General features: G+C 44.0%; 2 protein-coding genes across 7 annotated transcripts; both read right to left on the reverse strand.

The window, feature by feature from the left end:
• Nucleotides 1–7,459: 7,459 nt before the first annotated feature.
• LOC109894648 (probable E3 ubiquitin-protein ligase RNF144A-A) lies at nt 7,460–90,503 on the reverse strand. 6 transcript variants are annotated; one of them, XM_031829154.1, is made up of 8 exons: nt 90,394–90,503; nt 52,977–53,127; nt 47,493–47,597; nt 38,675–38,735; nt 35,693–35,912; nt 29,623–29,770; nt 28,904–28,993; nt 7,460–7,895 (listed from the first exon to the last, which is right to left on the reverse strand). In XM_031829154.1, exons 2-8 carry the CDS (start codon nt 53,109–53,111, stop codon nt 7,539–7,541), a joined length of 1,116 nt encoding a protein of 371 aa, XP_031685014.1. In that variant the 5' UTR covers nt 53,112–53,127; nt 90,394–90,503; the 3' UTR covers nt 7,460–7,538. The 6 variants fall into 6 exon arrangements, with proteins under 6 accessions (XP_031685014.1, XP_031685015.1, XP_031685016.1 ...); XM_031829155.1 differs by lacking the exon at nt 90,394–90,503 and adding an exon at nt 53,429–53,969; XM_031829157.1 differs by lacking the exon at nt 7,460–7,895 and adding an exon at nt 14,978–18,786.
• An 8,748-nt stretch (nt 90,504–99,251) lies between these two features.
• LOC109894649 (radical S-adenosyl methionine domain-containing protein 2) lies at nt 99,252–109,581 on the reverse strand. Its single transcript, XM_020488277.2, has 6 exons — nt 108,951–109,581; nt 108,655–108,816; nt 107,420–107,649; nt 107,070–107,219; nt 105,210–105,242; nt 99,252–100,395 (listed from the first exon to the last, which is right to left on the reverse strand). The coding sequence occupies exons 1-6, from the start codon at nt 109,294–109,296 to the stop codon at nt 100,231–100,233; spliced, it is 1,086 nt and encodes a 361-aa protein (XP_020343866.1). The 5' UTR covers nt 109,297–109,581; the 3' UTR covers nt 99,252–100,230.
• Between the last annotated feature and the right edge of the window lie 34,598 nt (nt 109,582–144,179).

Genomic DNA, 144,179 nt, shown 5'->3' on the forward strand with positions numbered 1-144,179 from the left:
ACGCATCATAGCGGCCTGTATGCCTCCAGTGTGTTGGCTGTGGATACCGAGCAATATATGGGTATATGGTTCAGGAACGTTGAAGCGTTACGAAATGTTTCTCAATATGCTGTAAAAGATAGCTCTTGCCACGCAGAATGAGAAATCATTATCAGCTCTATACATTGCTTGTCAATATCAAACGCTGAATGTTAGACACTCCTAAATAAGCCATTTTGCTATGAGTCGTTCACCTGAAGCACCTCTTGTGGTCAGGTTAATCTGGACGTCATTTCCGGCCACAACTTGCAGACTTGTTGCAGACTTGTTTTCGAGTCAATGTGCGTTTTGTTGCCAACCTATTTTGCTACCTGACAACTTTACGGTTTTTACTTTTTAATTACCGTTTATATATATATATATTTTTTTTCCTCAACTTTTTCACTCCGGACGCTCTATCTGGACACGATTCGTCAGGACCTCCAACAGACGAAGCTACGTAGTAACATTAACATGTTGCCTTCTAATTGCAGTCGCTGTACTCGCCTTATGGCGAGGATAGCTGTGCTACAAGCCCAGCTTCAGACGCAATCGTTAGGCAAGGGTAATTTCAGTGTAGGAAAGGATGAAACAGCGTCTGTGCCACCAGTAAGTACAGATAGTAGTATAAATCCCCTGGCACAGTCCCCGCAGCCGGACAACTTTCTCACGGTTTCTGGAAGGAAATGCTGTAGGAACGCTCAACCGGTGTCGCTCATTCAGCCGACAGAAACTTTCAACCGGTTTTCCCCATTAAGCAGCGAGTCGGAGTCTGAGGCCGAGTCTTCTCTGGTCTCTACTCCTCTCGTTACGGGGTCTGAGACGCCGAAGCTTCCCACCATTAGCTCTGACAAATTGAAAACTCTAGTCATTGGCGACTCCATTACCCGCAGTATTAGACTTAAAACGAATCATCCAGCGATCATACACTGTTTACCAGGGGGCAGGGCTACCGACGTTAAGGCTAATCTGAAGATGGTGCTGGCTAAAGCTAAAACTGGCGAGTGTAGAGAGTATAGAGATATTGTTATCCACGTCGGCACCAACGATGTTAGGATGAAACAGTCAGAGATCACCAAGCGCAACATAGCTTCTGGGTGTAAATCAGCTAGAAAGATGTGTCGGCATCGAGTAATTGTCTCTGGCCCCCTCCCAGTTAGGGGGAGTGATGAGCTCTACAGCAGAGTCTCACAACTCAATCGCTGGTTGAAAACTGTTTTCTGCCCCTCCCAAAAGATAGAATTTGTAGATAATTGGCCCTCTTTCTGGGACTCACCCACAAACAGGACCAAGCCTGACCTGCTGAGGAGTGACGGACTCCATCCTAGCTGGAGGGGTGCTCTCATCTTATCTACCAACATAGACAGGGCTCTAACTCCTCTAGCTCCACAATGAAATAGGGTGCAGGCCAGGCAGCAGGCTGTTGGCCAGCCTGCCAGCATAGTGGAGTCTGCCACTAGCACAGTCAGTGTAGTCAGCTCAGCTATCACCATTGAGACCGTGTCTGTGCCTCGACCTAGGTTGGGCAAAACTAAACATGGCGGTGTTCGCCTTAGCAATCTCACTAGGATAAAGACCACCTCCATTCCTGTCATTATTGAAAGAGATCATGATACCTCACATCTCAAAATAGGGCTACTTAATGTTAGATCCCTTACTTCAAAGGCAATTATAGTCAATGAACTAATCACTGATCATAATCTTGATGTGATTGGCCTGACTGAAACATGGCTTAAGCCTGATGAATTTACTGTGTTAAATGAGGCCTCACCTCCTGGCTACACTAGTGACCATATCCCCCGTGCATCCCGCCAAGGCGGAGGTGTTGCTAACATTAACGATAGCAAATTTCAATTTACCAACAACAACAAAAATTACGTTTTCGTCTTTTGAGCTTCCAGTCATGAAATCTATGCAGCCTACTCAATCACTTTTTATAGCTACTGTTTACAGGCCTCCTGGGCCATATACAGCGTTCCTCACTGAGTTCCCTGAATTCCTATCGGACCTTGTAGTCATAGCAGATAATATTCTAATCTTTGGTGACTTTAATATTCACATGGAAAAGTCCACAGACCCACTCCAAAAGGCTTTCGGAGCAATCATCGACTCAGTGGGTTTTGTCCAACATGTCTCTGGACCCACTCACTGTCACAGTCATATGCTGGACCTAGTTTTGTCCCATGGAATAAATGTTGTGGATCTTAATGTTTTTCCTCATAATCCTGGACTATCGGACCACTATTTTATTACATTTGCAACAAATACTCTGCTCAGACCCCAACCAAGGAACATCAAAAGTCGTGCTATAAATTCACAGACAACACAAAGATTCCTTGATGTCCTTCCAGATTCCCTCTGTCTACCCAAGGACGCCAGAGGACAAAAATCAGTTAACCACCTAACTGAGGAACTCAATTTAACCTTGCACAATACCCTAGATGCAGTTGCACCCCTAAAAACTAAAAACATTTCTCATAAGAAACTAGCTCCCTGGTACACAGAAAATACTCGAGCTCTGAAGCAAGCTTCCAGAAAATTGGAACGGAAATGGCGCCACACCAAACTGGAAGTCTTCCGACTAGCTTGTAAAGACAGTACCGTGCAGTACAGTTACTGCTGCTCGATCATCCTACTTTTCTAACTTAATTGAGGAAAATAAGAACAATCCGAAATTCCTTTTTGATACTGTCGCAAAGCTAACTAAAAAGCAGCATTCCCCAAGAGAGGATGACTTTCACTTTAGCAGTGATAAACTCATGAACTTCTTTGAGGAAAAGATTATGATTATTAGAAAGCAAATTACGGACTCCTCTTTAAATCTGCGTATTCCTTCAAAGCTCAGTTGTCCTGAGTCTGCACAACTCTCCCAGGACTTAGGATCAAAGGAGACACTCAAGTGTTTTAGTACTATATCTCTTGACACAATGATGAAAATAATCATGGCCTCTAAACCTTCAAGCTGCATACTGGACCCTATTCCAACTAAACTACTGAAAGAGCTGCTTCCTGTGCTTGGCCCTCCTATGTTGAACATAATAAACGGCTCTCTATCCACCGGATGTGTACCAAACTCACTAAAAGTGGCAGTAATAAAGCCTCTCTTGAAAAAGCCAAACCTTGACCCAGAAAATATAAAAAACTATCGGCCTATATCGAATCTTCCATTCCTCTCAAAAATTTTAGAAAATTTTTGTCTCTGTGAATGGTTTGTCCTCTGACAAAGCAACTGTAAATTTCGGTGTTCCTCAAGGTTCCGTTTTAGGACCACTATTGTTTTCACTATATATTTTACCTCTTGGGGATGTTATTCGAAAACATAATGTTAACTTTCACTGCTATGCGGATGACACACAGCTGTACATTTCAATGAAACATGGTGAAGCCCCAAAATTGCCCTTGCTAGAAGCATGTGTTTCAGACATAAGGAAGTGGATGGCTGCAAACGTTCTACTTTTAAACTCGGACAAAACAGAGATGCTTGTTCTAGGTCCCAAGAAACAAAGAGATCTTCTGTTGAATCTGACAATTAATCTTAATGGTTGTACAGTCATCTCAAATAAAACTGTGAAGGACCTCGGCGTTACTCTGGACCCTGATCTCTCTTTTGAAGAACATATCAAGACCATTTCAAGGACAGCTTTTTTCCATCTATGTTAACATTGCAAAAATCAGAAACTTTCTGTCCAAAAATGATGCAGAAAAATTAATCCATGCTTTTGTCACTTCTAGGTTAGACTACTGCAATGCTCTACTTTCCGGCTACCCGGATAAAGCACTAAATAAACTTCAGTTGGTGCTAAATACGGCTGCTAGAATCCTGACTAGAACCAAAAAATTTGATCATATTACTCCAGTGCTAGCCTCTCTACACTGGCTTCCTGTCAAGGTAAGGGCTGATTTCAAGGTTTTACTGCTAACCTACAAAGCATTACATGGGCTTGCTCCTACCTATCTCTCTGATTTGGTCCTGCCGTACATACCTACACGTACGCTACGGTCACAAGACGCAGGCCTCCTAATTGTCCCTAGAATTTCTAAGCAAACAGCTGGAGGCAGGGCTTTCTCCTATAGAGCTCCATTTTTATGGAACGGTCTGCCTACCCATGTCAGAGACGCAAACTCGGTCTCAACCTTTAAGTCTTTACTGAAGACTTATCTCTTCAGTGGGTCATATGATTGAGTGTAGTCTGGCCAGGAGTGGGAAGGTGAACGGAAAGGCTCTGGAGCAACGAACCGCCCTTGCTGTCTCTGCCTGGCCGGTTCCCCTCTTTCCACTGGGATTCTCTGCCTCTAACCCTATTACAGGGGCTGAGTCACTGGCTTACTGGGGCTCTCTCATGCCGTCCCTGGAGGGGGTGCGTCACCTGAGTGGGTTGATTCACGGTTGTGGTCGTCCTGTCTGGGTTGGCGCCCCCCCTTGGGTTGTGCCATGGCGGAGATCTTTGTGGGCTATACTCGGCCTTGTCTCAGGATGGTAAGTTGGTGGTTGAAGATATCCCTCTAGTGGTGTGGGGGCTGTGCTTTGGCAGAGTGGGTGGGGTTATATCCTTCCTGTTTGGCCCTGTCTGGGGGTGTCCTCGGATGGAGCCACAGTGTCTCCTGACCCCTCCTGTCTCAGCCTCCAGTATTTATGCTGCAGTAGTTTGTGTCGGGGGGCTAGGGTCAGTTTGTTATATCTGGAGTACCTCTCCTGTCCTATTCGGTGTCCTGTGTGAATCTAAGTGTGCGTTCTCTAATTCTCTCTTTCTCTCTCTCTCTCTCGGAGGACCTGAGCCCTAGGACCATGCCCTAGGACTACCTGACATGATGACTCCTTGCTGTCCCCAGTCCACCTGGCCTGGCTGCTGCTCCAGTTTCAACTGTTCTGCCTTATTATTATTTGACCATGCTGGTCATTTATGAACATTTGAACATATTGGCCATGCTCTGTTATAATCTCCACCCGGCACAGCCAGAAGAGGACTAGTCACCCCACATAGCCTGGTTCCTCTCTAGGTTTCTTCCTAGGTTTTGGCCTTTCTAGGGAGTTTTTCCTAGCCACCGTGCTTCTACACCTGCATTGCTTGCTGTTGGGGTTTTAGGCTGGGTTTCTGTACAGCTCTTTGAGATATCAGCTGATGTACGAAGGGCTATATAAATACATTTGATTTGATTAGGTTAGCTCTATATTCCGATTCTCAGTCACATAATGTGTGTTACTGTGGAACAGCGTTCAGGGAGACGGGGTGGTGGTCGGCATGTTGTCTGTGTCCTGTGTCCGGGAGGTTGGCTGGGGGCGGGTGGTGGTGGCATGTTTGTCTGTGTCCTGGGAGTTGCTGGGGGCGGAGTGGTGGTCGGCCTGTTGTCTGTGTCTGGAGGTTGGCTGGGAGGCGGGGTGGTGGTCGCTGTTGCCCTGTGCCCTGGGAGGTTGCTGGGGGCGGGGGGTGGTGGTCGGCATTTTTGGTCTGTGTCCGGGAGGTGACTGAGGGCCAGGGGTGGTTCGGCAGTTGTCGGTCCCTGGGAGGTTGGCTGGGGGCGGGTTTTGGGGTGGTGGTCCCGGCACTGTTGTCTGTGTTTATATTATGGAACTTCTAGTTCCCTCTCATGCAAACGGATCTATAGCATTCACCTTTGGCAAGGGCTACATGTCCCTTGAATTAAAGCCCCAAAATATCCAAGAAAGACAGAAAAACATAAAAAGTATCAAGTATTTACTGATTTAGATAACATCAGCTGCGTTTAGACAGGCAGCCCAATTCTGATATTTTTTTTCCACTGATTGGTCCACTGATCACATCAGATCTTTTCACATCAGATCTTTTTCAGTAAAAAATATCAGAATTTGTCTGCCTGTGTAAACACAAGCCATCCTAACATTTACCTAGACTAGTGAGGTTATGAAAATAACTGAGATTAATAGAACATCCTATCCTGTTCGATAAAAAAAGCTAAATTCAACACCATCAATTGTCCAGATGATGGCAATATACTGTTCAACAACAGAAAGTGTTAGTAATATCCTACTGATATTATATGCATTTCTTACAGCTCACTGCTCTGAATCTAATGTGTTATAAGAGGTGGTAAAAATAACGGATACATGTTAAATTAAACAAATTAGCGAGTTTAAGTGATAATGTTAATTGTAAAAGTTGGATACTGTAAGTAAAGGGACTTTTCATTGCTGAGTTCTGCACTCCTGTAAGTAAAGAGACTTTTAATTGCCAGAGTGCTGCACTCCTTAAATCTTTCAAAGTGAAAGTGGGAATGACAAAAATAACCACTTGCTACTTGTTAATCATATTAATTCATGTCAATACACATTATGGACAATTAAGAAAAACTAAGAACGAGAAATGGATCATCAGCAACACCTTGAAAGTGAGAACTTTCCGCATTGGGTAATTGATTGAACCATGTGGTGTGAATATGAGGGGGTGTAAAATGATGAACTACTTGCATTGCAAAAGTTAAGTTGTGCTTTCTCACCCCCTTGAATCCTGAAGGCCCTGAAACAGAAACTGTACATGAAGTTAAGGCCTGAGTAAGTAATCAACTAATAAACTGTCATCTGTGTTATTCTGACAGACTTTAGTTGAGGGAGAAAGACATTTTAATACAGTGTATTACTTACCCATTACATTTCATGTAAATCATTCATTGGCATATTCAAATCAGTCATCACTGACAAACACATTGCCTGAACATGGGTTGACAATTAACTACCATTCAATGTGACATTCTTATCTCAAGTTCTAACATCAGTGCCACTGACGACCAAAAAGGAGCTCTTTGCTTGCATTATTTTCCAATCAAAGCTTTGCTCATAGGGTTCAAATCTCTGAGATGGGCTCACTCCAATACCAGCTGGGCAGCACCTGGGGCCTGTTTTACAATATCAAATCGCTTTCAAGACATTTTAAGGGCTACCCTTTCAAGTCGCAACTTGGAGAAGATGAGAAATTCCAACATCATACCATCACCATTCCAGTCCAGTCCCTACACAGCCAGGTCTACAGCTGCTTCCCAGTCCCATCTCCTAGCAATCTGTTACAAACCATGGAAGAGGACCTCTGAGAGAACAGGCAGGTTCTGAAGAGCATCATATCTAAGGTAATATACACTGAGTGTACCAAACATTAAAGGACACTTCCCCTAATATTGAGTTTAACCTGCCTCCTCCCCTTCATCTACACTGATTGAAGTGGATTTAACAAGTGACATCAATAAGGGATCATAGCTTTCACCTGGATTCACCTGGTCAGTCTATGTCATGGGAAAGAGCAGGTGTCCTTAATGTTTTGTTTACTCAGTGTAAAATCTATCATGGATATGAAGAGGTTTGGGTTAAGTACATATATGTGTGTACATAAAAATATTTTAAAAACAAATTAAGACCTTAGGAACCTACCTGCCTGTAAATTAGCACATTCCAATTACTATGTAGGTTCACTCTAGAGACAGTACAGCATTTTATTAGAGGAACTTTTCACAGAAAGACACAAGGACAAAGAAGTAACCTCTCTTTACACCAAAGATTAAGTACAGGAGAGAGCAGAGGAAGGCCTTGGCAGAGCAGTGGGTAAACCCAGCCCTGCGGCCCAGCGGCCCACACCTGTGATGTTCGGACTCTGTGTACCATACAGTACAGGTGTGAGGGCCTGGCTCTGGCTTCCTCTCCTCACTTCATTCGCTCCAGATAACCCATCAGCCTCAGCACCCGGAACCCTGTCGCCATGGAGCCCACAGATGGTGCTTCCTGCGGCCGGACCCTGCGATTGGCGGAGACCTTCCAAACAGAGAACAGCTGCTGGGGGATGATATATCACTGGGTTGTTATTTGGCGTTAGCGCTTTCATTTCAGGCTCGTCTGCTTGACACTCCCAGACCCACATCTGGCAGGAAATGGAAGCACAATGAGAGAGGGGGAGAGAGAGAACGAGAGAGTGATTAACAAAGAGCTGAAGAGCAGGTGTTGGTTTGACAGGGCTACAATGTGTGAAGAGAAGTAAAGATTGATGCAGAAGGCTTTTCAATAGCTTTAGTGAGCACATACAGTGCCTTGCAAAAGTATTCACCCCCTTGGTGTTTTTCCTATTTTGTTGCATTACAACCTGTAATTGAAATATTTTAATTTAATGGACATACAAAAAAAGTCAAAATTGGTGAAGTGAAATGAAAAAAATGACATGTTTAAAAAAAAAATGTATTCACCCCCTTTGCAATGAAGCCCCTAAATAAGATCTGGTGTAGACAATTACCTTCAGAAGTCACATAATTAGTTTAAAAAAACTCCACCTGTGTGCAATTTAAGTGTCACATGATCCCAGAATATACAGACAGACAGACAGACAGACATACATACATACACATACATACACACACACACACAAATACATAGCCGGAGATTTTAACAAGGCTAATCTGAAAACAAGGCTCCCCAAATTCTATCAGCATATCGATTGTGCTACCAGGGCTGGCAAAACCCTAGACCACTGTTATTCTAACTTCTGCGACGCATATAAGGCCCTCCCCCTCCCTCCCTTCGGAAAAGCTGACCACGACTCCATTTTGTTGCTCCCAGCCTATAGACAGAAACTGAAACAAGAAGCTCCCGAGCTCAGGTCTGTTCAACGCTGGTCCGACCAATCGGATTCCACGCTTCAAGATTTGATCACGTGGACTGCGATATGTTCCGCATTGCGGCGAACACGCTGATTCAGTGTGCGAGTTTATTAACAAGTGCATCGGTGATGTTGTACCCACAGCGGCTATTAAGACATTCCCAAACCAGAAACCATGGGTTGATGGCAGCATTCGCGCAATACTGAACTTGCAAACCACTGCTTTTAATCAGGGCAAGGTGACCGGACACATGACCGAATACAAACAGTGCAGCTATTCCCTCCTAAAGGCAATCAAACAAGCTAAGTGTCAGTACAGAGACAAAGTGGAGTCGCAATTCAACGGCTCAGACATGAGAGGTATGTGGCAGGGTCTACAGTCAATCACGGACTACAAAATAAAATCCATCCCCGTCGCGGATCACGATGCCTTGCTCCCAGACAGACTAAACAAATTTTTTTTGCTTGCTTTGAGGACAATACAATGCCACTGACCTGGCCAGTTAAAAAAACCTGCGGGCTCTCCTTCACTGTAGCCAACGTGAGTAAAACATTTAAACGTGTTAACCCTCGCAAGGCTGCAGGCCCAGCCGCGTCCTCAGAGCATGTGCAGACCAGCTGGCTGGTGTGTTTACAGACATATTCAATCAATCCTTATCCCAGTCTGCTGTCTCCACATGCTTCAAGAGGGCCACCATTGTTCCTGTTCCCAAGAAAGCTAAGGTAACTGAACTAAATGACTACCGCCCTGTAGCACTCACTTCTGTCATCATGAAGTGCTTTGAGAGACTAGTCAAGGACCATATCACCTCCACCCTACCTGACACCCTAGACCCACTCCAATTTGCTTACCGCCCCAATAGGTCCACAGATGACACAGTCACCATCACACTGCCCTAACCCATCTGGACAAGAGGAATACCTATTTAAGAATGCTGTTCATCGATTACAGCTCAGCATTTAACACCATAGTACCCTCCAAACTCGTCATCAAGCTCGAGACCCTGGGTCTCGACCCCGCCCTGTGCAACTGGGTCCTGGACTTCCTGATGGGCCGCCCCCAGGTGGTGAGGGTAGGTAACAACATCTCCACCCCGCTGATCCTCAACACTGGGGCCCCACAAGGGTGCGTTCTCAGCCCTCTCCTGTACTCTTTGTTCACCCACGACTGCGTGGCCATGCACGCCTCCAACTCAATCAAGTTTGCAGATGACACTACAGTGGTAGGCTTAATTACCAACAATGACGAGACGGCCTACAGGAAGGAAGTGAGGGCCCTCCGGAGTGTGGTGTCAGGAAAATAGCCTCACACACAATGTCAACAAAACAAATGAGATGATCGTGGACTTCAGGAAACAGCAGAGGGAGCAGCCCCCATCTACATTGACGGGACAGTAGTGGAGATGGAGAGTTTTAAGTTTTTCGGCGTACACATCACGGACAAACTGAAATGGTCCACCCACACAGACAGTGTGGTGAAGAAGGCGCAGCAGCGCCTCTTCAACCTCAGGAGGCTGAAGAAATTCGGCATGTCACCAAAAACACACACAAACTTTTACAGATGCACAATAGAGAGCATCCTGTCTGGCTGTATCACCGCCTGGTACGGCAGCTGCTCTGCCCATAACCGGAAGGATCTCCTGAGGGTACTAAGGTCTGCACAACGAATCACCAGGTGCAAACCCCCTGCTCTCCAGGACACCTACACCACCCGATCATCAAGGACAACAACCACCCGAGCCACTACCTGTTCACCCCGCTATCATCCAGAAGGCGAGGTCAGTACAGGTGCATCAAAGCGGGGACCGAGAGACTGAAAAACAGCTTCCATCTCAAGGCCATCAGACTGCTAAACAGCCACCACTAACATTGAGTGGCTGCTGCCAACATACTGACTCAACTCCAGCCACTTTAATAATGGAAAAATTGATGTAATAAATGTATCACTAGCCACTTTATATTATATGTTTACATACCCTACATTACTAATTTCATATGTATATACTGTACGCTAGACCAGCTACTACATCTTGCAATCTTGATGTAATGTATCACTAGCCACTTTAAACAATGGCACTTCATATAATGTTTTCATACCCTACATTACTCATCTCAAATGTATATACTGTACGCTAGACCAGCTACTACATCTTGCAATCTTGATGTAATGTATCACTAGCCACTTTAAACAATGCCACTTCATATAATGTTTTCATACCCAACATTACTCATCTCATATGTATATACTGTACTCTATACCATCTACTGCAGGGGGACCTTGCATGCGCTGCAGGATTTTAATCCATGACGGTGTAGTGTGTTACTAATGGTTTTCTTTGAGACTGTGGTCCCAGCTCTCTTCAGGTCATTGACCAGGTCCTGCCGTGTAGTTCTGGGCTGATTCCTCACCTTCCTCATGATCATTGATGCCCCACGAGGTGAGATCTTGCATGGAGCCCCAGAGCGATTGACCGTCATCATGAACTTCTTCCATTTTCTAATAATTGTGCCAACAGTTGTTGCCTTTTCACCAAGCTTCTTGCCTATTGTCCTGTAGCCCATCCCAGCCTTGTGCAGGTCTACAATTTTATCCCTGGTCTTGGCCATTGTGGAGAGGTTGGAGTCTGTTTGATTGAGTGTGTGGATAGGTGTCTTTTATACAGGTAACAAGTTCAAACAGGTGCAGTTAATACAGGTAATGAGTGGAGAACAGGAGGGCTTCTTAAAGAAAAACTAACAGGTCTGTGAGAGCCGGAATTAAATCAAATCAATCAAATACTTATGTCATGCAATAAAATGCAAAGGATTTACTTAAAAATCATACAATGTGATTTTCTGGATGTTTGTTTTAGATTCCATCTCTTACAGTTGAAGTGCACCTATGATAAATTACAGACCTCTACATGCTTTGTAAGTAGGAAAACCTGCAAAATCGGCAGAGTATCAAATACTTGTTCTCCCCACTGTATATACACACACACAATCATATACACTGCTCAAAAAATAAAGGAAACACTTAAACAACACAATCACACTTCTGTGAAATCAAACTGTCCACTTAGGAAGCAACACTGATTGACAATACATTTCACATGCTGTTGTGCAAATGGAATAGACAACAGGTGGGAAATTATAGGCAATTAGCAAGACACCCCCAATAAAGGAGTAGTTCTGCAGGTGGTGACCATAGACCACTTCTCAGTGCCTATGCTTCCTGGCTGATGGTTTGGTCACTTTTGAATGCTGGCGGTGCTTTCACTCTAGTGGTAGCATAAGACGGAGTCTACAACCCACACAAGTGGCTCAGGTAGTGCAGCTCATCCAATGTGCATGTGTCTGCTCAAACGGTCAGAAACAGGATCCATGATGGTGGTATGAGGGCCCGACGTCCACAGGTGGGGGTTGTGCTTACAGCCCAACACCGTGCAGGACGTTTGGCATTTGCCAGAGAACACCAAGATTGGCAAATTCGCCACTGGCGCCCTGTGCTCTTCACAGATGAAAGCAGGTTCACACTGAGCACGTGACAGAGTCTGGAGACGCTGAGGAGAACGTTCTGTTGCCTGCAACATCCTCAAGCATGATCCGTTTGGCGGTGGGTCAGTCATGGTGTGGGGTGGCATTTTTTGGGGGGGCCGCACAGCACTCCATGTGCTCGCCAGAGGTAGCCTGACTGCCATTAGGTACCGAGATGAGATCCTCAGACCCCTTGTGAGACAATATGCTGGTGCGGTTGGCCCTGGGTTCCTCCTAATGCAAGACAATGCTAGACCTCATGTGGCTGGAGTGTGTCAGCAGTTCCTGCAAGAGGAAGGCATTGATGCTATGGACTGGCCCTCCTGTTCCCCAGAACTGAATCCAATTGAGCACATCTGGGACATCATGTCTCGCTCCATCCACCAACACCACATTGCACCACAGACTGTCCAGGAGTTGGCGGATGCTTTAGTCCAGATCTGGGAGGAGATCCCTCAGGAGACCATCCGCCACCTCATCAGGAGCATGCCCAGGCGTTGTAGGGAGTTCATACAGGCACGTGGAGGCCACACACACTACGGAGTCTCATTTAGACTTGTTTTAAGGAAATTATATCAAAGTTGGATCAGCCTGTAGTGTGGTTTTCCACTTTAATTTTGAGTATGACTCCAAATCCAGACCTCCATGGGTTGATACATTTGATTTCCATTGATAGTTGAATGTGCTGACAACAAAATCACACAAATTATGTAAAGAAAAAAGTATTTAATAAGAATATTTCATTCATTCAGATCTAGGGTGTTATTTAAGTGTTCCCTTTTTTTTTGAGCAGCGTATACACACACACACACACACACACACACACTTATACACATATTTTTTTTAAATAGACGCACACAAACATACATACACGTATACATACAGTGGGGCAAAAAAGTATTTAGTCAGCTACCAGTTCTCTTTTTAAGTTCTCCCACTTAAAAAGATGAGAGAGGCCTGTAATTTTCATCATAGGTACACTTAAATTATGTGTGTGTGTGTACATATACTCACACACACAGATATACATATACACCCACATATGTGTATATATATGCAAGCGGCACCATGAAAACCAATGAGCTCTCCAAACAGGTCAGGGACAAAGTTGCGGAGAAGTACATATCAGGGTCGGGTTATAAAAAAATATCCTAAACTTTGAACATCCCACAGAGCACCATTAACTCCATTATAAAACATTTAATGAATATGGCACCACAACAAACCTGCCAAGAGAGGGCCGCCCACCAAATCTCAAGGACCAGACAAGGAGGGCATTAAATCAGAGGCAACAAAGAGACGAAAGATAACACTGAAGGAGCTGCAAAGCTCCACAGCGGAGATTGGAGTATCTGTCCACATGACCACTTTAAGCCATGCACTCTACAGAGCTGGGCTTTACAGACAAGAGGACAGGAAAAAAATAAGCAAACACGTTTGGTGTTTGCCAAAAGACATGTGGGAGACTCCCCAAACATATGGAAGAAGGTACTCTGGTCAGATGAGACTAAAATTCTGCTTTTTGGTCATCAAGGAAAAGGTTATGTATGGTGCAAATCCAACACCTCATCACCCTGAGACACCATTCCCACAGTGAAGCATGGTGGTGGCAGCATCATGCTGTGGGGATGATTTTCTATTGGCAGGGAAACTGGTCAGAATTGAAGAAATGGATGGGGCTAAATACAGGGAAATTCTTGAGGGAAACCTGTTTCATTCTTCCAGAGATTTGAGACTGGGACAGCGGTTCACCTTCCAGCAGGACAATGACCCTAAGCATACTGCTAAAGCAACACTTGAGTGGTTTAAGGGGAAACATTTAAATGTCTTGGAATGGCCTAGTCAAAGCCCAGACCTCAATTCAATTGAGAATCTGTGGTAGGATTTAAACATTGCTGTACACCAACGGAACCCATCCAACTTGAAGGAGCTGGAGCAGTTTTTGCTTCGAAGAAAGAGGTGAATACTTTCACAAGTCACTGTACTCTATAGTTTCCTGTAGTTTTTACAGCCTCCATACATTCAACTCTATATGCATTTAACCCAAAAGCTATACAATACCTTGAGACCAAAACATTGCAAATGGTACCATACAAACATACTTAATTGATATGAATGCTACAACTTTTATTCATGAGCTGGTGCCAGGAAATTAATGTTGACTATTCTGATTATAGGTACACTTGGCTTATTCTGAGAACCTGTCACAGTGCAAAGCCAAGAACTGGCAGAGGGGAAGGTTAGCAGCAACACTATGAATAGATTTGATTGAATGTCTCAATGCACATGTGTATTATTTTATGTTTCTCCTAGAAGGAACATAAGATCCATACAATAAGTAATGTGTACCACTGGAAAAGCCAAGGTTTACTGGATAGGTCTCCCTTCAAATAAGACCAACATACTGACGGAGGTTGTTAAATTCATTTGCACATCTCTTTTCAGTGAGATTTAACATGACCCGAGAGCCGATTGGAATGAAAATATCCTATTGTGTTTGACGAAGACAAACGTACCATCCATCTTTCAACACCAGTGGGCACACTTACACCAGGCATGTTCCTGGGACCGATGAGGACTAGTGAGAACTTCCCTATGAGCAAAAGACGTTGAAAATAAAACTTTTTGGTTGAAAAGAAGTTGAAAATACCGCTTTCAACATTGTGCTCAACGTATTCCCTTATTCACATCATACGGCCAAACCAAATCAAGTTGTACTGGTCTGCTTACACATCCCCCATAGTTGCTGAAAAGGACCAGTACGATTCTGGATGACCATACTGTGAATCAGACAATGTGAATATGCTTGACGCATTTATGTTCAAAGGAGACACGAGTCACAAAAAACAACCACATTTATTCCATGTCACAGTGTTCGTGAAACTGTAGATACATGGGAGAAGTACAATGTTGGTTTATCGAAGGACATCCACACATGCCAATTTAAAAAGGTTCCATCTTTTGAAAAGTTGAAAATAGTTGAAAGTAAGATGAACTGCATCAAAGCCAACAGAACAAGTATAACACAAAGGCAACCTACGTACAGTGTCTTAAGTGTAAAAGGCAAACTTCAAAAGCCAGGATAGAGTATGTCATGACAGAAATGGAAGGACTTGTTTCAGTCCCTAAAATGAGGCATAGTATGGGTTCTTAAAACGCATAGTAGTGGTAGAGTACAACATGCATTTTAAAAACAAGAGCAATGGAATTTTTTGGACAACCTACATACATCTCAGTAGAAATGTGGACAAAGCAATAGAAGTATCAAATCTTAGAAAATAATTGTGCAACATGCATGGCATCACCTCAAGGTGAACGGTGTTTAAATGTACCGTTTTTGGCCCTTTACTGCTGAATGATACCAGATGACACCAATAACTGAATGAGTCCTTGGAGTTTGATTGGTAGATACTGTGAAACCATATGAAAAGCCAGCAACCTAAAATCAGTTGAGTCAGAGGACAAATATTCAATATTTCTTCTCAGCTCAACATCCCAACTATACCAAATGGATGATAAGAGAAGTGGAAACAAGTTGAGTGTTACATTTCCTATAGTCCTGCAATGCCATCCTTCCAAGTCTCCGAGTTGAGGAAATCTGGAAATAGCGTCTACATTTCTTCTGATCTCCAAACCCATTCAAAAAACTCATCAATTCCAGAAAGACTACAGTATTTAATGAACATACTACATCTTGAAAACCAAAACAATAGTACACGTCACACCATAGAGTATTCTAAGGCTCAACCTCCAACATAACACCCACACCATACGGAAACAAGATCGCAGATTTTATTTGAAAAATTCTTAGACGCTTCAAACTATTCACTCTACACCATTCAATTTCACTATTGCCACACACGAGACCTTCTTGGCACGATTGTCATACAAAGACATGGTCAGCTCAGTGATCCACATGTTCAGTTGAAACAGGCTTTGATGCATTAAGGGTTAGAAGAAAATGAGGCTACAGGCGAGGTATTCAAACATTTAGGCTAACGTTATCTTTGTTTTTAAAGGAATGGCTACCATGAGGTAAGGTGATTGCTGATGATAGTTCCATTAACTGCCATAGCCCCTATTTGAATGCTACGAGGAGAGCAACATTAAAAATCAGGGACTTCTGAAGAGTTTCTCAGTATTCTGTATGTGTTCCAAAGTAGCTAAGTGACGGACGGAATAATATTGACTCATCTCTTGAGTTTAGGGTCAATCTTCAGTTCAAGCAATAAAAAGAGTGGGCACCCTGCCAATGTTTTGGTAAACAGTAGATGTAGAAATTCATAAAACAGCTATGGATGCAAGGACTGACCATCCATTAAATATCAAAACTATAGTTAACCATTTTGAGGCTATAGAATTATTAGTGTTTACAAATGAGTAAAACAAGCTTATAGTTTAGTTTCTAATGGGTTTATACAGTTGAACTAAGCTCATGAGACCGTTATATTCTTCATGAATCAATGGCTATATATTATGAATTTAAATGTCAAAAAATGGATGCAGCAGATTGCCCTTTTAAATGTGTTTGAGTGAGAAACGGTGTAGCTACATGCATCCTCACCACACAGTCTAATGGAACAACATGAGGACAAATGACACTGATTAACTAATATATGGCTTCCCAGATAGGTCAAATCAAACCCATGTTACATCTGGTGCAAGTCAACCCCCTTGTTGTAAAACACTACCGTATGAAGAGATGACACAGGGAATCTGGTATAACATACTGGACCACTTGATATGACCACACTATTAGCAAGACCTAGTAAGATTGGAAACGCACGAACTTGCATAGATACAGTGATGTGTAGAGCAGCTTTCGGGTGTCCAAAACAGTCTAGTGAAGTTCTTGACATTTTGATAGCCCTGCAAAGGTTAGCTGCATGTAGAGAGAGTGAGCTCTCGACTTTCTCCCAATGAAAACATTGACAACCATACCACTAACATATGCAAGTTTTCCACTAGTTCACACAACAAAAAACATTTGTATAGGATTATTGTTCATTACAGTAGTTGGATATATATGACCAACATCAATGTGATATGGATATGAAGAGACATCTTTGTATCAGAGAGACATGAATTCATCTCTTATGTTCTACCTGACAATAAACAGGTTTTAATGACTGATTGTGATGCATTAAACAAATGCATTATTTAAGTGTGCTTTCACAAGGACGGAACTGGACAAAAGCCATGTTTTCTTTTCTTCAGGAAACTAAAGGTGGCTTTTTGGCTACTTTTCTAATTGATTTCAAACCATTTGTTCTATTTGGCTAAGCAATATGATTATCTGGGTTCAGAGGAACTCGGAATGAAAACGGCAGGACATCTATATTCAGGTATTCCATTTGACAACAGAAGTCGCTTCTGTTGATTCCAAATGGTTTGTTTCCGTCTGTGTGGATGACGACACTAAGGTTCAGGGCCTGTATTCACAAAGTGTTTCAGAGTAAGAATGCTAACCTAGGATTCGTTTGGTCTTTCCTAGATCAGCAGTCCTACTCTGAGACTGTGTGAATACAGGCCCATGATTATCTTATTGGGACGTGAGAGTGAGTTTGGGACACCGTCACAAATACCTGTAGACACAAGAGTTCAAATCCAGTTTGTAAAATTAATACTTTCTTGCTGATAGTTGGAACAGAGCGAAAGATTACAAAAACACTGACATCAACAAGAGAACGTGCTGTACAGGGGAGAGAGAGAGAAAACGTCCCAACTCCCGCCCCGGTCCTTAAAGTGACAAACGGGTCATCACGTAACTCCAGTGCTACTTCCTGTATGTTGACAGCTACACAGACAGTGGGGGGAGGGAGCTTTGTGTTTGACAAATGAACAAAACTTGACTAAAGTGAGTTCAAGTGAAAGGTCCTCCGATTCAAGCTGTTCCTGCATGAAAATGTCCCAAGGAGAGGATCTAGAACAGGGAGGCTCAACTCAAATTGAAGGCAGTCAATTCATGGAAGTGATTTGAAATTTTGAATTCTGAAATAAAACATTTACAGTTAAGTTTACTGAGAAGTAATTTTAAATAAATGCAATTTGATCAATTATTTATTTTTTGTTTAATTCCTAAATGGACTGCCTTCAATTAGAATTGAGCCCAACCCTGACATCCTAATGTGTTTATCCTTCATCTTGATAAAACACCCTCCTCTGTCTTGTACTGCCTGAAGCACAGCCGAGGCCTCAGAGTGGCCCTGCTACAGTATACTTTCACAAGCCCCCAAATCCACACAGAGGGGCATCATTGTCCTCCTCAAAGTCTGACCTGTGACCTTTGACCTCGTCTACCAGGCCAGTGGGCATGGGGTCAACTCCTCCTTCTCCACTCCCACCATGACACTGTGGAGTGATGGATTGGGAAGTGGCTAGGCCCAAGTCCCATTAAATAAAGCAGCACTCCAAGGTTGGAAGGAGGCAATAGAGGAAAAAAAGGGGAAAAAATGGTCAGTGGCGGTGGAGGGGGGGGCGGACTCTTCACCCGCCTGTGTTGGTGGGGTGGGGTTTAGGTGGGAAAGGGGTCATCATCTCCTTTGCTGCACTTGCACTTGCAGCAGAGGATGAATGGTGTGGCCAGGAGGAGGAAGGGAGAGGCCACCAGCAGGAGCAGGCCAAAGCCAGCGAAGATCCCCACCACCTGGAGAGAGTGAGAGCAAGAGAAAGAAGAGAGGGGAGGAGAGAAAGTAGAGGGAGAGTGAGGGGTAGAGAGGGGTAGAGAGGGGAGGAGAGAAAGTAGAGAGGGGGAGAGGGGAGGAGAGAAAGGAGAGGGGGGAGGAGAGAAAGTAGAGGGAGAGAGGGGAGGAGAGAAAGTAGAGGGAGAGAGAGGGGTAGAGAGGGGAGGAGAGAAAGTAGAGAGGGGGAGAGGAGAGAAAGTAGAGAGGAGGGAGAGAGGGGAGGAGAGAAAGTAGAGAGGAGGGAGAGGGGGGAGGAGAGAAAGTAGAGAGGAGGGAGAGAGGGGAGGAGAGAAAGTAGAGAGAGGGAGAGGAGAGAAAGTAGAGAGGAGGGAGAGGGAGGGGAGGAGAGAAAGTAGAGAGGAGGGAGAGGGAGGGGAGGAGAGAAAGTAGAGGGGGAGAGGGGAGGAGAGAAAGTAGAAAGGAGAGGGGGAGAGGGGAGGAGAGAAAGTAGAGAGGAGGGAGAGGGAGGGGAGGAGAGAAAGTAGAGAGGAGGGAGAGGAGAGAAAGTAGAGAGGAGGGAGAGGGAGGGGAGGAGAGAAAGTAGAGAGGAGGGAGAGGGAGGGGAGGAGAGAAAGTAGAGAGGAGGGAGAGGGAGGGGAGGAGAGAAAGTAGAGAGGAGGGAGAGGGAGGGGAGGAGAGAAAGTAGAGAGGAGGGAGAGGGAGGGGAGGAGAGAAAGTAGAGAGGAGGGAGAGGGAGGGGAGGAGAGAAAGTAGAGAGGAGGGAGGGAGGAGAGAAAGTAGAGAGGAGAGAGGGAGGGGAGGAGAGAAAGTAGAGAGGAGGGAGAGGGAGGGGAGGAGAGAAAGTAGAGAGGAGGGAGAGGGAGGGGAGGAGAGAAAGTAGAGAGGAGGGAGAGGGAGGGGAGGAGAGAAAGTAGAGAGGAGGGAGAGGGAGGGGAGGAGAGAAAGTAGAGAGGAGGGAGAGGGAGGGGAGGAGAGAAAGTAGAGAGGAGGGAGAGGGAGGGGAGGAGAGAAAGTAGAGAGGAGGGAGAGGGAGGGGAGGAGAGAAAGTAGAGAGGAGGGAGAGGGAGGGGAGGAGAGAAAGTAGAGAGGAGGGAGAGGGAGGGGAGGAGAGAAAGTAGAGAGGAGGGAGAGGGAGGGGAGGAGAGAAAGTAGAGAGGAGGGAGAGGGAGGGGAGGAGAGAAAGTAGAGAGGAGGGAGAGGGAGGGGAGGAGAGAAAGTAGAGAGGAGGGAGAGGGAGGGGAGGAGAGAAAGTAGAGAGGAGGGAGAGGGAGGGGAGGAGAGAAAGTAGAGAGGAGGGAGAGGGAGGGGAGGAGAGAAAGTAGAGAGGAGGGAGAGGGAGGGGAGGAGAGAAAGTAGAGAGGAGGGAGAGGGAGGGGAGGAGAGAAAGTAGAGAGGAGGGAGAGGGAGGGAGGAGAGAAAGTAGAGAGGAGGGAGAGGGAGGGGAGGAGAGAAGTAGAGAGGAGGGAGAGGGAGGGGAGGAGAGAAGTAGAGAGGGAGAGGGGGAGGAGAGAAAGTAGAGAGGAGGGAGGAGAGGGGAGAGGGAGGGAGAGAGGGAGGAGAGAGAAGTAGAGAGGAGGGAGAGAGAGGGGGAGAGGGGAGGAGAGAAAGTAGAGAGGAGGGAGAGAGGGGGAGAGGGGAGGAGAGAAAGTAGAGAGGAGGGAGAGAGAGGGGGAGGAGGAGAGAAAGTAGAGAGGAGGGAGAGAGAGGGGAGGAGAGAAAGTAGAGAGGAGGGAGAGAGAGGGGAGGAGAGAAAGTAGAGAGGAGGGAGAGAGAGGAGGAGAGAAAGTAGAGAGGAGGGAGAAGAGAGGGGAGGAGAGAAAGTTAGAGAGGAGGGAGAGAGAGGGGAGGAGAGAAAGTAGAGAGGAGGAGAGAGAGGGGAGGAGAGAAAGTAGAGAGGAGGGAGAGAGAGGGGGAGAGGGGTAGAGAGGAGGAGAGAGAGGGGAGAGGGGTAGAGAGAGGAGAGAGAGGGGAGAGAGGGTAGAGAGGGGAGAGAGAGGGGGAGAGGGTAGAGAGGAGGGAGAGAGAGGGGAGAGGGGTAGAGAGGAGGAGAGAAAGTAGAGAGGAGGGAGAGAGAGGGGAGGAGAGAAAGTAGAGAGGAGGGAGAGGAGGGAGGAGAGAAAGTAGAGAGGAGGCGAGAGGGAGGGGAGGAGAGAAAGTAGAGAGGAGGGGAGAGGGGAGAGGGGAGGAGAGAAAGTGAAGAGAGAGAAGGGAGAAGAGAAGGGGGGAGAGGGGAGGAGAGAAAGTAGAGAGGAGGAGAGAGAGGGGAGGAGAGAAAGTAGAGAGGAGGGAGAGAGAGGGGAGGAGAGAAAGTAGAGAGGAGGGAGAGAGAGGGGAGGAGAGAAAGTAGAGAGGAGGGAGAGAGAGGGGAGGAGAAGTAGAGAGGAGGGGAGAGAGGGGAGAGGGGTAGAGAGGAGGAGAGAGAGGGGAGAGGGTAGAGAGGAGGGAGAGAGAGGGGAGAGGGGTAGAGAGGAGGGAGAGAAAGTAGAGAGGAGGGAGAGAGAGGGGAGGAGAGAAAGTAGAGAGGAGGGAGAGGGAGGGAGGAGAGAAAGTAGAGAGGAGGGAGAGGGAGGGGAGGAGAGAAAGTAGAGAGGAGGGAGAGGGAGGGGAGGAGAGAAAGTAGAGAGGAGGGAGAGGGAGGGGAGGAGAGAAAGTAGAGAGGAGGGAGAGGGAGGGGAGGAGAGAAAGTAGAGAGGAGGGAGAGGGAGGGGAGGAGAGAAAGTAGAGAGGAGGGAGAGAGAGGGGGAGAGGGGAGGAGAGAAAGTAGAGAGGAGGGAGAGAGAGGGAGGAGAGAAAGTAGAGAGGAGGGAGAGAGAGGGGAGGAGAGAAAGTAGAGAGGAGGGAGAGAGAGGGGGAGAGGGGTAGAGAGGAGGGAGAGAGAGGGGGAGAGGGGTAGAGAGGAGGGAGAGAGAGGGGGAGAGGGGTAGAGAGGAGGGGGAGAGGGTAGAGAGGAGGGAGAGAAAGTAGAGAGGAGGGAGAGAGAGGGGAGGAGAGAAAGTAGAGAGGAGGGAGAGAGAGGGGAGGAGAGAAAGTAGAGAGGAGGGAGAGAGAGGGGGAGAGAAAGTAGAGAGGAGGGAGAGAGAGGGGGAGAGAAAGTAGAGAGGAGGGAGAGAGAGGGGGAGAGAAAGTAGAGAGGAGGGAGAGAGAGGGGAGAGAAAGTAGAGAGGAGGGAGAGAGAGGGGGAGAGAAAGTAGAGAGGAGGGAGAGAAAGGGGGAGAGAAAGTAGAGAGGAGGGGAGAGAAAGTAGAGAGGAGGGGAGAGAGGGAGAAGAGGGGAGAGAGGGGAGAGGGGAGGAGAGAAAGTAGAGAGGAGGGAGAGAGAGGGGAGGAGAGAAAGTAGAGAGGAGGGAGAGAGAGGGGAGGAGAGAAAGTAGAGAGGAGGGAGAGAGAGGAGAGGAGAGAAAGTAGAGAGGAGGGAGAGAGAGGGGAGGAGAGAAAGTAGAGAGGAGGGAGAGAGAGGGGGAGAGGGGTAGAGAGGAGGGAGAGAGAGGGGGAGAGGGGTAGAGAGGAGGGAGAGAAAGTAGAGAGGAGGGGGGGTAGAGAGGAGGGAGAGAAAGTAGAGAGGAGGGAGAGAGAGGGGAGGAGAGAAAGTAGAGAGGAGGGAGAGAGAGGGGAGGAGAGGAAAGTAGAGAGGAGGGAGAGAGAGGGGGAGAGAAAGTGAGAGGAGGGAGAGAGAGGGGGGAGAGAAAGTAGAGAGGAGGGAGAGAGAGGGGGAGAGAAAGTAGAGAGGAGGGAGAGAGAGGGGAGGAAGGAGAAAGTAGAGAGGAGGGAGAGAGAGGGGGGAGAGAAAGTAGAGAGGAGGGAGAGAGAGGGGGAGAGAAAGTAGAGAGGAGGGAGAGAGAGGGGGGAGAGAAAGTAGAGAGGAGGAGAGAGGAGGGGGAGAGAAAGTAGAGAGGAGGGGAGAGAAAGTAGAGAGGAGGGAGAGAGAGGGGGGAGAGAAAGTAGAGAGGAGGGAGAGAGAGGGGGAGAGAAAGTAGAGAGGAGGGAGAGAGAGGGGGAGAGAAAGTAGAGAGGAGGGAGAGAGGGGTAGAGGGGAGGAGAGAAAGTAGAGAGGAGGGAGAGAGGAGGGGAGGGGAGAAAGTAGAGAGGAGGAGGGGAGGAGAGAAAGTAGAGAGGAGGGAGAGGGAGGGGAGGAGAGAAAGTAGAGAGGAGAGAAAGTAGAGAGGAGGGAGAGAGAGGGGGAGAGGGGTAGAGGGGAGGAGAGAAAGGAGAGGAGGGAGAGAGAGGGGAGAGGGGAGGAGAGAAAGTAGAGAGGAGGGAGAGAGGGGAGGAGAGAAAGTAGAGAGGAGGGAGAGAGGGGAGGAGAGAAAGGAGAGGGGGAGAGGGGAGGAGAGAAAGGAGAGGGGGAGAGGGGAGGAGAGAAAGTAGAGGGGGAGAGGGGAGGAGAGAAAGTAGAGGGAGAGAGAGGGGTAGAGAGGGGAGGAGAGAAAGAGAGGGGGAGAGGGGAGGAGAGAAAGGAGAGGGGAGAGGGGAGGAGAGAAAGTAGAGAGGAGGGAGAGAGGGGAGGAGAGAAAGTAGAGAGGAGGGAGAGAGGGGAGGAGAGAAAGTAGAGAGGAGAGAGAGGGGGAGAGGAGAGAAAGTAGAGAGGAGAGAGAGGGGGAGAGGGGAGGAGAGAAAGTAGAGAGGAGAGAGAGGGGGAGAGGGGGAGAGAGAAAGTAGAGAGGAGGGAGAGAGAGGGAGGAGAGAAAGTAGAGAGGAGGGAGAGAGAGGGGGAGAGGGGTAGAGAGGAGGGAGAGAGAGGGGGAGAGGGGTAGAGGGGAGGAGAGAAAGTAGAGAGGAGGGAGAGAAAGTAGAGAGGAGGGAGAGAGGGGAGGAGAGAAAGGAGAGGGGGAGAGGGGAGGAGAGAAAGGAGAGGGGGAGAGGGGAGGAGAGAAAGTAGAGGGGGAGAGGGGAGGAGAGAAAGTAGAGGGAGAGAGGGGAGGAGAGAAAGTAGAGGGAGAGAGAGGGGTAGAGAGGGAGGAGAGAAAGAGAGGGGGAGAGGGGAGGAGAGAAAGGAGAGGGGGAGAGGGGAGGAGAGAAAGTAGAGAGGAGGGAGAGAGGGGAGGAGAGAAAGTAGAGAGGAGGGAGAGAGGGGAGGAGAGAAAGTAGAGAGGAGGGAGAGGAGGGAGGGAGGAGAGAAAGTAGAGAGGAGAGAGAGGGGGAGAGGGGAGGAGAGAAAGTAGAGAGGAGAGAGAGGGGGAGAGGGGAGGAGAGAAAGTAGAGAGGAGGGAGAGAGAGGGGAGGAGAGAGGGGAGGAGAGAAAGTAGAGGGGGAGAGGGGAGGAGAGAAAGTAGAGGGAGAGAGAGGGGTTAGAGAGGGGAGGAGAGAAAGAGAGGGGGAGAGGGGAGGAGAGAAAGGAGAGGGGGAGAGGGGAGGAGAGAAAGTAGAGAGGAGGGAGAGAGGGGAGGAGAGAAAGTAGAGAGGAGGGAGAGAGGGGAGGAGAGAAAGTAGAGAGGAGAGAGAGGGGGAGAGGAGAGAAAGTAGAGAGGAGAGAGAGGGGGAGAGGGGAGGAGAGAAAGTAGGAGAGGAGAGAGAGGGGAGAGGGGAGGAGAGAAAGTAGAGAGGAGGGAGAGAGAGGGGAGGAGAGAAAGTAGAGAGGAGGGAAGAGGAGAGGGGGGAGAGGGGTAGAGAGGAGGGAGAGAGAGGGGAGAGGGGGTAGAGGGGAGGAGAGAAAGTAGAGAGGAGGGAGAGAAAGTAGAGAGGAGGGAGAGAGGGGAGGAGAGAAAGGAGAGGGGGGAGAGGGGAGGAGAGAAAGGAGAGGGGAGAGGGGAGGAGAGAAAGTAGAGGGGGAGAGGGGAGGAGAGAAAGTAGAGGGAGAGAGGGGAGGAGAGAAAGTAGAGGGAGAGAGAGGGGTAGAGAGGGGAGGAGAGAAAGAGAGGGGGAGAGGGGAGGAGAGAAAGGAGAGGGGGAGAGGGGAGGAGAGAAAGTAGAGAGGAGGGAGAGAGGGGAGGAGAGAAAGTAGAGAGGAGGGAGAGAGGGGAGGAGAGAAGTAGAGAGGAGGGAGAGGGAGGGGAGGAGAGAAAGTAGAGAGGAGAGAGAGGGGGAGAGGGGAGGAGAGAAAGTAGAGAGGAGAGAGAGGGGGAGAGGGGAGGAGAGAAAGTAGAGAGGAGGGAGAGAGAGGGGAGGAGAGAAAGTAGAGAGGAGGGAGGAGAGAGGGGAGGAGAGAAAGTAGAGAGGAGGGAGAGAGAGAGAGGGGGAGAGGGGTAGAGAGGAGGGAGAGAGAGGGGGAGAGGGGTAGAGGGGAGGAGAGAAAGTAGAGAGGAGGGAGAGAAAGTAGAGAGGAGGGAGAGAAGTAGAGAGGAGGGAGAGAGAGGGGAGGAGAGAAAGTAGAGAGGAGGGAGAGAGAGGGGAGGAGAGAAAGTAGAGAGGAGGGAGAGAGAGGGGGAGAGAAAGTAGAGAGGAGGGAGAGAGAGGGGAGGGGAAAGTAGAGAGGAGGGAGAGAAAGTAGAGAGGAGGGAGAGAGAGTAGAGAGAAAGTAGAGAGGAGGGAGAGAGAGGGGGAGAGAAAGTAGAGAGGAGGGAGAGAGAGGGGGAGAGAAAGTAGAGGAGGGAGAGAGGGGTAGAGGGGAGGAGAGAAAGTAGAGAGGAGGGAGAGAGAGGGGAGGGGAGAAAGTAGAGAGGAGGGAGAGAAAGTAGAGAGGAGGGAGAGAGAGGGGAGGAGAGAAAGTAGAGAGGAGGGAGAGAGAGGGGAGAAGAGAAAGTAGAGAGGAGGGAGAGAGAGGGGAGAGAAAGTAGAGAGGAGGGAGAGAGAGGGGGAGAGAAAGTAGAGAGGAGGGAGAGAGAGGGGGAGAGAAAGTAGAGAGGAGGGAGAGAGAGGGGGAGAGAGGAGGAGGGAGAGAGAGGGAGAGAGGAGGGAGAGAGAGGGGGAGAGAGGAGGGAGAGAGGGGGAGAGAGGAGGGAGAGAGAGGGAGAGAGGGAGAGAGAGGGGGAGAGAGGGGGGAGAGAGGGGAGAAAGTAGAGAGGAGGGAGAGAAAGTAGAGAGGAGGGAGAGAAAGTAGAGAGGAGGGAGAGAGGGGAGGAGAGGGGAGATAAAGTAGAGAGGAGGGGGGGAGAGGGGAGGAGAGAGAGAGAGGGGGAGAGGGGAGGAGTGAAAGTAAGAGTGTGAGAGACTGCAACAAGACCGAAGCACCAGCAGATAAGACACTGTTTGTTTAGATACATAGCAAACATACCAAAAGGACAACACATGCCACACTATAGAGAAACCACTTGGAAGAGGACTAGCATCTGCGGAATCCCTTAACATGATAATTAGACTCCAAGCCATTTCCCCTTTTCTTCTCAAACCATTGTCTCATTTGGCCTTATTGAACATAAACCCCTTGTGTGAGTGCTGGGCATCCCTTTTATTTTCAATCTTTGTTGTGCAAGTCACCTATCCCACCACATGGTGGCATCTGATTCCAGCCCAACGTCTCCTCAGCAACAAAATGGCATAAAAAGCATGCATTTACAGGGAAGACCTCCTTAGAATAACATAATGCAATTCTGCCAGTTTCAGAGCAAGAGTAATTTTGGGGATCACCTCAGGGTAGGTCTGTGAAGGACAAGACGGCAGAGAGTGAGATATAGTTATCTAAAATAACTGCAAACGGACCATTTTGACAGTCAGCTAGATGGTTTAACATAATATAATAAACATTTTAATTAAAGACCACCAAGCATGGATAAATATCATAGTTGAGACCCACTCTTAACTCCACTCTTGAGTTCCTCTCGTGGAGTTATTCATATTTACATGAATTCCCCAGACGAGCACCACATTAACCTTTAGTTGTGCCGGTATACCTGTATTAACATGATATCCTGTGTGCCCATATGAACAAACCCTGACAATGCTATCGTATAGAATATACCATGTCTGGTCTGAGAACAGTAAGCCTGGAGAGGTGACCTTCATTCCTCTTATGGCATCCCTAGTGGACACAATCCAATAACTGATCTGAAGTTAGACAGAGGCTGAGCTTTCATCAAGGCAGGATTTGCCCTATCAGATCAGGGCCTGTATTCATAAAAAGTGCTGATCTATGATCAGTTTTGCCTTTTAGATCCCAAGATCAGCACCCCTTTCGTGAATAAGGTCCATGTGTTAGGTATTCATGAGGAGTTCGAGAGAGCGACAAGGTCCTTGGAAGCAGTGAGGTTGTACGGGCTGCGTAGGAAGCAGTGAGGTTGTACGGGCTGCGTAGGAAGCAGTGAGGTTGTACGGGCTGCGTAGGAAGCAGTGAGGTTGTACGGGCTGCGTAGGAAGCAGTGAGGTTGTACGGGCTGCGGAGGGAAGCAGTGAGGTGTACGGCTGCGTAGGAAGCAGTGAGGGTTGTACGGGCTCTGCGTAGGAAAGCAGTGAGGTTGTACGGGCTGCGTAGGAAGCAGTGAGGTTGTACGGCTGCGTAGGAAGCAGTGAGGTTGTACGGGCGGAGGAAGCAGTGAGGTGTACGGGCCTGCGTAGAAGCCAGTGAGGTTGTACGGGCTGCGTAGGAAGCAGTGAGGTTGTACGGGCTGCGTAGGAAGCAGTGAGGTTGTACGGGCTGCGTAGGAAGCAGTGAGGTTGTACGGGCTGCGTAGGAAGCAGTGAGGTTGTACGGGCTTGCGTAGGAAGCAGTGAGGTTGTACGGCTGCGTAGGAAGCAGTGAGGTTGTACGGGCTGCGTAGGAAGCAGTGAGGTTGTACGGGCTGCGTAGGAAGCAGTGAGGTTGTACGGGCTGCGTAGGAAGCAGTGAGGTTGTACGGGCTGCGTAGGAAGCAGTGAGGTTGTACGGGCTGCGTAGGAAGCAGTGAGGTTGTACGGGCTGCGTAGGAAGCAGTGAGGTTGTACGGGCTGCGTAGGAAGCAGTGAGGTTGTACGGGCTGCGTAGGAAGCAGTGAGGTTGTACGGGCTGCGTAGGAAGCAGTGAGGTTGTACGGGCTGCGTAGGAAGCAGTGAGGTTGTACGGGCTGCGTAGGAAGCAGTGAGGTTGTACGGGCTGCGTAGGAAGCAGTGAGGTTGTACGGGCTGCGTAGGAAGCAGTGAGGTTGTACGGGCTGCGTAGGAAGCAGTGAGGTTGTACGGGCTGCGTAGGAAGCAGTGAGGTTGTACGGGCTGCGTAGGAAGCAGTGAGGTTGTACGGGCTGCGTAGGAAGCAGTGAGGTTGTACGGGCTGCGTAGGAAGCAGTGAGGTTGTACGGGCTGCGTAGGAAGCAGTGAGGTTGTACGGGCTGCGTAGGAAGCAGTGAGGTTGTACGGGCTGCGTAGGAAGCAGTGAGGTAGGAAGCAGTGAGGTTGTACGGGCTGCGTAGGAAGCAGTGAGGTTGTACGGGCTGGGTAGGAAGCAGTGAGGTTGTACGGGCTGGGTACAGGAGGTGCAGTACACGAGCTGTAACCATGTTCAAATGATTCAGCCTGTCCCACTGGGCAACAGCTAGCAGTCACAACACTATTAAAACACGGGAAACGTGCTGGTCTATGAATAGATATGTGTTTGAAGTTACTGTACTTATAGCTGAAAAATGACTTGGTGATGTAAGATGAAATTGTTTGTTGTTGCATTAAATGAATATTAAAATAACAATTCTAAAGGACGCATGGACTTTCATTTGATTTCCCAATGTATGGCAAGTGTTATGTTTGAACCTTTATTTAACTAGGCAGGTCAGTTAAGAACAAATTCTTATTTACAATGATGGCCTACACCGGTCAAACCCGGACGACCCTCGGCCAATTGTGCACCGCCCTATGGGACACCCGATCACGGCGGGTTCTGATACAGACTGGATTCGAACCAGGTTGTCTGTAGTGACGCCTCAAGCACTGAGATGCAGTGCCTTAGATCACTGCGCCAGTCGGTTACAACATGGTTATGTATGTTGTAACGCAAGATATTGAGCAGCCGGCCACATTTGTGCCAAACTAAAAGCTTTACTATTACCCATTGACTAGTAAATGTACACATACAAAGGAAATGACCTAGAAGACAGCAATGTCAAACATGTTCTCGCCAACATCTAGAGCACATGAACCAACCTGTGCTCTCCTACCGACCAGTGTTTTTACATAGCACCGTCCATGTGTATTCATGTTGAACACGTGAAGTCCAGTGTGTGAAAGAGAGCGAGAGACAGAATGCTATGAAGGAGAACAGTGAGTGTGCTAACATACTGTAACTCACCTGTGTTCTGTGCCAGATGACAGACGACCTGGAGTGGCCTAGTTTGTTTCGACAGGGTCCTTTGTCAAAGTGGATCAGGAGGAAGTCATCCTGTCACACACACACACACACACAAAACATGCAGACAGAGAGAGAGAATAATGATCTATCATTAGTACTCAAGGGCAGCTGCTGAGAGAAAATTGCTTTTAAATGACCAGTGCAGTCTAAATTGCCTGTGGTCTGAAAGGAGGATTTACTTAAGACACTGCCAGTAAAGCCTCCTAGCTTCCTACAAGCACAGATAACACAGAAATAAAAAGTGTTGTTTCAGTTCCATTGCCTTGTATCAAACGTCATGGATTTGGAAAGACATTGGTCTGCAGCCTTATCACTCCTCCTGTAGTGCTATTACTCCCCATGTAACACATTGAATCACTGCTAACACCAGACGGAGTGAATACTATGCAGATTTCAGACTGCTGTATTGCAGTCAGGTGCAACATTCTCTGTACAGCGAATTTAAAAATCCTTGGCAAAGATACACGTGTAATATTCTATTGGAACATCAGCATGTTGTAGCAGCATGCGCGCAGATGTGTTTCAGGCAAACATTGAGACAACGTTCTTCTCAAGTCCAGGAACTCTAGAAAGTACCAGCAGAAAGGCGTGTGTGTGTGAGTGAGTGAGTGAGTGAGTGAGTGAGTGAGTGAGAGAGAGAGACAGGGTTCTTTACTCACGTCCAGTGACTCCAGGCAGTACCAGCAGAAGGCATGTTTGCAGTTCTTGCACATCATCTGGGCACAGCCCTCGTCTCTCTCGATGTACACCTTACACTTGGGACAGCGCTTGATGGGACCGTCATCGTCGTCACTCTTGTAAAAGGAGCTGAGACAGTGAGAGAGCAACGTTCAGTGTGTGCTACGTTTCTTAAACAAATTCTGTTTGAAACAAGTGTTTATTCTGAATAATGCTTAAAGACCACGATACATCAGAGACCCAGAGATTTTCCACCCATACAGTTTATCATGCCACAGAGCTGTTATAGCCTTTGTAAGTGCACAATAGACCCAAGCTTGCAATAAACTGGACACAGAACAAGCATATTCATTTCTTGAGCCAATTATGCAGCTATTGATCACATACAGCCAGAGTGAATTAAGGCACCCCTCTTACTTCCTCCTTAATTTGATACCCTGACAGCCATTTTGTAACAAAAAAGGGCTTTTGATTCTAGCATCTACTTTGGAAGGAAAGTGATGGAGGCCTGAATGTAATGTAATACAGCTTCAAGATCAGAAGGTAAAATACATGGATCGCTGTGAGGTTTGAGGAGAGTGTCTGTTTCATATGAGCAATGGCAACAGAGAGAAACTAAAACAAATATCAGTGAAAGGCAAAATGGGATCGGTCCACTGAGGATAACATTTGCCCTTTGTGATAATGCCTTCATATGTCAGCTGGTTGCTGAACGGGCTAATAACGTAAGAGGAGGCCATTCAAATAAGGAGACTAATTTCCCCTCCCCCACTCTTCAAGGAGAGAGAGAGAAGGAAGAATGTACTCCAGAGCTCACTGTTGAGACAACTGAAGCATCACAGTAAGAGCCATACAAGCCATAATTGAAGTCTTGACAGTGGGGAGAGAGGAGGCTGCAGAGTAAAGGGGCAATCTGCAGCTCCTACGTCCATTTTGGGACGTAGAAATTAATTATATGTACCCCTTGAGTAATATGAATGATATGTACCCCTTGAGTAATATGAATTATATGTACCCCTTGAGTAATATGAATTATAAATGCCTCATGAAATTAGTACCATGAGAAACCAAAATATGCCTGTTTAACAATGTAAAGCCTCAAAATGTTGTTAAAACTTCCATTTTGAAATCATGGATGGTCAATCCTTGCATCCATAGCTCTGTCTATGAATATGAGAGTGGCTACAGGTCTCCAGCCCCATTCCTCAGCTTTTTACCCAAACAGAGGCGGGGAGTACGATTTGGTATTATTCAACAGCTGATTGCCGCGTTAAAAGATGAATTTTGTTCAGGCTTTTACAACTGGATGTTAGTTGGTTCCTCATCCTGAAGTTAGTCCATGGGAAACTGTAATCCATGGTTTTCCTTAAACAGACAATACAACCATTAGCTGACTAGCTAACAAATGGTTAAAGAGAAGTGTGGCAAATAAAACATACCAATTTCATTTAAGGACCAAAAAACTGACAGCTGTATAAATTGCAAAATAGATGAAGAGATTTGCGAAGTACCCATTCCATGGCACATGGTTAATGAATTGACACACAAAACAACGCCGGATTTAAAACGTCAAATTTTTCTATTTAAATTACAACAAATAGAATGTTCCAGGAATGGCTGAAGCATGGCAAAATTCGCCTAGAACTAACGCTGCAGATAGCAATACTGGGTGATTTGAAAAGCCATAGTCAATCAATCAATAAATATTATAATTATTATTTTAGCAAAAATGTTAATTTACAATCTGTAGAAGCTATGAGAATAGAAAGGTTCAGTACTTTTGTGAAACATCACAAAAAAAAATATGTCAAATTGAAATCCAAAATTAATGTTAAGAGATAGGAGGGGTTGAATGGAGCTGAAGGTTGGGACTAATAACAAGATGTAAAACATACGAGGTCTGTAAAATGTACATAGGTTCAGAAATGTTGTGAAATAGCAGTTACAAATAGAAATCAACTGGATGGACATCAGAAATAGAGGAAGGACAAAAAATAACTATTGTAAAATAGATTGTGTCTGTAAAATGTGTATAATATGTATAAACTGAAGGTAGAAACCTGAGTGTTATTGTTAATTAGTTTACTCCAATTGGGGGAAGGGTGGTAGGATTTGCAGGGAATAAAAGGAATATTCTAAAAAAAAGTATGTATTTCTATATAGGTATGTGTGTGTATGTATGAATGTTTATGTATGCATATGTATGTACGTGTATGTACAATCGTGGCCAAAAGTTTTGAGAATGACAAATATTAATTTCCACAAAGTTTGCTGCTTCAGTGTTTTTATATATTTTTGTCTGATGTTACTATGGAATACTGAAGTATAATTACAAGCATTTCATAAGTGTCAAAGGATTTTATTGACAATTACATGAAGTTGGTGCAAAGAGTCAATATTTGCAGTGTTGACCCTTCTTTTTCAAGACCTCTGCAATCCGCCCTGGCATGCTGTCAATTAACTTCTTGGCCACATCCTGACTGATGGCAGCCCATTCTTGCATAATCAACGCTTTGAGTTTGTCCGAATTGGTGGGTTTTTGTTTGTCCACCCGCCTCTTCAGGATTGATCACAAGTTCTCAATGGGATTAAGGTCTGGGGAGTTTCCTGGCCATGGACCCAAAATATCGATGTTTTGTTCCCGAGCCACTTAGTTATCACTTTTGCCTTATGGCAAGGTGCTCCATTATGCTGGAAAAGGCATTGTTCATCACCAAACTGTTCCCGGATGGTTGGGAGAAGTTGCTTTTGGAGGATGTGTTGGTAGCATTCTTTATTCATGGCTGTGTTCTTAGGCAAAGTTGTGAGTGAGCCCACTCCCTTGGCTGAGAAGCAACCCCACACATGAATGGTCTCAGGATGCTTTACTGTTGGCATGACACAGGACTGTTGGTAGCGCTCACCTGGTCTTCTACGGACAAGCTTTTTTCCGGGTTGCCCCAAACAACCGGAAAGGGGATTCAGAGAAAATGACTTTACCCCAGTTCTCAGCAATCCAATCCCTGTACCTTTTGCAGAATATCAGTCTGTCCCTGATGTTTTTCCTGGAGAGAAGTGGCTTCATTGCTGCCCTTCTTGACAGCAGGCCATCCTCCAAAAGTCTTCACCTCACTGTGCGTGCAGATGCACTCACACCTGCCTGCTGCCATTCCTGAGAAAGCTCTGTACTGGTGGTGCCCCGATACTGCAGCAGAATCAACTTTAGGAGACGGTCCTGGTGCTTGCTGGACTTTCTTGGGTGCCCTGAAGCCATCTTCACAACAATTGAACCGCTCTACTTGAAGTTCTTGATGATCCGATATTTAGGTGCAATCTTACTGCAGCAATATCCTTGCCTGTGAAGACCTTTTTGTGCAAAGCAATGATGACGGCACTTGTTTCCTTGCAGGTAACCATGATTGACAGAGGAAGAACAATGATTCCATGCACCACCCTCCTTTTGAAGCTTCCAGTCTGTTATTCGAACTAAATCAGCATGACAGAGTGATCTCCAGCCTTGTCCTCGTCAACTCTCACACCTGTGTTAACGAGAGAATCACTGACATGATGTCAGCTGGTCCTTTTGTGGCAGGGCTGAAATGCAGTGGAAATGTTTTTTGGGGATTCATTACATTGATGGAAGCAACAATCTTCCCGCAATATTGAGCTGATCCACCCCTAAGAAGAAAAAAAACAAAAACATTAACTAACTTTAGCCACCACTAGCTAACAATCAATGGACGTGATGGGGCATGTTTTTTTATTTTTTATTGTATGGGGAAATGTTTAAGTAGCAACTAAATGTGGAGTTGATGAGAATTGATTTGGCCATGGCGAAAGTTTGTTGTGGCTGTTAAGAGAAAATCGAACCATGGATCAGTTTCTCCTGGCCCACAGATTACTTAAGTTGTAAAATCCTGAACAGTCCCTTTAACACTGGGGCCTTTCATGACATCTGAGGGCAACTCAACAACTCTCCCCTTCACTCTACTTTCAGATGGCTTTAATACTGGGCCACCATATTCTATAATTTTAAGTAGACAACTCATCCAAATTGGCTATGAGTTACGATCATAAATTGAACTACTTGCTCCCGGTACAACTTTCACCAGGTGACTTTAGTCAACCCCGGCTAGCCTTAACTGACCCCATGGGTCCCGGCACTACCGTAAGGCAATCTGCTCCAGCCAATACACTCGGTCATATTAAATATCCACAAAAATGTACTAGATGACTAGAGACTACTACATGATTCATGCCATAGTGTTACGCATGAGAGCAGCAGGCTTCCTGGAACCATCAACAGCAGTAGCTAGGCTGGTATCCAGAAACAGAGAGCTGGCTGGATTGTAAATACAGGTTCCCACAGGGACCAGAGGTTGTGTCCTCACAGTGTCTTCAGTAGAGAGGACAGAGGCTGTGTCCTAGGTAGAGGATAGATCATCAACATGAGATACAGGGACCAGAGGTTGTGTCCTCAAAGTGTCTTCAGTAGAGAGGACAGAGGCTGTGTCCTAGGTAGAGGATAGATCATCAACATGAGAAGGAAACAATGACGGCTAAATACAATGCATGTATGTACGTGGATCACTGCACCAGGGTTTCCTAAATAAGAACAAACTTATGTTTATGCTCTCAACAAAACAATGCTTACAGTGTCACTTATTGGGGAAAGCCAGTTAAGCAGGTTGATTGAATAAGGCCCCATGTGCTGCTTTTTGGGATGAAATGTCATTCAGTTGTCACGAGTGTAACCCTATTCAACTAGTTTGAGGTGATGGGAAGGAGAGTGCGTTAAAGTGGCACTAGTCTCTTTTTCACTTCATTTAACATTGGATTTACTTAACAAAAGGCGGTCCAGCTAAGTCATGACAGAGCGGAGGGGGGGTACAAACCTTCCCTCTTTTGTTCTCTATTGCCCCTCAAACAAGGGGGAGGCTGATGACATCACGACATGCCATCAGACCAACTCAGGCTTGAATGCCCTATACACCTTGAAGTCTGCAGTAAACCTTTTGCTCAAAACAGATTTATTTTTACCCTTTAGTGTATGTACTTTAATTATACTTGGGATATCGCTTTTCAACAGTAAAAAGTTAAGATGGCTAGAGGGCATCTTAAAGATGGTGAAAACAGGAGGAGGAAGAGGACAAAACTCCAGCTCTATGCCTGGTCTCTTACGGGTAGGAAGGATGTGTCCGGGAGGATAGGAAGTGATTGAGATGAAGAAAAAAAAAGAAGACTCTTGGGTGGTATCTAGATGGTCATACCTTCATACAGACTTTGTGCCATACTGGGATATTCAGTAATACCGGCACTGAACACAAGGTTCACTGATACTCTGTAATCCAAAAGGTTAGCAATGCTAAGAAGCACATGTCAAATTCCATAGAGAAGGTTAACTACATGCTAACAAACACATTGCAAACACTTTGTGCAGTTTCTGACCTAAACAAGTAACAAACGAAGTATACTCAAAGTTTTTAGCACGCACAAAACAAATATTAGCCTGCAAGGCTCCTGATCCAAGGAGGGGATTCTCTGCAGTTACCAAGCGAATGCTTAATTTTGGAAGAAGCTAACCACTTAACGTTAGCTAGATAGCTAACTACCTACTAAATTAGCAAACCAAACGCACAGCTGCAGAGCATTTATCACATTTTAGACAGTTAACTTAAAATAGTTAAGATTTCTAGCTGGCAAACATTTAGTTGTGAATTCCATACCTTAACTAGATCACCTGGTGCATGCCGCACAACAATTAATGACTCACAAGGCTCTGGTCTACCGTCGTTGTGTGCTTGTAAACAGGTGCCACGTGACTGGGGTCTACCATAAGCTTCATAACAATGTGACAGGTGAAATGAAGAACGCAATGTTCTTAATCTCCGAACATATTGCACAAGTTGACATCATGTATTTACTTAAAAAGCAGCAAAAATTCCCATTTATTTAAAAAAACTTCAAAAAGAAATAGTTCAAACGGTATTGACAATTATAAAAGCTTCCCGTGGCTTCTTCCAAATACCCTGGTATACCGCCAAGGCTAGAGGAGACCGTCTAGTTCCATACCTGGTCTCTCCAGGTAGGAAGGCGGTGATGGGCAGGTTGTCCTCCGGCGGTGGGCAGGCCTGCCCGGGGTGCCAGTTAGCCTTGCAGGCAGAGCAGAACTCCAGGGTGCACACAGCACACTGCACCAGCTGGGGCAGTGCCACCTCAGTCTCCTTCAGCTGGCACACTGCCTGGCACGACGACGACGGGCACCACATCAGACACGGGTCCAGAAGCACCTCTGTGGTAGCACAAAACAAGGTGTCACCAAAAGACTGTACTGTAACCCCAGCCCGCCTGTGTGGTAGTGGCATGGTGACCTGAGTTCTTAAGTGATTGTAGTGCCTATGTCGTTACATGTGGTAACACACATTCAATGCAATGACTTTTTGCAGAAATTTGTGATATTAATGATAGCAAAAACAACCCAAATACAATAATTCCATGTATTTTTTTTACTCCTTTATTATTGACTCATCTTTCATGTCTGTGTGTATAGTGAGATTGTATGTGTACCAAACCAATCGCAATTGTGACTGACGTAAACAAACTCCCAATCATGTCTAATTTGACATACACAAAATCACCTTCAGTTGGTCCATAACAGGGCAGCTAAATGCACTTCTATTTTTCTCTATTTAAATGAGCATCTACCGAACAAAACTGGCAGATGCTCAATGTTTGGTCTGTCGCTACAAAACAAACCTGACCATCCTGTCCCAATCAAACACACACAATGCTTGTGTCCAATGCAACAGCCTCTTGCTTGCACACAATTCCACATGCAGTCTTAGGCTCTGCCAAATATGGAACGGTTTCGGACACTATTCTGACTCGCTGGCCTGGAACGTTGATGAGATGGCTGACTGCCTTTACCCACTCTTCTCCCTGGCTTTTCTTAAATATTTTTACCCATTTATGGGGATCTAATGTGGCCACAGTCACCATATTGTGTGTGTGTTCTTGTATGTGTAAGCATGCACACTAGGGTTGAATATTCTCCTGACATTTTACAAAGTGTTCCATCTTGAGAATTTCCAGACAAAACCGGACGTGTCATTCCAAAGCAATGGAGGACTTATGTAATTCTAAAAAATTTAATAAAAAACAATTACTTTGCTCTGTTCATCTTTCCCTTAATCCTGATTAATCTCCCAGTCCCTGACAATGTTTTTGCGCTAGTTGGCTGTACCTGCACAAAAACTACAGTTTTTTTCATTCATAAGTTTACAGCCAACTTGTTTATAGCACTTTTATTTTGGTGTAATTTTCACATCTCTTGTCCCTCTGCAGCACATACATTTGTAAAAATAAGTATATTATTTTTTCTTTCACTTAGTCATTATGGGGTATTGTGTGTAGATTGATGAGGAATATTTTTTATTTAATACATTATAGAATTAAGGCTGTAACGTAGGACTGGACGATATGGAAAATTAATTATAACGATATATATGTATTTTTTAATTCGATAACGATAATTATCACAATAATCAAATAATGTTTAAAAAAGGTTCATATCTGCTTCAGACTCAAGAATGCCTGAACAAAAAAAAGGCTTTAATGTTTCTTATTTATTGCCAGAAGTAGAACTCACAAATAACATTTTAAATCCACTTTTTTTTAAAGCTGTAAACCCTTACAAGACTTGAGAAAGAAAGAAAAAAATACTGCACGTCAATATGGATTATAACTGTTATCCTAACGGCACATCACAGTTGAAGTTGGGGTAGTTGTTGTCTTACAAGTTACAAGCAAGAAGGACAAGTCTGTCTACGGTCTCTGGCTTTAAAGCTGCCTTATAGCAGGTCACCGTTTCCACCGGTGCTAAAAACACGCTCTGAGGGGGAGCTGGTCGCAGGAACGCACAGGTAGCGCTTTGCCAGGTGCCTGACTTTGGGAATGTTTTTTGGGTGGATCTTCCACCTGTCCAGTGGATTGGTTTCACTGTCAGCATTAGGAGACTGAAGGTAGCAGTTGAGTTCCTTTTCCACCAGCTGGATTTCAGTAAAAACCTGTGGTGGTGGAGCATGGCTTTTTGAAAAAACTGCCTAGTGACTCTTTTTAGCTGGCAGTTGTGTTGAAGCAGCAGCAACGTCTCCCTGTGCTGGGCTTGGGTTCTCATGTCCCTCATTGACCATCACTGAGACAGCTCTTGATTTTACGTGGCCCACCTTCTCCTCTTTGATGTAATGTGTTTTAAACAGAGGGTCGACCAACGAGGCCATGTCCAGGAGGTCATCTGTGGCTAGGTCATCATATTTCTCATTCAGATAGTCCATGACTATCGTTTTGATGGTTTGGGTGAGCTCTGTTTCACCATCATCAGGTTTCATGACCTCTGTATTGAACAGGTGTAGTACTGGCTCCAGGTAAGACACACTGACATAAGGCTCCCCAGACAGAGTGGGGTCAATGCCTGGTTGATGGACTCCAGAACATCTATATAGGTGGAAGTTAAGTGTCGGGTGTTCTGGTCACTGGACATGACCTGTGAAATGTCTTTCTCCTGCTCCAGTACTCTTTGCACCACCTTTTGACGTGTCCCCACCCGGTAGGCAACTCTGTCACCAACTTGTGCTGGGGTAAGTCATGTTCTTTTTGAGCAACTGTCAGGTCTCTTTTTCCATGAATAGGAAAAGGCACCTACCACTTTCCTACACACTCCAATTGCTCAATCCACCCATTTGTCTCTACCCACTAAGAGAAAACCAATGTTAAATCACAATAATCCCTTTAGCTACGTACAAATGTAATATATAATAGTTTCATCTAACCAATCATGTCAATATACACAATTGACAAGGTTACTTAGGAATGGCCAAGTGAAGACGATGTTCAAAACATTGCGAGACACGCGCGGCCGGGCGACACACACACACACACACACACACACACACACACACACACACACACGCGCACACACGCACACACGCACACACGCACACACGCACACGGCTATGAGTGGTGAGGCGGTCACAGATCGTTTCCTCTCCCACTCACCCCTTTCAAACTGTAGCTTCTTGTGTCTCTGCATAACCTCTGAAGCCACCATGCACTCGATCTGAATGAGGAAGAGAAGAGGAACAGTTAGGAACACGTGCTTTTGATAGCTTACCAAGCGAATATCAGACAGGATGCTTTCAGTTAGACCACAATATTTTCAATTACTAGACCACACTCAATTCCAGCATCATTAGAACTAGCCCACCTGTTTTAAAGAGAGGAATATATGCAGACTGGCTAGCTATACGGAGAGTTAAAAAGTGGTCATTACAAGACGATGAAAAGAACATTTGGTGGTGGTGGGGGGGGTTATCAAAGACGTAGCTGTCATAGCAGCTGGATGAGTACACCGTCTGACTTGAGTTACAAGCCAGGTTCTATTAAAGGGCCAGTGACTTTGATTGATTGGAAACATACAGCCGTGCCACCAACCTCTGAGAGTGAGTCCATCAAGCAAACTACCTGGAGAGGCGAGGAGCGGTGCCCTTGGATTGACCTCAAATTGGAGGGATGCAGGAGAGCAGAGCCCATCCACTTTGTATAAGCACGATGACACGTTTATAGGGGGAGCAAGAGCTAGGCCAGATTGCCGTGGTTCAAGTTGCTTGCCCACAGGCTAAGTGTCAAGGTACAGAGACATTAACTATGTGAGTGAGTGATCGGTATCTAAGAAACATTATCTATAAATGCATATATTTTTCTTTAATGTACCTGCATGCTTATATTGTGCTTTGTTACTTTATTTTTATTGTGTACATTTTTATCTGTGCCAACGTACTCGGTGCATGTGGCAGTCATCTTTGCTGGAATTCCCCTCCCACTTCCTGCTTTATAAATCGAAATGCAGTTCCCCATTAGGCCATAATCATTCCTGCCTCAAGAGTAAGGATGTCATCGCTGTCTGTGGCAAAAAGGTTTTCCTTGGATCTCTTCAAAGTTGAGGGTGACATCCATCACAGGTTCAGAAAACTCTTGTCTGTGCTGAACAAAGGAGGGAGCCCCATGTGCACGGAGCCTGGCTTAACACCTGTAAGGAGACCAGTCTTACAAGTTTGCTGAGGCATTTCTCAGTGAAACCAAGTAGTACAACGGTGCAGAGTTGGAGACTGTCACCTTCAAGTCCAGTGCAGAGACTGCTAGGGTGAACTTAAACAGCTAGGTGGAGAAACAGAGGGGGAAATCAATAACATGGTGGGAGGGAACTGTAAACTAACACATAGTGTTGGTGAGTGCCATCTACTTCAAGGGCCAGCGGAAAGGGGAATTTGAGTAGGCCAAAACCAGAGAAGCTCAGTTCAAAGTGAGCAAGATTGTTATCATTTCCACGGCACACTCAATGTACAATTTCCAATTGGCAGTCATCCCTGAGGCCAACTGCCAGACTCTGAAGATTCTCAGATCATTCCCATCATAGGGCATGCTCATCATGCTCCCTGATGAGGGCTGAAAAAGCTGGAGTTTCACCACTGGGGTTGAGAAGCTGAAGAAGAATCTCAAGAACTCTGCGACGTGGACAGAGCCAAAAAGGATGCAGTACATAAAGAAAGGTAAGGGGTAAATCTGCCAAAATGTACCTACGACCTGAAAGTAGTTAAGTCCAGCATGGGCATAGTGAACAACTTAAACTCATCCAGGAGCGATTTCTCAGGCATGTCGCCCAACAACTTGGATTTGCCCAAGGCCTTTATAGAGGTGCACGAGATGGGCACAGAGGCAGCTACCACCACCACGCTTGCAGAATATGACTTTATCTGCTCCTTTTTGCAAACCTAAAAACACACCTTCAAAGCGGACTACCCCTTTCTGTTCTTAATCCAACACAACAGCACCCAGGACATCCTCTTCTGTGGCAGTTACTCTGCCTTAAAGGGATAGTCCACCCACAGAAAAAAATAATAATGGAACTTGTCAATTTAGTGAAAGCCTATTTTCTATCAGTGGGTAAATAAAAATCTCCCCCATGATTTAACTTCTACGTGGGCCATCTGTGAAAATCTGGAAATCGCGTAGGAATGTGTCAAAGTGCATTCAGAAAGTATTCAGACAGCTTGACATTTTCCACATTTTGTTACGTTACAGCCTTATTCTAAAATAGATTTTTTATTTATTTTTATAATCCCCTTCTCAATCTACACACAATACCCCACAATGATAAAGTGAAAACCGGTTTCGAAATTTTGGCAAATGTATACATTTTTTAAAATAAAAAAATAGTTGATGTACCTAAGTATTCACACCCTGTACAGAGACTCGAAATTGAGCTCAGGTGCATCCTGTTTCCATTGATCATAATTGACATGTTTCTTCAACTTGACTTGATTTGGAAAGGCACACACGTGTATAAGGTCCCACAGTTGACAGTGCATGTCAACGCAAAAAGCAGGCCATTGGGTCGAAGGAATTGTCTGTAGAGCTCCGAGACAGGATTGTGTCGAGGCACAGATCTGGGGAAGGGTACCAAAACATTTCTGCAGCAGTGAAGGTCCCCAAGAGCACTGTGGCCCCCATCACTTATAAATGGAAGAAGTTTGGAACCACTAAGACTGGCTGGTGCTGGCTGCCCGGCCAAACTGAGCAATCGGAGGAGAAGGGCCTTGGTCAGGGAGGTGGCCAAGAACCCGATGGTCACTGACAGAGTTCCTCTGTGGAGATGGGAGAACCTTCCAGAAGGACAACCATCTCTGCAGCACTCCACCAATCAGGCCTTTATGGTAAATTGGCCAGATCCTATGTAAAAACAAAAAGACACTCCTATGTAAAAACAAAAAGACACTCCTATGTAAAAGGCACACGAAAGCCCACTTGGTGTTTGCCAATAAAGCACCTAAAGGACTCTCAGACCATAAGAAACAATATTCTCTGGTCTGATGAAACAAAGATTGAATTCTTTGGCCTGAATGCCATGCGTCACGTCTGGAGAAAACGTGGCACCATCCCTACGGTGAAGCATTGTGGTGGCAGCATCATGCTGTGGCGATGCTTTTGAGCAACAGGGACTGGAAGATTAGTCAGGAAAGCTGAACGGAGCAGAAATCCTTGACGAAAACCTGCTCCAGAGCGCTCAAGACCTCAAACTGGGGCGAAGGTTCACCTTCCAACAGGACAATGAACCTAAGCACACAGCCAAGACAACGTAGGAGTGGCTTCGGGACAAGACCTTGAGTGGCCCAGCCAGAGCCCGGACTTGAACCCGATCGACTTCTCTGGAGAGACCTGAAAATAGCTGTGCAGCAACGCTCCCCATTCAACCTGACAGAGCTTGAGAGGATCTGCAGAGATTTTTTTTTTTTTAAGAGTTAAGCAAATCAAAATATATTTTATATTTGAAATTCTTCAAAGTAGCCACCCTTTGCCATGGTGACAGCTTTGCACACTCTTGGCATTCTATCAACCAGCTTCAAGAGGCATTTCAATTAACAGGTGTGCCTTCATAAAAGTTAATTTGTGAAATTTCTTTCCTTCTTAATGCATCTGAGATAATCACTTGTCCTGTGAAAAGGTAGGGGTGTATACTGAATATAGCCCTGTTTGGTAAAAGACCAAGTCCATATTATGGCAAGTACAGCTCAAATAAGTAAATAGAAACAGCAATATATTATTACTTTAAGACATGAAGGTGTTTTCATTTCAGTCTCCTCCATCTCCACTAACTGAAACTAATTGTATGGATTTTTTTCCTAATAATAACATCTGTACAGAAAGACTCATGTGAAGGCCAGATTACAGAGGCGGAACTTCTTGATGCAATTAAAGCCTTTAAGGCTGGGAAAACTCCAGGGCTGGATGGCATACCAGTGGAAGTATACAAAACTTTTTTTATATACTCAGAGCACCATTATTAGCATGTTTAAACCACTCCTATATAAACGGTAGCTTATTGGACACTCAACAAGGTCTGATATCATTATTATTGAAACAGGACCCTAGTGATATAGATATATATATATATATATATATAGATATATATAAGATCCAGTCCATTTAAAACATTGGAGACCTCTTACACTTATAGAATTAAAGAATTATAGAATTAAAGTATTGTCAGATATTATTCATCTTAATCAGACAGGTTTTTTACATGGACGATACATTGGAGATATTATAAGACAAGTACTGGAAACAATAGAACACTATGAAACACCGGGGACACCAGGCCTGGGTTTCATAGCTGATTTTGAAAAGGCTTTTGATAAAGTTCGACTGGCGTTTACATATTAATGCCTAGAATATTTCAATTTTGGGGAATCTCTTATAAAATGGGTTCAAGTTATGTATAGTAACCCTAGGTGTAAAATAGTAAACAAGTTTTAAACTATCTAGAGGAGTAAAACAAGGTTGTCCACTATCAGCATATATATTTATTATTGCTATCGAAATGTTAGCTGTAAATCAAACAATAATATTGAGGGATTAGAAATCAGTGGCTTAAAAACTAAGGTGTCATTGTACGCTGACGATTCATGTTTTCTTTTAAAAACACAATTAGAATCTCTCTATGGCCTCAGAGGATCTAGATACTTTTGCTATCCTCTCTGGATTAAAACCAAATAAAAATTAAGTGCACTAGATTACATATTGGATCACCAAATTTTTTGCATCACCGTGTAGTTTACCAATTAAATGGTCTGATGGATATGTGGACATACTCGGTATACAAATCCCAAAATAAATGAATGATCTCACTCCCATAATTTTTTATAGAACGTTAACAAAAATAGGTAAGATCTTGCTACCATGGAAAGGAAAATACCTGTCTATTCGTGGAAAAATCACCCTGATTAACTCTTTAGTCATATCACAGTTTACCTATTTGCTTATGGTTTTGCCTACACCTAGTGACCTGCTTTTCAAATTATATGAAAAAAAAAAAAAAAATATATATATATATATATATTCAAATTTGATTTGGAATGGCAAGCCAGACAAAATCAAAAAGGGCCCATTTAAAATAAATTCATAAAAAATCCTACAATGTGATTTTCTGGATTTTTTCCCCTCATTTTGTCTGTCATAGTTGAAGTGTACATATGATGAAAATTACAGGCCTCATCTTTTTAAGTGGGAGAACTTGCACAATTGGTGGCTGACTAAATACTTTTTTACCCCACTGTATGTTCAAGAATGGCCTTTATTCAAATTACATCTGCTGAAATAAAAGTACATTTTTAAAAAGTATAATTTTAGCGAATGATATAAATAGCACTGGTGGAGTTGTCACACATGCAGCTAACACAGACATATGGAAATGTCTGCTCTACCCAAAATTACAACCAACTAATTGCAGCATTACCACAAAAATGGAAGAGGCAAGTAAGAAGGGGAAAAAAGTAAGGAACATGTATGTCGGCCCTGTATTAAAGAACATAAATGGTTAAAGTGTGGTAAATAAAACATATACCAATTTCATTTAAGGACCAAAAAACTGACAGCTGTATAAATTGGAAAATAGTGGGAAGAGATTTGCGATGTACCCATTCCATGGCACATGGTTTATGAATTGATGCGCAAAACAACGCCGGATTCAAAACTCAAAACCAATAGAATTGTATATATAAATCCAGCTCTGCAGATTTTGCTGTGAGAAGGCAGTCATTAGATCCTTTATTTTGGTACTGTCCATATGTAGCTCGTTTTTGGTCACAGGTCCAGGAACGGCTGAAGCATTGCAAGATTTGCCTAGAACTAACGCTGCAGATAGCAATACTGGGTGATTTGAAAAGCCAAAGTCAATCAATAATATATATATATATTTTTTAATTATACCCCCTTTTCTCCCCAATTTCATGGTATCCAATTGTTAGTAGTTACTATCTTGTCTCATCGCTACAACTCCCGTACGGGCCCGGGAGAGACAAAAGGTCGAAAGCCATGCGTCCTCCGATACACAACCCAACCAAGCTGCCCTGCATCCAACCTGGAAGCCAGCCGCACCAATGTGTCAGAGGAAACACCGTGCACCTGGCGACTGCGCCCGGCCCGCCACAGGAGTCGCTAGTGCGCAATGAGACAAGGATATCCCTACCGGCCAAACCCTCCCTAACCCGGACGCCGCTAGGCCAATTGTGCGTCGCCCCAGCAACCTCCCGGTCGCGGCTGGCTGCGACAGAGCCTGGGCGCGAACCCAGAGTCTCTGGTGGCACAGCTAGAACTGCGATGCAGTGCCCTAGACCACTGCGCCACCCGGGAGGCCCCTACAATAATTATTTTAGCAAAACATTTTATTTTTTATTTACAATCTGTAGAAGCTATGAGAATAGAAAGGTTCAGTACTTTTGTCAAGCATCACAGCAAAGCTGAAAAATATATGGCAAATAGAAATCCAAAATGGATGGTGTTGAGAGATAGATGGGAGAGGTTGAATGGAGCTGAACGATGAGACTAAGATAACCAATGTAAAACATACGGGGTCTGTAAAATGTATATAGATTCAGAAATGTTGTGAAATAACACAGTTACAAATAGAAATCGAGGAAGGAGTAAAAACAAAAAATATAACTATTGTAAAATAGATAGGCTTTAGTTCAAACATCTTATACAGATTTAACAGACTAAGTGTTATTGTTTATTCGTTTTCTCCAATTGGGGGAAGGGTGGTAGGGTTTGGGGGGAATAATACAAGTATTATCTAAAAAAAAATGTATGTATGTATTGCTATATAGGTATGTGTATGTATATATGTGTATGCATATGCATATGTATACGCATATACATATATTTAACCCCCAAAATATATGGGAGATTGGAAATGATGCAGACAATTACATTGTTGCTTCTATCAATCTTTCCGCAATACTAAGCTGATCCACCCCTTAAGAACACTTCACAAAAACCATCAAGCGCTATGAAATGGGCTCTCATGAGAACCACCACAGGAAAGGAAGAGCCAGAGTTACCTCTGCTGCAGAGGATAAGTTCATTGTAGTTAACTGCACCTCAGATTGCAGCCCAAATAAATGCTTCAAAGAGTTCAAGTAACCGACACAATCAAGACCAACTGTTCAGAGACTCAATGAAATCAGGCATTCATGGTCGAATTGCTGCAAAGAAACCACTACTAAAGGATACCAATAATAAAAACACGAACATGAGTCCAAATTTGAGATTTTTGTTTCCCACTGTGAAGCATGAAGGTGTGGTGGTGCTTTGCTGGTGACACTGTCAGTGATTTATTTACAATTCAAGGCACACCTAAGCAGCATAGCTACCACAGAATTCTGCAGCGATACACCATTCCATCTGGTTTGTGCTTTGTGGGACTCAAATTTGGTTTTCAACAGGACAATGAACCAACACACCTCCAGGATGTGTACGGGCTATTTGACCAAGAAGGAAAGTAATGGAGTGCTGCATCCGTTGACCTGGCCTCCACAATCACCCGACCACAACCCAATTGAGATGGTTTGGGATGAGTTGGACCGCGGAGTGAAGGAAAGGCTGCCAACAAGTTCTCACCATATGTGGAGACTCCTTCAAGACTGTTGGAAAATAATTCCAGGTGAAGCTGGTTGAGAGAATGCCAAGAATGTGCAAAGCTGTCATCAAGGCAAAGGGTAGCTACTTTGAAGAATCTCAAATATTAAACATGTTTTGATTTGTTTAACACTTTATTGGTTACTACATGATTCCATATGTGTTATTTCATAGTTTTGATGTCTTCACTATTATTCTACAATCTAGAGAATAGTAAAAAAACAAAAAAAACACAAAAAAAACTTGAATGAGTAGATGTCCAAACTTTTAGCTGGTACTGTACATTTGAAAAATGTAAATAAAAAAATAAAAATGAAAACAACTTTGTTTGGTCATTACAGGGTATTGTGTATAGATTGAGGGGGGAAAAAATAATTTATTCCATTTTAGATTAAGGCTGTAACGTAACAAAATGTGGAAAAATTCAAGGGATCTGAATACTTTCCAAATGCACTTTATATAACCCGTCAGACAATCACAATTCATAAAGCTTTTAAAACAATTACCTGCACACCAGATCACTTTGGTAATATTGTATGTTGCTATGTTTCTAGCTAGCTACCTAGCCCAGAGAGGGAGATAGAGAACATTGCATTGTGGGTTTTGTAGTAGACTTGAGCTGCAACAGATTTCCCCAAAAGATTTTCACATTTCTACCAATCTCTTTTAATTTTGTCCTTATAACATTAGTTCACAATAAAAAATAAAAAAATAGAAATACATCGGTTTCACATAGTGTTATTTAACACTGTTAATAATAGGAATTTGTGTTTTGGACTTCCTTGATGATCTGATAGTATGCATGCAATGCATTTTGCCTCACTTATGAAATAGTCAGTTTCCCTACTTTGTAGTGTCACCATAGCCAGGTGCCAGATCAGTTTGTTCTTGCCAACTTCATTGCTCATTGTCATAACAATGAGTGATACAGAGTTGGAATGATAGCAAACAGACTGCCATTCCGTCTAGTTTCCCCATCATCCATCACAACTGAGTTGTGTTATGTCTGTGTAACCTACCTTTTGTCTTCTTGATCTGAACACATTTTACTTAAGATACTTCTGTCAATTCTGCATGTATTCTGTTTTGCTGAAAACAGCAAGCAACAAGTCCAGTAAAATCAAATGGCATTATCAACTTACCACAACTTTGTGATCATGAATTCACTCACATGAATTCTGGTGTGTGTGTAGATGTAATATCATATTCTTAAAAGTAAGCAACTGTACACAGAAAAGTACAAGCTGAAAGATTGTACAATACATTAGGCTCTGGCCCCTTCAATATCTGAATTGCATATGTCCCTGATACAAATTATACAATTCAAATTTTTAGTAAATAATACCTCATTTTCCAGTAAGTGTCCTCTTTCTGGACAGGCAGAGTCTGGACAGCTAATAGCAGTTTCGAGCCCCTCTTTGATAAGGAGTTCCACATACTGCTTCAGGCACTGAAATAAAAACCAAGAGTATGAAATTGACCTCACTCATTGGCCATGCAGTCAATCAGAAAATGTGCAGGCATACTGCAGGGATGGGCAACTCCAGTCCTCAGGGCAAAAGTGCAACATCAATCAGGACCCCCGAGGACTGGAGTTACCCATCCCTGGCATACTGTATGGTGTGACAACCAATGTGCCTCTCCCTCTTTGAACCCCGTAGTAGAAGTTCTCTGCTTTTGGCATTAACTATTCATTCTGCCATCCATTACTGGTTTCTTGACTGTGTCCGGTTAGCTGAAGAGAAGCATGCTAACCACAACATCCCAATGAAACTATTTTCAACTAATGAGACAGTGAGAGGGCCTTCTAAACAAAGGCTCTTCACAGCTACAAGATGTAATATTGCATAGTGCTACAAATCCAGCCAATTCCCTATTAGCAACTGCAGTAAACATGAGTTCATTACCAAACTAAAAGCCACTGCTCTTTCATAGCTCTGATTGAGCTCCACCGATAACCGACTTGTAATACACACACACACACACACCTTACATTTTTGGCCGATACAGATATCCAATATTTATTGGCAAATATTTTTGCCAAAATAAAACGCCACCGATAACCGATATTTTACATTTTTGCAGTCTTTTCAGCATTCTAGTACAGTTAAATAGTTAATACACACACACACGCAGCAGTCTAAGGCACTGCATCTCAGTGCAAGAGGCATCACTACAGTCCCTGGTTCGAATCCAGACTATCACATCCGGCCGTGATTGAGAGTCCCATAGGGGAGCGCACAATTGGGCCAGCGTCGTCGGGCCATCATTGTGAATAAGAATTTGTTCCTAACCGACTTGCCTAGTTAAATAAAGTACATGCACACACACACAAAGTTATTTTGTTGGCATTTATGCATGTCCCCATTACCAGTAAAACATAATCAAAACCTATTTCTTTCACTTACTTGCTGTGCTGTTTTGTTGTTCATTTGTTTCATTCTCAACCAGGATTTCTATTGAACGCAGTTTGGTCTTTGCATGTCAAAAAAGGTATGTCAAATAACACTATTTGACGTGTCAAATAACGACAATCTGTTTCAGTAGCTATATAGTTAGCTAGCTAGCTAGGTGTCATCATCTAAAATAACCCTCATTTATAAAACAGTTCTTATCGGATTAATGGTGGTCGGCCCCAATAGTGGACTTTGCGGTTAGCCCTCAAAATAAAAGTATGTATAATTCGACTATTTGTATCACTGTCAATGGCATACTTTTATTTTGAAAGCAAACCGCAAATTCCACTACTGTGCCTAATCCGTATTGTGGCTAGCTTTACAGCACATAACCCGGTCCGGTCGAGCCTCACTAGCCAGATGAGGCTAGCTGGCTGCTTAAAACGTTTGCTTTTGGCAACAGGGTTAAGTAGCTGGCTAGCTATTTATTTTCATGATCTGAAGTTCAATTTCAATAGGCGAACAACAAGTGGCAACCTAGATAATACTTACTCACAAGGATTCCTAAATGAAAATGACTGCAGTTTCTATTGGTCATTGTTTTCAGGCTGTTTGTATTGGTGCTAGCTAGGCACCAAGCTAAAGCTAGCTACCCCAGAAGTTGCGGTCAAACAAATGATACTTTATTACTAATGCGGTATTGTAAACACAGTTCGTGGCCGGTGTTTGCAGACTTTTTTGTTCAGCTTTGACTGTGCTACTGTATATTTTGTGACAGGCAAAGACTCAAATGGCGTTCCATAGTATGCATGTCGTGAAGCTAATAGCAGTGACGCTATTACTGTGTAACTCCGGTAGGGCAACATCTGAAAAATAGCGCACTTGGTAGTGGGTACCGGTGCTCGACCAGTTGGTGAAAGCCAACATCACCAACGACAGAGAACAGTAGATTGTCAAAGGCAATGAATTTCATTATCTTGGCTTTAATGGATTTCGCCTTTGAGCTGTCTCGCTGAAATGTTCTTAATCTTTCAAATGACTGCCTGACTTGTTGAATGCTCGATCCACACAGCAGAAATTGTGTGGGCTAGGTTAGGAATGACGTGTTGCACGTGTAGCGCACAATTTTACGTGGCGTTATGGTCATGTACCTATGTTTTATACAGTTAACTCAGTTTCACAATTCCTGACATTTAATCCTATTAAAAATTCCCTGTCTTAGGTCAGTTAGGATCACCACTTTATTTTAAGAATGTGAAATGTCAGAATAATAGTAGAGAGAATGATATATTTCAGCTTTTATTTCTTTCATCACATTCCCAGTGGGTCAGAAGTTTACATGCACTCAATTAGTATTTGGTAGCATTGCCTTTAAAATTGTTTAACTTGGGTCAAACGTTTCAGGTTGCCATTCACAAGCTTCCCACAATAAGTTGGGTGAATTTTGGCCCATTCTTCCTGACAGAGCTGGTGTAACTGAGTCAGGTTTGTAGGCCTCCTTGCTCACACACGCGCATTCAGTTCTGCCCGCAAATTAACTATAGGATTGAGGTCAGGGCTTTGTGATGGCCACTCCAATAACTTGACTTTGTGGTCCTTAACTTCTCTAGGGTAGGGGGCAGCATTGGGAATTTTGGATGAAAAGCGTGCCCAAATTAAACTGCTTGCTACTCAGCCATAAAAGCTAGAATATGCATATATTAGTAGATTTGGATAAAAAACACTGAAGTTTCTAAAACTGTTTGAATGATGTCTGAGTATAACAGAACTCACTTTGCCTGTGGCAGGAAAAAACCTGAGAAAAAAATCCAACCAGGAAGTGGAAAATCTGAGGTTTGTATGTTTGACTCTTGCCCTATCGAATACACAGTGTCTATGGGGTCATGTTGCACTTCCTAAGGCTTCCACTAGATGTCAACAGTCTTTAGAACTTTGTTTGAGGCTTCTACTGTGACTGGGGCCGAATGAGAGGGGAAATAGTCAGAGGTCTGCCAGCAGCCACGAGCTCAGTCTCGCGCGTTCACGTGAGAGCAACCTGCGTTCCATTGCATTTCTGAAGCAAAGGAATTCTCCGGTTGGAACATGATTGAAGATTTGTTAAAAACATCCTAAAGATTGATTCTATACATCGTTTGACATGTTTCTACGGATTGTAATGGAACTCTTGGACTTTGTCCGTTCGTGCGTCATGAAGTTGATTTACTGGGCTGAACGCGCCAACAACAAGGAGGAATTTGGACATAAATGATGGACATTATCGAACAAAACAAACATTTATTGTGGAACTGGGATTCCTGGGAGTGCATTCTGATGAAGATCAAAGGTAAGTGAATATTTATAATCATGATGCCATCTATTTTGTGAAATGCACCAGTCCCTCCTGCAGCAAAGCACCCCCAACAACATGATGTTGCCACCCCTGTGCTTCACGGTTGGGATGGTGTTCTTCGGCTTGCAAGCCTCCCCCTTTCTCCTCCAAACATAATGATGGTCATTATGGCCAAACAGTTCTATTTTTGTTTAATCAAACCAGAGACATTTCTCCAAAAAGTACGATCTTTGTCCCCATGTGCAGTTGCAAACCGTAGAGTTTTTATGGCGGTTTTGGAGCCGTGGCTTCTTCCTTGCTGAGCGGCCTTTCAGGTTATGTTGATATAGGACTCGTTTTACTGTGGATATAGATACTTTTGTACCCATTTCCTCCAGCATCTTCACAAGGTCCTTTGCTGTTGTTCTGGGATTGATATGCACTTTTCGCACCAAAGTATGTTTATGTCTAGGGTATGACGGCTGCGTGGTCCCATGGTGTTTATACTTGCGTACTATTGTTTGTACAGATGAACGTGGTACCTTCAGGCTTTTGGAAAGTGCTCCCAAGGATGAACCAGACTTGTGGATGTCTACAATTCTTTTCTGAGGTCTTGGCTGATTCCTTTTGACTTCCCCATGCTGTCAAGCAAAGAGGCACGGAGTTTGAAGGTAGGCCTTGAAATACATCCAAAGGTACACCTCCAATTGACTCAAATTACGTCAATTAGCCGTATCAGAAGCTTCTAAAGCCATAATTTCCGAAGCTGTTTATAGGCACAGTCAACTTAGTGCAGCATGTTAACTTCTGACCCACTGGAATTGTGATACAGTGAATTATAAGTGAAATATTACTTGTGTCAAAATTATTTGTGTCATGCACAAAGTAGATGTCCTAACCAACTTGCCAAAACTATAGTTTGTTAAAAATACATTTGTGGAGTGGTTGAAAAACAAGTTAATGACTCCAACCTAAGTGTATGTAAACTTCCGACTTCAACTGTAGGTATGCACGGTAGCTTTGACATCGGTTTTTAACATCACCATTAAACTTGACATCGATATGTTCACCGATATATCGTGCATCCCTAAGACAGCCAGACAGTTATTGTTCCCACTGTTCAAAAGTATAAATGATAGCGGACTGGTTTGAGAGATCCCCTACCAAACCATTACAGTACATTCAGTCTCTTGCTACTGAGTTTATATTCAATATGTCAATTACAGACAAAACAATACATTTCATGTAGGCCCACTGACTGGAAGACACCTTAAGTCCTAACTAAGATATTTGTTGCAGTTATTTACTTTTAATGCATAATTTTCTATGGTTCGGCAAACAAATTGTTTGTCATGTTTTGACTTTCTCTCACTCCAAAAATACTGAGGGTCGAGTCAAATGGTGCGATTAAAAAGAAAGAAGGGGATAACAGGGTTGGATGCTGCTGAATTTCTAAGCATCCTCGGGCTTTCACATGCTGGGAAAGTCGTGGCCCCAGCTTGTGGAGAGGTCAAAAGGCAAAGTGCCTCTCCTCTGTGAATTCAAGCAACTGGACAGCAGTCCACAATGACTGTAGGATACATTTGTTAAGTTAAATTACGACCAATATTGTATTTCTGTAGATGCATTACAAACAAAATTGCAAGATCAAGAAGGGAGTTGAGGTCTCATTGAGGTTTCAGTGTGAGACCCAGGTAGAGGAATTATCATGGACTGACATGTATAGGAGTTGCTCACTCCTAGATCTAGGTATGCGATGCATGTGCTCACAACCTCCAGCCATGTAAGAATTCCTTTCACTTTGTTGACAGTTATATTGTTACATTGATCTGTGCATTCAAAGGCAGTGGTAAACACGGGATCTATATGGAAGAAACAATTGCATAGTATTCACTGCAAGTACTTCACTATCCGCATATTGAGGTAGAAAGCACATAACTTCTTAGGCATAACATCGTGGGTGAACAAACACTATTCTTCAGGACGTTAACATGTGCAACACGGATGCGGCTCTTTCACAGAGGACATATTGACAAGGACGGTGTAAAACACAACACATACACACTACGGTGCACACAGGGGACATATTGACAAGATAGGGAACAGACGATTTAAGTGCACTCACCAGTGTACAGAAGACACATTGACACTGAGTGATAGTGGTCATCTGCTCCAGGGGAAACTCTCCAAGGCACAGTTTGCAGGAGACCAGCGGGTCCAGTGCCAGGTCCCAGGTGGGCCGATACCTGGCTGTGGTCATCTTGCCTGGCACAGAGCTGAGAGCAAGAGAGAGGAGCCCTGGTTAAAAACATTTCCTGAGATTAATCCGAGAATGTGATTCTCTTCCAGCTCTGCAACTGGTATTTTTAATGATTGGTTTACGACACAGAATGGCTAACGTTTGTCATTTCACAGACAAAGGAAAACTGATATGAGATTCACAATGTGTGAATGAAGATAGCTCAGTAATGAGCATCTACATGATCTGTCCCCATGTCCCAGACATGCAGTTATTTGCTGTGTCATTCTGCATTGGTCAGAAAGGCAGCGTGACACCAGCTCGTTGCCTAAACGCACCTTGTCAGTAACAATCACTTCCCTTCTGGATGCTCTCAGACAGAATAAATACATCTCTAATCCTGCAGCGAGCGTCTTGTTGCTTTTTGCCCCGAGATAAAAGCAGTCGTATTAAAAGAACACTTTCCCTTCGCCGTCATCTCCTCTCTTCAATTTCTGAGAAAATGGTTTATTTTGGGCCTTCTCAACTCTGATTCTGACTGCCTTTCATCCACCCTGGCTGAGACCGGAGAGGAAGAGACAGCAGTCACTTAATGTCTCTGAGTGTTTACAGGAACTGCCCCAGTGCAGGAAATGTCAACACTGTCAAACTCTCCCATCGCTGCTAGGCAACTGGGGAGAGAGGAGGGAGAAAAGGAGGGGCCGGGCAGATACATAGCTTTCACTTGTCTGAGCAGTGAGCACTAACACAATAGCTTCCCTCTCAGAGACCAAAAAGTGGAAGGAGGCAGAAAGGATGAGTGGCTAGTTAACGAATGTAAAATGTACTGTGTCTGTAAAATGTATAAGCTGGAAGTAGAAGCCTAAGCGTTGTTGTCCATTAGTTTATTTCAATTAGGGGAGGGATGGTAGGGGGAAAATAAGAAAAACATATGGGGGATTGGAAATAATGCAGACAATTACATAGATAGAACCCACAATCTGCAATATTAAAGCTGATCTACCCACTAAAAAAATCCAAAAGGAGGGGCTGCTATAGGGACCGAGAATGAGTCAATGCTGTCTACACATGCTGCAGGGAGAGAACATGTCCTGACCTGTGCTAAGGCTGCCAAGCTGACAACACACTGGCCAGTGTGAGTCGTTTATAGGAACAGTGTTGTTTGTCTGGTTGTGTCAAGGTCAACATGCTGCATGGGGAGTCACCAAAACCACCCTGTGTCAAACAGACAGGGAGAAGTCCTGGGAATCAGATGTGGTAAATTATTAATCTAGTGACAAAGCAACTGAAATGGGCACCTCCTGACTATTAAGTGATTCCCCTTGATTTGTGGACTCTGTCTTCCCTTCAGCTCTTCAGTAGAGGCAGGCAGGTTGAGGGGACGCGAGAGAGGCAGAACGAGAGAGAGGGGGGAGAGGGAGCGAGAGGAGAGCCTCCTATCCATTAGTGTAGTACACTGGGCCTGCTTTCATCAGGCCAAGCAGTGAGAGGCTAGCCAAGAGCGCTAAAAGCCTGTCTACTCTACACCAATCAAACGTGCCAAGACAAGACTCACTGGCTGCCGAGTGAAAACCTGCCAGGGCCAGCCATCACAGCAGCAAGTGGAATCACATTAGCACTATAGATCGCCATATGATTGTTGAAATGGTATGTGCATTATCCGGCTGTCTTTACAACGAGAACCTCATTGAAGATGTGATTTTTGTCCAACAGTAGTACAAGGTGGATAGACTGCCATAATACAGACCGTGTACACTATAAAGCTCCCTCTATGTATTGTGGATTGGTTAGGCTGGGGTAAATAAGAATCAAAGACAAATGAGAGATTCTAAGGCGAGCCGGAGGAGAGGAGAGAGCAGAGTTCTCATGACAAAAGGTGGTGCAACTCAAAAGGGTGCTCTCCCGTCGCTGCATTATTTACCAGGTGGTCCATTATCGCACAGTGACACACACACACACACACCAAATGCATGATCTCGGCTCCCTGCTTTTAAAAATAGACCTACTGCATGTCTGGCACGACACATTACGGCAGCAATCAATATGCTGGAGGCCGTAAGTCAACGTGGTTAACCACGGCTACAGACAAGGAAGTTTGCATTCTTATCTTATAGATTAACTAACAAATAAGTGGAAGTGCCGGAATCTGGCCTTCCGGAGTTGCAGTCTAAGCTCCCGACAACATACAGGGTTAGAGCCTGTCAATAATAATACAAATATATGTAAATGGTGTCAGAAAACACTGTGTGTGTACACATTGTGTAGTATCCTGGGGGATTTGAGAGCAGTTCTAGCATTATATTGCTATAACTGCACAGATTGTATACATCCATCTATGAATGTACAACATTGAACTATTCCATAACACATTACGTGAGCAATCTAGATAGTGAAAGTGTACAGTAGAGAGTAGGGCTGTATAGAAAGTGGGGCAGTGGTACTTTGAGGAGCTAGCCAAGTAACTATAAATGGACATATCCTGTATACTACAGTATCTCTACATAATTCATCTTCCATCAGAGGAAATGGGTAATCTTCACATGTATAGTCCATGACCCGGACTATGATACGCAGAAATATACAGCGAATTCAGAAAGTATTCACACCCCTTGACTTTTTCCACATTTTGTTTTGTTACAGCCGGAATTTGAAAAAGATCATTGATATTTTGTGCCACTGGCCTACACACTACCTCATAATGGCAAAGAACATTTAGAACATTTGACTAAATAAAAATGAAAATCTGAAATGTCTTGAGTCAAGAAGTATTCAACCCCTTTAAGGCAAGCCTAAGTTTAAAAAAAAAATCGGAATAAAATCACATAAATTGCATGGACTCACTGTGTGCAAAAGTGTTTAATATGATTTTTGAATGATTAACTCATCTACTGTATGTACCCCACACGTACAAATATCTGTAAGGTTCCTCAGTCGAGCAGTGAATTTCAAACAATGATTCAACCAAAGACCAGGGAGGTTTTCCAAGGCCTCACAAAGAAGGGCACCTATTGGTAGATGGGTAAAAATTAAAAAGCAGACATTGAATATGGAGGCCACTGTGTTCTTGGGGACCTCCAATGCTGCAGACATTTGGTACCGTTACCCCAGATCTGTGCCTCAACACAACCCTGTCGTGCAGCGCTACGGACAATTCCTTCGACCTCATGGCATTGTTTTTTGCTCTGACATGGACTGTCAACTGTGGGACCTTATATAGACAGGTGTGTGCTCGCGCCTTTCCAAATCATGTCCAATCAATAGAATTTACCACCGGTGGACTCCAAGTTGTAGAAACATCAAGAATGATCAATGGAAACAGGATGCACCGGAGCTCAATTTAGTGTCTCATAGCAAAGGGTCTGAATACTTATGTAAATAAGGTATCAATTAATTTATATATTTGCAAACATTTCACTTTGTTATTATGGAGTATTGTGTGTAGATTGATAAGGACTTGTATTTATTTAATCCATTTTAGAATAAGGCTGTAACGTAACAAAATGTGGAAAAGGGGAAGGGGTCTGAATACTTTCCGAAAGCACTGTAAGTATCGTGACAATATCATATTGAGGTCCCTGGCAATTCCCAGTCCCACTCGTCATCAAAAAGGCCTAGACAAGCCTCCCTTCCCTCTCCCCGTCTGTCACTGCACCCTACCGCTCAAATGACACCATAGCCGAGCCCTGCATTAAATCGCTGTGATAAGCACTGCCATCACTCGTTAATATCAACATTCAACACCTCCTGGGCTACGATGCAGACAGAGACTCTGGTCAAGAACGGCTCTCATTTGAACCTGGTCTAGCAGCTCTCTCTGTAATTACATAATGTCATATCAAACTTGATTACGTAAGACCTATTTATAGTCTACCGAGGCTCCTCTCGGAGCGGATGCACTCTACTAGGGATGGGCAAGGTTAAAAGAATATTCGGATAGCCGAACAGACGTTAGTGTTAGATTTTTTTTTAGGCCGATTTTAACAATGAAAAAAACTTTAAATTAAATGATCCTTGTGACATTTGAAATTCTTAATTTAATAAAACCAACTTTTGAATGTAGTTTTTATAACGTTGAGTTAAGCTACTGGTGCACATTTAGCCCTCTAGGCAGCCTTGATATCGGTATGCTATTTCTCCCTCCTTTAAATAGCAATTACAGATGCTCATCTAACAAGAGTTCCACAATACGACACAAATGCAAAAAGTCCCCAGAAAGTATTTTTTGTAACAGAATCAGTCCTATCATGGCAAACATGTCTTCCTTTGCTGTTGCTACCAGAGAAAAAGCAATCAGAATGACGCAAATACACATGGTAGAGGTTAACAGCGGACATTCTGCTATTTACTCTCAACCAATTAATTTTCTGACAAAATGTCTATTTGAATAGTAAATAAATGTCAAACGCCCATCCCTACATTCGGTTTTCCACACTCCAAAACACAGGTTCCCTTTTGTGAAGCAGCCAAACCACGAGTCGTCCTTGTGTGTTAGTGCAAAATGAAGGGGCTGTGATGGTGGACAGGGTTTACCTTTCTCAAAGAGACAAAAGCGCTCTCAAACAACTGATGACTTGTCCCTGGTCAATTCAACCTTCGAAAGTTTGAAAGCTTTTTTGAAGAAACAAAAATAGAAAGGGGAAAAAAATGGGTCAGAGATGTCATACAATTGCTGCTGGAAGTGCTTCCTACTAAAGTGAACACTGGAGCAATGCATGTAAGATGCATCTAATCCTGTGAGGAAAGCTGTCATTCTGAGGGGAGTGTTTCATTGACTTCCACTGCGGAGGGGATGGTGAAGAGGCAACTCAACGTTGGTGTGCATTCAGTCAGAAGAGAAATTAATGGCAGTTGAAATGGTTGGAACCATGGTGAAGACCTAACCTTCAGGGAAATGGTTTCACATAAATATTCCTACAGTGAAATCATAAGAAGCTTTTTTTAGCTCTCTATGCAAATGCAAAGCTCAAGGACCGTATCAATGAAGCACTAAGAAGACCAGAGAGGCTGACTGCTGAGTCAATCAAACCACATGCTGGCCAACCAAAAGCTGCCACACTAATCTCATTGAACGTTTAGCCTCCTTAAGCTTTCACTTACTGTAAGTTCCTCAAAATGACACACACAGACTGATCTTAACCTAATAGAAGTTCAAAAGTCCAAACCACAAATCAAAAGTTACAATGCTAATAGGCAAAGCTAGGTTAACCGACTAGGCTACCAGGGTAATTGAGGCTAAAAGGCTAACAATCACAACACTATTTTGTCCACAGGGTGATTAGTCTGATCAAGGCCTCTAATGGACGTGCTTTGTGGGCCTGCCATCATCATGTTCCTCCCTCGTTGCACTCCTTGCTCTAGACAGGTAATTAAGAGAGGCTTCGGCACTCATTTGTGTCATGTCTCCTCGGCGTCCAGTGTTTCCGTCACACCGTGGCCATCTGCCAATATCCTCAGTCTCCTGAGTCACCTGGTTTTTGGCAGCGCGGCTGTTTGTCACCTTGCTGTGGAGCTCCCACTGGACATACACTGTACGACAGATGGAGCACACGTATACCCTTGTTAGCAGTCAAGCCCTTCAAACAACAAGACAGACACTATTATATTTCTAACAGTTGATTTGAAGCCTGCATGTTCTTTGACATATGGCTGTGAACATTTTCAAATGACAAGTGTTTTTCCATTATTTACAAAACTGACATTGCCATCAAAAGGAACGTGCCCAACTGTAATGTCTTGGAATCATAAAAGAACAAGATGACAGCAGCATTGACAGATTGAAGTAGAACAACTACTTCTCTGAGAGGCAGTCAGAGTATGACATCCTTGATGTTGCAAGCTAGACAGCTGACAAGTCAATGCTATTTCATTGTCTTAGCCAAGGAATGTTTTGTATGCAAGGATTTAAAAACATCCTAATCCCAAATGGAGACATCCCAGCTACATCACGAAGACCTGAGAAACGTTGCTTCATTTCTAGCCTGGGCGTACTACAAAAGAAAGGATGTAATCTTGTGTTTTCCCTCTACTACAATTAACCATAATACATTTTGACAGGAACCACCTACTGTAGGCTGCAAGCCTATTCACAAAGGAAATGAATTAACACAATATATTCACATATGTTTACTAACCGTGCTAAATGCTGTCCACGCTGCATTAGTTACTCAACATGAGCAGATGAAGAAGGAATATTCTCCTGATTGAGTTCATCAAATGCACCATTGGCCGTGTGCATAATAGTGTCCGTTCATGTGTGTGCGCCATGCTGGTCTGAGGGCCAAGGGCCACCGGCCTGGTGGACTCAGCGTGGTGTCAAACAACTCCTAATCTCTCTCTGTGAAGGTCACCCCTGGCCCTGTGCCAAGAACACAATGATTCATTAACTTCTGGTTGCCATGGAAGTCATGCATTCACCGTTTCTGGATGAGTGGGAAACCGTGGCTAGGAGCAGGTGAAAAGCACGTTGCAATGTGCGACAGTAACACTGACAGTATTGTTCTAAATATTTTCAGGTACTCGATTTCTCTACCCATCTCCCCCCAACATGCACACACCAAAATGTTAGCTCAAGATTCACAATGGCACAAATGATTCAACACAACATCATGAAAGCAATAAGATAATCCAAAGAATGGAACACTGTTGCTGCTAGTGACCCATGCAAATAATAAGTTCGTGCCAGGCCCGGCCGTTATCGAAACAAAATGCTGTGACTGAAAAGCTGCGTATTACAAACGTCTGCCTCACCGGTCACAAATTTAGAATGTAGGACATTGGTTTCCATTCCACCGTCACCAACGTTTCTGTAATATAGAGCCAGTGATCTCAGGAGGCCACACTTCTTCACCGCTCTCCAGTTCTCTTCTGCCCAGCCAACTGACCTAAATTCATAACCCAGAGGGATCCAGAGGTCCTTTATTTGGGGCACACTCTTTATTTCCCCTCAATGAGGATCTGAAGTGACATGCCGAGTGTAGTGTAGTATAGTGAAGGGCGGGTCCGGACATCAAACAATTGGTTTTCTGTCCTTACAAGGAAAGGTTCACCCACTTTAAATGTTATATAATTTTTGTTTATCTCTGAGTGATGTTCTATCAATTCCCTGTGTCATTTCATGTTTATCTGAGTTATTGGCGTTCAAGCAGGCAGAAAACCAGGCTGGTATGATGTAGCACTGTGATGAAGTCGCTCTCACTACACTGGAAGATAATAGGAATACAACTTTTAGATCACAAAAACCATCAAACAGTTTTCAATACGAGGATGTATTCTCACAAATGAGAAAATTGATCATATTTTGCAGATATTCCTACCTCGAGAAATTTGCAATTGAACCTTTTTGGGATAGGGGGCAGCATTTTCACTTTTGGATGAAAAGTGTGCCCAGAGAGAACTGCCTCCTACTCTGTCCCAGATGCTAATATATGCATATTATTATTAGTATTGGATAGAAAACACTGAAGTTTCTAAAACTGTTTGAATGATGTCTGTGAGTATAACAGAACTCATATGGCAGGCGAAAACCTGAGAAAAATCCAACCAGGAAGTGGGAAATCTGAGGTTTGTAGTTTTTCAAAGCTTGGTCCTACCGAATACACAGTGTCTATGGGGTCAAGTTGCACTTCCTACGGCTTCCACTAGATGTCAACCGTCTTTAGAAACTTGTTTCAGGTTTCTGCTATAAAGGAGGGGGGAATGGGATCTGTTGACTCCAACATGGCGGATATTTCTTTGGCTGGATTGGGCTGAGGACCTCTCAGATTATGCTTTTTCCATAAAATCTGACACAGCGGTTGCATTAAGGAGAAGTCTCTTTAATTCTGTGAATAACACTTGTATCTTTTATCAATGTTTATTATGAGTATTTCTGCAAAAATCACCAGATGTTTTGGAATCAAAACAATAGAGAGCACATTGAATTGTGGATTTTGTAGTCGACTTAAGCTGCAGATTTTCCATGTTTCTCACAGTTATTTGAAACTATAGAATTAAAAGGAATGACTGGTTTTGGGTGGATTTCTTTCCTTTAATGCTGTGGAGGGACTGAACTGGATTATTAGTTAAGTGTGACAGTAAAGGTATATTTATTCAATGGCTGTACAGACAGACCACCCTCTAGATGTAGTTGTAGCTTTGATGGAAGAAGGGTAGACTAAGCTAAGTGTTGTGCTGTTTGGGATGGAGGCAGTCAGATAGGCTTCATGCCCGGGTAACTAGGACACAACCAGTCTCATGCCTACTGGGCACGTCGCCATCCCTCTGCAGAGCAGTCATGGTGTCGTTTTTCTCTATTCTCGAGACAAGGGGGAGGAGAGGAGGTGGTAATGAATGTTGCCGTAGGCCCCGGTCCAGTTTCAACACCTTGCTAAACCTCCTAAATGTGCCATTAGCCAAACGAGCCGAGGTTTAGGCAGCGCTCAATGACACAGCGTAAATATTCATGAGGTTGTGGTGCTTTAAATAGGGCTCTGTAAATTCCTTTCAAATCCCCAAAAAGTTGAGGCAGGGACACGATGCATCTTCCATCAGCTGTGTCTGATTGAAATCCTTCTTGGTTTTGGTTGGCGGTGTGCGACTATGGCCCAAAATGAAATTTTCCCCATACCATGTTGCTTACTAAGTGCGCACTAGAGGTCGACCGATTAATCTATGCCGATTTCAAGTTTTAATAACAATCGGAAACCTGAATTTTTGGACACCGATTTGGCACATTTCTTTTTTTCACACCTTTATTTAACTAGGCAAGTCAGTTAAGAACACATTCTTATTTTCAATGACGGCCTAGGAACGGTGGATTAACTGCCTTGTTCAGGGGAAGAACGACAGATTTTCACATTGTCAGCTCGGGGACTCGATCTTGAAACCTTGCAGTTAACTGTTACATTGTACAACCTTCAATGTTATGTCATAATTGATATTGAAGTCTCATGTTAAAAAGGAACCACCAGCTTTCATATGTTCTCATGTTCTGAGCAAGGCACTGAAACGTTAGCTTTCTTACATGGCACATATTGTACTTTTACTTTCTTCTCCAACACTTTGTTATTGCATTATTTAAACCAAATATAACTAAAAATGATTTTTTCCCCCCCCAAGTTTTTAAAAATCGGCCGATTAAAATCGGTTTTGGCTGTTTGTGGTCCTCCAATAAATCGGTATCGGCATAGATTTTTTAAAATTTAAAATCAGTCGACCTCTAGTGCGCACACCCTCAACTAGACGGACGTGTTACCGTCAGTAATATATATTTTTTTACATACTGCTACGTCAACAACAGTCAGATTGACAACAGTGTTGTTGCCATAGAGATATTTTGGATGCTGTACACCTACTAGTGTTGGTTTGAGAATTCCAAACAACTTCACACAGCCTTAGAGAGAATGACAACCACAGACCAAACAAAGGCTTGGGTTGTTCTGATTTTGAGAAGGATTTTTTTTTTTTTATGTAAAAAAAATAAAAATAAAAAAACACTTTCCATAATCTTAAAACACTGAGCAGTATACGTCCTCCCCAGTCTCTTTGCACATATTGGTGTCTGAAGAAACGAGACGGAGTGTGCACGCCAATGTGCATATCCTTATTGACAGCTGCAGAGAGCAAGGGCCCAGGGTTGACTGTGCTGACAGTCTGTTGAATATATTTTATATTCTACAAAGTAGCCTTGATGACAGCGTCGCACTCTTGGCCTTGAATTGTAAATAAATCACTGACAATGTCACCAGCAAGGCTTACAACATCATACCTCCTCCTCCATGCTTCACGATGGGAACCACACATGCAGAGATCATCCATTCACCTACTCTGCGTTTCATAAAGACACGGTGGTTGGAAGCAAAAATCTCACATTTGGACAGATTTCCACTGGTGTAATGTCCATTGCTCGTGTTGCTTGGCCCAAGCAAATCTCTTCTTCTTATTGGTGTCCTTTAGAAGTGGTTTCTTTGCAGCAATTCAACCATGAAGGCCTGATTCACAGAGTCTCCTCTGAACAGTTGATGTTGAGATGTGTCTGTTAGTTGAACTCTGTGAAGCATTTATTTGGGCTGCAATCTGAGGTGCAGTTAACTATTTTATCCTCTGCAGCAGAGGTAACTCTGGGTCTTTCTTTCCTATGTGGTCCTCATGAGAGCCAGTTTCACCATAGCGCTTGATGGTTTTTGCGACAAAGTTTCTTCAAGTGCAAAGTTCTTAAAATGTTCCAGATTGGCTTATTTGAGCTGTTCTTGCCATATTATGGACTTGGTCTTTTAGCAAAAATGGCCATCTTCTGTATACCCACCCCTACCATGTCACAACAACTGATTGGCTCAAACACATTGAGGAAAGTCATTCCACAAATTAACAAGGCACACCTGTTAATTGAGATGTATTCCAGGTGACTACCTCATGAAGCTGATTGGGAGAATGCCAAGAGTGTGCAAAGCTGTCATCAAGGCAAAGGGTGGGTACTTTGAAAAATCTCAATTATAAAATATATTTTGATTTGTTTAACACTTTTTTGGTTACTACATGATTCCATGTGTTATTTCATAGTTTTGATGTCTTCACTATTATTCTACAATGTAGAAAATAGTACAAATAAAGAAAAACCGTGGAATGAGTAGGTGTGTCAACTTGACTGGTACTGTATATACAGCACATTCAGAAAGTATTTAGACCCCTTCCCTTTTATACATTTCGTTACAGCCTTAATCTCAAATTTATTACATTATTTTTTCTACACACAATACCCCATAATGACAAAGCAAAAACAGGTTAATAAATGGTTGCAAATTTATTTACATAAGTATTCAGAAACTTTGCTATGAGACTCGAAATTGAGCTCAGGTGCATCCTGTTTCCATTGATCATTTTGAGAAGTTTCTACAACTTGGGAGTCCACCGGTGGTAAATTAAATTGATTGCAAATGATTTGGAAAAAGGCACACACCTGTTTATAAAAAGGTCCCACAGTTGACAGTGCATGTCAGAGCAAAAACCAAGCCATGAGGTCGAAGGAGTTGTGTGAGACAGGATTGTGTCGAGGCACAGATCTGGGAAAGGGTACCAAAACATTTCTGCAGCACTGAAGCACCAAGAACACAGTGGCCTCCATCATTCTTAAATGGAAGAAGTTTGGAACCACCAAGACTCTTCCTAGAGCTGGCCGAATGGCCAAACTGAGCAATCGGGGGAAAAGGGCCTTGGTAAGTGAGGTGACCAGGAACCCGATGGTCACTCTGATAGAGCTTCTGTGGAGATGGGAGAACCTTCCAGAAGGACAACCATCTCTGTAGCCCTCCACCAATCAGGCCTTTATGGTAGAGTGGCCAGATGGAGGCCACTCCTCAGTAAAAGACATGAGACAGCCCACTTCGAGTTTGCCAAAAGGCACCTCAAGGACTCTCAGACCATGAGAAACAAGATTCTCTGATCTGATGAAACCAAGATTGAACTCTTTAGCCTGAATGCCAAGCATCACATCTGGAACAAATCTGGCACCATCCCTACTGTGAAGCATGTGGGGATGTTTTCAGCAGCAGGGACTGGGAGACTAATCAGGATCGAAGGAAAGATGAACGGAGCAAAGTACAGAAAGATCCTTGATGAAAACCTGCTCCAGAGCATTCAGACAATGACCCTAAGGACAAAGACAAGACAATGCAGGACTGGCTTCAGGACAAGTCTCGGAATGTCCTTTAGTGGCCTGGACGAACATCTCTGGAGACACCTGAAAATAGCTGTGCGGCGATGCTCCCAATTTAACCTGACAGAGCATACTGCAGAGAAGGGGAAAAACTCTAAATACAGCAGGTGTACCAAGATTGTAGCGTCATACACAAGACAAGGCAATAATCGCTGACAAAAAGGTGCTTCAACAAAGTAGTGAGTAAAGGGTTTGAATAATTATGTAAATGGGATTTTTAATTTAAAAAATAAAATAAGCTCTGCCTTCAGACTCAGTATCCTCTCAGACCGCAGCAGACACACTCTCCCAGAGCCCTGAGACACACACAGGCTGGAAAAGCCAATATGCTACACTAGGCCACATGCTGATGCCAGAGAAAAGTGCTAGATGAGACTGGATCCACAAGAGCAAAACACATTGGATTAAGGCAATTGGATCAAGATACAAAGTCCAGAAATAGCCATACTAGGTCCAGCGTTCAGAACTGTATTTGAGATGCATAGTGTATGTCAAATTTAACTTATTTTTTCTTACACCAATTTGTCATGTGGTGCTGCAGATTACTTAGCATTTTGCCAGCTAGAAATCTGCCTATATACAACCAAATCTCTCTGGCCTAGCTTCTTAACGTGGTCCCGAGAGAGGCTCTCATCATGCCTAGGCTCAGAGACCAAGAAAGGGACAGAACTGGTTACATCATCAACACCTGGATTCCACAGGTGCCTGCCTGCCCGGAACACTGAGCTAGCTATTCTGGTGTAGGGCTGAAGGAAGTACCCGGGCGAGCAGGCATGCACTATGCTACTTTACCATCGCCAGAGCGATAGAGGGGGGAGACGGAGCCAGAGCGATAGAGGGGGGGGGGGGGGGGGGCAGAGGGGAGAGAGTGGGAGAAGGAGGGGGGTGTGATCACTTACTCAAATCAGAGCACTGATTAACCTAGAGGAATACCCTGACTGCACGTAAAGCTCTAGACAATGGTGACTTCATGGCCACTTTGAGGGAGGGAGGGTTACTGACAGACACTGATAGAGTCTAATCCGAAGGTCATGGCACAGGGTTATTTCCTCGAGTGTAATGCAGTTTAGTAAATTGACAAGAATTTTAAGATTTCTAACTTTTAGAACTGCAGTGACAGTGAAAGCCCTCTTAAACAAAGGACACAGTCTCTCCATGTGTCATCCCGGCACAAGGGCCCGCCACTTAAGGCATTTTCTAAATCCCTGCAGCAGCACTTGAGGGATAATCAGTGTGCAGACAGACTATGGGCAGAGTCTGACTGAGCTGTCCCTTCTGCTAAACACATCCACGTGGTCTGAATAAGATCCAGCAAGGCCACACCAGGCCATCAAGTCAAGAACTACTTAGCAGTTCTGGTCAGCAACACAATTCAACACACAGTAAACAACGGGAAAGTAAAAGGTCTTTCTTTCAGATAGTATGCAGCAGAGGTGCGGACTCCTCGGATTCGAGTCCGACTCGATTCACAAATGTGAGGACTCGAGAGTCGACATAATAGAAAATAAAAACTTGAGTTGATTTGGACTTGGAGCCTCAAGGCGTTTTATCACTCATTTTGTGGCAGATTCTCCATAGATTACTCACCAAGCAGACAGAGAAAAGCCGCAATCAGCAGCACACATGCAAAGAAAAAACTTGTAACAGACTGGCTAGTGAAATGCACACTGCCCTCTGATTGGATCAGCAAACTGTCAATAACAGGTCCGGTAAGCTGGTGCAGTATTTCCCAAAGTGTTAGTTCTATCCGGAATCTTAAACCCTTACCTTAACAATTTTAAATATCACCTTCAAATGGGGTAACGTCAGAGTTGGGCCGTTCTTAAAGTGGAGAATAAAAGGAGTATGAAACTGAATAGGAAAAATAGACTTTTTAATACATTTACTTGACTACATATGCATACCATTTGTATTTTATATATATTTCTACCTTTGTCTATTTGATCTGGTTTCTAGCATAGGTCTACGGTATTGCAACAAATTGTCTAAAAAACCTAATCTGTGCTTCAGCACCAAAAAGTTGCATGTCTTGTTGGTGACCAGTTTTCTCGCAAAGTCGAGCGAGCATATCCAGAAAGCACACATTTAATTTTCTATGTTTTTCCTGATAAGAGTATGCCTACTTTTATATTATCCAAACATACAGTTTTGCAGTCTACTACAGACTAATCTTTGCCAAAACAATAAGGTTAAGCTACCTGGCAAGTTCTTTGATCATTTACATATATTTCAGATATATAGCCAGTAGTCCTACTTTGGGTGGCTGTGACCAACCGGCTCAAAAAAACTAAATAAAATACAAATTCGGTCTCATGTAGCAAAATTGTTTTTTACATTGGATAAAAGTAGAGACTCAGAGCTACAAAAGGGTATATCAAACACTGCATTTGAGGAACAATGGGAAAGTCATTTTTGCTTTGAAAGTTGATTAACTTGTAAACTCACTGTGGCCTTTGAATGTTTTGGTACTACTACTGGAGAGCCCTTCTACTCCCATTCAGCATCGTTCACACCCTCTTAAGCTTTAGACCGACCCATCTCTTTAGCCCCAATCATCTCTTTAAGGGTTGATCCAAGCATTCTGTACTAACAGCAGCAGTCAAGCACTCCTGTAAAGACCTTTATTATACACAGATTCAAAATAGCGATTCTTAACAAATCTGTATTTGTGGATGTGACCGAGACTCTTGCCCATTGATTTTGGGACTGTTCTTATGTCCGATTGGAGAGAGATAGATTTTTTTATATTTTTTTAACTACTATTAATGTTAATTTGAAATACTTATTTTGATCAAAATTATATGGACCCCGATTTAACTTTTGTTACATTTTTTATTTTTCATTGCAGATTCTTAATCCATAAAATGAAGTGGGTGGAGAACAAAACCCCTCTCCGCATTGAAGACAGAATTAAAACATTATTTTGAAATGATCAGAAAGTGCTAAAACAAAGCAGCAATACGTACCATAAGACTTTGCCAAATTGAAAATGTATCTCGATATGTAATACTCAGTCTGTTAGGTTTATGTACTCGTTTGTATATAATAATACATTTTAAAAAATAACAGTCAAGCACCCAAGCTAACTTGCTAGCTACTTCCAGACACAAATGAGAGAACAGATCACGGAACATTACTCACCCTAGCAGAGCTGGTTAGGCGGTTATGTTATCCAAAGCATTGGTGACTAACTGTACTGCTGGCAACAATTGAATTGCGTTTTTTTTGCCGACGTAAATCAGTTATTCTGCGCTCTGGAACACTCAGACGAGAGTGCTCTGAAATCGTAATGGATGGTCAGACTTATTTTACGAACGCACCCCGAAATGGTTACTTACATAGTAGAGTCTTCTGTTAAGACATGTAGCTAGCTAGCTAAATAATGAACAACAACTCATGATGTTACTACCCTGCATGAATCTGCAGGTATCTAACCAACGTATATGAACAGTTGTCACAGTGACATTCTATTGAAATGGATACTTCCATAGGGGAGTCTTCTGTTCAGACTTGTAGATAACTAGCTAAACAATGAACCATAATTCCAACTCATTACGTTACTACCCATCTTGAATCTGCAGGTAGCTAACCAACCAACAGATTCAATGTTAGCTACCCAAGCAAATGGCTCTGACATACAAATAATAAGATCATACACGTAACGTTAGCTAGCTAACAGTACAATAACTTGAAACTACATCACTTTCTTACCCATATACATCATAGATGGACGCGTCTCCTGTCACGAATGCCATGGTTGCCCTTAGTTTGAAGATGTAATCCAAAGACAGGTGTTTTCTCCATCTCCTTAGATATCATACTCAAATTCCACTGAACAAGAAAGTGGAGAGCGACACTTATGCAGTTTTGCTACGTGATACATAAAAAAAAAAGCTGCGTTAGTATGTGTTGGTAATTCTGTCTAACTAGCTCAAATAGACAGAAGCGTGCTATATGGTAGACCAATCCAAACTCATCTCTCAGCATGTCCAGCCCACTAATTATCTCAGCCAATCACGTCTAGCGGGAAGGTTGCTGGCTTTTTCTGTGGCTAAACCAACTAGGCTCGTAATTTAACAATTTCATTTGTATTTACAGATGGCATACAAGTTTGTTATTAAGGCACATGAAAGTTCACATGTTCGAGAAGACATTTCTGCCAAACAAAAGCATTTTGATAAAAAAAATGTTTTAAAAGGTTATGTTCAAACAGCTCTCCTATGAAGTAGTGACGCGCGACATACGCCTAGTTTCCAGAAACAGGTCATACATGTCTGGAGCTCTTCAATATTATGGGATAAGGTAATACATTAGCAAGAATATGTTACGATATTTGTGAGGAAAAAAAGGGTCTACACAGTTGGCAAAAAGCATCCTGCAGGCAGAGTGTGGTGACAGACCATGCTTTCCATTTATCTCCTGCAACAACCTCTGCATACAGGTAGGGTAGGTATTATCCTGCTTGCTCTCAACTCCAGAGAAGTGACAATGTGACATGACATTGCCTGCTAACATGATTGACTTTCATCTCAAAATGCAGGTGTAAAACAGTTTATTTCTGTGTGGTGTGTTTTGAAAATGCTTCACTGTTTATGGCTGTAATGACAGGTTACATTTACGCAGCAATTTTGCGTGCACGCATGTGTGGGGATCGCAGGTCAAAAAGTTTGAGAACCATTGAACTACAGTGCCTTGCATAAGTATTCATCCCTCTTAGCATTTTTACTATTTTGTTGCATTACAACCTGTAATTAATGGATTTTTATTTGGATTTCATTCAAAGGACACACAAAATAGTCCAAATTGGTGAAGTGAAAAAAAAATTGCTTAAAAAATGTAAAACGGAAAAGTGGTGCGTGCATATGTATTCACTCTTCTTGCTATGAAGCCCCTAAATAAGATCTGGTGCAACCAATTACCTTCAGAAGTCACATAACTAGTTAACTTTTTAGGGATAGGGGGCAGCATTTTCACTTTGGATAAATTGCATGCCCATAGTGAACTGCCTCCTACTCTATCCCAGATGCTAATATATGCATATTATTATTACCATTGGATAGAAAACACTGACGTTTCTAAAACTGTTTGAATGATGTCTGTGAGTACAACAGAACTCATATGGCAGGCAAAAACCTGAGAAAAATCCAACCAGGAAGTGGAGGTTTGTAGTTTTTCCAAAGCTTGGCCTACCGAATACACATTGAGATATGGATAAATTTGCACTTCCTAAGGCTTCCACTAGATGTCAAACATCTTTAGAAATTTGAATGAGGATTCTACTATAATGGAAGGGCTCTTGAGACCTCTGAGTCAGTGGTCTGGAAGAGTGCCTTGGTCTCAAGACACGCGCTCACGACCCGAGTTACCTCTCGTCCCAGTGCTTTTCTGAAGACAAAGGAATTCTCCGGTTGGAACATTATTGATGTTTTGTGTTAAAAACATCCTAAAGATTGATTCCATACATGGTTTGACTTGTTTCTAAAGGACTAACGGAACTTTTCAAGTTTTTGTCTGGACAAAGTGCCTGCGCCTCATGAAGATGGATTACTGGGCTGAACACGCTAACAAGTGGCTATTTTGGACATAAATTAGGGACTTATGGAACTAATCAGTCATTTATTGTCGAACTGGGATTCCTGGGAGTGCCTTCTGATGAAGATCAAAGGTAAGTGAATATTTATGGTGTTGTTTCTAACTTTGTTGACTCCAAAATAGCGGATATTCCTCTGGCTGTTTTGGGTTCTGAGCGCCGTTCTCAGATTATGCTTTTTCCGTAAAGATTTTTTCAAATCTGACACGGCGGTTGTATTAAGGAGAAGAACATCTTTAATTCTGTGAATAACACTTGTATCTATTATCAATGTTTATTATGAGTATTTCTGCAAAATCACCGGATGTTTTGGAATCAAAACATTACTGCACGTAACGCGCCAATGTAAACAGATTTTTGGATATAAATATGCACATTATCGAACAAACCATACATGTATTGTGTAACATGATGTCCTATGAGTGTCATCTGATGAAGATCAAAGGTTAGTGATTCATTTTATCTATATTTCTGCTTTTTTGACTCCTTTCTTTGGCTGGAAAAATGGCTGTTTTTTCAACTTGGCTATGACCTAACAATCATATGTGGTGCATTCGCTGTAAAGCATTTTTGAAATTGGACACGATGGGTAGATTAAACTATTGAGTGTACAGGGCAGTATTTTGATGTTTGGATGAAAAACGTACCCAAATGAAACTGCATAGAATTGTCAGATTAGGATAGAAAACACTAAAGTTTCCAAAACTGTCAAAATATTGTCTGAGTATGACAGAACTGGTATTGCAGGTGAAAACCTGAGGAAACTCCAACCCGGAAGTGCTGTTTTTCCTGAATGCTCTCTGTTCCATTGCCTGCCTACACTCCATTTAAAGGGATCGCAACCAGATTCCTTTTCCTATCGCTTCTTCAAGGTGTCAGTCTTTAGATATTTTCAGGCTTTTATTTAAAAAAATGAGCGAGAAAAGAACACATCGCACATCATTGGAAGACTGGGTGCCAGCAGCGTTTTGCATGCGCAACAGCTTGGAGCAGACATTCTCACTCTCTCCCTCCTATTGAAGAAGCTACAGTCCGGTTGAAATATTATCGATTATATGTTGTAAAAACAACCAGAGTTACGTGGAATAAACAAACATACAGTCAATAACACAATATAAAAAATCTATATACAGTGTGTGCAAATAAGATTAGGGAGGAAAGGCAATAAATAGGCCGTAGTGGAGAAGTAAATACAATTTAGCAATTAAACACTGGAGTGATAGATGTGCAGAAGATGAATGTGCAAATAGGGATATTGGGGTGCAAAGGAGCAATAAAATAAATACCAATATGGGGATGAGGTAGTTGGATGAGCTATTTACAGATGGGCTATGTACAGGTGCAGTGATCTGTGAGCTGCTCTCACAGCTGATGCTTTAAGTGAGGGAGGTATGAGTCTCCAGCTTTAGTGATTTTTGCAATTCATTCCAGCCATTGGCAGCAGAGAATTGGAAGGAAAGGCGGCCAAAGGAGGAATTGGCTTTTGGGGTGACCAGTGAAACATACCTGCTGGAGCGCGTGCTACGGGTGGGTGCCGCTACGGTGACCAGTGAGCTGAGATAAGGCGGGACTTTACCTAGCAAAGACTTGTAGATGACCTGGAGCCAGTGGGTTTGGCGACGAATATGAAGTGAGGGCCAGACAACGAGAGCATACAGGTCGCAGTGGTGGGTAGTATATGGGGCTTTGGTGACAAAACAGATGGCACTATGATAGACTGCATCCAATGTGTTGAGTAGTGTTGGAGGCTATTTTGTAAATTACATCGCCGAAGTGAAGGATCGGTAGGATAGTCAGTTTTACAAGGGTGTTTGGCAGTGAAAGATGCTTTGTTGCAAAATAGGAAGCTGATTCTAGATTTCATTTTGGATTGGAGATTGGAGAGTTTAGGGTCTAACCAGACACCTGGGTGTTTGTAGTTGTCCACATATTCTAAGTCAGAACCGTCCAGAGAAGCGATGCTGGATGGGCGGGCAGGTGCAGGCAGCGATCAGTTGAAGAGCATGTATTTAGTTTTACTTGCATTTAAGAGCAGTTGGAGGCCACGGAAGAAGTTGTATGGCATTGAAGCGCGTCTGAAGGTTAGTTAACACAGTGTCCAAAGGGCCAGAAGTATACACAATGGTCTCGTATGCATAGAGGTGGATCAGAGAATGACCAGCAGCAAGAGTGACATCATTTCTGTATACAGAGAAAAGAGTCGACCCGAGAATTGAACCCTGTGGCACCCCCATGGAGACTGCCAGAGGTCCGGAAAACAGGCCCTCTGATTTGACACATTGAACTCTATCAGAGACGTAGTTGGTGAACCAGGCGAGGCAGTCATTTGAGAAACCAAGGCTGTCGAGTCTACCGATAAGAATGTGGTGATTGACCGAGACGAAAGACTTGGCCAGGTCAATGAATACAGTATTGTATTTTATCGATGGAGGTTATGATATCATTTAGGACCTTGAGTGTGGCCGAGGTGCACCCATGACCAGCTCGGAAAACAGATTGCATAGCGGAGAAGGTACGGTGTGATTCAAAATGGTTGGTGATCGGTTTTTTTTATATATTTTTATTTTATTTTTTATTATTATTATTATTATTATTATTATGTTTTCTTCTTGGGCCTCTATAACTATATCTATTGTTTTTATTTTTGTTGTTGTTGTGTGATTTGGATTAATCCCCTCTACCACACGGAACCCCACTAATCTACTGACGGAACGCAAGAGGTAGCTAACAACAGACCTCCATCCTATGCTAGCTTGCTACCGATGCCCTGGCTAGCTGTCTAAATCACCAACCAACCTCTCCACTCACCGGACCCTTTTGATCACTCGACTAAGCATGCCTCTCCTTAATGTCAATATGTCTTGTCCATTTCTGTTCTGGTTAGTGTTTATTGGCTTATTTCACTGCACTCTAGTCCTGCTCACTATACCTTATCCAACCTATTAGTTCCACCACCCACACATGCAATGACATCTCCTGGTTTCAACGATGTTTCTAGAGACAATATCTCTCTCTTCATCACTCAATACCTAGGTTTACCTCCACTGTATTCACATCCTACCATACATTTGTCTGTACATTATACCTTGATGCTATTTTATCGCCCCCAGAAACCTCCTTTTACTCTATGTTCCAGACGTTCTAGACGACCAATTCTCATAGCTTTTAGCCGTACCCTTATTCTACTCCTCCTATGTTCCTCTGGCGATGTAGAGGTGAATCCAGGCCCTGCAGTGCCTAGCTCCACTCCTATTCCCCAGGCGCTCTCTTTTGACGACTTCTGTAACCGTAATAGCCTTGGTTTCATGCATGTTAACATTAGAAGCCTCCTCCCTAAGTTTGTTCTATTCACTGCTTTAGCACACTCTGCCAACCCGGATGTTCTAGCTGTGTCTGAATCCTGGCTTAGGAAGACCACCAAAAACTCAGACATTTTAATTCCAAACTACAACATTTTCAGACAAGATAGAACTGCCAAAGGGGGCGGTGTTGCAATCTACTGCAAAGATAGCCTGCAGAGTTCTGTCCTACTATCCAGGTCTGTACCCAAACAATTTGAACTTCTACTTTTAAAAATCCACCTCTCTAAAAACAAGTCTCTCACCGTTGCCGCCTGCTATAGACCACCCTCTGCCCCCAGCTGTGCTCTGGACACCATATGTGAACTGATTGCCCCCCATCTATCTTCAGAGTTCGTGCTGCTAGGCGACCTAAACTGGAACATGCTTAACACCCCAGCCATCCTACAATCTAAACTTGATGCCCTCAATCTCACACAAATTATCAATGAACCTACCAGGTACCTCCCCAAAACCTTAAACACGGGCACCCTCATAGATATCATCCTAACCAACTTCCCCTCTAAATACACCTCTGCTGTCTTCAACCAAGATCTCAGCGATCACTGCCTCATTGCCTGCATCCGTAATGGGTCAGCGGTCAAACGACCGCCACTCATCACTGTAAAACGCTCCCTGAAACACTTCTGCGAGCAGGCCTTTCTAATCGACCTGGCCGGGGTATCCTGGAAGGATATTGATCTCATCCCGTCAGTAGAGGATGCCTGGATATTTTTTAAAAATGCCTTCCTAACCATCCTAAATAAACATGCCCCATTCAAGAAATTTAGAACCAGGAACAGATATAGCCCTTGGTTCTCCCCAGACCTGACTGCCCTTAACCAACACAAAAACATCCTATGGCGTTCTGCATTAGCATCGAACAGCCCCCGTGATATGCAGCTGTTCAGGGAAGCTAGAAATCATTATACACAGGCAGTTAGAAAAGCCAAGGCTAGCTTTTTCAAGCAGAAATTTGCTTCCTGCAACACTAACTCAAAAAAGTTCTGGGACACTGTAAAGTCCATGGAGAATAAGAACACCTCCTCCCAGCTGCCCACTGCACTGAAGATAGGAAACACTGTCACCACTGATAAATCCACCATAATTGAGAATTTCAATAAGCATTTTTCTACGGCTGGCCATGCTTTCCACCTGGCTACTCCTACCCCGGACAACAGCACTGCACCCCCAACAGCAACTCGCCCAAGCCTTCCCCATTTCTCCTTCTCCCAAATCCATTCAGCTGATGTTCTGAAAGAGCTGCAAAATCTGGACCCCTACAAATCAGCCGGGCTAGACAATCTGGACCCTTTCTTTCTAAAATTATCTGCCGAAATTGTTGCCACCCCTATTACTAGCCTGTTCAACCTCTCTTTCGTGTCGTCTGAGATTCCCAAAGATTGGAAAGCAGCTGCGGTCATCCCCCTCTTCAAAGGGGGGGACACTCTTGACCCAAACTGCTACAGACCTATATCTATCCTACCGTGCCTTTCTAAGGTCTTCGAAAGCCAAGTCAACAAACAGATTACCGACCATTTCGAATCTCACCATACCTTCTCTGCTATGCAATCTGGTTTCAGAGCTGGTCATGGGTGCACCTCAGCCACGCTCAAGGTCCTAAACGATATCTTAACCGCCATCGATAAGAAACATTACTGTGCAGCCGTATTCATTGATCTGGCCAAGGCTTTCGACTCTGTCAATCACCATATCCTCATCGGCAGACTCGACAGCCTTGGTTTCTCAAATGATTGCCTCGCCTGGTTCACCAACTACTTCTCTGATAGAGTTCAGTGTGTCAAATCGGAGGGTCTGCTGTCCGGACCTCTGGCAGTCTCTATGGGGGTGCCACAGGGTTCAATTCTTGGACCGACTCTCTTCTCTGTATACATCAATGAGGTCGCTCTTGCTGCTGGTGAGTCCCTGATCCACCTCTACGCAGACGACACCATTCTGTATACTTCCGGCCCTTCTCTGGACACTGTGTTAACAACCCTCCAGGCAAGCTTCAATGCCATACAACTCTCCTTCCGTGGCCTCCAATTGCTCTTGAATGCAAGTAAAACTAAATGCATGCTCTTCAACCGATCGCTGCCTGCACCTACCCGCCTGTCCAACATCACTACTCTGGACGGCTCTGACTTAGAATACGTGGACAACTACAAATACTTAGGTGTCTGGTTAGATTGTAAACTCTCCTTCCAGACCCATATCAAACATCTCCAATCCAAAGTTAAATCTAGAATTGGCTTCCTATTTCGCAACAAAGCATCCTTCACTCATGCTGCCAAACATACCCTTGTAAAACTGACCATCCTACCAATCCTCGACTTTGGCGATGTCATTTACAAAATAGCCTCCAATACCCTACTCAACAAATTGGATGCAGTCTATCACAGTGCAATCCGTTTTATCACCAAAGCCCCATATACTACCCACCATTGCGACCTGTACGCTCTCGTTGGCTGGCCCTCGCTTCATACTCGTCGCCAAACCCACTGGCTCCATGTCATCTACAAGACCCTGCTAGGTAAAGTCCCCCCTTATCTCAGCTCGCTGGTCACCATAGCATCTCCCACCTGTAGCACACGCTCCAGCAGGTATATCTCTCTAGTCACCCCCAAAACCAATTCTTTCTTTGGCCGCCTCTCCTTCCAGTTCTCTGCTGCCAATGACTGGAACGAACTACAAAAATCTCTGAAACTGGAAACACTTATCTCCCTCACTAGCTTTAAGCACCAACTGTCAGAGCAGCTCACAGATTACTGCACCTGTACATAGCCCACCTATAATTTAGCCCAAACAACTACCTCTTTCCCAACTGTATTTAATTTTAATTTATTTATTTATTTTGCTCCTTTGCACCCCATTATTTTTTTATTTCTACTTTGCACATTCTTCCATTGCAAAACTACCATTCCAGTATTTTACTTGCTATATTGTATTTACTTTGCCATCTTGGCCTTTTTTGCCTTTACCTCCCTTCTCACCTCATTTGCTCACATTGTATATAGACTTGTTTATACTGCATTATTGACTGTATGTTTGTTTTTACTCCATGTGTAACTCTGTGTCGTTTTATCTGTCGAACTGCTTTGCTTTATCTTGGCCAGGTCGCAATTGTAAATGAGAACTTGTTCTCAACTTGCCTACCCTGGTTAAATAAAGGTAAAATAAAATAAAAAAAATTGTTAACTTGGCTTTCGAAGACTTTAGAAAGGCAGGGTAGGATAGATATAGGTCTAGAGTAGAGGTCGACCGATTATCATTTTTCAACACCGATACCGATTATTGGAGGACCAAAAAAAGCCGATACCGATGAATGGGACGATTTTTATTTATTTATTAGTAATAATGACAATTACAACAATACTGAATGAACACTTATTTTAACTTAATATAATACAACAATAAAATACATTTAGCCTCAAGTAAATAATGAAACATGTTCAATTTGGTTTAAATAATGCAAAAACAAAGTGTTGGAGAAGCAAAAGTGCAATATGTGCTATGTAAGAAAGCTAACGTTTCAGTTCCTTGCTCAGAACATGAGAACATATGAAAGCTGGTGGTTCCTTTCAACATGAGTCTTCAATATTCCCAGGTAAGAAGTTTTAGGTTGTAGTTATTATAGGAATTATAGAACTATTTCCCTCTATACCATTTGTATTTCATTAACCTTTGACTATTGGATGTTCTTATAGGCACTTTAGTATTGCCAGTGTAACAACAGTATAGCTTCCGTCCCTCTCCTCGCTCCTTCCTGGGCTCGAACAAGCAACACAACGACAACAGCCACCCTCGAAGCAGCGTTACCCATGCAGAGCAAGGGGAACAACTACTAGAAGGCTCCGAGCGAGTGACGTTTGAAACGCTATTAGTGTGCGCTGACTAGCTAGCCATTTCACTTTGGTTACACCAGCATCATCCCGGGAGTTGATAGGCTTGAAGTCATAAACAGCGCAATGCTTGACGCACAACAAAGAGCTGCTGGCAAAACGCACGAAAGTCCTGTTTGAATGAATGTTTACTTGTATGCTCAGTCAGATTATATGCAACGCAGGACGCGCTAGATAATATGTAGTACTATCATCAACCATGTGTAGTTAACTAGTGATTATGATTGATTGTTTTTTCAGATAAGTTTAATGCTAGCTAGCAACTTAACTTGGCTTACTGCATTCGCCTAACAGGCAGTCTCTTTGTGGAGTGCAACGAGAGAGAGGCCGGTCGTTATTGCGTTGGACAAGTTAACTGTAAGGTTGCAAGGTTGGATCCCCCAAGCTGACAAGGTGAAAATCTGTCGTTCTGCCCCTGAACGAGGCAGTTAACCCACCGTTCCTAGGTCATTGAAAATAAGAATGTGTTCTTAACTGACTTGCCAAGTTAAATAAAGGTATATAAAAAATATATAAATATATATAAAAAATATTTAAAAAAATTATCAGCAAATGGGCGCCCAAAAATACCGATTTCCGATTGTTATGAAAACCTGAAATCGGCCCTAATTAAATCGGCCATTCCGATTAATCGGTCGACCTCTAGTCTAGAGTGTCTCCCCCTTTGAGGAGGGCGATGACCGCGGCAGCTTTCCAATCTTTGGGGATCTCACACGATACCAAAGAGGTTGAACAGGCTAGTAATAGGGGTTGCAACAATTGTGGATGATTTTAGAAATAGAGGGTCCAGATTGTCTAGCCCAGCTGATTTGTCAGGGTCCGGATTATGCAACTTTCACAACATCAGCTATCTGGATTTGTGTGAAGGAGAAATGAGAGTTTGTGCTACAGGATGCAAATTTCTGCTTGAAAAAGCTAGCCTTTGCTTTCCTAACTGCCTGTGTATATTGGTTCCTAAAATCCCTGAAAAGTTGCATATCATGGGGGCTAGTTGATGCTAATGCAGTACACCAAAGGATGTTTTTGTGCTGGTCAAGGGCAGTCAGGTCTGTAGTGAACCAAGGGCTATATTTGTTCCTGGTTCTACATTTTCTGAACGGGGCATGCTTATTTAAGACTAGGAAAGCACTTTTAAAGAGCAACCAGGCATCCTCTACTGACGGAATGTCAATATCCTTCCAGGATACCCGGACCAGGTCGATTAGAAAGGCCTGCTCACTGAAGTGTTTTAGGGAGCGTGTGACAGTGATGAGGTGGGTCTGACCGCAGACCCATTACGGACGCTGGCAATGAAGCAGTGATCGCTGAGATCAAACAGCAGAGGTGTATTTAGAGGTTAGGTTGGTCAGGATGACATCTATGAGGGTGCCCATGTTTACAGATTTGGGGTTGTACTTGGTAGGTTCATTGATAATTTGTGTGAGAATGAGGGGATCTACCTTAGATTGTAGGATGGCCGGGGTGTTAAGCATGTCCCAGTTAGGTCACCTAACAGTATGAGCTCTGAAGATAGATGGGGGGCAATCAATTCACATATGGTGTCCAGGGCACAGCTGGGGGTGGAAGGTGGTCTTATAACAAGCGGCAACAGTGAAAGACTTCTTTCTGGAAAGGTGGATTCTTAGAAGTAGAAGCTTGAATTGTTTGGGCACAGACCTAGATAGTATGACATAACTCTGCAGGCTTACTCCACCGCGTTTGGCCGTTCTATCTTGCTAAAGCAGTGAATAAAAAAAACTTAGGGAGGAGGATTCTAATGTTAACATGCATGAAACCAAGGCTTTTAAGGTTACATGTCCCTGATTGAAACTGTATTACCAACATGTTTCAAGCAGACCATCATAGTCCCTGTGCCTAAGAACACAAAGGCAACCTGCCTAAATGACTACAGACGTGTAGCACTCACGTCCGTAGCCATGATGTGCTTTGAAAGGTTGGTAATGGCTCAGGTCAACACCATTATTCCAGAAACCCTAAACACACTCCAATTTTCATACCGCCCAAACAGATCCACAGATGATGCCATCTCTATTGCACTCCACACTGCCATTTCCCACTTGGACAAAAGGAACTCTTATGTGAGAATGCTATTCATTGACGACAGCTTAGCGTTCAACACCATAGTACCCTCAAAGCTCATCACCAAGCTAAGGATCCTGGGACTAAACACCTCCATCTGCAACTGGACCCTGGACACCCTGACGGACAGCCCCAGGTGGTGTGGGTAGGTAGCAACACATCTGCCACGCTGATCCTCAACACTGGAGCTCCCCAGGGGTGCATGCTCAGTCCCCTCCTGTACTCCCTGTTCACCCACGACTGCATGGCCAGGCACGACTCCAACACCATCATTAAGTTTGCAGATGACAACAGTGGAAGGCATGATCACCGAAAACAACGAGACAGCCTATAGGGAAGAGGTCAGAGAACTGGCCGTGTGGTGCCAGAATAACAACCTATCCCTCAACGTAACCAAGACTAAGGAGATGATTGTAGACTACAGGAAAAGGAGGACAGCGCACGCCACCCATTCTCATTGACGGGGCTATAGTGGAGCAGGTTGAGAGCTTCAAGTTCCTTGATGTCCACATCAAACTATCATGGTCCAAACACAGCAAGACAGTCGGCACGACAAAGCCTATTCCTCCTCAGGAAACTAAGACTTGGCATGGGTCCTGAGATCCTCAAAATGTATTACAGCTGCAACATCGAGAGCACTGGTTGCATCACTGCCTGGTACGGCAATTGCTCAGCCTCTGACAGCAAGGTACTACAGAGGGTAGTGTGTATGGCCCAGTACATCACTGGGTCTAAGCTGCCTGCCATCCAGGAACTCTACACCAGGCGGTGTCAGAGGAAGGCCACCCCAGTCAGACTGTTCTCTTTACTACCGGAGTGCCAAGTCTAGGACAAAAAGGCTTCAACAGTTTTTACCCCCAAGCCATAAGACTCCAGAACAGGTAATCAAATGGCTACCCAGACTATTTGCATTGTGTGCCCCCCCAACCCAACCCCTCTTTAACGCTGATGCTACTCTCCGTTTATCATATGCATAGTCATTTTAACTATACATTAATGTACATACTACCTCAATTGGGCCGACCAACCAGTGCTCCCGCACATTGGCTAACCGGGCTATCTGCATTGTGTCCCGCCACCCACCAACCCCTCTTTTATGCTACTGCTCCTCTCTGTTCATCATATATGCAGTCACTTTAACCATATCTACATGTACATACTACTTCAATCAGCCTGACTAACCAGTGTCTGTATGTACCCTCGCTACTGTATATAGCCTGTCTTTTTACAGTTTTTTTTTTCTTTACTTACCTATTGTTCACCTAATACCTTTTTTGCACTATTGGTTAGAGCCTGTAAGTAAGCGTTTCACTGTAAGGTCTACACCTGTTGTATTTGGCGCACGTGACAAACTTTGATTTACAGAAGTCAACAAATGAGCACCTGGGGAATGTGAGGAGCTAGGCGCTGCAGGGCCTGGATTATACTCTACATCACCAGAAGAACAGAAGAGTAGGATAAGGGTACAGCTAGGCTAAAGGCTTTAAGAACTGGCCGTGTAGTGCGTTCGGAACAGAGAGTAAAAGGAGCACGTTTCTGGGTGCAGAAGAATAGATTCAAGGCATACTGTCCAGACAAGGGTATGGTAGGATGGGAATACAGTGGAGGTAAACCTAGGCATTGAGTGACAATGAGAGGTTTTGTCTCTAGAGACAACATTTAAACCAGGTGAGGTCACCGCATGTGTGGGAGGTGGAACAAAAGCTCTACAGTGAAATAAGACAATCACTAACCAAAACTGCAATGGACAAGGCATATTGACATCAGGGAGACGCATGCATAGCCGAGTGATCATTGGGACCAGTGAGTAACTAGGCGAGCTGGAGACACGGCGATTCAGACAGCTATCGGGCCGGGGCTAGCAGAAGGGCCTTAGGGGGACGTCACGACGGAAGAGTGTTGTAGCCCCCTCGGACGGTTATGTCGGCAGACCAGTCGTGATGGATCGGCAGGGCTCCGTGTCGGCAGTAAAAGGGGTCCAGGCCAATTTGCAAAATAGGTATTGTAGCCCAAGAAATTGGCTGATGGACCTATTCAGCTAGCCGGGAGATGGGCCTAGCATGAGGCTAGTTCCAGGCTAACTGGTGCTTGCGTCGGGACAGAGACGTTAGTCAGTATTAGCCACTCGGATAGTAGCTAGCTAGCTGCGATGACCCAGGTGAAAAGGTTCAGAGCTTGCGGTAGGAATCCCGAGATGTGGAGATTTGGTAGAGAAAAAGCAGTCGGATATGCTCTGGGTTGAATCGCGCTGGGAAGACTGGCAGTTGATAGGCTAAGGTTAGCTGATGACCGCTAGCAGTGGCTAACTGATTACTAGCTGGCTAGCTTCTGTTGGGGGTTCCGGTTCTAAAGTATAGAAAATAGCAGATCCATACCACATTGGGTGAGGCAGGTTGCAGGAGAGTATGTTGAAATTGAGGAGTATGGAGACCAACTCCATATTAATGCCTATGATTTTGGAATGAGATGTATGTGGACACCTGCTCGTCAAACGTTTGGTCATGTAGTGTACCTAGGAAAACACTCACGTCCTGTTTTGTTTGATGCACTGAAAAGTGAGGCCCTAGACTAGATAGAACCCACTTACGGTAAAGAATCCACTTACGGTAAGGAACACTCAAACGAGTAAGGTATGCGACTTAGCATGTCAAAAAGGAGAGACAAAACACCATGGGGACTGGCTTAATAGGAAGCGAGTATGGGCTTTAAGACCAGTTAATGACTAATGCATGCACTTAAAGCATTTTCACCCTTTTCTTCAGTGAAATTACATAAGTGTACAGTATGCTGCTCACTACAGGTTCGCTGAACCCCTTAATGGGTCTTTATCATTACCCAGCCTACAGAGCTGCAGGCCTATGACCTTTTGCCTCAAATCACAAGAATCAAAGCCTATATGGCTATCATGTTCTAAAGGTCTGGGTTTATAGTTCTACTGATCATACGTGTAAAGCGTGTATCCATTTTAAGAGGTACTATTACTTTATACTATACTGCTGCAATGTTTGTCAGGCCAGCCCGAGGCTTATTGACAGAGATTAATGTTTAACCTTTGCAGAGCACAATTTGATCAGGGATTAAACATACTATCGATGTGCTATAGAGTTAGGCCTGGAGGGTGTTCATGGAACTGCACACTATGTTCTCTATTTAAAACACAAACCTAGAGATGCTAGTCTTTTGTGGATCATGGTACATTGACTGCATTCATTGCATGAGTCTTGCTTGACTTCACAAAGGCTAACCTGTCTGACGAGCAAGCTACAGCCGAGGGAGCCATGCACTCCAAAATGCCGAGCAAGCTCTGTGAGCGAGCTCTGTGAGCGAGGGGCGAGCTCTGTGAGCGAGGGGCGAGCTCTGTGAGCGAGGGGCGAGCGAGGGGCGAGCTCTGTGAGCAAGGAGTGAGCTCTGTGAGCAAGGAGTGAGCAAGGAGTGAGCTCTGTGAGCAAGGAGTGAGCTCTGTGAGCAAGGAGTGAGCGAGGAGTGAGCGAGGAGTGAGCGAGGAGTGAGCGAGGAGTGAGCGAGGAGTGAGCGAGGAGTGAGCGAGGAGTGAGCGAGGAGTGAGCGAGGAGTGAGCGAGGAGTGAGCGAGGAGTGAGCTCTGTGAGCGAGGAGTGAGCGAGGAGTGAGCTCTGTGAGCGAGGAGTGAGCTCTGTGAGCGAGCTCTGTGAGCGAGCTCTGTGAGCGAGGAGTGAGCGAGCTCTGTGAGCGAGGAGTGAGCGAGGAGTGAGCTCTGTGAGCGAGGAGTGAGCTCTGTGAGCGAGGAGCGAGCTCTGTCGAAAAAAGTAATTACAGTACAATACCATTAGGGATGCCTCGAAATACTGTTATGATTGTTGGGCTGGATGCTGACCATTAGGCAAAGCGTCCCTCGGAGCAATAAACATTTCAGGAACCATTCAAACACTCAATAATTTGTTTCCCGACTCGCGCCACGATCCCCACCACTTGGACCCGGCAGTCTGCTGAATGCGAATGACACTGAAAACGATTAGGTAACCTAACCTCATACAACTTGAACGAACAATTTTAACCCCACCACAGAGTCATATAACGGCAAATTATTATAACATCTAGCCAGGAGTGACAATAGATTTTCTCCACATTTCCAATGCAGCAAAACGCAGACTTTGAGAGTGACACACGCATCCCTGAGAAGCTAGCCTAACTGGATTTAAAAGGTAATGAGTAGGCATTCATTAACGGGGTAAGTGCTTCTGTTTAAACTGAATGGGTGTTACATTTCTGGCATGGTCATGCAGTCACAAGCAGCCTGAGCTACTTACATGAGTAACTTGTCATGTTTAACAAGTTCAATGGCGCTAGACAGATTCATCGCATTCTAAGGCCTTGTTCACACTGCAGGCCTTAATGGTCAAATCAGTTTGGGAATAGTGACTGTCCAAACAGCAAGTTAGAAGTGACCAAGTCGTTCAGACAGCAGTCATTTTGCTGATCTGGCTACGATAGTTGTCATAGTAACGATAGGTGTGTGTACAGTGGTGTAGGTTGATTGGTGGTGGTGCTCATGCTTCCTATCACTCAGAAGTTATGTAGCAAGCTAAGGAGACAATGCCTGCCATGGACATTTATCAGTTGCTTTGAATGTTCAAAATCACAATTCCTTTTTGGCAAGCCACAACAATCTGTTTGGCTTTCTAGCACATTCACTCATTTGTAAAAAATTTAAGTAATTAAAAAGCTAGTTAGCTACACATGTTCTTGTCAAAACTGTCAGAGTAACAAGAAACAGGATATGCCAAATAACAGTCTAAAACTACTTGAGGGCAAATAAATCAGATTTGACCATTCAGACAAGTCACATGGCCAGGAATCTCATTTGTATCGGATTTCAAACCATCTGCGAATGTGAAATGTTGCTTGCAATATCTGATTCTGTGTGCTTTTTGGCTGTTTAGACTGTAGGAAAAAGAACATATTCGAGTCAGATAAAAAAAGATATATATTTGAGTCACATCAAACTGCCAAAGTGAGCAAGGCTTAACGGTGTTAAGGCGTGAGCAGTGTTTTTAAGTTACTCCCACCTCCATACTTGTGCGATTACATTGTGATCGAATGTGGCAACCTTAAAAACGACTTAGGGTAGGGCAGTGCATGGCATAAGCTTACCAACAATTTCAACATGCTGGAATTGCCCAGTCATGTATAACATCAACATGGCATATCTTTATAGAACTAGCCTACCAGAGGAGATGGCAAAGTTGGCCCTAATGTTTATTTAGTGACAATGATCAATACATTATGATTGAGTAGCCTAAATGTACAGCAGCCAAGAATCCCTTCATTCAATAAAATACCATTAGGAGTAGAGGTCGACCAATTATGATTTTTCAACGCTGAGACCGATTATTGGAGGATCAAAAAAGCCGATACCGATTTAAAAATAGGCAGATTTTTTAAATGTATTTATTTATTTGTAATAATGACAATTACCACAATACTGAATGAACACGTATTTTAACTTAATATAATACAACAATAAAATCTATTTAGCCTCAAATAAATAATGAAACATGTTCAATTTGGTTGAAATAATGCAAAAAAAAAGTGTTGAAGTAAAAGTGCAATATGTGCCATATAAAAAAAAAAGCTAACGTTTGAGTTCCTTGTTCAGAACATGAGAACATATGAAATTTGGTGGTTTCTTTTAAAATGAGACTTCAATATTCCAAGGTAAGAGGTTTTAGGTTGTAGTTAATATCGTATTTATAGGACTATTTCTCTCTATACCGTTTGTATTTCATATACCTCTAACTATTGGATGTTCTTATAGGTACTATAGTATTGCCAGTGTAACAGTATAGCTTCCGTCCCTCTCCTCGCCCCTACCTGGGCTCGAACCAGGAACACATCGACAACAGCCACACTCGAAGCAGCGTTACCCATCGCTCCATAAAAGCCGTGCAAGGGGAATAACTACTCAAAGTCTCAGAGCGAGTGACGTTTGAAACGCTATTAGTGCGCACCCCGCTAACTAGCTAGCTATTTCACATCGGTTACACCAGTCATTAGGCTTGAAGTCATAAACAGCGCTGTGCTTGCGAAGAGCTGCTGGCAAAACGCACAAAAGTGCTGTTTAAATAAATACATACGATTCTGCTGCTGCCTACCATCGCTCAGTCAGACTGCTCTATCAAATCATAGACTTAATTATAACATAACACACAAAAATATTAGCATTTGGTCATTAATATGGTTGAATCTGGAAACTACCACTTCGAAAACAAAACGTTTATTATTTCAGTGAAATACGGAACCGTTCTGTATTTTATCTAACGGGTGGCATCCTTAAGTCTAAATATTCTTGTTACATTGCACAACCTTCAATGTTGTCATAATTATGTACAATTCTGGCAAATAAGTTCACAATGAGCCAGGCGGCCTAAACTGTTGCATATACCCTGACTCTGCGTGCAATGAACGTAAGAGAAGTGACACAATTTCACCTGATTAATATTGCCTGCTAACCTGGAGTTCTTTTAGCTAAATATGCAGGTTTAAAAATATATACTTCTATGTATTGATTTTAAGAAAGGCATTGGTGTTTATGGTTAGGTACAGTCGTCCAACGATTGTGCTTTTTTCGCAAATGCACTTTTGTTAAGTCATCCCCCAGCGTTGCATCGATTATATGCAACGCAGGACACGCTAGATAAACAAGTAATATCATCAACCATGTGTAGTTATAACTAGTGATTGATTGATTTTTATAAGTTTAATGCTAGCTAGCAACTTACCTTGGCTTCTAATGCATTCGTGTAACAGGCAGGCTCCTTGTGGAGTGCAATGAGAGGCAGGTGGTTAGAGCGTTGGACTAGTTAACTGTAAGGTTGCAAGATTGGATCCCCCGAGCTGACAAGGTGAAACTCTGTCGTTATGCCCCTGAACAAGGCAGTTAACCCACTGTTCCTAGGCCGTCATTGAAAATAAGAATGTGTTCTTAACTGACTTGCCTAGTTAAATAAAAAGGTATTAAAAATATATATTTAACAAATAAAAATAAATATTTATATTAAAACCTGTTGGTACTAGGGGGCAGTATTTTCATTTTTGGAAAAAAGAAATCCCGTTTAAACGAGATATTTTGTCAGGACAAGATGCTAGAATATGCATATAATTGACAGCTTTGGATAGAAAACACTAACGTTTCCAAAACTGTAAAGATATTGTCTGTGACTCTAACAGAACTGATGTTGCAGGCGAAAGCCTGAGAAAAATCCAATCCGGGAGTGCCACAGGTTTTGAAAGCACTGCGTTCCAATGAGTCCCTATTCAGCTGTGAATGCACCATCAACAATCTTACGCTCTCTACGTATTCCCCAAGGTGTCTACAGCATTGTGACGTAGTTTTACGCATTTCTGTTGAAGAATAGCAGTAGGCGGCCACATTACGTAAGTGGTCACATGGTGGCTCCGAGAGAGATTCTTGCGTAAAATACAGAGGTAGCCATTACTCCAATCGGTCCTACTGAAAAACGAATTGTCCCGACGGATATATTATCGATTAGATATTAGAAAAACACCTTGAGAATTGATTATAAACAACGTTTGCCATGTTTCTGTCGATATTATGGAGCTAATTTGGAATATTTCTGGGCGTTGTGGAGACCGCAATTTCCGGGCGATTTCTCAGCCAAACGTGAAGAACAAACGGAGCTATTTCGCCCACAAAAATAATATTTTGGGAAAAAATTAACTTTGGCTATCTACCTGGGAGTGTCGTGAGTGAAAACATCCGAAGTTCATCAAAGGTAAACGATTTAATTTGATTGCTTTTCTGATTTCCGTGAGGTTGCCTGCTGCTAGCAAGGCATAATGCTATGCTAGGCTATCGATAAACTTACACAAATGCTTGTCTAGCTTTGGCTGTAAAGCATATTTTGAAAATCTCAGATGACAGGGTGATTAACAAAAGGCTAAGCTATGTCTCAATATATTGCATTTGTGATTTTCATGAACAGGAATTTTCTAGGGATATTTATGTCCGTTGCGTTATGCTAATTAGTTTCAGGCGATGATTACGCTCCCGCATGCGGATTTGGGAGTCACAAAAGGTTAAAAAAATAATTTTTAAAATCTGCTAAATCAGAGCCCAAAAATACCGATTTCCAATTGTTATGAAAACTTGAAATCGGCCCTAATTAAATCGGCCATTCCGATTAAATCGGCCGACCACTAATTAAGAGGTTCCTTTCTCAAATCCAAGCAACTTTTCATTCAATAGCAGTATTAAAAACCACAGCAGTTCATGTTACATGCCAAGCCACGCCCCAAAAAACTAAATGCTTAGAGGCACATTGCGAAATGCCAAAGTATTTATTACTGAAAAGGGGGATGGTGGTGTTTGACGCCACCACGATACACACTCCTACACCCAGGTACATTCAATGCCTGTTTAAATTAAAATAAATACTCACGGCTGCAGTCAGTCAGTATTATTCACTGGGGCTTTCTGATGGTACAGGTGGATGTTTGAGCAGGACTCACAGTTCTGAGGGATTGTGGAGTGTAATGTTGATTGTGTTCCCAAGAGGCTGGCAGGTACACTGTGTTCTCAGCCTGCCTCATTACCAGCATATCACATCCATTGAAAAATGTTCTTCCCCTCATGCAAATCCAGGTCCATTTCCCCTGAGAGTGGCTTGTTACTCTGTGAATTCATTTCAACGCAACCAATTTTCACAGAACAATCTTTTGGCCATGTATAGCTAGAGTAGGATATGTTTTGTTTTGTTCCCTAATGGGAATAATGCCTGCCTCATCCCTTGAAACTCCATCCCTACTGCATGCCTGTCTGACTGCCTGCCAGGCTCTATTCACCTTTCAAGTGTGAGATCTTCCCAGCACGCTATTACAGCTCACATGTAGTTCAACGAAACAGAATCAAATTGTACAGTATGGGCAAGATGAGTAAGTGGTGACACAACAGAGAATGGGTTGGTATGCATCACTACATGGGTCCTCAGCTTTGACAGTGACTGTGCAGACATGCTCTTTGTTCATGTCTAGGCCTAAACTTTACCTGGGGGGGGGGGGGGGGGGGCTGCTTCAAATGGAAATGCCATGGCAAGGTACCATATGACATTTAAGAGCTCAGAGAGAGCAGTCAACCAGTCCAAACCGGTTGAAATTAATATTGAGATGTACTCATGTATTATATGGTGTCATCTTTTGTTTTGTTGCATGATGAATGTTTTCCTTGATGAATGGCATGGATTCACATTACCTGGAATCATTGATATTCATATGTATAGTATCACTACACTGCGCTTACATTTCCCTTATTCTGGTTGATGACTCACTAGAACAGTAGCCTAGGGGAATAATCAACTCAATGTTTTAGGGTGTCACCTTGCTGTGCATCATATATCCAACATGAACACTAGCAGCCTATCTGACATCAGCACTGCATCAGTCCCATGGTCACTGAAGAGCCACTGTTCTTGAATAATGATAACGTGGTTGCAGTGTCAGCAACACAAATAGCAGAAGTTCATTAAATCAACACTGTTGTACACCTGAGTTGATGAACATATAGTCTTGGCAAAACAATTTGGAGAACTCGGAGTATCAACTAGACATGAAAACGACAAAATGCAAAACAGCTTGCTACTGACAACAGGTAATTCCAGAACTACAGCCAATCATGTTGGCACCCTCCTATAATGCCTCATGTAATTTTCAGTAGACCTAATATTGTAACAAAAAGCCTACAGTAGGCTGCAACACTATTTTCCTGCACCAAAAAGTGTCACAGCAGCCTACCTGTACAATGTAATGGGTGAGGTTTAGTTCATCTGAAATTGTGACATCTTGCACACCCTGACTGGAGGGCAGCTGATAATATCAGCCTGTATTTCACAAAGCAAATCCGTTCTAATTGTCCTTCTCAGCTTAAAACAAGATACAACAACGTTATAACAACAGTGTAGACTCGACTGTATGGGAAACGCAGTTAGTGTTAAGGTTCTCAGACAGAACTGTCATGTGAACGACTCGGTGGTGCACATTTTGGAAATAAACCAAATTACCTGGCGTTTTGTGACAGCGCCGTGTTCTTGGTTATAAAATAACCCCAGGAGCGATGAAAGCAGAACTTCAGAAGGTTATCAACTGGATAAACTGTAGGTGGCTGATTGCTGCTACTCGAGAGGCATTGTGACAGACAGAGTATCGTTATGGGTGTATATTCATTACGCCTATTATGTTGCAAAACGTTTCTTAAAGGGAAGCAAACTGAACGAAACGGGGAGGGACCAACCTGAATTTGTCAACTAGAAACTCTCGTTTCAGTCCGTTTTGCAACTGTTTGGACTAATGATTACACCCGTGGTTACAGATTATTGTTTTTGGTAGTGACTTTAAACGTATCCGTCCAAAACGAAGAGGCTAAAACATTCGACCATGTATCACCTGGAAATAAACGAAGAGGATATTCAATGCAATATAAATAAGACTACGTGGATAACGAAAGCAGGCGAATTAAAAACCACAGCTGACAAGCAGTATCGAATGACCGTTACAGTAACGTTAGCTGCATGAGGAAATCATGAAAATAATGTCTGAGGACTCCTTTACAACTAAGCAACGTCCCCTTTCACCCGCCTCGAAACCGGTGATTCACAAGACACAAACCGTGCTTACATCTGCATAACATTGTAAATATCCCAAGGTGATGTGCCTACCTTGAAAATGCCTAGCAACTACAAGGGAAAAATCAGCTGCTCCGCGCGACGCACTGGAGAGACGCCATTTGTCAGCGAACGTTTTTGTTGAGTTATGCGCCGCCTTCTTCTTATTCTTCTTCTTCTTTAAGGCTTTTTGGGAGTTTACACCCATAATGTGTATTACTGCCTCCTACTGTACGGGGTACTATGAGTGAACATTCGCTATGAAATGTGCACTTATCAATGGCCTGGTCGGAAAAGAACTATTTATATTATGCAAGTTTAGCAAGGACAAAAGCTAAATTACATTTCATATGAATGCCATTACAGACAGAGCTTTAAGGCAATAGGCCTATTACATGTCTATACAAATGTATCCAGGCATTAACTGTGTTCAATTCCTTTGTAATTAAGGAGATGCATTTCACAATTGTACATTTGTTTATTGACATTATGGCCCAATATCAATAAATGGAAAATGATTGTTTACTGTAGAAAAGCACAAAGTTTGACAGCAAACAGGCAAATAAACAGGTCAGAATTGTACTACCAAGAAAGGCGTATGTATTAGCTTTCATTTTCTTCTGTGTTTTCTATGTTGGCTTTACTTGATACATATTCAGCTTCAGTAGCAACATATGTAGGCATATAAGTCTTCTCTATATAAGATGTTTTATCAGGGGACTGACTATTGGCCTATTGACGATCTCCAGATCTAATGAGACAAAGATCGAGATGATGACAATATACTGTAGGAAACATAGAATTTATGTCAGTTCCAAGGGAACCCCTCATCATAGGGCTCCAGGGAACAATCATTTTTGGAGTGGGGATTGGAGTGAGCCCATTACACATTTACTGCACATTTACAGCTACCAACAGGCTCAGAGACCGTTTCTATCTACATGCCATCAGACTGGTAAACATTTGAACTGTACTGACCACCTGCACTGACTCTGCACCTTAGCACACATGTACTCACTCATGCACACACCTATACAGTGCATTTGGAAAGTTTTCAGACCCCTTGACATTTTCCACATTTTGTTACGTTAGTCTTATTCTAAAATGGACTACTAACATGGTGGTGGCAGCATTATGCTGTGGAGATGTTGTGTAATCCATTTTAGTTGACAGAGCATGTCAGAACAAAAACCAAGCTTCCAGGTTGAAGGAATTGTCAGTAGAGATCCGAGACAGGATTGTGTCGAAGCACAGATCTGGGGAAGAGTACCAAAAAATGTCTGCAGCATTGACGGTCCCCAAGAACACAGTGGCCTCCATCATTCTTAAATGGAAGAAGGTTGGAACCACCAAGACTCTTCTTAGAGCTGGCCGCACGGCTAAACTGAGCAATCGGGGGAAAGGACCTTGGTCAGGGAGGTGACCAAGAACCAGATGCTCACTCTAACAGAGTTCCAAAGTTTCTCTGTGGATATGGGAGAACCTTCCAGAAAGACAACCATCTCTGCAGCATTCAACCAATCAGGCCTTTATGGTAGAATGGTCAGATGGACGCCACTCCCCCATAAAAGGCACATGACAGCCAGCTTGGAGTTTGCCAAAAAGCACCTAAACAACATTCTCTGGTCTGATGAAACCAAGATTGAACTCTTTGGCCTGAATGCCAAGTGTCACATCTGGAGGAAACCTGGCACCATCACTACGGTGAAGTGTGGTGGCAGCATCATGCTGTGGGGAAGTTTTTCAGCGGCAGGGACTGGGAAACTAGTCAGGATCGAGGGAAAGATGAACGGAACAAAGTACAGACAGTTCCTTGATGAAAACCTGCTCAGGACCTCAGACTGGGGTCGCTGCTGTTTAAGATGAGGGAGGACGATAATTAATTCCATGAGCGTGGCCTTATTTCTATTACAGCAAATTAGATGTAATTCATATTCCATTCACCCAGCTCAATGTAACATCGATAGGTTTAGGCTACTACATGATACACAAATTTTCCCTATACCCATCGTGAGGTTAATACAACCTAGCTTATGAATGAAAGTTTACAACGTAGGTGCACAGCTCAGGAGAAATTTGAGTAATCAAAAGGTGACAGACATTAACACATTCAATACCGCCTTGCACAATCTTGCTTGCATCTAGCTGATCTAGGGTATAATCATTAGTCCAACAGTTGCAAACAAGAGTTTCTATTGGATAAATTGTTTATCCCCATTTCATTCCGTTTGCTCCAGTTTAAGAAAGGTTTTAAACAGAATCGGCAGAATGAATACACCCCAGGCATTAATATATGTCACATACCAGTTTGTAAACAATGGAGAAACAAATTATCATTGAGCTAATAAAGCTGCATATAAACATGGTCTCCTTTTTGCTGTTTTGAGTAAGACAGCTCCAAAATGCAGGTGTTCAGCCTAACTCAGTACTTTCTGTGGTGGTGGGGCAGCAAGTGGAAAATACAGAGCGTAGGGTTTGGTAATCTTCTATATTTGCGCCTGTACCGCTTGCCATGCGGTAGTATATTTGCTAAGTGTTCCCTCACTCATGGGGACACTACGTCGCCTCAAAATCTACAGGGAGAGCTAGAAAGATCAAGCCCCCTTGGGTGCTGCCATAGAGTTACATTAGAATTGCCCATCCAAGAAGGCTCAATGTCAAATTAAATCAAAGTTTATTTGTCACGTGCGCTGAATACAACAGCTGTAGACCTTACAGTGAAATGCTTACTTACAGGCTCTAACCAATGGTGCGGGAAAAATAAGAAAAAAAGTGTAGGTAAGTAAAGAAATAAAACAACAGTAAAAAGACATTTGAAAAAAGAGTAGCAAGGCTATATACAGACACCTGTTAGTCAGGCTTATTGAGGTAGTATGGACATGTAGGTATCATTAAAGTGACTATGCATATATGATGAACAGATAGTAGCAGAAGCGTAAAAAGAGGGGTTGGCGGGTGGTGGGACACAATGCAGATAGCCCGGTTAGCACTGGTTGGTCGGGCCAATTTAGGTAGTATGTACATGAATGTATAGTTAAAGTGACTATGCATATAAGATAAACAGAGAGCAGCGTAAAAGAGGGTTTGGGGGGGGGGGCACACAATGCAAATAGTCCAGGTAACCATTTGGTTACCTGTTCAGGAGTCTTATGGCTTGGGGGTAAAAACTGTTGAGAAACCTTTTTGTCCTAGACTTGGCACTCCTGTACCGCTTGCCATGCGGTAGTAGAGAGAACAGTCTATGACTGGGGTGACTGGGGTCTTTGACCATTTTAAGGGCCTTCCTCTGACACCGCCTGGTGTAGATGTCCTGGATGGCAGGCAGATTTGCCCCAGTGATGTACTGGGCCTTATGCACTACCCTCTGAAGTGCCTTGCAGCCGGAGGCCGAGCAATTGCCATACCAGGCAGTGATGCAACCGGTTAGGATGCTCTCGATGTTGCAGCTGTAGAACCTTTTGAGGATCTCAGGACCCATGCCAAAAAAAGATTTCTTTTTAATTATATCTGGAGTACTTCTCCTGTCTTATCCGGTGTCCTGTGTGAATTTAAGTATGCTCTCTCTAATTCTCTCTTTCTTTCTCTCTCTCAGAGGACCTGAGCCCTAGGACCATGCCTCAGGACTACCTGGCATGATGACTCCTTGCTGTCCCCAGTCCACCTGGCCGTGCTGCTGATCCAGTTTCAACTGTTCTGCCTGCAGCTATGGAACCCTGACCTGTTCACCGGACGTGCTACCTGTCCCAGACCTGCTGGTTCAACTCCCTAGAGACAGCAGGAGCGGTAGAGATACTCTTAATGATCGGCTATGAAAAGCCAACTGACATTTACTCCTGAGGTGCTGTCTTGCTGCACCCTCGACAACTACTGTGATTATTATTATTTGACCATGCTGGTCATTTATGAACATTTGAACATCTTGGCCATGTTCTGTTATAAGCTCAACCCGGCACAGCCAGAAGAGAACTGGCCACCCCGAATAGCCTGGTTCCTCTCTAGGTTTCTTCCTAGGTTTTGGCATTTCTAGGGAGTTTTTCCTAGCCACCGTGCTTCTACACCTGCATTGCTTGCTGTTTGTGGTTTTAGGCTGGGTTTCTGTACAGCACTTTGAGATATCAGCTGATATAAGAAGGGCTTTGATCTAGTTTGTTGTTGATGTGGACACCAAGGAATTTGAAGCTCTCAACCTGCTCCACTACAGCCCCGGCGATGAGAATGGGGACGTGCTCGGTGCTCCTTTTCCTGTAGTCCACAATCATCTCCTTAGTCTTGGTTACGTTGAGGGATAGGTTGTTATTCTGCCACCACCCGGCCAGGTCTCTGACCTCCTCCCTATAGGCTGTCTCGTCGTTTTCGGTGATCAGGCCTACCAATGTAATGATGGTGTTGGAGTCGTGCCTGGCCATGCAGTTGTGGGTGAACAGGTAGTACAGGAGGGGACTGAGCATGCACCCCTGGGGAGCTCCAGTGTTGAGGATCAGCATGACAGATGTGTTGCTATCTATCCTCACCACCTGGGGCCGGCCTGTCAGGAAGTTCAGGATCCAGTTGCAGAGGGAGGTGTTTAGTCCCAGGATCCTTAGCTTGGTGATGAGCTTTGAGGGTACTATGGTGTTGAACGCTGAACTGTAGTCAAAGAATAGCATTCTGACATAGGTGTTCCTTTTGTCCAGGTGGGAAAGGGCAGTGTGGAGTGCAATAGAGGTAGCATCATCTGTGGATCTGTTTGGGCGGTATGCAAATTGGAGCGGGTCTAGGGCTTCTGGTATAATGGTGTTGATGTGAGCCATTACCAGCCTTTCAAAGCACTTCATGGCTACGGACGTAAGTGCTACGGGGCTGTAGTCATTTAGGCAAGTTGTCTTTGTGTTCTTGGCACACGTTCTGGTAATCCGTCTGGCCCCGCAGCCTTGTGTATGTTGACCTGTTTATAGGTCTTACTCATGTCAGCTACGGAGAGTGTGATCACACAGTCGTTCGGAACAGCTGATGCTCTCATGCATGCCTCAGTGTTGCTTGCCTCGAAGCGAGCATAGAAGTGATTTAGCTCATCTGGTAGGCTTGTGTCATTGGACAGCTCGCGGCTGTGCTTCCCTTTGTAGTCTGTAATAGTTTGCAAGCCCTGCCACATCCGACGACCGTCGGAGCCAGTGTAGTATGATTCTGTATTGACGCTTTGCCCAATTGATGGTTCGTCTCAGGGCATAGCGGGATTTCTTTTAAGCTTCCAGGTTTAGAGTCCCGCACCTTGAAAGCGGCAGCTCTACCCTTTAGCTCAGTGCGAATGTTGCCTGTAATCCATGGCTTCTGGTTGGGGTATGTACGTACAGTCATTGTGGGGACGACGTCCTCAATGCACTTATTGATAAAGCCAGTGACTGATGTGGTGTATAGGAGCGCCGCCTCTGGGTGAGTGGTTTCCTGTCATTGGCCACAGATAAAAAGACGTCAAATCACGTAATATCTACAGTAGCTTTGATCGGACTGACCATACTTTCAAAATCATAGCTAGCAAGCTAGAGAAGCAGTCATCATCATGAATCAAGTCGACAATCTACTGGCAAGTCCTTTTCAATCCTTGTCATATGAAGAGAAATTATAGATAAGACGTATCAGTGCTCATCGGACATTGGACATAAACTATACACAACAAGTTTGAAATCTCAAATTCAACAATGAGGGGTTTTGAGGTAATCAGTGTCTAACTGCAAATGTTGCAAAGCACTCATTAGCCTGCTATTCAGTGGAGAGGGTGTGTGGTCTGAGTTTAAGAGTCTCTTTTCCCAGCTTAAAAGTGTAAACAATCACATGCAACACCATGGGCCAGAAAAGGTTGAATACATTGGCCATGCTGTCAATCCAGTATGATTTCTGCAGCTTTCAAAACAACTGTAAATTCTGAACTGGGAAATCTCAGACTCCAGCGAGTTCAGAAAAACTGGGATCTCGGGAAAGAATTTGCTCCGACTGGGAAAATAACGTTTTGAACAGTCAACCAACTCGGAATTCCATGTTGGGAAATCAGGCCTATTTCTAGACCTCCGACCTGAAGATCACTGACGTCATGATTCAACCTTATTTTTTCTGAGTTCCCAGTTTACTTGAAAGCACTATAAATCCAGAGAATACCAGACGTTGATGACAGAATTTGACCACACAAAGGATCGCCACGCCACCTTCCTGTTCAAGTGAGCACCTCACAACAAGGTGAGTCCAAAAATTTCTTGTATGCTGCTGCAGAAAGGATGTAATATGCCAGGGAGATATGCATTCTGTAACTAAGAAAGTAATACTAAGTGTATGTTGTGTAGTAAGTTGTTAGTAGCCCATGTACCTCACCCTAATAATTTGTTCCCTTTCCCCTTCATAACTTAGCCTACTGTTCTGACTTGGTGGTGCACATGTAGCCTATAGCCTGTTTTAGAGAAATTGTTATCATCAAATATTGTAAGAGCTTTCATTGTCTGCTTATATGCCCCATTTATTTATCCTATGGTTCTGACTTGGTGTCCAGGAAGAATACTGTGAGAACTGCCCATTTTCTGAATTCTGTCGCTGTTCATTTCAAAAGTGCTGAACAAATAGTTATATTGACTACGTCCGTCCTAGCTCGCTCATTAATGTCTTAATCGAAATTACAGATTGCGTCTTATCCGCTTGTCGTCCCCTTATGCCATAGTTTGTACATCTCAATTGTCAGTAGAAACCACATTTCTTTAAGCAAGTCAGCCATATCAGCTATGTTTTTTTAACCCTTGTGTGGTGTTCATGTTTTTGTTATTCACCCAATGTTCGCAGGTCTGATGGACCTACAACATTATTGGGTTTTTAAAACAATACAGCCATAACAATTTTCGTAAAAATACTTAATACCTAGATGTTGACTTATATCAATTACAAGCAATATAGCCAGTGTACATGGTTAATATTTACCTCTGCTACCTCCTTCTTGGGTCCACACACATTGCAGCGCTTCTTCTTGTTGCTACCGGCTGCAATCAGGAATTTTACTAACAACTCACTCACTCACATATTTAGTTACAGCGGGCTAAGGTAGGAGAGTCAGACACACACACATGCAACAAAATCACACACACTTGCTTCCGGTATTGGAGTTGTTGTTTCTGTGGGTCAGGCGGATGGGCCACCAGCATTCTCCTCCTGAATCCTCCTCACCATGGCTGCAGAAGCTGGGGTCCTAGGGATATGTTGCCTCCTCTGGATTTGAGGTCTTACCAACGCTTTGCCCAGCTCCTCGAGAAAAAGCAGTCTCCTCTGGAGTTGACCTCTTTTCCAATCTGGGTTCAATGCCATCCAGGTGACAAACGCGTTGTTCAACGAGATGTCCAAGATGGTGAAGAATATCCCAAGTGGCCAGCGTAGGATTCTTCTTTTGCAGCTGTAGCAAGTAACCAGCTTGTCTAAATTGTCCACCCCTCCTTTTGTGGCATTGTAATCCATTTAGATTTCTGTTTTTTGATGTTCCTGGCCACAGATTATCCCATCTCTATGCAACGTACTCATGAGTACCACATTTTTGCCTTTCTTTGGCACGTAGGACACTAGGGATGTGTCGGCCGTGAACACAAGCTTAGAGGAATATGAGGTGGGAACTCTGGCTTGTTTTTTCGTACTGTTCCTACCATCGTCAGCTTCCTCTTGAGGAGCTCTGTCCCAGGTTGTGCGAAGTAAAAAAAGTTATTGCATGTGATGTTGTGGCTACAGAGTTCTTGTGTCAAGTCCAGGACAACCCGCATCCCTTGGTTCTTCTCACAGACTTCTCCCTATGGCTTCCCGTATACACTTCAAGTTCCACGCATATGATGAAGCATCATCACAGGCAGCCCAGATCTTCATTCCATATTTTGCGGTATGTACTGCCTGAAGGGGCAGAGGCCCCTAAATGTCATAAACTGCTCATCAACAGTAGCGTTGGGCCCAGGGTTGTAAAACAGGGGAAGGTGGTCCACCCACTTGTCCCACACTGACCTGATTGCAGCTAGCTTGTCTCTCTGCACTGACCTGATTGCAGCTAGCTTGCCTCTGTGCCGCCGAGCTGGTCTGGTGTCTCGGTTATCGAAGCGGATAATCCTGGAAGTAATGTGGAAGTTTTCCAGAGACATTGTTGCACGGAAAAGTTCTCTGGCAGTTTCCTGGAGCTGGCTGCTGATGGGAGGAGGGTCAATCTCAACCTCCTCTTCCATTTCACTGTCAGACTCCGAATTGACATAGAAGACGCTCAATCCACACTAGCTTCTCTCTGCAAAAAAAATGTCTAAGGTCCTCTGAGCAGAGATTATTTTTGCCGTACTGATTGATTGTGGCAAGGAGCCACACATGCAAAGCTATTTATTTGTTGTGTCCCTCCCCTAATTTGCACTTGGCTTGGGTAGTGTGGGAAAATACTGCATTTCTTACAATGTATGGAAATAATGTATTGTAATAACATTGTGCAGGTTCCCGTAAGACATTGTGTAGTTTCACACACTACAAAGGGTAAAGAGTGTGAGAAAAGCGGGAGACAGACAGGTACTATGTTGAAACAACAGGCCAAAGGAGGAGGAAGACAAGAGTGAAGGCACAAAGCAAACCTTTTTGTTTCAATTTAACTTGTTTTCACCTACACACACACACTTTTCCACACTTTCATTACCCTCGGGTTCAGTAATACCAGAACAGCACATATGTAATATAAATGTGTAGGAGGGTGCACAGTGTGCACTCAATGAAAATGTGTTATTTTACATGTTCTTCACAGAAAATGAGCCAATGAGTCTCAGGTTGAAAAAATAATTCATTGTATCACTTTTCTTTTAGTAAACATTGAAAATGGGTCCCCCAGATACAAACACCACACAAGGGTTAAAGGTAATAAATTAGGCTGAATGAACTGTTTCGCTGCCAGACAAGGCTCTGCTGATAGCTTCAGTAACAAAATAATACCATGGTTGTAATAATACTTTAAACAGGTCATTTGTAAATGTGTAGAATGTGTTTGTTTTGGGTCCAAATTGGTAAGCTAACATATGTGAATTAGACAGTCACAGAGGATTTTCTTCTGAATAACTGGTCAAAGCATAGCACTTTCCATTCAGCTTCAGGCAACTTTGATGTAAGGCTTGATCACACCTGTCGTGACTACTTCTATCTGTCACTTGAACTTTAACGCATTGGTCGCGGCAAAGTGCCAGATTCTTGAATGATAATGACCAAATCATTATCGCACGATTAAAGTGACCGAGTTGCAGGAGTGGGGATGGTGAAATCAGCTGTTCAACAAGCTGTTCAATTAGCTGTCAATCAACTGATGGCCCAAATGATCTCATTAGCTCAGCCAGGGAAACTGTTATCGGTTTTCACATCTTTCATTATGTGAGAATGGATAGGCTAATGGATAGCCTAAAGAATTTATTGGAATATAATCAAATGACAAGGGGTCTATTGCAACCATCGACGTCACTAGATTATCGCCAGCTATCAATATGTTCTAAATTTGCCCACACAGCTGATCTCAACTGCAACCATTATTGGTCACCTCATTACCACTCCCTAAACGATGTTGGTGCTACCTTAGTCCTGCTTGCAAACAAAGATATGTTTGCCCTCTGGTTCAGACAAGGTAGTCCCAACGTAGTCCCTTTTTGAACCAAGGACAATTTATCTATTTGACAAGCATTCCATACAATTGAATAGTATTTCCTGGCTTACCACAGCAAATCTACTGTGGCAATTTACCTGACACTTTGTATGAATGGAAACTAATGTTGGTGTAGCCTACAGTTATTATTTGATTTGTTTTCCTATTTATGTTATCCATTAAATACAACTGTCTATACAAATAAAAACACACACAAGTACAAACAAAAAGTGGAATTGATTACAATGTGTGGATCACCACTCGAGTCGCATGTCAGCTTTGCTCCACACATATTTCCCTCCTCTCTTTAGGAACATCTTCTCATCAAAGCCACTGAACTGAATGGCCTCCTCCACGCCAACATCAAGGATGGACTTGGATGGATCCTTCCTCCCCTCTCTGCAATCCAGGAAACGCATCTAAAAAAAAGCACATCAAAACATATAATTCATAAGCATTTAGAAAATGTATAATCATTTATAAAGAATGTATAAGCATTTATAAAGGCTTATTAAGGAAAGTTATTATGAAGTGTTACCAACGGGTCAGAAAAGAGAATCTTAACACGGTGTCAAAGTAATTCACTACTATGAAACCTCATGTCTAATACTAACATAAATATCTGCAAATCCACATCTCCTTTCACCCATCTCAAAGCCTGTAAATCCCCTGATTAAAGATTGAAGTCATAGACTACTCTGGGACATAATATGGGAAGTCCTAGATTACTCTGGGACTTAATATGGGAAGTCATAGACTAATCTGGGACTTAATATGGGAAGTCCTAGATTACTCTGGGACATAATATGGGAAGTCCTAGACTACTCTGGGACATAATATGGGAAGTCCTAGATTACTCTGGGACTTAATATGGGAAGTCATAGACTACTCTGGGACATAATATGGGAAGTCCTAGATTACTCTGGGACATAATATGGGAAGTCCTAGACTACTCTGGGACATAATATGGGAAGTCCTAGATTACTCTGGGACTTAATATGGGAAGTCATAGACTACTCTGGGACTTAATATGGGAAGTCCTAGATTACTCTGGGACATAATATGGGAAGTCCTAGATTACTCTGGGACTTAATATGGGAAGTCATAGACTACTCTGGGACTTAATATGGGAAGTCCTAGACTACTCTGGGACTTAATATGGGAAGTCATAGACTACTCTGGGACTTAATATGGGAAGTCCTAGACTACTCTGGGACATAATATGGGAAGTCCTAGATTACTCTGGGACTTAATATGGGAAGTCATAGACTACTCTGGGACTTAATATGGGAAGTCCTAGACTACTCTGGGACTTAATGTGGGAAGTCATAGACTACTCTGGGACTTAATATGGGAAGTCCTAGATTACTCTGGGACATAATATGGGAAGTCCTAGATTACTCTGGGACTTAATATGGGAAGTCATAGACTACTCTGGGACATAATATGGGAAGTCCTAGATTACTCTGGGACTTAATATGGGAAGTCATAGACTACTCTGGGACTTAATATGGGAAGTCATAGAATACTCTGGGACTTAACATGGGAAGTCCTAGATTACTCTGGGACATAATATGGGAAGTCCTAGATTACTCTGGGACTTAATATGGGAAGTCATAGACTACTCTGGGACATAATATGGGAAGTCCTAGATTACTCTGGGACATAATATGGGAAGTCATAGACTACTCTGGGACATGATATGGGAAGTCCTAGATTACTCTGGGACATAATATGGGAAGTCATAGATTACTCTGGGACTTAATATGGGAAGTCATAGACTACTCTGGGACATAATATGGGAAGTCCTAGATTACTCTGGGACTTAATATGGGAAGTCATAGACTACTCTGGGACTTAATATGGGAAGTCATAGACTACTCTGGGACTTAATATGGGAAGTCATAGAATACTCTGGGACTTAACATGGGAAGTCCTAGATTACTCTGGGACATAATATGGGAAGTCATAGACTACTCTGGGACATAATATGGGAAGTCCTAGATTACTCTGGGACATAATATGGGAAGTCCTAGATTACTCTGGGACATAATATGGGAAGTCCTAGATTACTCTGGGACTTAATATGGGAAGTCATAGACTACTCTGGGACATAATATGGGAAGTCCTAGATTACTCTGGGACTTAATATGGGAAGTCATAGACTACTCTGGGACTTAATATGGGAAGTCATAGACTACTCTGGGACTTAATATGGGAAGTCATAGAATACTCTGGGACTTAACATGGGAAGTCCTAGATTACTCTGGGACATAATATGGGAAGTCATAGACTACTCTGGGACATAATATGGGAAGTCCTAGATTACTCTGGGACATAATATGGGAAGTCCTAGATTACTCTGGGACATAATATGGGAAGTCCTAGATTACTCTGGGACTTAATATGGGAAGTCATAGACTACTCTGGGACATAATATGGGAAGTCCTAGATTACTCTGGGACATAATATGGGAAGTCAGACTACTCTGGGACATAATATGGGAAGTCCTAGATTACTCTGGGACATAATATGGGAAGTCATAGATTACTCTGGGACTTAATATGGGAAGTCATAGACTACTCTGGGACATAATATGGGAAGTCCTAGATTACTCTGGGACTTAATATGGGAAGTCATAGACTACTCTGGGACTTAATATGGGAAGTCATAGACTACTCTGGGACTTAATATGGGAAGTCATAGAATACTCTGGGACTTAACATGGGAAGTCCTAGATTACTCTGGGACATAATATGGGAAGTCATAGACTACTCTGGGACATAATATGGGAAGTCCTAGATTACTCTGGGACATAATATGGGAAGTCCTAGATTACTCTGGGACTTAATATGTGAAGTCATAGACTACTCTGGGACTTAATATGGGAAGTCATAGACTACTCTGGGACTTAATATGGGAAGTCCTAGACTACTCTGGGACATAATATGGGAAGTCCTAGATTACTCTGGGACTTAATATGGGAAGTCATAGACTACTCTGGGACTTAATATGGGAAGTCCTAGACTACTCTGGGACTTAATGTGGGAAGTCATAGACTACTCTGGGACTTAATATGGGAAGTCCTAGATTACTCTGGGACATAATATGGGAAGTCCTAGATTACTCTGGAACTTAATATGGGAAGTCATAGACTACTCTGGGACATAATATGGGAAGTCCTAGATTACTCTGGGACTTAATATGGGAAGTCATAGACTACTCTGGGACATAATATGGGACGTCCTAGATTACTCTGGGACTTCATATGGGAAGTCATAGACTACTCTGGGACATAATATGGGAAGTCCTAGATTACTCTGGGACTTAATATGGGAAGTCATAGACTACTCTGGGACATAATATGGGAAGTCCTAGATTACTCTGGGACATAATATGGGAAGTCATAGACTACTCTGGGACATAATATGGGAAGTCCTAGATTACTCTGGGACATAATATGGGAAGTCATAGATTACTCTGGGACTTCATATGGGAAGTCATAGACTACTCTGGGACATAATATGGGAAGTCCTAGATTACTCTGGGACTTAATATGGGAAGTCATAGACTACTCTGGGACTTAATATGGGAAGTCATAGACTACTCTGGGACTTAATATGGGAAGTCATAGACTACTCTGGGACATAATATGGGAAGTCCTAGATTACTCTGGGACATAATATGGGAAGTCCTAGATTACTCTGGGACTTAATATGTGAAGTCATAGACTACTCTGGGACTTAATATGGGAAGTCATAGACTACTCTGGGACTTAATATGGGAAGTCCTAGACTACTCTGGGACATAATATGGGAAGTCCTAGATTACTCTGGGACTTAATATGGGAAGTCATAGACTACTCTGGGACTTAATATGGGAAGTCCTAGACTACTCTGGGACTTAATGTGGGAAGTCATAGACTACTCTGGGACTTAATATGGGAAGTCCTAGATTACTCTGGGACATAATATGGGAAGTCCTAGATTACTCTGGAACTTAATATGGGAAGTCATAGACTACTCTGGGACATAATATGGGAAGTCCTAGATTACTCTGGGACTTAATATGGGAAGTCATAGACTACTCTGGGACATAATATGGGACGTCCTAGATTACTCTGGGACTTAATATGGGAAGTCATAGACTACTCTGGGACATAATATGGGAAGTCCTAGATTACTCTGGGACTTAATATGGGAAGTCATAGACTACTCTGGGACATAATATGGGAAGTCCTAGATTACTCTGGGACATAATATGGGAAGTCATAGACTACTCTGGGACATAATATGGGAAGTCCTAGATTACTCTGGGACATAATATGGGAAGTCATAGATTACTCTGGGACTTCATATGGGAAGTCATAGACTACTCTGGGACATAATATGGGAAGTCCTAGATTACTCTGGGACTTAATATGGGAAGTCATAGACTACTCTGGGACTTAATATGGGAAGTCATAGACTACTCTGGGACTTAATATGGGAAGTCATAGAATACTCTGGGACTTAACATGGGAAGTCCTAGATTACTCTGGGACATAATATGGGAAGTCATAGACTACTCTGGGACATAATATGGGAAGTCCTAGATTACTCTGGGACATAATATGGGAAGTCCTAGATTACTCTGGGACATAATATGGGAAGTCCTAGATTACTCTGGGACTTAATATGGGAAGTCATAGACTACTCTGGGACATAATATGGGAAGTCCTAGATTACTCTGGGACTTAATATGTGAAGTCATAGACTACTCTGGGACTTAATATGGGAAGTCATAGACTACTCTGGGACTTAATATGGGAAGTCATAGAATACTCTGGGACTTAACATGGGAAGTCATAGAATACTCTGGGACATAATATGGGAAGTCCTAGATTACTCTGGGACTTAATATGGGAAGTCCTAGATTACTCTGGGACTTAATATGTGAAGTCATAGACTACTCTGGGACTTAATATGGGAAGTCATAGACTACTCTGGGACTTAATATGGGAAGTCATAGAATACTCTGGGACTTAACATGGGAAGTCATAGAATACTCTGGGACTTAACATGGGAAGGTGCATGTCTTTACATCTCAATCGATGAGAGCATTTAGATGGCTGTTCAATAGTTCTGATGGATGAGGACTGATGGATAAGGACTGTCTACTTTAAAGGGCTTGCTAAGACTTGGAAGGTAGTGGGTGTATCACGTAAAATAACAGATTGATGAAAAGGACTTACATATTCATCCAGGATGAGGTAGGAATCTCTCATCTGACAAGATAAGACAACAAGGAAACATGTTAATGTCACAACTATTCTGTATTATGTACAATATTGTCACAGACTATCGTTTTTTTTTTGTGGACAATATTGCATCTGATAGGTCTGATATACAGTGCATTCGGAAAGTATTCAGACCCCTTGACTTTTTCCACATTTTGTTACGTTACAGGCTTATTCTAAAATGGATGAAATCAAACCTCATCAATCTACACACAATATGCCGTAATGATGATGCAAAAACAGGTTTTTAGATTATTTTACGAATTTATAAAATGAAATGAAACATTTATATATGTTTTCAGACCCTTTACTCAGGACTTTGTTGAAGCAGCTTTGGCAGTGATTATTTCCTTAAGTCTTCTTGTGTCTTACGCTACAAGCTTGGCACACCTATATTTAGGGAGTTTCTCCCATTCTTCTCAGTAGATCCTCTCAAGCTCTGTCAGATTGGATGGGGAGGGTCGCAGCTGTTTTCAGGTCTCTCCAGAGGTGTTTGATTGGGTTTAAGTCATGGCTCTGGCTGGGCCACTCAAGGACATTCAGAGACTGTCCCGAAGCCACTCCTGCATTGTCCTGGCTGTGTGCTTTGGGTCGTTGTCCTGTTGGAAGGTGAACCTTTGCCCTAGTCTGAGATCCTGAGCGCTCTGGAGAAGGTTTTCATCAAGGATCCCTCTGTACTTTACTCCGTTCATCTTTCCCTCAATCCTGACTAGTCCCCCAGTCCTTGACGCTAAAAATATCCCCACAGCATGATGCTGCCACCACCATGCTTCATCGTTGGGATGGTGCCAGGTTTCCTCCAGACGTGACACTTGGCATTCCGGCCAAAGAGTTGAATCTTGGTTTAATCAGAGCAGAGAATCTTGTTTCTCATGGTCTGAGAGTCTTTAGGTGCCTTTTGGCTAACTCCAAGTAGGCTGTCATGTGCCTTTTACTGAGGCGTGGTTTCCGTCCGGCCACTCTACCATAAAGGCCTTATTGGTTGAGTGCTGCAGAGATGGTTGTCCTTCTGGAAAGTTCTCCCATCTCTACAGAGGAACTCTGGAGCTCTGTCAGAGTGACCATTGGGTTCTTGGTCACGTCTCTGACCAAGGCCCTTCTACCCCGATTTCTCAGTTTGGCCGGGTGGCCAGCTCTAAGAAGAGTCTTGTTGGTTCCAAACTTCTTCCATTCAAGAATGATGGAGGCACTGTATTCTTAGGGACCTTCAATGCTGCAGACATTTTTTGGTACCTTTCCCCATATCTGTGCCTCAACACAATCCAGTCTCTGAGCTCTAGGACAGTTCCTTTGACCTCGTGGCTTGGTTTTTGCTCTGACATGCACTGTCAATCGTGGGACATTATATAGACAGGTGTGTGACTTTCCAAATCATGTTCAATCAATTAAATTTACCACAGATGGACTCCAATCAAGTTGTAGAAACATCAAGGATGATCAATGGAAACAGGATGCACCTGAACTCAATTTCGAGTCTCATAGCAAAGGGTCAGAATACTTATGTAAATAAGGTATTTATTGTCTAAAAACCTGTTTTCGTTTTGTCATTATGGGTTGTGTGTAGTAGGTGAGGGGGAAAAATTATTGAATCCATTTTTAGAATGAGGCCGTAACCTAACAAAATGTGGAAAAAGGGAAGGGGTCTGAATACTTTTCGAATGCTCTGTACGTGATTAATTGAGTTAGTAGATTACACTAGGCCTACTCTACACATTAATAGCATTCTGAAACTACAAGGAATAGTAGTTGTTCAATCATCATAATATCAATAACAGACCATTTTTTTTGTGTGTTGTCTTTAGTTCAGTCCCATACCTTCTGATTGGATTCAGGTACCAGGCAGCTGATGGTGCTGTGTCTATCCAGGAAGTCCTGAAACAGCTGATCGCTGATGACAAACCTCTCTGCCTCCCTCAGACTGTTCTCCCCAGCATTCTCCCCATCGATCAGTAGACACTGGAACACCTAGACACAATAGACACACACACACACACACACACACACACACACACACACACACACACACACACACACACACACACACACACAAAGTCAAGGCCATACAACTAACTTCTTACTTATCTATGGTAGGAGAAGAAACCGCTATTCACAACACAGATACAGTATTACTGGTGAGTAATGTAAATGCATTGGAACACCCTTACCTTCCAGCGTACAGGGTTGAGTTCAGAAATGTTTTCTCTCATGTCTTCATTCACATTAAATGTGTTGATCACAGAGTTGATTTTGAATGCCACTTTGTAGTCCCGGCACCACTCCCGGACTTTGAAGAGGTTGTCAAGGTGGCTCTTTCTGCCCTGGGCTCTGCCTATAGTCTGGTTCGTGTCCTCATCAAAGCTGTCACAGGAAATGGCCAGAATGTCCAGGTATTGGCCTGTGAGGACAAGAAGAGTTCTGATATTAAAACTGACATAATCTCAAAGAATTGTATTTAGAAACACCCATGTATTCAAAATGTATTAACATCTAGACATACAATTTATGACATAGCCTAGAACATGTGATAGTTAAGATTTATTGAGATAAAAATCAACAAGTAGTTTTAATAACACTGTGATGATCAAATCATGCATTTGAAAATGTGTCCAAACATTTTATAACTCAACTGGGAAACATTTTAAAGAGTGAAATGTTTCTCTGAGTTGTGACCTCATATCAAAACTAACCCGGTGCTGACATCTAGTGTAAATAAAATGAACTTATTTACCAGACTTTGCATGAGAATAATGACGATTCAAGCAAAGACAGTAAAGTATGAAGATTGGCTAAAACCGCTTCTCCGATAGAATTCCCTGATCACACTTGCAGGTGACGTCATGGCAATGTCGGCTAACAAGGCTCTTAATAGAAACACGTCATCGTGCATCAATCGTGACACGATTGTCACGCGCCAAACTGTGCATGTACGTTGTCACACACCAAACTGCGCATGTTGTTTTCGAATAAAATTAAAACGTGTCAGTTTGACACTTTCACGAGGTAAATAACATGTTAAACTACTTAAGTACACATTGGCTCGAATCTAGGTTGTGCCTTTAGAATTGTTTTCTTCCCGGCCTCGGGGTTCCGGGAAGTCTTGCGATGTTGCGCCTCTGGGTTTAAAAACTCTTGTGTTTTTTTTATTTAACTAGGCAAGTCGGTTAAGAACAAATTCTTATTTTGCTAGAACAGTGGGTTATAACTGCCTGTTCAGGGGCAGAACGACAGATTTGTACCTTGTCGGCTCGGGGGTTTGAACTTGTAACAAGTTACTAGTCCAACGCTCTAACCACTAGGCTACCCTGCCGCACCGAGTTTATTATGGTGGCTGTTCGATATATTGACGACCAGTAAGTAGCGTAATGTTGGTACTATTTATTTCAAAAGAAAACCCTCTTACCATATTTCTGGAACCACTTCTCTCTGATCAGGCTGCCATTGCTGACAATACTGACACTTGGGAGATGGAGGTCTTGTTTGCAGTACTGGACTAATTTACCCAGGAAATCCCCTCTGTCCTGTAAGAAAGGCTCTCCACCAGAGAAGTTCATCTTTTCCAGTCCTGCAAAAAAAATATGAAATTCAGAATTCTAAACACTGAATAAAAAAGTATTAGTTAGAAATAGGATGTAATAATAATGTAATAACATGTCATGTGAATTTATATAGGCATTTTGCTAATTTTGGCATATGTACCTGATTGCTTCAGAAGCTGTAGACCCCTCTTTGCTTCCTCAATGGGCAGGACAAAAGACGTTTTTGCCGTGTGGAAACAAAAACCGCATTTATAATTGCACTGTCGAGTAAAATGATAATTGACACTGCTTGGAGTTGTCGCTGTTTGAGATATATTCTTTTGCAACACCTTGACTAAATTGACTTTTCCTGTAGATGTCAACCGCACCTGCGGACCGCGCACACCTATCCATGCCAGGACAGTTGCAAAGATGTGCTGGATGTTACTTATGCAAAGCTGCAGGGACATCTTCACAAACACGACTTGAGTAGAAAACGACATTGCTAGTCTCCAGCTATCTGTCATGTTGAAAGTTCTGATGTAGGATTAGCTTGAATCCCTTTTTACCGCAATGGCCTAAGTGACGCGTCTCATGACGTTTGGTCAAACAGTTTCTATTTGCAAATAAGGAAAACGAAAGTTACAAGGTTGAATATAAAATCCTAACCTTATTCATATGCAGTCCTACATGCCTAAAAAAGGCTGTCATGTCCTAAAGTTCCATGCAAATAAGGTGATCCTCTGTGTTAGCTTAATGTATGTGACGGCATCGAACAGAACGTGACAGCTACAGGCGCATTTATGCCGCGTTCCTGTCCTGTCGGAAACCCGGTAATGGCCGACCTTGTAACATAGACGGAAGACTCGGATCCCAAGTTTTACATTTGGGAAGTATCCGAATCAAAAAATAGGAAGCTCAATACAAATCATTAATTTTAATGCCGCGTTCAAATGCTAGTCGGAACTAGTCAACTCTGAAATGTTCGACTTGCTAATTCGTTGAACGTAGCATGTGTATTACTACAACTAGATAGCAAATCGGACATTTACGAGTTTCCTAGTTTCCGACATTATGAGAACGTAACAACATTGCATCAAGTTTCAAATCGGCTAAAGTTTCGGATTGCTTGTCCAGCACTTCAAGTTTCATTTCCCCCTCAGTTTCCAAAATCATTAGCCGTGCGCGTGAGTTGCGATTCACCTGAAATGCACTTTGCTCGGCCTTTGATTAAATATCGCAAGACGCATAATGTCCGGGTTTGGTTAGTGGTTGGTATTTCTATGCGTTAGAAGTTTAATTCGATACGAAATCGGACCCAATCTATTTCGCACTACAAGCCGAGCATTGCAACGAGGTGCCACAAATGTTCAGAAATGTCCTCGCTTCTGATGAGAGATGCTACTCACTCCATGTCCACAGCGATAACACAATTCAAAGAGCAAAGGAGAGCAAAAATAAACTATCATAAAGGTTACCAAATGTAAGGTTTTGAAATGTCAGCATTTCAGCCTGAGGTAAAAGATACTGTTATCAAATGATAATTTCCTAAATATTTTCTGTCTTAATTTCTGACACAAAAAAAAGCAAGGTTTGGAAGAAATTGTACGTGGATGAAGGTATTGCTTTGGCTTAAACTATAAAGGCAAGAAATGGCTACAGTTTACACTTTTTTTTAGTTCTTTCATGAAATGCTGTCTTTTTGAAAAGGGACGTTTTTATTTTATTTTTTAGAACTGGGGTAACTGCCACCCCCCATGGGATAACTGTCCCCCAGTGGTGCCAGTTACCTGAAAATTATGGCATAAGGTTTCACAGCAGTGTAACTTCAGCTGTAAAGATATCAGTCACTAGTAGAAACATTTCTAAGTTATGTTATCTTTTTTACATATTTTATCTCAGACGATCGATCTGGTAGTAAGGTTGCTAGCTAGCACTCCTAGCAGCTTATGCTAACTGGCTAGCATTTACTGCTAGTGAAGTTGTCAGCTAGCAAGTTAGCACAAACTAGTGCTAATTGGGCTAGTCATTGTCTATATGACAGGTAGAAACACATTCATAACCATAAGGGGGGGGGGGGGGGGGTTGCCCCGAATTATAGATCTAACTTCATTGGAATATATCAACAACTTTATTTAATTTTTATATCTCCAAAAGTTGTGATGACAAAGAGGACATTTTGTTGAGCAAGAGTAGTGGCAGCCAAGGAAAGTGTTGGGGAAATCATTTGGTGACATCTTATGGTCTTCATGTGTATTACCGGGGGGAGGGCAGTTACCCCATGGGGCTAGTTACCCCCCGGTACCCTACGCATCTAAGTCCTCAGTGACTGAAGGATTATTGGGCAAGCTGTTTCATATTGACCCAGTCTATTGCCGTGTTCAAAACAACTTAGAACTCAGAAATCTCGGACTTCCGACTTTAGTGTGTTCAAGACAACTGGGAACTCAACAACAAAAATATGAGCTCCGACTGGGAAAAACATTTTTTAACGGTCATTTAACTTTAAATTCCAAGTCGGAAACTATGACATCTTTCTAGAGCTCCAACATTCCGACCTAAAGATCACCAACTTCATAATTAGACCTTGGTTATTTCAGAGTTCCCACTTGTCTTGAAAGCAGCATATGTATGCTTCTATTTGTGCTGGGAGAGGACAGGCTAACCTGCTGAAAAGCCGGAGTGTCATCCTTCAACTCTGATATGTTCCACAGTTTTGAGGATGCCTACAAAGTTCTACAACAGGTTTGAACAGTGAAACGTTCATGTTTCAAATCAGTTGGCGTATGGTGCCATGTATTTGAGTAGTTGTCATTATATAGTAAACAATATATATATATATAGTATAGGCCTATATACTTCGTGACAGAGGAATAACATGAACAAAAGCCCAGCAATGTCACACTCCAGTGGTGGACAGAGGAATAACATGATTTCAAACTGGGCTTACTGAAACTGAATCTCTGTATCTCTATCTCCTTTGCTTCTCATCTGCAGTGTGGTGACATCCTCCCAAAGTCCAAGGCAGTGCTGGATCTTTCCTTTTACTGTCGTAGAGGGATTAGATGCTACAGATGAACATAATCACTACTTCACTATTGTCCTAGCAATTCTATTTACTATAGGGTTATCAGTAGGGCCAGGAGTTTTCCCAGGTCAGCTCACATGCTGATCAGGGAACACTCCTCGTCCTATTAATCAGAATGTTGTCACAGTAATCAGGACATCCAATACAGAATGCTGTCACAGTAATCAGGACATACAATACTGAATGGGGCGGCAGGATAGCCTAGTAGTTAGAGCGTTGGACTAGTAACCGGAAGGTTGCGAGTTCAAATCCCCAAGCTGACAAGGTAGAAATCTGTTGTTCTGCCCCTGAACAGGCAGTTAACCCACTGTTCCCAGGCCATCATTGAAAATAAGAATTTGTTCTTAACTGACTTGCCTGGTTAAATAAAGGTAAAATAAATATAAAAACATTTAAAAAATGCTGTCACAGTAATCAGGACATACAATACTGAATGCTGTCACAATACTCAGGACATACAATACTGAATGCTGTCACAGTAATCAGGACATACAATACTGAATGCTGTCACAATACTCAGGACATACAATACTGAATGCTGTCACAGTAATCAGGACATACAATACTGAATGCTGTCACAGTAATCAGGACATACAATACTGAATGCTGTCACAATACTCAGGACATACAATACTGAATGCTGTCACAGTAATCAGGACATACAATACTGAATGCTGTCACAGTAATCAGGACATACAATACTGAATGCTGTCACAATACTCAGGACATACAATACTGAATGCTGTCACAGTAATCAGGACATACAATACTGAATGCTGTCACAATACTCAGGACATACAATACTGAATGCTGTCACAATACTCAGGACATACAATACTGAATGCTGTCACAGTAATCAGGACATACAATACTGAATTCTGTCACAATACTCAGGACATGCAATACTGAATGCTTTCACAGTAATCGGGACATACAATATTGAATGCTGTCACAATACTCAGGACATACAATACTGAATGCTGTCACAATACTCAGGACATACAATACTGAATGCTGTCACAATACTCAAGACATACAATGCTGAATGCTGTCTGAATACTCAGGACATACAATACTGAATGCTGTCACAATACTCAGGACATACAATACTGAATGCTGTCTCAGTAATCAGGACATACAACATTGAATGCTGTCACAGTAATCAGGACATACAATACTGAATGCTGTCACAGTAATCAGGACATACAATACTGAATGCTGTCACAATACTCAGGACATACAATACTGAATGCTGTCACAGTAATCAGGACATACAACACTGAATGCTGTCACAGTAATCAGGACATACAATACTGAATGCTGTCACAGTAATCAGGACATACAACACTGAATGCTGTCACAGTAATCAGGACATACAATACTGAATGCTGTCACAATACTCAGGACATACAATACTGAATGCTGTCACAGTAATCAGGACATACAAATCTGAATGCTGTCACAGTAATCAGGACATACAATTCTGAATGTTGTCACAGTAATCAGGACATACAATTCTGAGTGGTCTTTCAGTCAGTTACAATTCTGAGTGGTCTTTCAGTCAGTTACAATGCTTCAGTTTTCTCTCTTCTCACTCCTCCTCTGGTAAAACCTCTGAAGGAGGCCCTGGAGTCCCCTCCCCAGACTCTGTCCCCATGGAGGGCCGCTTCGATGCTGAGCCCCCCCTCTCCCTCCCCTCATCCGCAGGGCTTTCTACACCCTTTGGAATTACCTGACAGCTGGACAGGTAGGCCAGGAGGCCAAACAAGCACCTGTCATTGTAGACAGGTGAGGACAGCATCAAAGAGTTTTGGTGTTGGATAAAGTTTGATGAGTTGGGATATGTTATTCTTTCTGAAAGATATGTTATCGTTTCTGTATGGTAGGGATCATGTGCATAACTTCAACTCATGTGCATTGTTCACGTTGTTCAATGACATTAATGGATCATTTATTTAAAATGTGAAGTGCTCCCCGTATGTAGCAATTTGTCCTTACACTGGCTCATATTATGTCACTATTTTATTCAAATGTATTTAATCAGGGAATCCCATTGAGACCATGGCCTCTTGCAAGGGAGCCCTGCACACAATCATATTCACAATTCCAACACAAGAAAAACATACAATATGACACAAGCAATTTAAGAAAAGTAACTTACAAAACACATCATGAAAATAAACACATTCCTCAGTAAAAGTTATCAATCAGCTGTTTGAACTGTCCTAGTGGCACGGAGACATCCAACCTTTGAGAGCTCTGGAGATCATTCAACAAGTAAGGTGCAAAAAAAATCTATATACAGACCTACTTAACTCAGTGGAGACTGAAGGGTTATCCTGAGTTGGCCATCCCTGTGATCAGGTCTGGAGTAATTTAACAATGAAGTAAGGTATGGCAGAAGTTTGCACAAGAGGGCTTTAGTACCAAAACGAGAGCAGCGCCTTGATCTATGAGACTTTAGAGATGGCCAGCCTACTTTCTGATATAGAATGTGGTGATGTGTACTTAACCTATCACCCGTATTTAAGCATATTGCAAAGGCTTCAATACTGTGGCAGCTGCATTCGTATAGATCATATCACCATAGTCTAAAGCCGGAATGAATGTCGAGTGAATTATTTGTTTTCTGCTATTTAACTGGAACGAAATGAAACCTGAAGTTGGTAAATATAGCTGTCAATAACCACCAAACACCACAAGTAGTCACCAGGCGTAGTCGCTGGTCTTTGAGGCTCACTATAACCCACTACTTCCCTATACTCTCCATTCTCCCAGGTACTGGCACTGTGGCACAACAGAGCAGCCTCATGGCGGTCATGGCAGTAACTACATAGGAGCACACCGAGTTCCGGACCTCTGTAATGTTGTATAATTTGAAAAAATAAATAATAATTCAAAATATATGTTTTGTACAAAAATAAAATAAATTGCTGGTAAACATTTCTCCCAGCGTTGATCAAAGCTCAGAATGCTTATATTCTCAATCTGACTGAGTTCTAATCGCGTCTACCTCTGCGAATGAGTGGAATCGTAAACAGTGGTTTGTTCATTATGTTCACCTGTGTCCCCTGAATTAGCCTCCCAAATTTGCCCTTTTAGCAGCAAATGCACCTCTCTTGCGGTCTCGTGGTAGTGGCCAAGGGCGTGAGAAAGGAATTACCCCAGCTCACAGTCGGCTCAGTAGTCAACTTGAGATGCTGCTGACAGTGTGTTTGCGAGATGCCAAACAAAAGGCAATTTTAAAACCATCTGGCGACTCCTGCCGTGTCTACAGATATCTCCCAAACAAACAAAAAACGACTCTCGGAGAATGAGTGCATAACTGGTAAATAGTTGCTTATAGACACCCCCCCCTTCCGGACCTCACTAAAACTCAAACCCAAGTTATGGCCCTGGACAAAAAAATTGTCACAATAGAATTCTGCTCTGGCATTAAATGTTCTGCATTGTTTCTCTGACAACAATAAACGTCGCTGATTGATGTGCTGTTGTGTTGCTTTTTATTACATATTTTATGGTATGGTAGCTAGCTGAGTTTTATTTCTACTAAATGTCTTGGTAAATCACGGTATTTAACTAACTTTAAAGTACTTTTTTTAGGAGAGATTGGTCTCTGCCCAGACAGTAGGGAGACAATCTGCGAGCAGCAGCTCAAGATTATTTGATTGGCAGTGCTGGTCGTCTAGTGATGATTGTTTGTCCCGCTTCAGCAACCTCATTCCTTTACTGACATGTAAAATGCCCATTCATATCTCCAGAGAATGTTCCGTAGTGTAGCCTACCCTAACAGACAGGCAAACAGATATGCCGTAGCCGAGTCGCTTTCAAGGGGCCACATTCCAAAATATCTGAAAAGGGTAATCCATTTTTTATTTTTTAAATTTAACCTTTATTTAACCAGGTAAGCTAGTTGAGAACAAGTTCTCATTTACAACTGCGACTTGGCCAAGATAAAGCAAAGCAGTGCGACACAGAGTTACACATGGAATAAACAAGCGTACAGTCAATAACACAATAGAAAAAAATAAAGTCTATATACAGTGTGTGCAAATGGCATGAGGAGGTAGGTAATAAATAGGCCATAGTAGCGAAGTAATTACAATTTAGCAGATTAACACTGGAGTGATAAATGAGCAGATGATGATGTGCAAGTAGAGATACTGGTGTGCAAAAGAGCAGAAAAGTAAATAAATCAATATGGGGATGAGGTAGGTAGATTGGGTGGCTATTTACAGATGGACTATGTACATAGTGTGCCACATAGTTGCAATTGGTTAGCTGCTCAGATAGCTGATGTTTAAAGTTAGCGAGGGAAATATGAGTCTCCAGCTTCAGAGATTTTTGCAACTCTTTCCAGTCACTGGCAGCAGAGAACTGGAAGGATAGGCGGCCAAAGGTAGGTGTTGGCTTTGGGGATGGACAGTGAGATATACCTGTTGGAGCGCGTGCTACGGGTGGGTGTTGTTATCGTGGCCAGTGAGCTGAGATAAGGCGGAGCTTTACCCAGCATAGACTTATAGATGATGACTTATAGATGACCACTACATATTCTGGCGACGAATATGTAGTGAGGGCCAGCCGACTAGAGTCACTGTGATAGACTGGATCCAGTTTGCTGAGTAGAGTATCAGAAGCTATTTTGTAGATGACATCGCCAAAGTCGAGGATTGGTAGGATAGTCAGTTTTAATAGGGTAAGTTTGATGGCGTGAGTGAAGGAGGCTTTGTCGCGAAATAGAAAGCCGATTTAAGATTTGATTTTGGATTGGAGATGTTTAATATGTGTCTGGAAGGAGAGTTTACAGTCTAGCCAGACACCTAGGTGTTTGTAGTTGTCCACATATTCTAGGTCAGAACCATCCAGGTAAGTAATGCTAGTTGGGCGGGTAATTGAACCCTGTGGTACCCCCATAGAGACTGCCAGAGGTCCGGACAACAGGCCCTCCGATTTGACACACTGAACTCTGTCTGCGAAGTAGTTGGTGAACCAGGTGAGCCAGTCATTTGAGAAACCAAGGCTATTGAGTCTGCCGATAAGAATACGGTGATTGACAGAGTCGAAAGCCTTGGCTAGGTCAATGAAGACGGCTGCACAGTACTATCTTTTATCGATGGCGGTTATGATATTGTTTAGTACCTTGAGCGTGGCTGAGGTGCACCCATGACCAGCTCAGAAACCGGATTGCACAGCGGAGAAGGTACGGTGAGGTAGCCAGGAGGAAAGCATGGCCAGCCGTAGAGAAATGGTTATTGAAATTCCGATTATTATGGATTGTTTGGAGGGCAATAAAGACTACCGGTAATGTAGTGTAATTTCATATTATGAGGCAAAAATGAAGAGTAAGCTACCCCGTGTTCGCTAGACTGGCCCAAAGATCCTCTCTATCCCGCCGACATCGGTGCCATGAATAGACTAGGACATTCTACGTGCAACAGACCGAAGACTGAACACACACTTGCATTATTAGCAAAGAGACAGAGCAGGCCAGCGGGAGGGAGAGGAGAGGGACAGTCAGAAACGTGCTCATATGTGTTGGTAATCTGCATCTCGCAGTTCTTGTCTTGCACCAATTCACCAAGCAGCCTAAAGCCCGCCTCTTCCTCTCTGGTTTTATTTGAATTACACAACTTTCCAAGGCCTTTATAGCCTATTGGCTATAACACAGAAAGTAAAAGGTTTTGTGAAAATTTTATTTAATTGGTTAGAGATTATTTTGAATTTTTTTGTATGTCCTGAATTCTCTTAACTTAAATGATCCCAATTTAGTTCAAATGTTTTAATGTTCAAACATTCACACTCTTACTGGTAACACATGTTGACCCCCAGAGGCCGGGGTTTGATCCCTGTGTCCAACCTTCCTACAGTGTTTCCTCTTCATCTATCCCTCCGCTACTTCAACCAAAAGAGTAAGATTACTGAAATTCCGACCAAACTGTACTTCAGTTAACAACTGTAACAGAGTATGATACAGCAAGGGTGACACCACTGCACTGATACAGCAAGGGTGACACCACTGCACTGATACAGCAAGGGTGACACCACTGCACTGATACAGCAAGGGTGACACCACTGCACTGATACAGCAAGGGTGACACCACTGCACTGATACAGCAAGGGTGACACCACTGCACTGATACAGCAAGGGTGACACCACTGCACTGATACAGCAAGAGTGACACCACTGCACTGATACAGCAAGGGTGACACCACTGCACTGATACAGCAAGGGTGACACCACTGCACTGATAGAGCAAGGGTGACACCACTGCACTGATACAGCAAGGGTGACACCACTGCACTGATACAGCAAGGGTGACACCACTGCACTGATACAGCAAGGGTGACACCACTGCACTGACGTGAGTAGACATACAGTTGAAGTCAAAAGTTTAAAAATATATATATATTTTTTTATATATTATAATTTATTACAAAAAACACAAGGAAGGGGTAACATTAAAGTATTAGAACATGAAGGACAAACAATACAGCATCAAGACACTATCAAACATGTATCAGTCTTTCTGCAACATAGCCATCCTTATGTGTGAGGGTGCGTGTGCATGATAGTGATATAAAATATATGACATAATTTCTTTTTACATGATCACAATTATCACAAACCTCCAAGATCCCCCCACAGTTCCCCAATAGCTATCCCTCAAACATTCTAGACCCCTGCCACAGTCCCCCCCGCCCGGAAGAAAAAAGAAAAAAAACAATGAATTCCATTCCCCACCCCCAAGAACCCCCCAATGCACCAACAACCAAGAGAATGAACTAAAGAGAAAAAAGGAAAAGACAGAAGAAAACAGCAAACAACAATGCAAAAACATAAATAATAATAATAACAATATATTTCAAACAAAGGACATCAAGGACACCTGAAATCATAACAGCAATAATTACTTTATATGTTTGTGTGCATGTCTGGCACTATTACATGTGTGTGTTCTTGTATGTGTTTATTTGAATGAGAGTGTGTATATATGCATGTGTACAAACACCTGCACGGCATCAGCCTCAGGCAAACCGGCATTAGTTGTAAAAACACTGCCACTTAGTGTCATTCAAATGTACTTTCATTATGTTTTATTTGGACTTTTTTCCCCCTTTATCTTTTGACCATCAATCTCTCTCACACACAGCAACTCCACTCCCACTTGTCTCCAATTCCACATACCACCCATCAGCTTCCCTCAGCCCATCCATCTATCTCTGCTGGCCACCCACTTCGTGTTTCTACACAACACATATCTTTCAACTATGCTATGATGTTTAACGTACAATTTCAATCTACAGATTGCGTGTTGAAGATAAATACTTTTACTAAGAGTATTAGTATATTAGTAATTGACTGACCGGTCTCTCCAGATCTCCTAACAGCACTATTTCTAGTGTCAATTTTAGATCAATGCTATGCATTTTCAGCCATTCTTGAACCTGAGACCAGAAACAGGCTACCTGATGGCAATACCAAAATAAATGGTCTATTGATTCTGTATCCTCACAACAAAATCCGCAGAGCTTCGATGATTTTATGCCCCAAATATTCAACATTTTGTTGGTGGCAAGAATTCTATATAATAATTTTAGCTGAAAAGCATGAAGTCTTGAATTTTGCGTTGTTTTATATACCAACTCATATGGAATCGGTACATCAAAAAAAAATCAGTATGGCACAGTTGTCAACATCCTGGTCCTCAAATGAAACTGGTATACTTTCCTATTTATGCTATTTTTATTCCCCCACCAGTTTTGATCCATTATATTGGGCAGACCGACCAGTTCCCTACCTCCTCCCGCTGCCACCAGCCTCCTCCAGTTTTGATCCATTATATTGGGCAGACCGACCAGTTCCCTACCTCCTCCCGCTGCCACCAGCCTCCTCCAGTTTTGATCCATTATATTGGGCAGACCGACCAGTTCCCTACCTCCTCCCGCTGCCACCAGCCTCCTCCAGGTTTGATCCATTATATTGGGCAGACCGACCAGTTCCCTACCTCCTCCCGCTGCCACCAGCCTCCTCCATTTTTGAAGTCGGAAGTTTACATACACATAGGTTGGAGTCATTAAAACGAGTTTTTCAACCACTCCACAAATGTCTTGTTAACAAACTATAGTTTTAGCAAGTCGGTTAGGACATCTACTTTGTGCATGACATGTAACGGCGTTCGTCTGTTGAAGGAGAGTCGGACCAAAATGCAGCGTGGTGGTTACTCATGTTCTTTAATGAAAAAATAGCGATACATGAAATAAATAAATAAATACAAAAACAACAAACGAAACGTGAAAACCTAATTACAGCCTATCTGGTGAACACTACACTGAGACAGGAACAATCACCCACAAAATACACAGTGAAACCCCGGCTACCTAAATATGGTTCCCAATCAGAGACAACGAGAATCACCTGACTCTGATTGAGAACCGCCTCAGGCAGCCAAGCCTATGCTACACCCCAGTGAAACACAACAAAATAAACCCATGTCACACCCTGGCCTGACCAAATATATAACGAAAACACAAAATACTATGACCAAGGCGTGACATGACACAAGTCATTTTTCCAACAATTGATTACAGACGGATTATTTCGCTTATAATTCACTGTATCACAATTCCAGTGGGTCAGAAGTTTACATACACTAAGTTAACTGTGCCTTTAAACAGCTTGGAAAATTACAGAAAATTATGTCATGGCTTTAGAAACTTCTGTTAGGCTAATTGACATCGTTTGAGTCAATTGGAGGTGCACTTGTGGATGTATTTCAAGGCCTACCTTCAAACTCAGTGTCTCTTTGCTTGACAGCATGGGAAAATCGAAAGAAATCAGCCCACACCTCAGAAAAACAATTGTAGACCTCAAGAAGTCTGGTTCATCCTTGGGAGCAATTTACAAACGCCTGAAGGTACCACGTTCATCTGTAAAAACAATAGTACGCAAGTATAAACACCATGGGACCACGCAGCCTTCATACTGCTCAGGAAGGAGATGAGTTCTGTCTCCTAGAGATGAACGTACCTTGGTGCGAAAAGTGCAAATCAATCCCAGAACAACAGCAAAGGACCTTGTGAAGAGGTTGGAGGAAACAGGTACAAAAGTATCTATATCCACAGTAAAACGAGTCATATATCGACATAACCTGAAAGGCCGCTCAGCAAGGAAGAAGCCACTGCTCCAAAACCGCCATAAAATTGTCATGTCTTGTCATATTATGTCTTGTTCCTGTTCTTTCTCTTCACTCTGTCTCCCTCTGCTGGTCGTATTAGGCTACCTTCTCTTTCTCTCCTCCTCCAGCTGTTCCTCATCTCCTCTAACTACCTCGTTCACCCTTTTCCCACCTGTTCCCTTTTTCCCTCTGATTAGGTCTCTATTTCTCTCTCTGTTCCTGCTTCTTTCTTTGTCAGATACTCGTTTGAGTTTCTCATGCCAGAACCAAACTATCGTCTTGTTTGCTTCACCCTTGTCCCATCCTGTTGGAATCTGCCTGTTCTTCTGATGCTACGTGTGATCAGGTACCTCTGTCCGCTACGACCCGCGCCTACCCAGAGAGACCAGCAGTCTGTCGCCGCAACCCAGCTATTCTCCTCTGCTGCTAAGAAGGGGACTCTTTTGTAAATATCAGAAGGACTTTCTGTTTCATTTGTCGCCCTCTCTGAGGGTTGTCTATTTTGCCATTTTCTACATCTGAAGAGGATCTATGTCTTCCCTGTGTTTTTACATTAAAGGACTCTGTTTTTGTTAAATCGCTTTTGGGTCCTCACTCAAGTGCACAACAGAAGAATCTGACCAAGAATGGACCCAGCGATTTCGGATCCTTTCCACTCAGCCGTCGAGATCCAGGGAGCGATGCTAGGCAGACACGAGCAGGAATTGTCTGTTGCTCGACATGCCGTTGAGACCCTGACCGCCCAAGTCTCCGACCTCACAAGACAGGTTCACCATCTCCGCCTCGATCCACCGGCCACTTCCAGGGCTTCCGAATCTCCGGAGCCCAGAATCAATAACCCGCCGTGTTACTCTGGGGAGGCCACTGAATGCCGCTCGTTCCTCACCCAGTGTGATATTGTGTTTTCTCTCCAGCCCAACACTTACTCCAGGAGCACAGCTCGTATCGCCTACGTCATATCTCTCCTTACTGGACGGGCTCGTGAGTGGGGCACGGCTATCTGGGAGGTGAGGGCTGAGTGTACTAACCAGTATCAGGACTTTAAGGAGGAGATGATACGGGTTTTTGATCGTTCTGTTTTTGGGGAGGAAGCTTCCAGGGTTCTGGCTTCCCTATGTCAAGGTAATCGATCCATAACAGATTACTCTATTGAGTTTCGCACTCTTGCTGCCTCCAGTGACTGGAACGAGCCAGCTTTGCTCGCTCGTTTTCTGGAGGGTCTCCGCGCTGAGGTAAAGGATGAGATTCTCTCCCGGGAGGTTCCCTCCAGCGTGGATTCCTTGATTGAACTCGCTATTCGCATAGAGCGAAGGGTTGATCTTCGTCACCGAGCTCGGGGAAAGGAGCTCGCGTTCTCCGTTGCCCCCCTCTCCGCATCACTACCATCTTCCTCCGCCGGCTCGGGTGCTGAGCCTATGCAGCTGGGGGGTATCCGCATCTCGACTAAGGAGAGAGAACGGAGAATCACCAACCGCCTCTGTCTCTATTGAGGTTCCGCTGGTCATTTTGTCACTTCATGTCCAGTAAAAGCCAGAGCTCATCAGTAAGAGGAGGGCTACTGGTGAGCGCTACTACTCTGGTCTCTCCTTCAAGATCCTGCACTACCTTGTCGGCCCATCTACGCTGGACCGGTTCGTCAGCTTCCTGCAGCGCCTTGATAGACTCTGGGGCGGAGGGCTGCTTTATGGACGAGACCTGGGCTCGGGAACATGACATTCCTCTCAGACAGTTAAAGGAGCCCACGGCCTTGTTCGCTCTGGATGGGAGTCCTCTCCCCGGGATTCAGCGTGAAACGCTACCTTTAACCCTCACTGTCTCTGGTAATCATAGCGAAACCATTTCTTTTTTAATTTTTCGTTCACCTTTTACACCTGTTGTTTTGGGTCATCCCTGGCTAGTTTGTCATAATCCTTCTATTAATTGGTCTAGTAATTCTATCCTCTCCTGGAACGTCTCTTGTCATGTGAAATGTTTAATGTCTGCTATCCCTCCTGTTTCCTCTGTCTCTTCTTCACAAGAGGAGCCTGGTGATTTGACGAGGGTGCCGGAGGAATATCACGATCTGCGCACGGTGTTCAGTCGGTCCAGGGCCATCTCTCTTCCTCCGCACCGGTCGTATGATTGTAGTATTGATCTCCTTCCAGGAACCACCCCCCCCCCCGGGGTAGACTATACTCTCTGTCGGCTCCCGAACGTAAGGCTTTCGAAGATTATTTGTCTGTAGCTCTCGACGCCGGTACCATAGTCCCCTCCTCCTCTCCCGCCGGAGCGGGGTTTTTTTTTTGTTAAGAAGAAGGACGGGTCCCTGCGCCCCTGCATAGATTATCGAGGGCTGAATGACATAACAGTTAAGAATCGTTATCCGCTTCCTCTTATGTCTTCAGCCTTCGAGATCCTGCAGGGAGCCAGGTTTTTCAATAAATTGGACCTTCGTAACGCTTACCATCTCGTGCGCGTCAGGGAGGGGGACGAGTGGAAAACGGCGTTTAACACTCCGTTAGGGCACTTTGAATACCGGGTTCTTCCTTTCGGCCTCGCAAACGCTCCAGCTGTCTTTCAGGCATTAGTAAATGACGTCCTGAGAGACATGCTGAACATCTTTGTTTTCGTCTACCTTGACGATATCCAGATTTTTTTCACCGTCACTCCAGATTCATGTTCAGCACGTTCGACGTGTCCTCCAGCGCCTTTTAGAGAATTGTCTTTATGTGAAGGCTGAGAAGTGCACTTTTCATGCCTCCTCCGTCACATTTCTCGGTTCTGTTATTTCCGCTGAAGGCATTAAGATGGATCCCGCTAAGGTCCAAGCTGTCATTGATTGGCCCGTTCCTAAGTCACGCGTCGAGCTGCAGCGCTTTCTCGGCTTCGCGAATTTCTATCGTCGTTTCATCCGTAACTTCGGTCAGGTGGCAGCTCCCCTCACAGCCCTTACTTCTGTCAAGACGTGCTTTAAGTGGTCCGATTCCGCCCAGGGAGCTTTTGATCTTCTCAAGAATCGCTTTACATCCGCACCTATCCTTGTTACACCTGACGTCTCTAGACAGTTCGTTGTCGAGGTTGACGCGTCAGAGGTGGGCGTGCGAGCCATTCTTTCTCAGCGCTCCCTCTCTGACGACAAGGTCCACCCTTGCGCGTATTTTTCTCATCGCCTGTCGCCGTCGGAACGTAACTATGATGTGGGAAACCGCGAACTGCTCGCCATCCGCTTAGCCCTAGGCGAATGGCGACAGTGGTTGGAGGGGGCGACCGTTCCTTTTGTCGTTTGGACTGACCATAGGAACCTTGAGTACATCCGTTCTGCCAAACGATTTAATGCGCGTCAGGCTCGTTGGGCGCTGTTTTTCGCTCGTTTCGAGTTCGTAATTTCTTATCGTCCGGGCTCTAAGAACACCAAGCCTGATGCTTTATCTCGTCTCTTCAGTTCTTCAGTAGTCTCCACCGACCCCGAGGGGATTCTCCCTGAGGGGCGTGTTATCGGGTTGACTGTCTGGGGAATTGAGAGGCAGGTAAAGCAAGCACTCACTCACACTCCGTCGCCGCGCGCTTGTCCTAGGAACCTTCTTTTCGTTCCCGTTCCTACTCGTCTGGCCGTTCTTCAGTGGGCTCACTCTGCCAAGTTAGCCGGCCACCCCGGCGTTCGGGGTACGCTTGCTTCCATTCGCCAGCGTTTTTGGTGGCCCACTCGGGAGCGTGACACGCGTCGTTTCGTGGCTGCTTGTTCGGTCTGCGCGCAGACTAAGTCCGGTAACTCCCCTCCTGCCGGCCGTCTCAGACCGCTTCCCATTCCCTCTCGACCGTGGTCTCACATCGCCTTAGATTTTATCACCGGACTGCCTTCGTCAGCGGGGAAGACTGTTATTCTTACGGTTGTCGATAGGTTCTCTAAGGCGGCTCATTTTATTCCCCTCGCTAAGCTCCCTTCTGCTAAAGAAACGGCACAAATCATCATCGAGAATGTTTTCAGAATTCATGGCCTTCCGTCAGATGTCGTTTCGGACAGGGGTCCGCAATTCACGTCTCAATTTTGGAGGGAGTTTTGCCGATTGATTGGAGCTTCCGTCAGTCTCTCTTCCGGCTTTCACCCTCAGTCTAACGGTCAAGCAGAACGGGCCAATCAGACTATTGGTCGCATCTTACGCAGTCTTTCTTTTCGTAACCCTGCGTCTTGGTCAGAACAGCTCCCCTGGGCAGAATACGCCCACAACTCGCTTCCTTCGTCTGCGACTGGTCTATCTCCTTTTCAGAGTAGCCTCGGGTACCAGCCTCCGCTGTTCTCGTCTCAGCTCGCCGAGTCCTGCGTCCCCTCCGCTCAGGCTTTTGTCCAACGTTGTGAGCGCACTTGGAAGAGGGTCAGGTCTGCACTTTGCCGTTATAGGGCGCAGACTGTGAGAGCCGCTAATAAGCGTAGAACTAAGAGTCCTAGATATTGTCGCGGTCAGAGAGTATGGCTCTCCACTCAAAACCTTCCCCTTAAGACAGCTTCTCGCAAGTTGACCCCGCGGTTCATTGGTCCGTTCCGTATTTCTCAGATCATTAATCCTGTCGCAGTGCGACTTCTTCTCCCGCGATATCTTCGTCGCGTCCACCCGGTCTTCCATGTCTCCTGTGTTAAGCCCGTTCTTCGCGCCCCCGCTCGTCTCCCCCCCCCCCATCCTTGTCGAGGGCGCACCTATCTACAGGGTCCGTAAGATTTTGGACATGCGTCCTCAGGGCCGTGGTCATCAGTACCTAGTAGATTGGGAGGGGTACGGTCCTGAGGAAAGGAGTTGGGTTCCCTCTCGGGACATGCTGGACCGTTCGCTGATCGATGATTTCCTCCGTTGCCGCCAGGTTTCCTCCTCGAGTGCGCCAGGAGGCGCTCGGTGAGTGGGGGGGTACTGTCATGTCTTGTCATATTATGTCTTGTTCCTGTTCTTTCTCTTCACTCTGTCTCCCTCTGCTGGTCGTATTAGGCTACCTTCTCTTTCTCTCCTCCTCCAGCTGTTCCTCATCTCCTCTAACTACCTCGTTCACCCTTTTCCCACCTATTCCCCTTTTCCCTCTGATTAGGTCTCTATTTCTCTCTCTGTTCCTGCTTCTTTCTATGTCAGATTCTCGTTTGAGTTTCTCATGCCAGAACCAAACTATCGTCTTGTTTGCTTCACCCTTGTCCCATCCTGTTGGAATCTGCCTGTTCTTCTGATGCTACGTGTGATCAGGTACCTCTGTCCGCTACGACCCGCGCCTACCCAGAGAGACCAGCAGTCTGTCGCCGCAACCCAGCTATTCTCCTCTGCTGCTAAGAAGGGGACTCTTTTGTAAATATCAGAAGGACTTTCTGTTTCATTTGTCGCCCTCTCTGAGGGTTGTCTATTTTGCCATTTTCTACATCTGAAGAGGATCTATGTCTTCCCTGTGTTTTTACATTAAAGGACTCTGTTTTTGTTAAATCGCTTTTGGGTCCTCACTCAAGTGCACAACAAAAATAGCCAGACCACAGTTTGCAACTGCACATGGGGACAAAGATTGTAATTTTGGGGGAAATGTCCTCTGGTCTGATGAAACAAAAATAGAACTGTTTGGCCATAATGACCATCGCTATGTTTGGAGGAAAAAGGGGGAGGCTTGCAAGCGGAAGAACACCGTCCCAACCATGAAGCACGGGGGTGGCAGCATCATGTTGTGGGGGTGCTTTGCTGCAGGAGGGCCTGGTGCACTTCACAAAATAGATGGCGTCATGAGGGAGGAAAGTTATGTGGATATATTGAAGCAACATCTCAAGACATCTGTCAGGAAGTTGAAGCTTTGTGTCAAATAGGTCTTTCAAATGGACAGTGACCCCAAACATATTTCCAAAGTTGTGGCAAAATGGCTTAAGGACTGCAAAGTCAAGGTATTGGAGTGGCCATCACAAAGCCCTGACCTCAATCCTATAGAAGATTTGTGGGCAGAACTGAAAGCACGTGTGCGAGCAAGGAGGCCTACAAACCTGACTCAGTTACACCAGCTCTGTCAGGTGGAATGGGCCAAAATTCACCCAACTTATTGTGGGAAGCTTTTGGAAGGCTACCCGAAACATTTGACCCAAGTTAAACAATTTAAAGGCAATGTTACCAAATACTAATTGAGTGTATGTAAACTTCTGACCCACTGGGAATGTGAGGAAAGAAATAAAAGCTGAAATAAATCATTCTCTCTACTATTATTCATTTCACATTTCACGACATTTCACATTCTTAAAATAAAGTGGTGATCCTAACTGACCTTAAACAACGAATTTTTTATGAAAAACTGAGTTTAAATGTATTTGGTGAAGGTGTATGTAAACTTCCGACTTCAACTGTTAAGTAGTACATATTATTTCATTACAGTAAATAGACAGAGCACATTCCACTCCAATGCATTGACACATTACCCACTGCTTCAATGTACTGTGTGTATAGATACTGGAACAGAGGCTTTATAGCCGTTTATTGACACACAGTACCTTACACACTGCTGTATTGAAATGGTGAGATGAGCAGAACTATCCGTGGACTGTATATGTGCGCATGCACACACGCACGCACACGCACACACACACACACACGCACGCACGCACGCACGCACACACACACACACACACACACACACACACACACACACACACACACACACACACACACACACACACACACACACACACACACACACACACACACACACACACACACACACACACACACACACACACACACACACACACACACACACACAACTGTACCTCATTGAGTGAGTATGTCAGGTCCGCTTGGTTTTAGGCCTGACCCATCAAACATTTTACAATCATTTACCATCCCTAGGGCAACCAGCTGATGAGGAAAGAACAAGTGATTAGTTGCTGAGCTGGTCTGCTCCATTAAGCTGGTCTAAACGCACTGCTACTAGTCAGACTGGTCGATGACAACTTTCATTCATCCTCCCCACTGACATCATGGGCTTCATCCCAAATCCCACCCTATTCCCTACAGAGTGCACTTCTTATGAGCAGGGCTCTGGTCAACATTAGTGGACTATATAGGGAATAGGGTGCCATTTGGGACAAATGCTTTCCACATGGGCTCACCAGATGTTCAACCAGCAGTAATTATCCTCAAGGAAGACCACTGTTGATCACTCTTGACAGTCTGGACTCTGGGACTCAGTCCATCACCTGTCCATACCCTATAATATGATTGTGTATTTGTGTGCTATAATCTTGTAGACTATCGTTCTTACTGTTGCTCAATGTCCACTTGGGCTGCCAATTGTTTTGGTACTTATTGTGTGAAATATATTACATTATATAGATGGACTAGGCAAAGGCATATACATTTGCAGTCTAAAATGGACATACAAGTATAGAAAACCATTGTGACCATAATTTTACAGCATTACTCATCCAAATGGCCCTGAGTTTTTCATTTTTCCAGGGAGGGTCATGTGATCAGGAAAAACAATTAATTTGGTACACCATCTCAAAAGTTCTGCTGATCCAGTTTGTAAGTGCTGTGGTGATTTGTGGGACATACTGTAATTGCTTATTCACTTCGTCTGCAGAGTGGAGGAGGCTTGCCACCAGATTGCGGGCTTTGCCTGCGTCATAGTGGATTCCAGTCCTTTTGCAGAACAAGTGCTCCAACAAGTTCTGCTTTTAATTAGGGGCAAATGCCACTTGTGAACAGCTCCTTTCCTCCTCTCCCAGTCTTGCCCCGGGTGGCTGCTGTTCCATTGTGTTTCACTAGGTGGTAGTAGAGTGCCATTGATTTGACACAGACATGCAGGGCTAGTGAGATAATAGCAGGGTGTAGACCAGGGATCTCCAACCCCGTTCCTGGAGGAGAACCCCCTAGTAGGTTTTCACTACAATCCCAGTTGTAACTAACCTGATTCAGCTTATCAACTAGCTAATTAGTAGAATCAGCTGCGCTAGATTAGGGTTGGAGTGAAAACCTGCAGGACGGTAGCTCGCCAGGAACAGCGTTGGAGAACCTTGGTGTAGAGTGTATGGACTGGGGATAAGCCTTATATGGCAAAGGGCCAGTACTACACACTCTTACACACACACACAAGCATGCCTGCACACGTACACACGCACAGAGCCAAGACCCCGACCAGAGTGTCATGACATGTCCTATTCTGTCCGACTGCCATCAGTGAGCTGAGGAGGAACGTTATTATGAATGCCCTTGTAATCCGTCAGTAGTGATACTTAGGGATATGCAGCCAGACTGCCCACAGTGACAACCATTTTTATTAGACCTGAAATTCAGGAAATGAAAGGGAGGGTTTGTATTTTCATCAATCACTTCTATTTCATTTAAACAGGCCGCCACAGCTGGTTCTGTTTTTTCCTTTTGAAGTATCGATATGGACCCAGGAATTAAAACACAAGACAACCATCTCTCTCTCTCTCTCTCTCTCTCTATCACCTATGCACACACCCACCCACCCACACTTAAACACATACAGGTACATTAACTCATTTATATAGTAGGAAGCTGTATTTGGCCGGTGATGGGAAGATTAATTAGAGGTTTTAGTAATTATGAGCTTGGCAAGGCTATGGGCCGGAGAAGACAGAGTGACCCATCTCTTCTACAGGGATGCATCAGCAGAGAGGCAACGGCTGTGGACCTTATTCATATGGCAATTAATGGAGCGCTCTATATCAATGTCATTCCTTGCTCCAGCACAGCACAAGCCACATGCATGGGCATCTTCTTCCAATTACTGTAACTCACTGTTTCCAGTGACCCGAGAGGTTCTATCATTAGGGATATATCATATATCCATGGAATTACGTTGTTTGTTGAAATGATTCAAATAAGCCAAGGGTGTCTACAATAGGCCAAATCAATTCGCTTTACATTGAGTGAAAATTGAATGTCCTTGGCTAAAATCCTGATGAAGTGAGAAATGTATCAGCATCCATGCATTTTATATACAGTATCACTAGGGCGTAGATATGGTAAGGTTTCCACTAATTTACTGTAAGTCTGACTAAAAGTTTTTTGAATATAAGCAGTTACTTGGAGACATTCGTTTTAAATCTAAAATGTAAAAATTTGCAAAACTTTGTGTCTCAACAGTACAATTAAATTATGTTGTAGGAAAGCAGAGTGACTTGTGCCAGTAATGCCACGGGCCAGTAATGCCACGGCCAGTAATGTCACGGGCCAGTAATGTCACGGGCCAGTAATGCCACGGGCCAGTAATGCCACGGGCCAGTAATGCCACGGGCCAGTAATGCCACGGGCCAGTAATGCCACGGGCCAGTAATGCCACGGCCAGTAATGCCACGGGCCAGTAATGCCACGGGCCAGTAATGCCACGGGCCAGTAATGCCACGGGCCAGTAATGTCACGGCCAGTAATGCCACGGGCCAGTAATGCCACGGGCCAGTAATGTCACGGGCCAGTAATGCCACGGGCCAGTAATGCCACGGGCCAGTAATGCCACGGGCCAGTAATGTCACGGGCCAGTAATGCCACGGGCCAGTAATGCCACGGGCCAGTAATGCCACGGGCCAGTAATGCCACGGGCCAGTAATGTCACGGGTCAGTAATGCCACGGGCCAGTAATGCCACGGGCCAGTAATGCCACGGCCAGTAATGCCACGGGCCAGTAATGCCACGGGCCAGTAATGCCACGGCCAGTAATGCCACGGGCCAGTAATGCCACGGGCCAGTAATGCCACGGCCAGTAATGCCACGGCCAGTAATGCCACGGGCCAGTAATGCCACGGGCCAGTAATGCCACGGGCCAGTAATGCCACGGGCCAGTAATGCCACGGGCCAGTAATGCCACGGGCCAGTAATGTCACGGGCCAGTAATGTCACGGGCCAGTAATGTCACGGCCAGTAATGCCACGGCCAGTAATGCCACGGCCAGTAATGCCACGGGCCAGTAATGCCACGGGCCAGTAATGTCACGGGCCAGTAATGTCACGGGCCAGTAATGTCACGGGTCAGTAATGCCACGGGCCAGAAATGCCACGGGACAGTAATGTCACGGGCCAGTAATGCCACGGGCCAGTAATGCCACGGGCCAGTAATGTCACGGGCCAGTAATGCCACGGGCCAGTAATGCCACGGGCCAGTAATGTCACGGGCCAGTAATGCCACGGGCCAGTAATGCCACGGGCCAGTAATGCCAAGGGCCAGTAATGCCACGGGCAAGTAATGCCACGGGCCAGTAATGCCACGGGCAAGTAATGTCACGGGCCAGTAATGCCACGGGCCAGTAATGCCACGGGCCAATAATGCCACGGGCCAGTAATGTCACGGGCCAGTAATGCCACGGGCCAGTAATGCCACGGGCCAGTAATGCCACGGGCCAGTAATGTCACGGCCAGTAATGCCACGGGCCAGTAATGCCACGGGCCAGTAATGTCACGGCCAGTAATGCCACGGCCAGTAATGCCACGGCCAGTAATGCCACGGGCCAGTAATGCCACGGGCCAGTAATGCCACGGGCCAGTAATGCCACGGGCCAGTAATGCCACGGGCCAGTAATGTCACGGCCAGTAATGTCACGGGCCAGTAATGCCACGGGCCAGTAATGTCACGGGCCAGTAATGTCACGGGCCAGTAATGTCACGGGCCAGTAATGCCACGGGCCAGTAATGTCACGGGCCAGTAATGTCACGGGCCAGTAATGTCACGGGCCAGTAATGTCACGGGCCAGTAATGCCACGGGCCAGTAATGCCACGGGCCAGTAATGTCACGGGCCAGTAATGTCACGGGCCAGTAATGTCACGGGTCAGTAATGCCACGGGCCAGAAATGCCACGGGACAGTAATGTCACGGGCCAGTAATGCCACGGGCCAGTAATGCCACGGGCCAGTAATGTCACGGGCCAGTAATGCCACGGGCCAGTAATGCCACGGGCCAGTAATGCCACGGGCAAGTAATGCCACGGGCCAGTAATGCCACGGGCAAGTAATGCCACGGGCCAGTAATGTCACGGGCCAGTAATGCCACGGGCCAATAATGCCACGGGCCAGTAATGTCACGGGCCAGTAATGTCACGGGCCAGTAATGTCACGGGCCAGTAATGCCACGGGCCAGTAATGCCACGGGCCAGTAATGCCACGGGCCAGTAATGACACGGGCCAGTAATGTCACGGGCCAGTAATGTCGCGGGCCAGTAATGCCACGGGTCAGTAATGCCACGGGCCAGTAATGCCACGGGTCAGTAATGCCACGGGCCAGTAATGCCACGGGCCAGTAATGCCACGGGCCAATCTCTACTTTGGCACCATGTACCATAGGCTCGAGGCAGAACGTTCAAGTGATGTGGTACCAGCACGATGTCTAACATGTTTCTTGGACAAATGTGATCATGTCTTTTCATTCTGCACAGCAGAACATTTCAGAGTGACGTAACTAAATGTTCTACCCTAAGGCTTAATGAAGTCCCACAGTTGTAGGATCTAAATTTGAGGCAGTTTGCTACAACAGGATAATAATCCTGCAGAAACAGGACATGTGAATTATTATGTGGATTATAATTAACTGACATTTTTGTAGGGGTTGATACATGTTTCATAAGGGAATTCAAGTCTGATATTGAAAGTGGAAATTACAAACTTCAGAAGCCTTTTTAAACCTAAAATATAGGCAATGAAAATCCTGAAATGCAGTAAAATAATGTCCTGTATTGCATGACAGTTCACCTGCAACTGGGTTGTCAAATTCAGATCCACATCTGCACCCAAACACATACATCGTACATGCATTAAAAACACAATACAGTATTCATTACAACAGGGGTAGTTTACGACTGTTTAGCTAATGAAGATTTTAAACAGTAAACAAATAATGATCCACTTCAACTCGGTATACCAAAGCAACCGTACAGCTCAATGTCCAATTAAGAACTGTGATTTGTATTCGTTTTTATTAGTTGAAGGCCTGGATACTTTGTCAAGGTGTCCTTTGTCAAAAGGGACAAACCATTCTTTCCTCTGCAATATTGACAGACCGGTAGGGTAAATGTTGACAGACCAGTCCGGTAATTGTTGACAGACCGGTCCGGTAAATGTTGACAGACCGGTCCGGTAATTGTTGACAGACCGGTCCGGTAAATGTTGACAGACCGGTCCGGTAAATGTTGACAGACCGGTCCGGTAAATCTTGACAGACCGGTCCGGTAATTGTTGACAGACCGGTCCGGTAAATGTTGACAGACCGGTCCGGTAATTGTTGACAGACCGGTCCGGTAAATGTTGACAGCCCGGTCCGGTAATTGTTGACAGACCAGTCCGGTAATTGTTGACAGACCGGTCCGGTAATTGTTGACAGACCGGTCCGGTAAATGTTGACAGACCGGTCCGGTAAACGCAGGTAAATGAGGGCTGTCACATGTCAGCATTAAGTGCAAACAATCCAAACAAGATGACACTATAACAAAAAAAGTCTAACATTTGTTTGAGAAATAAGTTAAGAAGTAAATTCAAGGGGACATTATCAATCCATGAAGGTAGCACACTGAAGGGTTAAGATCAAGGTGAAGCTCAGTGCCCACCTTCTGGATAAAGGAAGGAGAGGTCTGTCTGAGAAGAACAGCTATAGCCCAGCATTGGCCCTTACCTCACCCTGCATGGAGGCCCTTTCCACTACACTACTCCCTTCAATATTTCATCTGCACAACAGAGACCCAGCCGGAGAAAACCCTCCCTGAAATAATGAAAGATCCAGACGGGACGCGGCAGCACAGCAGCCCTGGTCCCATTCTAAGTAATAGATCAAATGAAAGCTGTCGCTCAGAACATGAATAATGAGTGTGGTGTGGAGAGGAGGGATGGGGGCAGCAGGGTTTGGAGGGGAGTGGGAGGACATGGGGGTGGTAGTAGGGGAGGGAGAGGGGGAAGTCTGGTGCCCTGGCATGGACCCTTCCACTGGGTGTGACTTGGCTGCCAGAGGAAGTGAAGTCGGGGGGTGGTGAAAGGGGTGGGGCCGAGTTGGCCCATGCAGACAGGCAGGGATGGGCTCTGTCTGTCTGGGTAAGGTGGAAGTGAGGCTGGAACGGGGAGGCGGGACTCCTTCGTTGGTTCCACAATCCTCCAGCTCTCCTCAGACTCCTCCAGCTTGCAGGTAGGCCCTGCCTCCCCCTTCTCTCCTCCTCCTCCCCCACTCTGCCCTCTGAACACAGCGGGAGGGTGGCAGCCACAGCTCCTCCCCCAGCACCAACAGGATCAGTGGGGGACAGCTCCTCCAAACACCTCAATATGGAGAGACAAATAGTGAAGCAGTGGATCAATGGACAGTGTTTTGACATTGATTGAAGGATAGAAACAAGTGTGTCTTGATATTGTACTGTAAATTACAACATTATCTTTGCGTTTCTAGATTTTGGTCCTACTTTATGACTCTTTATGACATTGCATTTGCGCTGTACATATAGTCTTTCAGGACAATTCTCAGTTAACCTCTTTTCCTTTCTCAACACATTTGAATATCTTTCACATGAAAAAGCTAATTTGACATTTCTGAATGCATAATTCATCACTTTACCTACAGCTCTGTGTACATATCATTTCTCAGGTAGAGGGTTGGTGCATATGATAAATACCAATCTCATTTCCAGACCTAGTCTAGTTTTCATATTTTGTGGGGATGGATGGTGGGGGGTAATGGAATGAAACCTCGCCGGTTGACTTCCCTGTCGGCTGTTGGAGGGGCTACACAAGGCGTTGTTAAATATTTAAACACGGTGTGAGATCTCATTAAAAGCTTCACGTCGGCTCACTTTAGGCCCCACACACAGACGGTGTTCCCTCACACACATGCACACAGACATTTACACACAGTGCTCACACACACACAAACGCTTGCACACGGACGGACAGGCATACACACATCCTCTTTCACTGTCAAATGAGGAAGTCTTCGCTACAGCGGAGCTCTGACATCAGCCGACAAGTAGAAAAACACTAAACAAAAACATGACAGACCGACTGCACTAATATTTCCATAACACAGACACAAAAACAAGACAGAGAATAAACTTTGGCTCTCTAGAGTCTTCTCCGTGTTCTTGCGCTCTCTCTACAAAATCTGGGCAATTAATTCTGCGTATTGTTAGGGGCTCCCTATTTTTAGTTCAGGCTGCCCTCTCAAATAAATTGATTTCCTGTGGTGAGTAGTGAATGTTCCCTGTGCACTGTGGAGTTTGTTCTTCTTCTTTCCACACATATCGTCCTGCCTCTCCCAGAGGGATAAATCAAAGACAATGCTGCCGTCTTCTCTCCTCCATAGCTGTGTGTGTCTCATTTTATACTTGGAGATGGTTTATTTTTGTTTCAGTGCCATTAATGCTTAGGCATGTCTCCAAATTCATCAGTGTCAACTGTCACCAGAAAGCAGAGGAGCTCGCTACTTGTTTGGATACTTTTGATCTCTATCCCTCTCTCTCTCTCTCCCTCTCTCTCCCTCTTTTTTTCCCTCTGTCTCTCTCTCTCTTTTTCCCTCTCTCTCCTTCTCTCGCTCTCCCTTTCTCTCTCTCTCTCTCTCTCTCTCTCTCTCTCTTTTGAGTGTCTGTGAGACAAGCCACCCTGATGGCGAGGTCAAAACAAACTAAGCTCTCAGATAGCGAAAATATTAAAAAATCCACCACTACACCTAAATAAAAGTAGAGCAACCCGATCCCAGATTCTTGTAACAGTGTCAGGGGAGAGACTCCTCTCTGATTAATCCTCTGTAAGACGCTGCTACTACCACAGTGGTTCGGGGGTGGGGGCGTGGGGGGGGGGCAGACTGCTTTCAGAAAGAGAGGAGAAGAAATTACAGTGCACAGAGTAACAGAGATCTTCAAAGAATACTGCACAAATGAATCAATCACTAGAGATAATGTTTGCAAAACTCCACCACATACATGAAACTTGTACTCAATTATTACACTATAACTTCTGCATAAGGTGAGGCAGCATGTTTACTGGCTACCAAGGTGCTGAGCTACATGTACCTGTTTAATGAGTACAATTTATCGTTCCAAATGACCTGGGACTGTGCGTATAGATCACATTTCAATCTTGCTCTCTCACCGCCTTTGTCGCAGACTGTGAAAATTGTGAGAAAGAACGAGAGAGAGCGAGAGAGAAAGAGAGAGAGAGAGAGCTAGAGAGAGAGAGAGAGAGAAAGAGAGAGCGAGAGAGCTAGAGAGAGAGAGAGAGAAAGAAAAGCCCCAGGGCTGTGGAGTAAAAACAAATATCTCCACTGCTAGATTCTAGTTCCTTATCCTGACTAACCCGTTTGAATCCCCCTCCACCCATTTACCTGGCTCACTCTGCAGCTCTCCTGAGCAAGTGAGCAGCTATTTGCCTACTTTACAGTCCTCTCACCGCTCCCTCTGAAAATATAAAATTTATAGCTGTTCATCTCAATAATCAACAGCTCCATATACCCACCAGCCTTTACCTCTGGGAGCTCAGCATGAAGAAACTAGGCTTTCCATCCTCTTCCTCCTCTACTACTCTTCAGAAGCAACAGTCAAGAAGTGAACAGCCCTTGGAGGTGTTCTGGAAATATACCTCCCTGAGTCTGACTCCCTCTTCGCATTGCTGCGAGTGCTGTCAATCTCAGATACATTTTCATTTAAAAAATTTTTTTTCCAGATGAGTCTGTTGCCAAAAAACATTGTCAAATAATAAACGAGTATATAACATTCTAGGTTTCCTAGATACAGTATCTTTCCACATGACACCCAATAACACTTCCCTACAATGTATGTACACCCGTAAAAAGAACTCCCCAACTTGCCTTCCAAACATCCTTTTATACATCAATGATAGAGCGTTTAACCATCTCTCCTCGCCGGTGCACTGTCAGAGTGCAGAGATACTGAAAGCGCTGTAGAAGGTGTAATCAATATTGATTCCGCTGGGAGATTGTGCAGGTGCTGTAGAAGGTGTAATCAATATGGATTCCGCTGGGAGATTGGGCACCTGAAGCAAGTTGTTTCCTCTCTTACCTGGCTGGCTTTCCAGGGTATAATGCCTGCCAGCCAGGCAGGGTTTGTCTGTCTCCTGGCAGAGCTATCCCATGCCAAGCCCACTCATTAATCCCACTGTCAAATAATGCATATTGCAGTATGGTGTTTATATCATAACAGCTGTACTACTATATCAGACTGGGGTGGTTCATTGTGCTACTGTGTTAGAGAGAGAGAAAAGGTGAATCAGATTGGTGTTTCTGTGTGTGTATGTGTTTGTGTTTGTGTTTCTGTGTGTGTGTCTGATTGTGTTTCTGTGTGTGTGTATGCGTGTGTTTCTTTGTGTGCGTGTCTTTGTGTGTGTGTGTTTGTGTCTGTGTCTGTGTGTGTGTGTGTGTATGCGTGCATGCATTTCTGTGTGTGTTTGTCTTTGTGTGTATGTGGGCGAGCATGCGTGTGTGTATATTCATCAGGCTTGAAGTGTTATAAGTGGGGCCATGACCTTACAATTACCTGAGAAGGAAAAGCTGGGCCCAACGTTCACAGAAGATGGTGCAGTTATTAGCTACTTACAGTATGTGCTACTATGTAGGACATGGACTACATGGACTCTGATTTTGTTTCACAAAGTTAAAGGTCAATCTTGTGTGAGTAACCCAGTGGTAATGATGTTAAGTGGTTTCCTACACACTACTCACCTCTGTAGGTGTAGACTTCCTCATGTCATTTAAAGGAACCTGTAGGCATAGCAACAGAAGAGAAGAGAATAAACAGCCAATAAGCTCCCATTAGAATGACTTGTTGTTCTGAAATATTTTAAGGGTATTTGTGGAGGAGTAATTTAAATGCTGAGATACTGTTTGCCACCAAATTAAGAATTGTGTTCTCATTCCGTCTAACCATTGGTGTACTGGAATAGCAGTATGATGGAGATCTTATAGCAGTATGATGGAGATTTTATTCAAACCTTAATGACCAGAGGACATACAGTTCATCTCGCAATTGTTTTTTCAAGTTTGATTGACTTTTATGTTTGGAAGCCTGACATAATGAGAATGTATCGTGAGGAAAGGATCTTGAACATTCCGTATACATCCCATTGAGATGTAATCAAATGATAACCATTGTTTACAGTTTTACTCAAATGATGTATTCAATGCCAGTGCTAGTACCTCTCACCCAAAAAGAGACGCCACAACTGCCAAATCTCAAAAACATCTGACAAACTGTGACCTATAGGTCCCCCCTTAAGGAGAGTTAGTGACAAAAGCTGAAGATATTATTACAAGGTTATCCTACACAGCACTTCTGAGTCAGTGAGAGCCCCACAACCCATGACATCGATAACATTGTTGAGACTGAGTGAGGAGGTAAAATGGTCAAAGACAATAGGAGAGCTGAGCTCCCCAAAAACAAACTCCACTAGAGTGGAATAGTTGGCTGACTTGTGTGATGAATATGTACAGCGCAACATTGTAATATGAAAAAAGTCTACTCGGCTCTCCTTACTGTTCTATTGGTGGGTTTCTGTTACTGACTGACTGCTCAGGGACAACACTGCTGTCATAGAATCTGACACCGTGATCCTGGTGAAAACATACTGTGACTCTCTCTCTCTTTCACGGACAGATGGGTCAGGTTGGCTGAGACTTCTGTCCCCTGTCTCTCTTTTCTATCTATCTATGTTTAAAAGACAAAAGACAAACAAACAAACAACCACCTCTCTCTCTCTCTCTCTCTCTCTCTCTCTCTCTCTCTCTCTCTCTCTCTCTCTCTCTCTCTCTCTCTCTCTCTCTCTCTCTCTCTCTCTCTCTCTCTCTCTCTCTCTCGTCCCCAATCCCCATGTTACGCTCTGTCTGAACGTCAATCACTCTTCCTCTCGCTGAGGTCTCCTAACTAGAGTGACAGCTCAGGAAATCATTTAGGAGATGAGATATAGACATCCAAAGTGGATGGATAGGATGGGAGACTGTATCCTGCCCTGTCACCCACCACTTAAGTTAAGGCCGTGCTGCTGTAATTGACTGACAAAAGGATTCATGGCAGGACTTCCTACTAACACCCTCTTCATAATGTTTTACAAGTGCGTTATAATACCCTATGAGATGTGTCTAACGCATAGATTCATTTTTCGTCGTCTCCCAGGTCATTTCAGTTTGCTTGGCTAGTATCAAGTGATATTCATGTTTGTATGATACTGTAGGCAGAGCATTTGTTATGATACTGTAGGCTAGAGTAGTTGTTATGATACTGTAGATAGAGTAGTTGTTATGATACTGTTGTTGTTATGATACTGTAGGTAGATTAGTTGTTGTGATACTGTAGGGTAGAGTAGTTGTTATGATAGTGTAAGTAGGGTAGTTGTTATGATACTGTAGGTAGAGTAGTTGTTATGATACTGTAAGTAGAGTAGTTGTTATGATACTGTAGGTAGAGTAGTTGTTATGATACTGTAGGTAGAGTAGTTGTTATGATACTGTAGGTAGAGTAGTTGTTATGATACTGTAGGTAGAGTAGTTGTTATGATACTGTAGGTAGAGTAGTTGCTATGATACTGTAGATAGAGTAGTTGTTATGATACTGTAGGTAGAGTAGTTGTTATGATACTGTAGGTAGAGTAGTTGTTATGATACTGTAGGCTAGAGTAGTTGTTATGATACTGTAGGTAGAGTAGTTGTTATGATACTGTAAGCAGAGCATTTGTTATGATACTGTAGGTAGAGTAGTTGTTATGATACTGTTGTTGTTATGATAGTGTAGGCAGAGTAGGTTGTATGATGCTGTAGGGTAGAGTAGTTGTTATGATACTGTAGGTAGAGTAGTTGTTATGATACTGTAGTAGGTAGAGTAGTTGTTATGATACTGTAGGTAGAGTAGTTGTTATGATACTGTTGTTGTTATGATACTGTAGGGTAGAGTAGTTATTATGATACTGTAGGGTAGAGTAGTTGTTATGATACTGTAGGGTAGAGTAGTTGTTATGATACTGTAGGATAGAGTAGTTGTTATGATACTGTAGGTAGATTAGTTGTTATAATACTGTTGTTGTTATGATACTGTAGGGTAGAGTAATTGTTATGATACTGTAGGGTAGAGTAGTTGTTATGATACTGTAGGCTAGAGTAGTTGTTATGATACTGTAGGGTAGAGTAGATGTTATGATAGTGTAGGTAGATTAGTTGTTATGATACTCTAGATAGAGTAGTTATTATGATACTGTAGGCTAGAGTAGTTGTTATGATACTGTAGGTAGAGTAGTTGTTCTGATACTGTAGGTAGATTAGTTGTTATAATACTGTTGTTGTTATGAGACTGTAGTAGGTAGAGTAGTTGTTATGATACTGTAGTAGGTAGAGTAGTTGTTATGATACTCTAGATAGAGTAGTTATTATGATACTGTAGGCTAGAGTAGTTGTTATGATGCTGTAGGTAGAGTAGTTGTTATAATACTGTTGTTGTTATGATACTGTAGTAGGTAGAGTAGTTGTTATGATACTGTAGTAGGTAGAGTAGTTGTTATGATACTCTAGATAGAGTAGTTATTATGATACTGTAGGCTAGAGTAGTTGTTATGATGCTGTAGGTAGAGTAGTTGTTATGATACTGTAGGTAGATTAGTTGTTATAATACTGTTGTTGTTATGATACTGTAGGGTAGAGTAGTTGTTATGATACTGTAGATAGATTAGTTGTTATGATACTGTTGTTGTTATGATACTGTAGGGTAGAGTAGTTGTTATGATACTGTAGATAGATTAGTTGTTATGATACTGTTGTTGTTATGATACTGTAGGTAGATTAGTTGTTATGATACTGTTGTTGTTAAGATACTGTAGGTAGATTAGTTGTTATGATACTGTAGGGTTGAGTAGAATTTATGATACTGTAGGGTAGAGTAGTTGTTATGATACTGTAGCGTAGAGTAGTTGTTATGATACTGTAGGGTAGAGTCGTTGTTATGATACTGTAGGGTAGAGTATAATTTATGATACTGTAGGGTAGAGTAGTTGTTATGATACTGTAGGGTAGAGTAGAATTTATGATACTGTAGGGTAGAGTAGACCATCACCAGTAATATCATTTGGATGCACTGTAAAGAGAAATTGCTTTTGTGCCTTGCAGCTGAATTCTAAGCACTCTGGTTCTTATTACATCTAGCCATTGTTAGATGGCACCTGTTTAAACATCATGACAACCTAACTGAAATGCTATCGGAGCTTGATAACCATGGAGCTTGATAAGTCCCAAATGACACACTATTCCCTTGTATCATGCACTACTTTTGAACAGGGCCATAGGCAAAAGTAGTGCATAATTTGGGGATTAGGGCGTGTTGGATTGCAAACCATGTGTTTCATGACAGTTCAGCTCACGCCCACACAGGCCATTGAGTCCACCATAGAGTTTATGAGGATAGGAATATTAAGTTACATAGACACAGTCTTTTTAACACGATGTCTGGATAAGTAATCTGTCAGTTGACGAGGTAGAGATACCATAGCCTTGAAAATCGAACTCCTCTGTCCCACTGTCTCTCTTATCTATACGATACTGTAGGGTAGAGTAGTTTTTATGATACTGTAGGGTAGAGTAGTTGTTATGATACTGTAGGTAGAGTAGTTGTCATGATACTGTAGGGCAGGGTAGTTTTTATAAAACTGTTGGTAGAATAGTTGTTATGATACTGTAGGGTAGAGTAGTTGTTATGATACTGTAGGGTAGAGTAGTTGTTATGATACTGTAGGGTAGAGTAGTTGTTATGATACTGTAGGGTAGAGTAGTTGTTATGATACTGTAGGGATGAGTAGTTGTTATGATACTGTAGGGTAGAGTAGTTGTTATGATACTGTAGGGAAGAGTAGTTGTTATGATACTGTAGGGAGTCACACCCTGATCTGTTTCACCTGTCTTTGTGCTTGTCTACACCCCCCAACAGGTTTCTCCCATCTCCCCTCATTATCCTCTGTGTATTTATACCTGTGTTCTCTGTTTGTCTATTGCCAGTTCTTTTTGTTCGTCATGCCTATCACCGTTTTTCCCGTTGCTCCTGTCTTTTCTTAAGTTTCTGTTTTCTAGTTTTCCCGGTTCTTGACCAATCAGCCTGCCCTGACCCATTCTGCCTGCCATCCTGTACCTTGTCCCAACACTCTGGATTATTGACCTCTGCCTACCCTGACTCTGAGCCTACCTGCCGTCCTGTACCGTGTCCCACCACACTGTATTACTGACATCTGCCTACCCTGACCCTGAGCCTACCTGCCATCCTGTACCTTGTCCCATCACACTGTATTACTGACCTCTGCCTACCCTGACCCTGAGCCTACCTGCCATCCTGTACCTTGTCCCACCACACTGTATTACTGACCTCTGCCTACCCTGACCTTGAGCCTACCTGCCATCCTGTACCTTGTCCCACCACACTGTATTACTGACCTCTGCCTACCCTGACCCTGAGCCTACCTGCCATCCTGTACCGTGTCCCACCACACTGTATTACTGACCTCTGCCTACCCTGACCCTGAGCCTACCTGCCATCCTGTACCTTGTCCCACCACACTGTATTACTGACCTCTGCCTACCCTGACCCTGTATCTTGTCCCACCACACTGCATTACTGACCTCTGCCTACCCTGGCCCTGAGCCTACCTGTCATCCTGTACCGTGTCCCACCACACTGTATTACTGACCACTGCATACCCTGACCCTGTACCTTGTCCCACCACACTGTATTACTGACCTCTGCCTACCCTGACCCTGTACCGTGTCCCACCACACTGTATTACTGACCTCTGCCTACCCTGACCCTGAGCCTACCTGCCATCCTGTACCGTGTACCACAACACTGTATTACTGACCTCTGCCTAACCTGACCCTGAGCCTACCTGTCATCCTGTACCGTGTCCCACCACACTGTATTACTTACCTCTGCCTACCCTGACCCTGAGCCTACCTGCCGTCCTGTACCGTGTCCCACCACACTGTATTACTGACCTCTGCCTACCCTGACCCTGTACCTTGTCCCACCACACTGTATTACTGACCTCTGCCTACCCTGACCTTGAGCCCACCTGCCATCCTGTACCTTGTCCCACCACACTGTATTACTGACCTCTGCCTACCCTGACCCTGAGCCTACCTGCCATCCTGTACCGTGTCCCACCACACTGTATTACTGACCTCTGCCTACCCTGCCCCTGAGCCTACCTGTCATCCTGTACCGTGTCCCACCACACTGTATTACTGACCTCTGCCTACCCTGACCCTGAGCCTACCTGCCATCCTGTACCGTGTCCCACCACACTGTATTACTGACCTCTGCCTACCCTGACCCTGAGCCTACCTGCCATCCTGTACCGTGTCCCACCACACTGTATTACTGACCTCTGCCTACCCTGACCCTGAGCCTACCTGTCATCCTGTACCTTGTCCCACCACACTGGATTACTGACCTCTGCCTACCCTGACCTTGAGCCTACCTGCCATCCTGTACCTTGTCCCACCACACTGTATTACTGACCTCTGCCTACCCTGACCCTGAGCCTACCTGCCACCCTGTACCGTGTCCCACCACACTGTATTACTGACCTCTGCCTACCCTGACCTTGAGCCCACCTGCCATCCTGTACCTTGTCCCACCACACTGGATTACTGACCTCTGCCTACCCTGACCCTGAGCCTACCTGCCATCCTGTACCGTGTCCCACCACACTGTATTACTGACCTCTGCCTACCCTGACCCTGAGCCTACCTGCCATCCTGTACCGTGTCCCACCACACTGTATTGCTGGCCTCTGCCTACCCTGACCCTGAGCCTACCTGCCATCCTGTACCTTGTCCCATCACACTGTATTACTGACCTCTGCCTACCCTGACCCTGTACCTTGTCCCACCACACTGTATTACTGACCTCTGCCTACCCTGACCCTGAGCCTACCTGCCATCCTGTACCTTGTCCCACCACACTGGATTACTGACCCCTGCCTACCCTGACCCTGAGCCTACCTGCCATCCTGTACCGTGTCCCACCACACTGTATTACTGACCTCTGCCTACCCTGACCCTGAGCCTACTTGCCATCCTGTACCGTGTCCCACCACACTGTATTACTGACCTCTGCCTACCCTGACCTCTGCCTACCTGTCATCCTGTACCGTGTCCCACCACACTGCATTACTGACCTCTGCCTACCCTGGCCCTGAGCCTACCTGTCATC

Source organism: Oncorhynchus kisutch, linkage group LG7 (genome assembly GCF_002021735.2).
Source record: "Oncorhynchus kisutch isolate 150728-3 linkage group LG7, Okis_V2, whole genome shotgun sequence".
Lineage (NCBI taxonomy): Eukaryota > Metazoa > Chordata > Actinopteri > Salmoniformes > Salmonidae > Oncorhynchus > Oncorhynchus kisutch.

Coding starts and splice junctions, on each gene's coding strand:
- LOC109894648 (XM_031829154.1), bottom strand. CDS start 53,111: ATGACCACAGCCAGGTATCGGCCCACCTGGGACCTGGCACTGGACCCG. Junction 35,913..38,674: donor GAAGCTACAGTTTGAAAGGG/GTGAGTGGGAGA, acceptor GTGCTACCACAG/AGGTGCTTCTGGACCCGTGT. Junction 29,771..35,692: donor TTCCTACCTGGAGAGACCAG/GTATGGAACTAG, acceptor TCACTGTCTCAG/CTCCTTTTACAAGAGTGACG.
- LOC109894649 (XM_020488277.2), bottom strand. CDS start 109,296: ATGACAGATAGCTGGAGACTAGCAATGTCGTTTTCTACTCAAGTCGTG. Junction 107,650..108,654: donor GAAGTGGTTCCAGAAATATG/GTAAGAGGGTTT, acceptor TTGTCCTCACAG/GCCAATACCTGGACATTCTG. Junction 105,243..107,069: donor TACCTGAATCCAATCAGAAG/GTATGGGACTGA, acceptor TTATCTTGTCAG/ATGAGAGATTCCTACCTCAT.